The sequence below is a fragment of the Leptopilina boulardi genome, unplaced genomic scaffold (assembly GCF_019393585.1).
Source record: "Leptopilina boulardi isolate dan_hultmark-lab unplaced genomic scaffold, ZJU_Lbou_2.1 LbouV2_371, whole genome shotgun sequence".
Lineage (NCBI taxonomy): Eukaryota > Metazoa > Arthropoda > Insecta > Hymenoptera > Figitidae > Leptopilina > Leptopilina boulardi.
In genome coordinates this window covers 3,399,721-3,541,508 of record NW_026137942.1, presented here as the reverse complement: position 1 = coordinate 3,541,508, position 141,788 = coordinate 3,399,721, and the positions used below count along the sequence as shown (strand labels likewise).

The window sequence follows — 141,788 nt, the reverse complement described above, 5'->3', positions numbered from 1 at the left end:
CTCGATTTATTATAAATAATCCTCTAGAATTTATAATTGTTTTGGACGAAATATGAATTTTAGGGTAAATTTCAGTATTAAAAATTATATTATTGCTTTGGTTAGACATAAAATTTTTAACAACACTTCCTTATTTTGAAAAAGTTTCTTATTCGTTTTTGAATGAAAATTTTATGTATACAGATGGTCTTTTCGTATTTTATTGATACCTCATAAAAATAGTTAGTTTCGAATATCTGATCAAGAAAGGGTGCTCCTAAAATTCCAATAATTTCCGAATTGCCCTGATAATTGACAATACAAAAATTTAATGAAAAGTCGGAAAATTCTATCTTTGCCTTTTCACTTGTATAAATTGTATTTCTACGATATTTAATTAGAGTGTGTTTATCCGTAGTTACAAATGAGGCAACTGCACAATTTTTTATTAAATTTATAGATAATGTATGATCTATAAGAAAATTTCCTGTATGTGTTTAAAAATAACCAGAATTTAATGTAACATATGGATAATTATATTGATTATTTTCTATATTTTCAAAATATTTGTTCATTTAATTAATTTGCAATTAATGATTTAAAAGCAAGGGAAGTTTTTAATTATATTTGTTCTAACTGTTGAAAATTATTAACTTGCACCTTTATGTAGGAAAGAACTATGTTTCGAGTACTCCGAACTGCGAGGGGAAACTGATAATTCTAAATGCTAATAATAGACAACTTGCACAATAATCGAGTACAATTCGATCCGCAATTGCCGATTAAAGAAAGAACAAGGTTAATTGTTTATTACTAAATTATTTAACAAAAGTGACCATCCCACCGCTGCCACCAAATCAGCTGTTACGTCCCGAGCTAAGGCGAGGGTGGTTTTTATTAATTAACAAAAACAAGGGGAAGTAAAGTGCTGATTTATCAAGTTGGTAAATCTTGATATTTATTTTTATGTGGATTCGTGTCACTTTATAAGAACAAGGGTCCTTTGTAAATAATATTATGCATATTCCCTTTTAAAATGAACAATTTATTTGACAATAATATTTTAAAATATAATTTTACTTACAATGTTGAAGTTGGTTCTGGATTGTTACAATGCAACCGGCTTTACACAATTGTATCGCAGGATGACAATAATTAAGTTCGTTATTTAGCACTAATGCACCAACGACTATTTAATAATATTTAAGAGTTACTTCTCTTACTTCCCCTTAATACAAAAAGAAACTTGTTTCCTTAATAATCGGAAGTAACCTTCACAACATAATATTATACGACAATCGAAATAAATGAACTTATTAAATTCAATGAAAATTACCTTCGATCTTATATAAATTATAAGAAACAAGACTCTTTTTATTAACGCTGATTTAAAAGTACAATTTCACGATTGAAGGGCCGACTCAACGATACTGTTCGGGCAGAAACTCACCGGAGTAATATGACAACTATAAGCCTATTAACAGTGGTTTATATACTTTTTTAAACAATGAAATGATCTAATTTAATTATGATAAAAATTGTAAGATCAAAAGGTTATTCAATGTGTTTTTCAGTTAATACAATTACCTATTTTAATTATTATTGCAATTTTTATCTTCGATCAAAGTTTATCATCTCATGACATACTTTCTTATATATTTACTATATTATAAATATGTGCCTTCTCAGAAAGCTACGAAAAATATGTTTGTCCATTATTATTTAAATCTTTCCATTAGTTATTGCGCAAACGTTAAGCTACTATTTAATTATTTGTATATAATTTACTTTACTGAGAATGTGATATTCTTCAATATCGACGCCTCATAATTAATTCTAAGTTGATCAATTATAATACGGGTTGATAACGCATCGACTGCAGTGAAGAAGAGCAATGTTAATTATGGTCGATAATATTGAACAACGCATGTAGATCATTTCTCTAAAAGATGTATACACACATACATACACACATCATATACATATCTATATACTTTTCTTTTATGGGATAATTAATTTTAAATACTATATAATAATTACATTATAATAATAGTTATCTATAAGTCTAATTATGATGTATATTATTTGTATATATATATATGTGCACATATGTATATATATATATACACATATATCCATAATTATGTGAAAAATTATTTTGAAGTGGTCGGGATGTAACAACAGGACCTCACAACAGGTGCGAACACTTCATCATAATCGATTCCGTATTTTTTCGAGAATCCTTGCGCTACAAGTCGAGCTTTATGTTTAGTTATAATACCTTCTGGATTTGTTTTATATTTGAATATCCATTTACAAGCAATAATTTTTGCATTCTCCGGTGGTTTGATCAATTCCCAAGTTTTGTTACCTTTTAGTGATTCCATCTCCCCTTCTCCTGCTGTTTTTCATTGAGTGCTGTGGGATGACGTCAATGCCTCCTAAAAGGTACTTTGTTCCTGCATGGCCATACCTGCCATAAATCTTACGGGGGTAAGATTCTTTCGTTGATAATTCAACGAATCAGTTGATGATCCAACTGTGATTTCTATTATAAACTCCTTTTTATTCTTTATTGTTGGAGTATCTTTGTTGACAAATACAATCACATTTGGTTTTTCTTTATACCATAATTCATGTGGAGTTTTCAATTTTGCTCTTGTGGGCAGTAAATTTTGCAGTAAATTCGCAGTAACTTTTGCCTCACCCCAATATTTATTATCCATTTCTGCATCTATAAGCATGCATCTTTCCATTTACACGAATGACCTATTTTTTATTTCTTTCACTCCATTTTGTTGCGGTGAATACGCAACAGTATATTGCATGCATATCCTTTCCTGCTTTAAATAGTTTTTCAGATCATTATTTACATATTCCCTTCCTTGATCTGATCTAATTATTTTCGGTTTCATGGAAAGTTGATTCTTCATTAATTCGACGAATTCCTTCACTAATTTAACAGCTTCATTTTTATGTTTTATTAAATGTATAACCGTATGTCTGTTAAAATCGTCAATAATTGTAAGGATATATCTTTTATCTTCATGATGCCGATCTTCAAATGTTGCTGTCGACGCCACTTCCTTTGTTCATAACTTGTATAGATTGTTTTCATATTCCGTACTGATGGCTATGATTTTTTCCGTTAGAAATTATTTTACAGCTAGGACCTGAAAATAAAATTTGATGACCTTTTTTTGTAATCCGTCGAACAGGTATTAAGGCCAGGTCCAAGTGAGGCAGCGGCATCTACATTGAAACTAAAATTTTGGAAAATTTTCAATAGCCTTTTCGTGAAAACAAGAAGGTAAAATGCTTTTTCCTTTATGGATAATTGATTATTGGCAAGATATACACCAGCTAAAACTTTTTTTGAGTTAAAATAATAAAAAAAATTTCATGTCAATAAATTAAATATGAGCACTTTTTTCACAAAAACTGTAACAGTACTTCCTCAGAAATTACAATCAAAAATGCAATTTCCATTTGGAAAATTAATAAACGCTAAAAAATACACGACCTAAGATTTACCAATCACGAAAATAACAAAAAAAAGTATTTTAACACAAAATATTTTACTCATTATGACAGCCGTTTGGCAGGTTATATATGTCACCAGACGTTTCGCAGTTTTGCCGAAAGGAGGAGATTGGCGCTGTTGCTAACCACCTGAAATACATAATCTACCAAAGGGCTGTCACAATCAGTAAAGCATTATCAATATGTTAAATATTTAATAAAATTTTTTTTTGTTATTTTCGTGATTGGTAAATCTTAGGTCGTGTATTTTTTAGCGTTTATTAATTTTCCAAATGGAAATTGCATTTTTGATTGTAATTTCTGAGAAAGTACTGTTACAGTTTTTGTGAAAAAAGTGCTCATATTTAATTTATTGACATGAAATTTTTTGTATTATTTTAACTCAAAAAAAGTTTTAGCTGGTGTATGTCTTGCCAATAATCAATTATCCAGAAAGGAAAAAGCATTTTACCATCTTGTTTTCAAGAAAAGGCTGTTAAAAATTTTCCAAAATTTTAGTATCAATGTAGATGGCGCTGCCTTACTTGGACCTGGCCTTAAGTTATTTTCTAAACTAGGGACATGAAGCACATCTGTAAGGGTAATTTCGACCTGAGTTCCTTTATCATCTATACACTTTATTACTCCTGTCCCTGTTCCTAAAGCCTTTGCAGTTATATACTTTATTGATAATTGCACTGTACTTTCTAAATGTGTGAAGGTCTTGAAAAATTCACGGCTCTTCACCATATAACTCGAAGACCCTGAGTCTAAAAACGTTTGACCATTTTTATTTCCTTCTTTCTTTACTAGGAAACAAAAATTTGTTGAATTTGAATTATTTTCTCCCTAATTTTCTTTTTCTTTCTTTTCCTTCCATTCTTTGTACTTTTTGCAGTTTTTCTTTTGATGGCCAACCACTTTACAAAAAAAAAACACGGAAAACTTTTATTTTGTTGTGTAACTTTCATAGCGCTCTCATTTTTTGATAAAGTTGAATCTGTCTGGATCCGTCTTTGGTATTCGTCAATTAGTTTACCCTTTACAAACTCTAAAGTAAGTTCACTTTCGAGTCTTGATTCTAATTAAGCTGTGTCAGTTCATCGAGATATTTCGAGTTTAAGATATGACGCCAGAGGCCTGGAAGGACGACAAACAGACGACACAATGTTATTCTTATGGGGAAGAAAATTTGTTTTCACTTTCATCAATTTTATTCATACTTTAAACTTGGAAAACGCTTATTGACATATAATAGAATTAAAATGTGTGTTGATAATTAATTTTGTTATATATTTGATTCAATTGCTTTGATAGATTCTCTCAATTCGTGATAAAATATAAAATTTGAGGTTAGTGGTGTTTGTTTACTAATCACATTTTACAATTTAACAACATTATGTAACATTTTAACATCCAGTACGTATGTTATTAAAAAGATATAAAATATATATTTTAAGTGGCAATTACCGCAGCAGTAAAACATTTCAAGTTAGTAAACAAACACCCCTAACCTCAAAATTTATATTTTATTACGAATTCAGAGAATCTATAAATGCAATTGAATCAAATATGTAACAAAATTAATTATCAACACATATTTTAATTTTATTATATGTCAACAAGCGTTTTCCTTATTTAAAGTATGAATAAAATTGATGAAAGTGGAAACTAATTTTCTTCCCCATAAGAATAACATTGTGTCGTCTGTTTCCAGGCCTCTGACGTCACACCTAGAATCGACTCTGACGTCACAAGTGACAGAGCCTAATGCAGTTATTAATGTTCCATATGAATTTAGTAAACTTACAAGAACCATTGCGACAACTAAATTATCTTTAAATGTCTCACCAAAAGCTGCTAACTTGTGTTACATCCCGTAACAAAAATCTTTTCTTAAAAGTATAAAGAACACGTATATACATAAAATAATATAAATTATCAAATATTAGTAGAAGGAGGGTGTATATAAGAAAATTCATTGTTCTCACCCATTCCTTCTGTTAATATTTGCAAGCAATCATGTTTACTACGAGTCGTTTTGGAAGCATTTTAGTTTGAAATAAAGGATTCTTTGTTCAATTCCTTTCTCACGATGAGTCTTATGCAGTTGCATAGGCTAATATCTACCGATGTGTTTACATCATATCAAGTCGCATGTACCTTTAATAATACTCTTGGTAGTAAGAGACCTAAATGTTTAGTCTTCTTACAGCTATACTATGCCACTTGATATGATTTTCACACCATTACCAATAGAAAATTGTAGCATCCGCAACTGAAGTCAATATATGACTCATATATTGCATCGCGAGGCGCAAGCACATAAGCTTATGCTACGTGACCACAGGGTAGCTTTCGCCTCGCGTTGCAATACAATACCCCTATAGAAAAGACTGTAGATGCATATGCCGACCAGCGACCTATATCTATAAGATCCAAGAAATTTTCTTCGTGATTCTAAAATTATAATTCGATCAGGACGTGATCTCTGCTCATTTTCTCCCACTGAAGGATGATTTTGCTAGTATAAAAACCCTGCAATAAGCATGGGGCGTCGTCAGTTCTCCGGTTCTAAGATCGCACTTCACGTCAAATAATAAGTCAATATTTTGCTCTTTTCGATAATTGTAAAATCTTTCAAGTCTAACAGTACAAGTAAACTCGTGTTCAAAAGAATAAGTTCTCTTGGTCGCCCGGCTTGCGAGTATATTCTCAAAAAATCTGCAAAATCATATCAAAATACGAATAGAGACATTTGTGCAGAGATTAACGTTCTGTCGAGAGACCCTTCGGTTATGCACTTAATTTAAACTTGCAAATTTCTAAAACTAAGTAAACTCGTGTTCTTAAAGAATAAGTTCTCTTATAAATTGAATTGTGAGACATTATTAAAATTCGCATCTAACCGTCGAATTAGTGTAACTTTTGAAAATAAGTAAGATTTCGGAAGTTATAAACTAAAGACAGTGTGTGTAAAACAACGATTCTGTGTGAAATTGAAAGAACACCGCTGCGTTAAATTCTCAAGTGTCAACCACTTGAATCATCTTGTTTTTCGGCCCTCATAAGAGGTAGTTGTAAGTACCAATTATCTATTTGTTAACTTCTACATTTTCATATAAATTTTAACACCTGTATTCACATCAAAACTGTACTTTTTCATATCATTTGCTTTTCAAATAATTTATTGAAATAAATCAAAAGATTACTATTATTTCGTTTTATTTCATTTCATTCAAAATTTAATCATAAAACTCATAAATCTTATAAATAATGGATAAAGTTTGACCAATTGTTAAATAAACTAATAAAGACGACCCCCATAGGATCGATAGATAACAACGATCTCACATAAAAATAAATAGTCAGAACTTACCAATCTGACTGTAATCAGCCTACCTTGCCTCCCTTATAAATTAAAATTATATTCAAAATATACATATTTATTAACCTCGCCTTTCGCTCGGGATGTAACAGCTGATTTGGTGGCAGCGGTGGGATTGTTATCTCTCTTTGTTAAATTATTTTATCCAAATTGTTAATAATAATCCATTTTTCCATTAACAAATTTTGAGTTTTAGTAAAAACTGTTTTTATGCCGCACGGCAAATTATAGTTCTTGAAATTGACATTTTATGCCGTCCGGCAAATCTGTCATGCTGATGTTCTTATGTTGTTAATATCTTTTCCTTGTTGTTTAAATCAAAGGTATTCAAGTGAAACTACTTTTAAGCCGCACGGCAAATAGCATTTTCATAATTGATATTTTATGCCGTCCGGCAAACTTGTCAAATTGTCTACTTTTGATTTTGAACACAAATCACACATTTCGAGATATTCTGTCGAAATTGTTTTTTATGCCGTACGGCAAATTGCAATTTCGTTATTGACATTTTATGCCGTTCGGCAAACTTGTCAAAATAGACTTTCTCAAAATATCCTCTTAAAAATAATTTAGATTTCACAAGCGATACTTTTAAGCTTTATTGTTAATTGTATCTCTGTGATCAGCATTTTATGCCGATCGGCAAACTTGCTGAGTGAAATCAAAATTATAATCCTTGATAATTAAACAAATTTCCACCGTGCGTCAAATTTTATTTTACAATTCACATTTTCTGCATAATAAGTTTAAAAATTTTGTTCTTAAATATCATGACTGAGTGAAATAATGAAAATACAAGTCTACTATTTCTTGTTGTTTAAAAGGTTATTGTTACATTAATTTAAAATTTTATCTTAATTACAAAATTTCTTTCCTTTGACACCAGTCATGTTTATTTTACAGTTGTTCCAAAAAACATGAACGACGGTGCTGAAATCAAAATATTAAAAGTAAAAAGACGCGGAGGAATAAAAGCACGAAGAAGATACGAAACTGAACAAAAACCAAACATTGAAATAAAAACTGAAACTAATAAAAATTTAAAAACTTTCGCTTTAGATGAAGAATTTTCAAAATTTTTTGAAGAAATTTTAGATAAAACAGAAAAAGTGATTAATAACGTAAAAAACTAAGAGGCAAAATAATTATGTATTGATTGTCATAATTCCATAAAAGAAAAATATATATAAGCATACATAATATAACTGTCAAAGAAAAGGCGATCGATATTTCATTCTCCTTCATAATCCCATTCTTTATCCTGAATTTAACAAATTTATAAAAATTCTAATGTCAAATCATTCTTCACATTTAACTTTTCACCATCATAGTAAAAGAACTATAGTGACTATAAATTCCATATTTTTAAAAGAAGAAGTTGGTGATTTTCTATACGATCCAAACGTTAATATTAATTTAATTGAAGAAAGTAAAGTTGCTTCATTTGTTCACATTAATTATTCAAAAATTCATATAATTAAGGAATTGGTATTGAGTACATTAGGCGTAACAGATATTCCAATTTTAAGAAAAAATTGGAAATTTAATGTTATAAATAGTGGTATAAATTCAAAAATAATAGGAATCGTTGGAAGATCTTTTATTAAACAATTAAATTTGCCAATACCTGAGAACAAATAGCTTTATTAAAGTGAGATCGTTTAATTGAATTATGCTTTCTAAATAATTTTGTTAATTCAAACGACAATAGAGACAATTATAGTTTTTTTTTTGAAAAGCAAGTGGCTTTATTTTATTAAATGACATGTCATCATACTTTTCATATTTAGAACAACGAAGGTACGCTTTTCCGACAATATATATTATTGCACAACAATTAAAATATTTAGAAGGAAGTTTTATTATCGATCCTTCTTTACCTATTAATTTGATAAGAGAAACTGAATTAGCTCTTTCAGTGAACATAGACCGGCGCGGTATCAGTTCTACCAAATTTAGTTCTATACGGGGCAACTCGATACGTTAAACTTAGCACATTTCAACTCTACACAGTGAGATTAAATTTTTTTAATGTTTATTTCGATACAGTTTAAATGGATATGGCTAAATTGTGCACCGTTCAACTCTACACAAGTGAATTTCAAAAATAATAAAACGTTCAACTCTATACAGTTTAATTGTACACAGATGCTTTTGATAGATAAAAATTTTTTATATTTGTTTAATTAAATACGGTTCAGTTCTGCGCAAACATTTTTTAAAATGATGAGTGTTTAGTTGTGCACAGTTTAATTAAATACTGCTAATTTGTGCACAGTTCAATTCTACACGAGTTAATTTTAAAAATATTAAAACGTTCAACTCTATACAGTTTAATTTTAAACAGATAATTTCGATACATAAACAATTTTTATATTTGTTCAATTGAATACGGTTCAGTTCTACACAAGCATTTTTTTAAATTATGAGTGTTTAGTTGTGCACAGTTTAATTAAATACTGCTAATTTGTGCACAGTTCAACTCTACATAAGTTAAATTTAAAAATAATAAAATGTTCAACTCTATACAGTTTATTTTTACACAGATGATTTCGATACAAACAAATTTTTTATATTTGCTTAATTGAATACGGTTCAGTTCTACACAAGCATTTTTTAAAATAATGAGTGTTCAGTTGTGCACAGTTTATTTAAATACGGTTAATTTTTGCACAGTTCAACTCTAGACAAGTTAATTTTAAAAATAATAATACGTTCAACTCTATACAGTTTAATTTTAAACAGATAATTTCGATACATAAACAATTTTTATATTTGTTCAATTGAATACGGTTCAGTTCTATACAAGCATTTAAAAAAAATAAAACGTTAAATTCTGCACAGTTCAATTCAACACGAGTTAATTAAAAATAATAATACGTTCAACTCTATACAGTTTATTTTTAAACAGATTATTTCGATACATAAAAAATTTTTATATTTGTTTAATTGAATGCGGTTCAGTTCTACACAAGCATTTTTTCTTAAATTAAATGCTTAAGAGCATTTGAACCTTCGTGACGTCACAAATCATGGCGCATGACACGCAAACTTCTCAGGTATGTGAAAAGCACAATTTTGAATATTTTTTAAAAAAACCTTTTGGAAAATGTTCAGAATAACATAGACTCTGTCTGTTATGTGCGGAAAATTTAAAATTTTGCGTTTAAAACGTTTTTTAAACAATGTTAAGGTCACAAATTATGGCGCATGACACGCAAACTTCTCAGGTATGTGAAAAGCACAATTTTGAATATTTTTTAAAAAAACCTTTTGGAAAATATTCAGAATAACACAGACTCTGTCTGTTATGTGCGAAAAATTCAAAATTTTGCGTTTAAAACGTTTTTTAAACAATGCCTACATATAAGCAATTCGTGTATTTTTCCTTACTTGTGACAACCAACTTAAACATTGTTTAAAAAACGTTTTAAACGCAAAATTTTGAATTTTCCGCACATAACAGACAGAGTCTATGTTTCTCTGAACATTTTCCAAACGGTTTTTTTAAAAAATATTCAAAATTGTGTTTTTCACATACCTGAGAAGTTTGCGTGTCATGCGCCATGATTTGTGACCTTAACATTGTTTAAAAAACGTTTTAAACGCAAAATTTTGAATTTTCCGCACATAACAGACAGAGTCTATGTTATTCTGAACATTTTCCAAAAGGTTTTTTTAAAAAATATTCAAAATTGTGCTTTTCACATACCTGAGAAGTTTGCGTGTCATGCGCCATGATTTGTGACATCACGAAGGTTCAAATGCTCTTAATTCTATAAAGTTTAATTGGACGGAGGTAAGTTGTGCACTGTTCAACTCTACACAAGATTCAATTGTATAGATTTGAACTTATTATTATTCTTAAAATTATCTTGTGTAGAGTTGAACAGTGCACAACTTACCTCCGTCCAATTAAACTTTATAGAATTAAGCATTTAATTTAAGAAAAAATGCTTGTGTAGAACTGAACCGCATTCAATTAAACAAATATAAAAATTTTTTATGTATCGAAATAATCTGTTTAAAAATAAACTGTATAGAGTTGAACGTATTATTATTTTTAATTAACTCGTGTTGAATTGAACTGTGCAGAGTTAAACGTTTTATTTTTTTTTAAATGCTTGTGTAGAACTGAACCGCATTCAATTAAACAAATATAAAAATTTTTTATGTATCGAAATAATCTGTTTAAAAATAAACTGTATAGAGTTGAACGTATTATTATTTTTAATTAACTCGTGTTGAATTGAACTGTGCAGAATTTAACGTTTTATTTTTTTAAATGCTTGTATAGAACTGAACCGTATTCAATTGAACAAATATAAAAATTGTTTATGTATCGAAATTATCTGTTTAAAATTAAACTGTATAGAGTTGAACGTTTTAATATTTTTAAAATTAACTCGTGTAGAATTGAACTGTGCACAAATTAGCAGTATTTAATTAAACTGTGCACAACTAAACACTCATCATTTTAAAAAATGTTTGCGCAGAACTGAACCGTATTTAATTAAACAAATATAAAAAATTTTTATCTATCAAAAGCATCTGTGTACAATTAAACTGTATAGAGTTGAACGTTTTATTATTTTTGAAATTCACTTGTGTAGAGTTGAACGGTGCACAATTTAGCCATATCCATTTAAACTGTATCGAAATAAACATTAAAAAAATTTAATCTCACTGTGTAGAGTTGAAATGTGCTAAGTTTAACGTATCGAGTTGCCCCGTATAGAACTAAATTTGGTAGAACTGATACCGCGCCACATAGACCGATCTGAAATATATATTCTTAGAGGAGCAACACTAGTAACTATCGGTAATGTAAAAATTGACGTAGGTAATACACCTGTAGAATTTCAAGTTATTTCACACGATACAGATTCAGAAATTACCGGAGTATTAGGGTCAGTATATTTTACAGGGTCCAATTTTGAATCAAATTCTATTTAAAAGTACATAAAACAATAACGGCAATTAAACATAATTTAATCTAAAATATCCCTTTTATTATTAATAAAATAAACAAATAAACATTTGAGAACATTCCAACCGTTTTAAGCAAAATGGCTCACGACGGTGGAGAAACAAGTTGTACTGGATCCATAAAACGTACCCTTACAGATGAAATGATGACATCCATGGCCGAGTGTTTTGCATTGCAACAAGCAACAATAAATATTCCAGCATTCGACGGTAAAAATATGCCTGTTATGGACTTTATTCAAGACGTTGAAAACGGTGAAGCTAGTGTACCCCCTAATTGCGAAACACAGTATGTCAAAGCAATATTATCGCGACTAAAGGGTCCAGCGAGAGAAAGTACTCACGGAAAACAATTTAATACTATAAACGCTTTAAAACAACATTTAAAACAGCGCTTTGCTTCTAGAAAATCATATTCTTGGTATTTGCATGAAATTTCTACCATTAGAATGTATCGTACCGAAAATGTTAATGAATTTTATGATCGAGTAACCTTGTTATTACATGGTGCACAAGCTGCTCTACAAGATAAATATGAGAATGCAAGAAATATGATGTCACCTTTACAGGATTGCGCATTAGAGGCATTTATTCGTGGATTACCAGATAACATTTCAGGAATGGTAGAGGCCCAAAACCCAGAAAATTTAGATGCGGCCTTGAAACATGCTATAAAGTATGAAACAAGGCATCAAATTCATTCTCAAGGATATCATGACTATAGGTATTCACAATCCAACTACCAAAATTATCGTGATCGTAGTCCTAGTCCCCAGGTAAGATTCGCTTCATCCCCTGAAAGAAAAAGTTTTTCTAAACAAAATCCTCCAGGAATAGTCAAACCAAGAGAAGATAATCAATATTATTCTAGAGATAAATATCCTCAAAGAATTCAATCTAATTACTATGCGGATGGAAAAACTACACCCCCTAGGAGTCAATCACCGATGTTACGAACCGAAAAGAAAATTAAAATTCTATTAATTAAAAGAAACCTGTTTAAAATTTTAAAAATTAATTTGTCGAACTAATCAATCAAAACAACGAAAGAAACTATGAGGAGCGTGCCTGCTGTCAGTTCGCTGGAGGACCAAGCTGCCAGGGCTGTACAGCCCTGTTTTTATTTGTGGGGTCGTTCTTCTCTTTTAGAAGTAGCTACCAAGCAACCCTTTTTTTTTTTTATTTTTAACGAGTGTAATTCCTTTTATGCACATATGTGGTTAGTGTTGAATAGTAAAAAAAAACAATTGATTTTAGCTATAGAAAGTTTATTATAAATGTATAAGAAGAATACAGAGATTAGAGTAGGCGAAATAATAATAAGGAAGATAAAATGTTGTTATAAAAGAAAATTGGAACGATACAGTAATTTAACTGACTCACCCTTGTGTAATTTTTCTTTTCTCAAATTGTAATCTTAGACCTACCGCTGGATTCAAACTTAATTCAGCGGGCGAAAATGATTTAATAGTTTGTTTTTTTTAACCTTATTGTTTTTCTTAGGCCTACAGAACTCTGATGGCCTTTCCACACACACTTTTATTCGCGACTCGAAGGAAGAAACAAAAGAATTTAAATTAATGAAACGCGAAATTGCACTGATTTTATTCTGTTTTATTTCTACTGTTCCGAGTTTCAGTCTGTGAATTTTTTTTTTAAATTTTGAATCTAAAATTTTAAGAATTTGATGAAACTAAATTTTAAAATTTCGAATTTACTTTTGTTAAAAGAAAATTTAATTTAGGTCGGACTTCGCGTTCGCGAAGTTTCTCCTTTTATTTTATTTTCGTCTATCCTTAATTTAAATACTATCTCGTAGTATTCACCAAATTAGGGGCCGATTAATAGACGGGCGCGTCCCGGCGTTTCGCAATGCGTTGATGCCTCCACGAGGAGCTTACTAACAAAGCAAAAGTTGTACTGCGAATTTTGGAAATCTTTTCCAAGCCTCTACTCCTTGCTTCTGAATCTAGGGAGGGTTTTGAATTAGAAGTGGTGGTTGTAGGAGTAAAAGTGGGGAAAAATTTCTGGGCCCATTGGTCAATGCAATTTTGCTGACTTTGGAGATCTCGCGCTCGGCGTGAGAACGGAAAATCGTCTGCAGAATTTGAGACTTTTCGGGAATTATTATTTTAAAATATTAATTATACATAAATTTTTCTTTAGTCTTTATTGTTAGACCAAGTGGAAAAATAAGGAGGAAAATAAATAATATTGTTTATTGTACCTGTCACAATTAATAACAATAAAACATTGTTTGTTAATCATGACGCAAACAACAACACCTTGATATCCTGAATTTAGTTCTTCAACATTTAAGAAACATCTCCTTGTAATTATGAATGGTACAAGATAATTAAATTCAAATAAATAATTCCCATTTTATTTTGATAAGCTTTAAGATGTATTTCAGCTTGAAGCATTGCACGTGCATTTGTTTTCTATGCACATGGGGCCAGGGGAAAAGGGAGCGCTTGGACGAAGAAGAAGAAGCAACGAGCGGAGGCCTAGAATGTATTAGTGGCCTTTGCTATATAATGTATGTGTGCATCATTGTTGCGATCTCCAACGAGTCATATGTGTGTGTGCAATGAGGCAGCCACCCGAACATGTGTAGGTCCAAGAGAAGATATACACATATAGAATTATTTTCTATTTCTTTCAACTTTAATATTGTAATTCCTTTAGGTTTTTTTTTTTTCTTTTTAATTAACAATTTCTTTGTTTACGTGGATTGTTATTATCTCACTTATTTACATTTAAAATTTTCTTTCTCTTTTTTTTTTTTTTTTAACAATAATAATTTATGATCAATTCGGTAAAAAAAAATAAAATTTTGACAACACAAGGTGAGTCACGAGGTTTGTAATGTTTGCATACATTGCACACATAGCCCACACACTCAAATAAACAAAATTATTAATGTATAATAGCTGTAAGATCATTTGTTCGGGAATATTGAATTGGGAGTGCCGCGACATAGCGGAAATTGATCAGGCTGGTGCCGCAAGCTTCGTTTTGTATGTCGCAACATTCGCAACATTGCCGTTCCATGTTTTTAAAATTGGGAATGTTGCCGCAATGTTCGCTACTGGTTTCTTGACACCCGGGTGCCAAATTCGACGTTAAAATCTTCCTATCGCGAAGATAAAATAAAATAAAGATTCTAATCAGCGCAAACAAGGTATACTTATGCATGGAGCTGCGCTAGATCGCGCCCATGCGCAATTACGTTATTATATAAGATATATATTTTTTTTTCTTTAACCTTTCTTTTTTTTTTTTTATTAATTAGGGTAGAAGTGGAGGGTTAGTGATTTCCTGAGGGTCATAATCATTTAATTTAAGTTAACCATTTGGTAAAAAAAATTATTATTTTTTTTTTTTTTTTAAAATATTTTATTTGTAATAGCCTGACTTCATTTCCTGTACGGTGCTGACACAGATTTAAGAGTCATGGAGGCTATCCGATGTCGCATTCCATTGAATGGAAAAAAAGTTAAATTAGAGAAATTAAATTTTTAATTTTAAGATTCAAGAGTAATAAAAAAAAAATTGATATAGGTGAATAAAAAAATTGAGTTACACCGTAACAACCCACCGTGGATGTTCCGTTTTCGTCCCCGAAAACTGACCGTGATGGAGATGAAGTCAGGGTGTGTACTAACTTTATGACTTTCAGGAAAACAGATCCCCTTTTTACATTATTCAGAGTCGTTTTCCTTAGTAACATTATAAATTTTTCTTAAATACACTATAGTTACAAAGTGTTTCTTATAGTGTGTTTTCTATCACGGTGATTCTATGTTTTGGTATAGAATTACCTTGATAAGGGCTCGTCGTCGTCGAGGTCCAGACGCAGCTCCCTGTAAGTTAGTTCGGTGATGACCGTCTTGAATAGTCGCACTTAAGACGTTTCTCCCCCCCCTTTTTTTTTTTAATTGCGAATTTTCTGTTTTTTTTTTTTTTTTTTTTTTTTTAACTGGAAAAACGAAATCTAGCTGGCTCGCGACCGACGTTGTTGCGTGCAGATAGCGCTTTGCATTAACTCTATTATTTATCTTTATTAATTTAAGATTCTTTGAATTTGAAAATTTTTTTTTTTTTAAATTTTTCCCGTTATAACTAATTTTATCTTTAATTTAAACTCTTTCGGTGCTTGAGAAGGAAAAATTGTTGTATTACTCAAATTATAAAACAAATTACACTGTACATGTACGAATTACAACGACATGTAGCAACATGTCGTTTAAACTCAACATTTAGTCACTGTGATCTTTGGCGAAAAGTATTTATACTCCAAAATTGAAATAAAAGTTCAACATATTTTTTTTTTTTTTAACTTTCGATTTTAAATAGAATGTAACAACAACATTTTAATATAGTGTAAATCCATTAAAGTTTAATTTCAAAAAAATTTTTTTTTTTTTATATTTACTGAATTCCTAAATAATTTCAAATTTTCATATAAAATATTTTTTTTTTTTTTTTTTTTTTTTTGCAGACTGAAATTGATACCACATGTGATATGGATTCACGCCGGTTGGAGATTTTGTGTAGGGAGCTGGATCCTAGTCTTCAGTGTGGTCTTCGATGGGACGGTGGATGTGGCCCTTGTGATGCCTTTGTTAATCCCTTTATCTATCTCCCAGATTTGTTGAACATCCTTTGAGCTTCGTTCGGGTTCGTGCATTGCTAGTCATCTATTCTTCAGTGTGGTGGTGTCTTCGGGTGTTGCAAGCTTAGCCCCTTTCTCAATCGTGGAGTATAGCTCCGTTGATTCCGGGGATGCGTTAGAGCTGGATGGATCTGCATTGTTTGTCGTTTTGTCTTGACTATTAGACAGGCTATCCCTTCTCCTCTCTGTTGAGATTTTAATGGTACCTGTTCTGGACTTCCTTGGCCAGGAATTGACCAATTTAATCATTGCATGTTTCAATGGCACGTGACAGAGGCACAACAGAAGGAGAATACATAGTAGGGAAATTCCAATGTAGGATCCATAAACGAGGATTGTTTGGTTTTTCCCTATATGTCGTTTGACTGCAAAATCCTCAAGTTGTCGTTCCAATTCGTCCAGGGTCTGAGAGTTGGACTCAAAGGTAGAAAATCCTAAGTCGTTCACATCCTCCTTTTTCCCATGGTTGACAGTAGTGGCTAACAAACGACCGTAGTTGGAAACTATTGGAGACAGTTCTGTTAAATTTAAATGCAAATCAGGTTCGTAAATTATCTCCGTTTCTCCGACTTGTGAAGCGGTTGCTGGAATTATTGCGTCTCTGGCCTTTGCCATGCAACCTGGGGCCAATTTCAGAATTCCAGTTCCGTTTAGGCTCGTTTTGATGGGGGTCATAGAGTGACAAATGATTACTACTTCTTCTGTCCTGGAGAACGAATACAGCCAGCTGGCTAAAGTAGTCAATGGTTTCCAAAAAGACTCTGGGTTATTGGTGACTTGAATCTTACAATTCTTCAGAACGTCAACGGTTGGGTTTATGAGAAGTGAAGGTTCACAGGCTGGTCTTTCTTTCATCTCATAGATGGGGACTCCATTAAAACAGGCGTGATAAGACGTTGTTGATTTGCAGGATTTCCAATCCTGCTCCGTTAAGAGGAGATAGGTGTGCTGCTCTTCATCAATGATAAGGTAATCATACTCTGTCTTTACATAAGCTCTTATCACCTTATCACCCATTGCTTCCTGTATAGTTGGAAGAGGGTATATTTTTAATGCTTGATAATTGTATTTTTCTAGTAGGGGAATGTCGATGAGAATCTTCAATTGGTGATCAGCGCACAGGATGGTCACCGTGGAAATTAGCACTAGTTCGTCGATGCTTACAGCAGGTCCAGGTAGTGGAAATTGTACATCAGTAATGTGATCCTGGATGTCGCGGAGTATAGGTTCCAGTTGTTTGGAGGAAATCAGACCAGGATACAGTTTTCCTTGTCTGACTGTATGAACTGCCTCCAGCATAGTATGGGTGACTCGAATGGTATGGTCTAATCCAGTTTTTAATGCTCCCAGTAAATTGAACAACGTATCTCTTTTTTCTAATTCGATCTTGACCAACGGAAGTTCTTCTTGTTTCTTGATCAGCATGTCTAATTTTTTGTTTGTTTCATTTATCAGGGAAGCATGCCTATTGAATTGGGCGTGTAGAGTGTCGAGCTGTGACCTAACAACATGGGTTTGTCGTCCAACCAGATGAGATAAGTTGGCTTGCGCGACATTTAGATCTTGGATGATGGCGTCGTATCTTTCTCCGTCGTCATAATTCAGGACACCGGCTATTGGGCCAGCGATCTTCCCCAAAAATCCAAGGAGAGGCACGCTTCTTCGCAACCGCAATTGTGAGGTTAATTTTCTCACGGGAGGCTTCCTACTGTTTTCCAATTCTGTAACTTGTGTCTGGAATTGCTGCTGCAACTCCATAGCCATTTCCCATCTATCCTCCCAAGGGTGATAGGTCACGAACCCGTGGCACCACTCCTTCTCTGATGCGCAGTGTTGTTTTAGTCTCTCCAATCGGGATTTCAAGTCGTCGATGTATCCGCGTTGACGGCCCATGTCCAGGAAGACGGTCACTCTCCAGTTAGTCACGGACCTCCGAACAGCGCCAAGGTGCTCGTAGTATATCCCACTACTAATAGGCAGTGGGGTAATCTGAAACTCCTCCCTGCCAGAAGTATCGGTGACTGCGCTGGATCCATTGGTAGCTGTTAGGACTAGGGTATATGTTAGACACGCCAGGATAAAGATAATCGGTCCCTCCATCTTGAGAATTTTCCCCTAAAATTGAGTTAAAGATTAGCATTGATGTTTTAGGGAAGATATTGGTTACAAGTAGGTGACCAATATCTTATCCTTATGTTTGGCGAACCTTTCACCATATTCATTTTCCAGAATAACGTTATTATTCTGAGTGATGTCTACCACGGTATAAGGGCCACTTGCCCTATTGTCAAACTTATTCGTCCTCACTTCCTTACGGGTGTATACTTGGTCACCAATCTTGACATTCGATGGCCGAGCTTTGCGGTCATAAAATTCTTTAGAGCGACACTTTGCCCTTTTTAAATTCTCGGCCGCCATATTTTGAAGCTCGGTCATTCGAGTGACAAGATCTCTCAAGTACGATCCATAAGTTTCAAGTTCTGGTCCCTGGGGGAAGGAACTTGGAACTCTTGCCATTCGACCAAAAACCAACTCATACGGGGTGAGATCGGTCGCCTCGTGAACTGACGTATTATAGTTAAACATCGCAAATGGAAGCAGACGATCCCAATCGTCGAAGTCCCTTGCGTAATGCTTAATATAATCTGTCAACTCGATGTGACTTCTCTCCAAAGCTCCATTGGTTTGGGGTCTATAGCCGGAGGTAGTGAGCTGTTTGACTCCGAATATACCCTCTAATTTTCTCATTAGGGAGCTCACAAAGCTTCCACCTCTATCTGTGAGTACACATCGGGGTGCCCCGTACGTAGCAAAGAGATTTGTGGCTATCGCATGAGCAATGGTGGTAGTTTTAATATCGGGTATGGGAACGGCGATGCAGTATTTACTGAAATTGTCTTGCATCGTAAGAATGTGTCGGTTCCCATTGGGGGTAGTTCGGAGTTTTCCTACGGTATCTAGGGATACCTTATCGAAAGGCATAGCTGGCGTGTCCGTTATGACCATAGGTTCGCGAGTTCGGGCTCTGGACAGTTTATTCTCGAAGCAACTTTTGCATTGTCGAATGAACTCAGTTACCTCGTCTCGCATCCTTGGCCAAAAGAATCGCTCGCGTATTCTGCGGTAGGTCTTAGTCACGCCCTTATGACCGCCGATAAGGGTACTATGAAATTCAGATATTATTTTCGGTCTTAGTTCGACGGGTGGAACTTGAATTTTCCCGTGGCACAAGGTGATTTTAGTGTCGCCACCGCGGAATATTCCTGCTACGAGTTCCGCCATTTTGTTTTGTGGAAGGGAGCCTAACAGATCTCCGGAGTTTGCCATTCGGCAGTGATTCTGGTTATCTAACGCGAGAGCATGTTTCAAATTTTTCAATCCCTGAATAACGTCTCTCCAGTCTAATTCATCGGAATATCGTTTCTTTATCACAATCGAGTACACCCTGTACTTACCGGAAAGGGTAAGATGTACCTGTCCCTTCGTAGGCCTACTATCTCGAATGTCCTGCATGTCTATCTTTTCCGTGGCTATTAATAGTTTTGATATGGAATCGATAGGCTCGCAATCTTCCGAGATAAAATGGGCGTAATTGTCTCGTTTGTACGTCAGTGGTTCTGTCCATCTGTTTATGACATTCGTGAAATCCAATCTTTTAATAACGGGTTTTTCATTTTCGAGTGCTTCCGAATCAGATGATGAGGTGGGAGAGTCACAATAGGGAATTTTTAACTCCAAGAAAGGACTCATTGGCATCGCGCACTTCACTGAACTTTCACTCACGGAACTTTTTGATTGTAGTCGGCGTGGTATTATGTTTCTTTTTTTATCCATGACTCGTTTCTCAAGCATAGGGGTTCCCTTGTTCTGGAAAGGGGTGAAGGGGGTTGATTGTGCTCCTGGGGGGTGAAAGAATCCTGGGGTTGAAACTGAGGAACCTTTAAACAGGGACTCACACTCTTCGGGTTCTTCTAGCACTTCAGGGTCCAATCTAAAACGCACGATACTTCTTCTGGTAGTGGGGTCTAATTCGGTGATTTGAGGCATGCCTTTTGTTATTTCGGCAGGAGAAGAGGGCTCTTCAACTTGGGGTACAGATGTTTCCTTTTCTCCTAATTTTCTTTGACTGTACGCTTTCAGGAAGTCGTTTACTCTTTCAGCAAAAATATCGTCGTTGTCTCCTTGGCAGGGATCTAATGCCTTCAAATGTTTCAGATAATCCTCGTCACTTTCACCTTCCGAAACGTAGAGCCTTTTAGGTGTTGCGTCAAGTCCTTCATGGTCCCAATCTAACGTGTGATTAGTGGGTTCTAACGGATCGATTCCTCTCCTGGCTAAGGATTCTTCGAACTTCCGAACTGATTCGTCAAGACCAACGTTTGATTGGCTCGGGGGCTGTTGTTCTTCTTCGCTGGGTGGTTCCGAACTTTCTTCACTGCTAACGGGGCGTGGTAATCCCTTAACGACGATACTTTCTAGAGGCAGATCCTCTTCGACTTCTTCTGGAGATGACTCAGAGGAAGAACTTGATTCTGATGCTGGATCAAGGAGTGCGCCTTCTCTGGCAAGGCGATCTGCATTTTCGTTTCCCTCGATGCCGTCATGCCCTTGCACATGTTCCCAAATGACGTCAGCGTGTTTGAGAGCTTTTATTAACCTCTCATAAGCCTTTTGGTTTTTAACAGGCTTGTTGTCATTTGTTTTCCAATCATTCTTCTGCCATTTCGGAACCCATTCTTTGATGCCTTGTATCAGAACCTTGGAGTCGGTTTTAATCCTCAGCTTCCTGAGTCCCGCCTTCTTGGCCTGATGAATTGCCACCGTGGCAGCCTCGATTTCGGAGGCATTGTTGGTTTGTCGACCCTTGTATCGTCGCGACACATTGAGAGGATTATTTGGACCAAACCACACGCCTATACCTGCTCTTGGTCTCGTCCCACCATTATCTCCACACGCGCCATCTACATAAACGTCTGTGTAGGGATCACTTAACAAGGGGAGCGAGAGGGTCGAGAATTCAGGAGGATTAAATTCATTGTCTGGGGTGCCGGTTTGTTTGAGGGTTGGATCTATCGGAACACTGGGGAAAGCACTATGGTCTTTTCGGAAGACTGGGGGATCCGATTCTTCTTCACTTCCACTGCTGGATAACTGTTCATCTGAAGACGAGTCGGAGATTGCTGAATCCTTTGAGGCCTGAAAGGCAGAGGTAGTCCTTTTCCTAAGTCTCTGGGCTATGCAACTGACGTTTGGGTCAACTAATCCCAAAGCCGGTGGAGGTTTATAAGGCTCTTCTCCATCGGAATCCTTGGGTTTAGTGGAGCCTTTGGGTCTCCCTGGGCGTCGAGGAGGGGGTTCCACTCTGGAAGATGGACCAGGAAGTTGAGGGTTCTGAGCGTGCATCCTTACCGGTCGGTTACCTAATGTTGAGCTCCTGGGGTTCTTTAATATGGAGGTGGGTTTAAAACCAAGTGGCCCGGGAGCGGTCACTCTTCTCTTGGGAAGTTTCGGCCGTTGCTCCGTGGTCAGTCGTCCCGATTTTATTGTGGGGCTATTCAATGGGGGCTCAGGCAGTTTGAAACTTGGCGTTGGTTTCGAAATAGTTTTCTTCTCGAGCTGTGTTGTTGCTCTCGTTTGGGGTCCTGCAGAGGAAGAGCTGGGTTGGGGTGGGTTTACGTCTTTAGAACCCTTTCGCGCACCGTCCTTTTTCGCGTCCTTAATTGGTAATACACGGAGTGGCGAGGACTTTAGGTGGGAGTCACTTATTGGTGTTTTGCTGTCTACGTCAGTCGCGTCGTTCGTCGATGAATCAGTCCATTCTGACTCGGAACTCGCATCAGAATGCGGCGCATCCGTCGTTGCCTTATTCTTCGTCGGATTTTCTGACAATGCCTGTACGATGCGATTTATTTTCCCAGGTTTGTACTCGAATTTATATTGATAATCCTGGAGCCTTAGTCTCCACCTTGAGAGTCTCGCTCCCGGATTATCAATATAAGACATCCAGTGGATTGGTTCAAAATCACACGCCAGGGTGAATTCTCGTCCATAGAGGTATGGGCGAAAATGCTCCACGGCGTATAATATCGCCAAGCATTCTCGTTCTGCTTTTGGATATTTTACTTCGTTTTTATTTAGGACCTTCGAGAAGTAACTCACCGGCAAATCTACACCGTCTACTTCTTGAGTCAGCATAGCCCCAACGGCATGCTCTGAGACGTCGGTTGTCAATTTAAACCTTTTTTGAAACTCCGGATATTGTAGGATGGGTTTTCGACACAAGTATTTTCTCAGTCTTAAAAAGCTCTTACATTGTGATTTGCCCCATTCCCACTTTACGTCCTTTTTCAACAAGTCCGATAGGGGTTTGGCTAATTTGGCATAGTCTTTAATAAAACGACGATAGTACCCGGATAAACCTAGAAAACTTCTAATGTTCTTTTGGGTCTTAGGTTTTGGGAAGTTTTTTATCGCGTCTATTTTGTTAGGGTTTGGTTTCACGCCACTGCCACTAATAATATGTCCCAGATATGCCACTTCTGTTTTCAGAAATTCACACTTGTCGGGCTGAAGTTTCAAGTTTGCTTCCCGGAGCTTAGTAAAAAGTCGTCGGGCTCGAACATCATGCTCTTCAAGTGTGTCTGAGTAGATAATAATGTCGTCTAGGTAGACAAATGCTTCCGTATCGAGCATGCTACTTAGTACACTATTAAGTAATCGTTGGAAAGTGGGGGGGGCGTTTTTTATCCCCATGGGCATCCTGTGGTATTCGTAGTGGCCGTTTCTAGATGAGAACGCTGTCTTGTGACGGTCGTCTGGGTGCGTTTCGACCTGGTGGAAACCGCTTGCTAGGTCAAACACGGTGAAGTACCTAGCCCTACCGAGCCTATCTAGGATCCCGCTGATATTCGGTAATGGAAAAGCGTCTCCAATTACCTTTTCGTTAAGGGCTCTGTAATCGATTACAACTCTCCACTTCTTTTCCCCTGAAGCATCAAGTTTTTTGGGTACTATTAAAAGAGGGGAGTTGTAATCAGAGTTTGAGTGGCCTATTATACCGCTATTAAACTGCTTTAAGAGCTGTGCGTCAATTTGTTCTAAGGCCTCATTTGGGGACCTATATTGTTTCTTCCTGATTACTTGGTCATCGATGGTCGGAATTCTATGCTGCACAAGATGCGTGCAGGTGAGTTTTTCTCCATTGAGGTGAAAAATGTCAGGAAAATCTTCCGCCCATCGATATACCATCTCTTTTCCTTCCGGGATTAAATGGGAGGTGTGAAGGGAATCCTTGACCCTACGAGTTCTATCGGAATGCTCTATTCCTGTGGCCTCCTGCAAATTTTCGGGATCTGAGTCTGAGAGTTCTTCTCCCGGAAACCTACAAAAGTCAAACGGAACGAGTTCTTGTGGTTCTATTCGTAGGTCAATTTCGTCCTCAGTTGTGTTAATGGCCATTGCATGGCAAACACCATCCTTGCTTGAGACTAATGCCTCTCCCAGGTAAACGCCCCCTGGGGCTTGCATACGAGGGAGATAGCCTTCTTTTAACCCTGGATTAAGAACGTCAATCGCTATTGGTTTTCTGGTTCTAGCTTTTATTCTCAGGATTCTTGCGAAGGGTTTTATGTCAGGCCTCAACTTTTCTTTAGCTTCCAGTGATTCCCTGTCCACAAAAAAGATGGGAGTCACTGGATTTGTGATGGTTACTAGGGCGTTATGCCGAAAGGAAAGTTGAGCCTATTCCTGGCGCAAGAATGGCCTTCCTAGAATTCCAGAAGTTGAAATTGGGAAATTATTTTTGACAACTTGAAATTCAATTGAGACATTGAGAATTGTGACTTCTACGGTTCCCAATGTTTGAACCGAATGATTCGTAATACCCGTGATCTCAGTGCACTTGCTTCGAGCAAGTGTGAGTTCGGGTCTCAAAACACTTATTTTAATCAGGTTAGTGTCAGAGCCGGGGTCAACTAGAAAGTTCACCTTTGTTTGTTTAAACTCAGGTGCACTTAGTTGAACTACTGGGGAATCTTCTCCCTTAGACTTTGCTCTACGGACCCAACTTGGTCCGGGGCAAAATGGACGGATCTCTGACGCTGCAGGGTCGGACTCGCTGCCGCGTCGGAGCGTCGAGTCTGCTGGAAGTTTAAATCCGGTTTTTGAAAAGTCGGATTCGGGTTTGGGCTTGGGGAAATTGATCGAGGTGGTGTGTTACTCGATCTATAACCCTGATTTTGTGGTCGATATAGCTGATAAGGTTGTTGAGGGGGTGTCGGTGCGTAGGGTGTAGCACGTGTTGACTGAAGGGGGTGTGACGCGGTTGGAGCAGGAGGAGCGTATGTAATTGGTTGAAGTGACGGCATCATGGATTGGTAGAATGCCGCCAGTTGCTCAGGAGTGAACTGCATCATCCCGCTAGATTGGTTGCGACTTGGTCTGGCACTGCCATTTTCTCTGTCGCTTTCAGTTCTCCTCCTTTCTGACGAGGGGTGATTCTCTACTTGACGACTATAGGGACTAGGAGATCGGGCCCTATCATCCGATCGGGTAATATGATATAACGACGCTCTAGTTCTCTCTGCGTAATTACGGCGTTCTTCTGCATACAACGCATGTTCAAAGGCTTCCTGAAGGTTCCTAGGATTCCGAGTGTCAACAAACGTTGACATTTCATCTGGTAAACCTCTCACGAAAGCGCGAAACGCGTTCTCAACGATCGGCTGCATAATAATTTCGCTTTCTAAGATGTCAGGTCCTCGCTCTCGTTCGCCACGCTCGTTTTCAGTAATTTCACGATAAACTTTATTATATTTCATTTCTAGAGCGTGTCTTGCACCACTCACTAGTCCTCTTAATCGGTCGTGATAGTCACTCACTGTTTCAGTCTGTTTTAGTCTTATCGTCATTATGTTGTCTAGGTACCATTGGTACTTTTTCGATGATGCAAATCTTTTTCTCAAGTGTTCCACTAGGCCATTTATGCTATCGAAACGCAACCCACGAACACTGTCTCGAGCTGCGCCTCTAAGTTTGCTCAAAACGGCTTTGAGGAAGCCTGGCTCCGATACTTCCGGTATAAATGCGGCACTATTTTCGATCTCTTGTAAGAAGTCTTTTAAAGGGGGTTGTCTGCCGTCGAACAGGGGAATGTTCTGTGAATTTGTTTGCACGGACATTTGTTCGAGCACGGTAACCACACTGTTTGTGTAGTCTAGGGGCGCGGGGGCAGGTGCCACGGATCGAACCTCTCCTTCCACATGGATCGTGTTGTTGGCGTTATGGCCTCCCCCATTACCATCACCACCGGTGGTAGACATGTTTTCAGATTTTTTTTTTTTGCTTACAATATATATGTTTACAGTAACCTTAAATAAGGCGTAAATAAGGTGTTGCTTGGCAGGGGATAATATTCAGGAAGTATCGCCACCGCGGATTTTTCCTGCTAATTGCTACCTAGAGGTCAATCGGAGTAGGAAACACCTCATTCTATTTAATAGGCTTGTTTTTGTTTCGTATGTTCGATTAATTCTCGAGTAATTAATATTAATTCGAGTTTTATTGCCCCTTGCAGCCTGAATCACGACCGAATTATAAGGAGATGATTCGCTGGGATTCATTACTCAGACTGAGTTTTGTCAACTTCTAATCGCTCGATTCTGCATAGCAAGGTCAGGTGGTAGACGGCTAATTCGCGATAATATTCTTCGACGTTTTCTAATCTCTCAGTTATTTCGGAACATTGGTCCCGAGAGAAACCTGGCACAACTAAGGCTAAACGAGGAAACATTAGCGGGGCATGGTGTCTATTTCGATAATTTAATAGATTCTATTTTACGAATTTTAAGTTTGTTTTTACCAACTATTGAGACAATACGAGCAGACGAAATGAATGCAAGAGGAATGCTAGTAAGTTCTTGCTGGGTTAGGAACTCCGGGTCCGAAATTGGGAATTTGTCGCTGTATTCCACAAAGTAATATATCTCTTCCATTAAATATGCTAATTATGACGCTGGGTCGGATAAGGTCTGCTTCGCCTTCGATTTCTATTTAGGGCCCTGCGCCTAATGATCTCGCCAATGGGGATCACTCCAGGAGGTGGGGGAATCTCGTTTTCAATGACAAGGAGTTGTAATTCGTGGTTGGGAACAATGTCTGGGATTGGTTTCTGGTAGCACATTGGGAAAAACTAGTCTAAAATCATGACGTCACTGTCATAATCTACTGTGCTGTCAGAGTCAAAATTGTCAAAAGGTTCTATCCGTTCGTTCGTCTTTTGTTTGCTGTGGCAATTTCTTTCGGCCTTATTTAAGAGATACTCAAAACAATCGGAAAATTCTTTCCAAGAGTTTAAGGATTTTCCCGAATTTTCCGGTTTTAATTTTTTTGCTTGTGGATTTTTCGCGAGTACTAGTCCACTTGTCGAAAGTGCTGTGAAGTCTATTTCGCTTGAAGCTTGTTTTTCCTGTTCGATACGGTTTTTGTTTTCGAGTGATTTCTTTACTTTTGATCTTCCACCACGACGTTTGTTCCTATTCGGCATTATTGGGCATTTTAAATATTATCAATCAATTTGTCGAACAGGATCCAATAATAAAGAAAACAAGAAAATTGTGTAATAAAGAAAAAGAAAAACCAGCTCTCTCCTTTGAAAACTTCTATTGCATATCCTTAAATGAGTTTCTGGAGCCCCCACCCTTTTAAGGTAGGGTCATCACATACATCTCACTCCCAGATAAGTGAGGAAAATTGAGTGAAGATTCAATTCAATTTTTCCAACTAAAAGTCTAAAACCCTAGAGAGCCGAAATTTTTCTTCCCTTTAATTTCTCTGTTTTGAATTAATAAAATTAAGGGAAATTATTCAAATTAAAATGACCAAGGTTTTCCTTCCCCGACAAAAACTGACCTTTGGCTCGTCCTTAAATGAGGTTCAGGAGCCCCCACCTTTCGGGCAGGGTCGTCACTTACTACTCACTCCCAGTTGGGTCAAAAAGAATTAAACAACAAAGGGAAATTAAATTCCTTATTTATTCAATTTTCCTTTAATCAGTTTGTGTCGATAAAAAGAAATAGTTGATCATTAGTAATAATAATAAAATAAGGAAAAAAAGTTATTAATAATCTCGAAATAAAATTTTTTTTTTTTTTTTTTTTTTTTTTTTTCGATCCACAAGTGAACAAACAATTTCCTTTTTCCAACGAAAATCTTTAATTTAACCTTAAATGAGTTTCTGGAGCCCCCATTATTTAAAATAGGGTCGTCACATATTACTCACTCCCAGTTAAAATAGGAAAATTAAATTCAAGAAAATTTGCTTCCTTTTCTTTAATTTTCCAAATTAGTTTGCGTTGTGGTAAAAATAAAAATTAGTTTGCATTTAAGTATCAGAATGTAATTAATTGATAATATTAAGAAAGAGAAAAAAAAAATTTTTCTTCCGTCAGCAGGAAGTTTTTAATTTAACCTTAAATGAATTTCTGGAGCCCCCACCTTGTAAAGTAGGGTCATCACATACTCTTCACTCCCAGTTAAATGGTAAAATTAGGGAGAAAATTTTCCTTTATTTTCTTTCCAAATTTTATTCCTTTTATTCAAGCTGGCTTAAAGGAAGATTTTTCTTTAGCAATATTAGAATATAAGAAAAACAACAATTGCCGTGAAATAAAATTGTTGGAGAAGAAGGTTTGCTTTACGAGCAAGTAACAGCAAAATGAGCGCAGAAATAAATGACAAGAATAGAATACTACAAGTTACAAAAAAAAAAAAATTCGCGTCAAAATAAAAAAAATTTTTTTTTTTTTTTTTTAATTATTCAATTAAAAATCAAAAGGGGCCGGGCAACTACGTGAGAAAGAAATCCCACCGCTGCCACCATCAGCTTGTTACGAACCGAAAAGAAAATTAAAATTCTATTAATTAAAAGAAACCTGTTTAAAATTTTAAAAATTAATTTGTCGAACTAATCAATCAAAACAACGAAAGAAACTATGAGGAGCGTGCCTGCTGTCAGTTCGCTGGAGGACCAAGCTGCCAGGGCTGTACAGCCCTGTTTTTATTTGTGGGGTCGTTCTTCTCTTTTAGAAGTAGCTACCAAGCAACCCTTTTTTTTTTTTATTTTTAACGAGTGTAATTCCTTTTATGCACATATGTGGTTAGTGTTGAATAGTAAAAAAAAACAATTGATTTTAGCTATAGAAAGTTTATTATAAATGTATAAGAAGAATACAGAGATTAGAGTAGGCGAAATAATAATAAGGAAGATAAAATGTTGTTATAAAAGAAAATTGGAACGATACAGTAATTTAACTGACTCACCCTTGTGTAATTTTTCTTTTCTCAAATTGTAATCTTAGACCTACCGCTGGATTCAAACTTAATTCAGCGGGCGAAAATGATTTAATAGTTTGTTTTTTTTAACCTTATTGTTTTTCTTAGGCCTACAGAACTCTGATGGCCTTTCCACACACACTTTTATTCGCGACTCGAAGGAAGAAACAAAAGAATTTAAATTAATGAAACGCGAAATTGCACTGATTTTATTCTGTTTTATTTCTACTGTTCCGAGTTTCAGTCTGTGAATTTTTTTTTTAAATTTTGAATCTAAAATTTTAAGAATTTGATGAAACTAAATTTTAAAATTTCGAATTTACTTTTGTTAAAAGAAAATTTAATTTAGGTCGGACTTCGCGTTCGCGAAGTTTCTCCTTTTATTTTATTTTCGTCTATCCTTAATTTAAATACTATCTCGTAGTATTCACCAAATTAGGGGCCGATTAATAGACGGGCGCGTCCCGGCGTTTCGCAATGCGTTGATGCCTCCACGAGGAGCTTACTAACAAAGCAAAAGTTGTACTGCGAATTTTGGAAATCTTTTCCAAGCCTCTACTCCTTGCTTCTGAATCTAGGGAGGGTTTTGAATTAGAAGTGGTGGTTGTAGGAGTAAAAGTGGGGAAAAATTTCTGGGCCCATTGGTCAATGCAATTTTGCTGACTTTGGAGATCTCGCGCTCGGCGTGAGAACGGAAAATCGTCTGCAGAATTTGAGACTTTTCGGGAATTATTATTTTAAAATATTAATTATACATAAATTTTTCTTTAGTCTTTATTGTTAGACCAAGTGGAAAAATAAGGAGGAAAATAAATAATATTGTTTATTGTACCTGTCACAATTAATAACAATAAAACATTGTTTGTTAATCATGACGCAAACAACAACACCTTGATATCCTGAATTTAGTTCTTCAACATTTCAGAAACATCTCCTTGTAATTATGAATGGTACAAGATAATTAAATTCAAATAAATAATTCCCATTTTATTTTGATAAGCTTTAAGATGTATTTCAGCTTGAAGCATTGCACGTGCATTTGTTTTCTATGCACATGGGGCCAGGGGAAAAGGGAGCGCTTGGACGAAGAAGAAGAAGCAACGAGCGGAGGCCTAGAATGTATTAGTGGCCTTTGCTATATAATGTATGTGTGCATCATTGTTGCGATCTCCAACGAGTCATATGTGTGTGTGCAATGAGGCAGCCACCCGAACATGTGTAGGTCCAAGAGAAGATATACACATATAGAATTATTTTCTATTTCTTTCAACTTTAATATTGTAATTCCTTTAGGTTTTTTTTTTTCTTTTTAATTAACAATTTCTTTGTTTACGTGGATTGTTATTATCTCACTTATTTACATTTAAAATTTTCTTTCTCTTTTTTTTTTTTTTTAACAATAATAATTTATGATCAATTCGGTAAAAAAAAATAAAATTTTGACAACACAAGGTGAGTCACGAGGTTTGTAATGTTTGCATACATTGCACACATAGCCCACACACTCAAATAAACAAAATTATTAATGTATAATAGCTGTAAGATCATTTGTTCGGGAATATTGAATTGGGAGTGCCGCGACATAGCGGAAATTGATCAGGCTGGTGCCGCAAGCTTCGTTTTGTATGTCGCAACATTCGCAACATTGCCGTTCCATGTTTTTAAAATTGGGAATGTTGCCGCAATGTTCGCTACTGGTTTCTTGACACCCGGGTGCCAAATTCGACGTTAAAATCTTCCTATCGCGAAGATAAAATAAAATAAAGATTCTAATCAGCGCAAACAAGGTATACTTATGCATGGAGCTGCGCTAGATCGCGCCCATGCGCAATTACGTTATTATATAAGATATATATTTTTTTTTCTTTAACCTTTCTTTTTTTTTTTTTATTAATTAGGGTAGAAGTGGAGGGTTAGTGATTTCCTGAGGGTCATAATCATTTAATTTAAGTTAACCATTTGGTAAAAAAAATTATTATTTTTTTTTTTTTTTAAAATATTTTATTTGTAATAGCCTGACTTCATTTCCTGTACGGTGCTGACACAGATTTAAGAGTCATGGAGGCTATCCGATGTCGCATTCCATTGAATGGAAAAAAAGTTAAATTAGAGAAATTAAATTTTTAATTTTAAGATTCAAGAGTAATAAAAAAAAAATTGATATAGGTGAATAAAAAAATTGAGTTACACCGTAACAACCGATACCTTCAAGGTATCAAGCTTTAAACTACAACAGGGCTCGCCGAACAGACGCACCGACGAGCGAGGAGAAACCCGAGCGTCAGACAAGTGTACGAATTCTCTTAAAACGACAGGAATCTACCAAGCAAAATTAAGCGAAGAATCACCTGTAATAAAAGTTTTTTCTCCTTATTTAAAAAATAAACATGGATATTTTTTAATTGACACTGGTGCGGATGTTAATATCATTAAACTAACGTCTTTACATGAAGATGTTATGGTAACTGAAGATAATGCTATTGAAATAATTGGAATAACGGAAGTTAAAATTACTACTTTAGGAACAACAATACTGGATATAGGAAACACAGAAGTGAAGTTTCATGTTATTTTTCCAAATTTTCTCCTTGAAGTTGATGGTATTTTAGGAAGAGAATATTTGCGTCAAGAGAAGGTGGAAATTTCCTTCTGGCATAATACTATAGTAACCGCTTCAAACCCTGTAGTTCCAATTCCATTTATTGATATTGAATCGTTACAAAGTAATAATGATCTTGAACCTCAAAAGAAGAGAAATTACAATTCTATTGTTTTAAAATCAAGGTCGCGACAAGTAATACCAGTTAAGATTTTAAACGAGCAAATGAAAGAAGGATATTTACCTTTAATAAATGTACAAGATGGCGTGTTTATAGGAGAAGCAGTGGTAACAAATTCTAAGGGATATTGTCACGTATATGCAATTAACACCAACGATAATGAAATAGAAGTAAATATACCTCCACAGGAACTTATCCCTTTTGAGTATTATAATTTACCCGGAGAAGATTCCTGCGATAGTATGGAAAACATCGACGATTTTTCTACCTCAAACAGGTACCAAACAGTAGTAAACCATTTAAGGTTATCACACTTAAATGCAGAGGAGAAAACACATGTTTTAAAATTAGTTAATGAATTTCAAGATATTTTTCATTTACCTGGAGAACATTTGACTCCAACTCATTTAGTGCAACATCAAATACATACTAGTGACGACATCCCAATCAATACTCGTCCTTATCGGTTTTCACCTTCACAAAATGAAGAAGTTGAAAGAGTAATAAATAAAATGGAGTCCGAAGGTGCAATACGACATTCTTAATCACCATACAATTCACCATTATTAATAATTCCAAAAAAAATTGATGGCACAGGAAAAAGAAAATGGCGAATTGTAATCGACTTTAGATTATTGAATGAAAAAACAGTGGATGATGCTTACCCCCTCCCCTGCATTTCGGAAATTCTTCAAAATCTAGGTAGCGCTGTCTACTTTTCAGTTTTTGATTTAGCAAGCGGTTTCCATCAAATTGAATTAGCACCAAGCGATCGAGCCAAAACAGCGTTTTTAACTTTAAATGGTCATTATGAATATGTCCGAATGCCCATGGGATTAAAAAATTCACCTGCAACTTTTCAGCGATTGATGGACCAAACACTACTGGGATTGCAAGGAAGTGAATTATTTGTGTACCTTGACGACATTGTAGTATATGCAACTGATTTAGACAATCATGAAAAGAAGTTAAGAAGATTATTTGCAAAATTAAGAGATGCAAATTTATCCTTGCAGCCTGAAAAATGCGAGTTTCTTTTTAAAGAAATACAATACTTAGGGCATATAATAAGTAGCGATGGAGTAAAGCCAGATCCTAAAAAGATTGAGGCTGTTAGTCAATATCCAAGGCCGAAAACACCTCGTAATATAAAACAATTTTTAGGTTTGGCTGGATATTATCGTAGGTTTATAAAAGATTTTTCAACTCGTGCAAAACCTTTGACAAATCTTTTAAAGAAAGGAATAATCTTCAAATGGGGAGACAAAGAGGAAGAAAGTTTCAAAGATTTAAGACAAGCTTTATGTACGAGTCCCATATTACAGTACCTGAGTTTGATAAACCATTCACACTCACTACTGATGCCTCAGACTACGCCATAGGTGCGGTTTTAAGTCAAGATAAAGATAATATGGACCTCCCTGTTGCATATTTTTCTCAAGTTTTAACACCTGCAGAAGAAAATTATTCTACAACTGAAAAGGAATGTTTGGCAGTTTTACATGCAGTGAATCACTTTAGACCTTTTCTTTATGGACAGCACTTTACCTTAGTAAGCGATCACGAACCACTACGATGGATAAATTCAGTTAAGGAGCCAGGACAGCGATTAGTAAGGTGGAGATTAAAATTAAGGGACTACGATTACACATTCAGGTATAAGCCCGGAAAATTAAATTCAAATGCTGATGCATTATCCCGTAATCCCATAAGCGTTAATTCTGACGATAAGAAAACTAATGTAGTTAAAGAAGAAAATATTCAAGAAATTCAGGTTGCTAAAATGTTGCCTGTGCAAACACGTCAAACTACAAGGACAACAGAATCTAAAAACAAGCCAGAAAATAAACCTTCTACATCAAGTTCAACATTAAATCCATCAAATATTAGGGAAAAAGGCAGAATTTCAAGTTCCATAAAATCGTCATTAAAACCATTAAATAAGCCCACTTATTCTTCAGTTTTAACTAAAGATCCGACAACGTTAAGAAAAAAGAATCCCTCACTTTCAAGGCCAGAAAGAAAACTAGATGAAAGTACTATAGCAAAGCGATTACTTCAAAGGAGAACAGAACGAGGTAAAAATTCAAAACCTAAGTACAGCGAGACTAGCACAAGTTCGGAAGAAACGGAGAGTGATAGCGAACCACCTCCTATTCTACGAAAAAGAAAAAGTACTTTACCAAGTTTGGAAATTCCCTTAGCAGCTATACCTGAATCTCCTATACCAAAAAGCGCGCCTCCAAAAATCCAAACAAACACGAATGAAAATTTATTGACAAAAGAGCTTGATGATCAACTCGAAGAAACAGGAAATGTAATAAGAGTGAGCCCACCTCCTACTGATAGCGACGATAGTAACACTGAAGAGGATTTAGAAATTCAACAAACTATAGATACAGACGAAGGAAAAAATTCTATTATACCAATAACTAGAGAAGAATTACAGGATTCATTTTCAAAATTCGACGAATATTTGCATTCCCATCTTCCAAAACCACAGGAAGAATATTTTGTTACAGCAGAAAAGATTGTTCCAGATGTATTGGCAGTATCAGATGGAGAAGAAGACAGATATATACTTGATGCAATAGAACAGCTTGAAGTTGAAGAAAATGATGACCTCGATTGTCGTGTAGAACAGGTTATTAATTGGTCACAAAAGGAATTAAACGAAAATCAAAACTCCGAGAGAAGAATGGAAGATGGCGACGGTGAATATGATCATTTTTCACCAAGTAAATCACAACAACCTCGTAAAAGTGTGACTTTTAATCCAAATGTAGAAATGCAGTCGTTCTTTTCTGAAAATACTCCATTTACTAGTGCTCAACCTAAAGCGGTTTCCACTCCACATTCGGAAAAATTGAGTCAAATCAAGCCGAGACAAGTAAAATTTGATATCTCACAAAATAATGAAAATTTTCCTTCGCCCTTTCAACTGACTCAATCAGCAACATCAAAGCTAGAAGATCCTACAACAAAAAATTATCCAACAAATGATGTTTCAACATTGCCATTTTATATAATAGAACAGCGATCTAAACTAAAACATAGTCGAGAAAATTTGACTTATAATAAAGGTAATTATCTCCATTTTCTCTCTGCTGATTGCGAATTTATTACCCCTATTAGTAGGCTATTAATAGAAATTGGAGCATTAGACCCATATGCGATCAAAAACAAAAAGCCAAAGGTAGGACAAGTAATTATTACATCAAGAGGAAAATTTGACATTTACACTTTAATAATACAACACAAACATTATGACGAAACAATGAAAGAAAATTTGATCATTGCAATTAACAATTTGTCAGATGTATTGCAAAGTAATAGGGTAAATTCCATTCGAGTTTCGAATCAAGGTAATTTAACTGATACTCTTTCAAGAAGAATTTTCTTTGATCTATTAATAGAAAAAATTTCACAATATAACATTGAAATGACAATTTGTTATGGAAATGTCATTACTCCAAAAACAGAAATGCAAGAAGAAATTATAAAAGAAAATCATGATAGCAAATATGGAGGACACAAAGGTGTTAATAAGACCTATAGAAGGATCCGTGAAAAATACTTTTGGCAAGGTATGAAAGAACAAATAACTGAGTTTGTAAGGAAGTGTATTGTTTGTCAAGAACAAAAACTTGTCAGGGCAAAAACTCATGAACCTATGTTGATTACAGACACACCATTAGATGTGTTCGATAAAGTTTCTATAGATACAGTAGGAAAATTACCTACCACTCCAGATGGAAATCAACATATTCTCACGATTCAAGATAACTTATCCAAGTACTGTATAGCTGTACCGATATCAGATATTACAGCTACTACAATTGCACATGCATTAGCAAAAAATTTATTCTGTCAATTTGGTTCTCCTAAAGTTATTTTATCAGATCGAGGTACAGCATTTACTAGTTCATTAATTAAAAAACTATCAAAAATTTTTGGAATTAAACAGGTAACAACTTCAGGTTATAGACCACAATCAAATGGAGCCCTTGAAAGAAGTCATGCAGTGTTAATGGATTATATTAGAGCTTATGCAGAAAGTTTTGATGATTGGGATAGATTATTGCCTTTTGCAATGTTTAGTTATAACACTTCTGTTCATCAAGCAACAAAATTTACTCCTTTTGAGTTAGTATACGGTAAACTTGCACGAACACCTAGTTCCTATCCTACTAATGATAATTTAGAAACTTATGGTTCGTATTTAGAAGAACTAATAATAAGATTAAATGAATTAAAAATTTTAGCTGCTGAAAATTTAATCGAAGGAAAACAAAATTCTAAATCAAACTATGATAAAAAAGTCAAACCATTCTTAGGAAAAATAGGTGATATGGTCTATGTTCAGAAAGAAGTTAAATTACATAAAAAATTAGATAGCCAATATCATGGCCCTTACAAAATTTATAAAAAATTAGATAAAAGCAATGTAATTTTAGAAAGTAAAGAAGGAAAACTTTTTCAAAAACACGTTGATAAGTTAAAACTTGCTTACCTATAGAATATTAATAAAGTTTATCTGTTTAGGAAAACAATGGCGGAATGCATTGTCTCCAAGCCTCTTCGAGGACAATTTTACCCGTCCTACATTCTTCCTAAAGGGAGAGTGGAGGAATTAGAATTTGCAAAATCCCAATTGGAGGAGCTAGCCATAGAATATGATTTATCGAAACCTGTGGTAACATTGGATCGAATAGAAGGTCCTCAAAAGAATCAACTTTTCTTTATGAAAATAGCCATAGAAGAAAAGAAAAATGGCAATACGTTTGTAGCTGTAGGGGATGGAAAGCCATCTAAGAAGCAGTCCTTACATTCTGCTGCCAGAAAAATCCTTAAAAAATTGGAGGAAATCTACTATTTTAGTGAGGAAGAGAATATAAATACTGTAAAAGAAAACACGTACGTATATTGTCTTAATTGCCCTTTAAAGATTCTACGCATCAAACTTTTTAAATGGGAAAATGCGTGTCAGTATTGTTATGCTCGAGGACACGTGATGACTGAGTGTCAAAACGAAATACGAAATAAAAGATTTCGTTAAAAACTCAATGGACTCTAAAAAAATGAAGTATGGCAATTTAAATTTTTTTGATAGTTAACTAACATAAATGATAATCAAGATGTAAATATTCATTCCTTTACTAACAATTATATATTGGAAATTATTTTATTTGCATTTATTAGTATTTACTAACAAAAAAAAAAGAATAAAAAAAGGGGTTTAAAAAAAGGTAGTATTAGAATATATTCCTTATCCAAATAAAAAAAAGGGGAGTTGGCTATAAGAACTATATATAAAATAACATTATGTGTAACTATAAAATACTACAACCGTGCTTAAAAATACTATTTTACAACCAATCACTATAGTTGCTTTTATAATCATATAACTAATGCATGAAATACTAAACTAGTATGTAATTATACAAATTATTAAAGTAAACTTTAATAATTTGCTTTTTTAATTATTGGTATTATTATTATTATTTTTTTTTTTTGGTGGTCAGGTTATGTATCACTCTATAAAACTTTATAACTTACATCATTAAGGAATAAATACATTAATCTAGATATTCATTTTATTTACTTTAACTGCTTTTTTAAAGAAAGAGTTTGAATTTATATAATAATTATTATAATACGCTGCGTAGTAGTAATAACATTTAGGAAGTAATGAGCATGAACTTTAATTAATTTTATTCAGTTGATTTTAAATAAACAAAAATACGATTTCCCTATACAAACATAGTTAAGAATGCATGAAATACAGTTGTCATTTATATACAAAGTATTTAATCAATTTAGAATAAGAATGGTCATAAGTTTTTATCTCTCTTATGTTATTGACTCCACATTAAACATTACTATTATAGAATATCAATGCTAATGCACTTACATAATCACTTACAATATACAGAGAAATATAATATGCATTATTGTAACAATAACTTTAAGTTTGCTTTAAGTATTACTTTCTTTTATCAAGGCGTTTATTCATAATCTATACCATCATTTCTATTTTAATAGATTTGCTTTATTTTATTTATTTTAATGCTAGAATAGTTCGTGATAATTAAAGAAAAACATATTAATCTATATTGTTAGGATTACATTATGCTATTAAATAAAATATATATATAACCATTAATATTACAAAGCTGCATGATTTTACATTCTTACACATTTGTGTTTATTATAACATGTGGTTATTATTATAGTGCATATTAATTCTATAATGTTGACCAAATATTATAAACATGTAATCAACAATACACTAAGATTTATTTTATCAAACAACATTTGAAATAGTATAAGTAATGCTGGTTTACTTATATAAATTCCACATTGTGCATAGTACGTAAAAATTACAATTAACTAAGGAACAACTGCACTTAGAGATATTTTATTTTTCCCTTACTCTGTACTACAAATTATAATACTTTTTATCACATTTCAATGGGTTTTGTTTAATTATATCAAATACTTCGTACACCTAATGATATTCCTATGATTTTCTCACATTTATAACACTACAGGTATACGAGAAATATTAAGCAAAGAAAATATACAATGAATGCATGTATTAAAAAATTAAAATTTTAGAGGTAGGCAACATATATCGCACCTATAGCACATAACGCATGATAAATATCTTTAAAACTAATACTTATATTAAAATTGCATGATTTAGATTAGTTCATTATTAATCATTAAGATTAAAATTTATTGGTATCCGCATAAGGAGCATAATAAAATATTAAAGTATAAGAGAAAATATACAATTCTTACTATTTGTATTATATATCTTATAATCATTTATATTTAATCATTACTATAAGTCAAATTCATATACTTTTATTATAATACTTGTCAAATTAAAAAACAAAAAAAAGGAGCAAAACAACAAACAGTTGTAGATAAAAGAAAGATAAAATTCAACAAAATTCAATACCTTTTTCTTTCATCTAATAATCATAAAAAAAAATTATTCCCAATAAATAAAACAAAATTCAAAATTTTTAATCAATTTCACAGATGGAAATTCCTCTTTTGGGTTGGATCACGGACGTCAAAACTTACTTCTACATTGCCTTTCGAATCATATTATTGTTAATAATTTTGGTCATTGCAAGATATTTATATACATGTTGCAAATCCATTCATGCCAGGAGTAAAAGGACAAGAAATTCGAATAATAGAAATCAAAATTCTCAAAAAAGAAGTCAAAATTCCTTAAATTCACGTGTCATTCCATCCATTTACATCGAGGACGATGCAAACTTTTAAGGAGGGAGGACAATACAATAAAAATAAAAAAAAATAAATAAATAAAATTCATCATATTAAGCAAGCAAAAAAATTGTCGCCATTTCTCCATCTTTAAAATCTATATACACGCCTCTTTATAATGGCCTCTTAATATGAAATTACGAATCACATACTAATGTCAACTAGCCATTGATTCGCACTTCAATATCACGTTACGTTGGGCGGCCGGACGGAGGAGGCGGAGAGAAGAAGATCATCACGTCGCTCATTAACAGCAACTACGTGACTAATATGTATCGTAAGTCACAGCGCGAGCGAAAGAATGTACAAAACTCTAATACTCCAATACATTTAAATTGTCCATCTTTTAAAATACAAAACATTTGATTAATTTAAAAGAAAAACTTATAAAAATACAAAAATGTAACTTATGTGCATGTGTATATGCATTTATATGCCCATATAAAATATATGAGTATGTGTATGTATACATATGTGATTATTAAGGTAAAGAATTTAAAGCTTACGGATGAACAATTGAAATACTTTGTATTGGATATTAAAATTTTACGAATATATCTTAGAAATTTTAATTTTATGCACATATAAATTAAAAAGTAGAAAATTTCATTAAATATTATAGCTATAATAGAATTGTGCATAGTATAATAAAAATTTTTAGTTTTTACCTATACATATATACAGTAATTAATCAATTTAAAGTTTCTATACATAGAAAAACTATATTCTCATAGTATATATGTATATGTACATTATATTTGGTAGAATAGAAAATTTTATTAAAAAAAAAAGAAAAAAAAAATTTTAAATACAAATTATTAAATTAATATAATTAACTAACTTTCAATGTATTTTTAAAGAAAATTTTAATAATAATTGTTAAAAATTAGTAAGGATGGAGCAGAAAAAAGGAGTTAAAAAAACAGAATTTAAAAAATTATAAAAAACTAACTCGTTTATTCAACAAACACTCGCACATTTACGCTACACAAAAAACCACTCACACATATACCATTTCACATCACAATTTAAAAAAAAAGACTAAAAGATAATCACTAACACTAAACACTTAAACTACACACTAATGTTCAGTTGAAGAGGATCTTCTTCATCTGCCTCTACAAATTCCTCAACAAAAACTTCAAAAAATTGTGGAAGCTCGTCCAAAGGCTCATCCTTTACTTCGACCTCTTGAAATTCCTGAATGTCAGCAACAGTACTGGGGCCAGGTATTGCCGCGATATCTGCTACTTCTATAACAAAGACAACAAACAAACAAGCACTTTAGTATATGTATATACATCACAAATATGCAGATAAATATAAGAAAAAATACATATATATATTGTTTGTAATTAAAATTTACCATCAGGAATCTTCACGACCACCAAGTCGGCACTTTCCACACCAACAATTTGGAAGACGATCTGGACAACTGTAACAAAAATACAAGAGAAGGAAATAAATATAAGATACGAAAGTAAACTTTTCATAAATAGAAGACAAGAAGAACAATACTTACGTTATCAAGGAAATTACATCCGCCAATTCTGTATAAAAATTTACACTAAGAATTTCCTTAGTGACTTCATCGAACTGTGTGGTTCGATTCCTCTGCTCCAGCTCTTTTCGAGTAGGACGACCTTTTTTCCGATTCGCCTGCTCAAAATTCTGGCACAAATCCCTGAGCGCCTGCCACACGCCCAAGCTGTGGCCTAAGTCCACAGATATTAAAAGGATTTTGTGCAAAAATTGCCCTATTTTAATTGGGCATTGAGGTGGAATTCTTCCTACAAGAAACATAACATCAATAAAAAAAAATAAAGTACATGTATGGAAATAGCTAAACCAGTTAAATGTATTTAGAAATTAATGTTCCAAATTACCTGCTAAAAAGTCGTCATATTGCCAAGTATCAGCAGAGGATCGTCCACTTTCCATGGTGACAGTTCGATTACTAATGAAGATTTGATCCCCACTATGTCACTCAAGAGAAGAGAACCCATTAATAAAAACAAATGATGAAGGATTTTTGCACGTATTAGAAGTCAATGAACGTATGAAGAAGACGAAATAATACTTACGAGATCACTGCTCCTAAGGCGCAACTGATAACACAAATCACATCACACCATACACTATAAACACATAATCGAGAGTAAGCACGTACCTCCTTTATAGTAAGCAAAGTCCTCACTTTTATAAACAAAACGTAGTTTCGATTAAATGCCTTTACTACAATGTATGAGTATGAGATGAATGAAAGAGTACGCAATTGATAAAAATCAAGCTCACAATTCATAGATATTAAGTTCATTTGGGACAATGAACACTTTTAAGGAGGGAGGACTGTTACATCCCGTAACAAAAATCTTTTCTTAAAAGTATAAAGAACACGTATATACATAAAATAATATAAATTATCAAATATTAGTAGAAGGAGGGTGTATATAAGAAAATTCATTGTTCTCACCCATTCCTTCTGTTAATATTTGCAAGCAATCATGTTTACTACGAGTCGTTTTGGAAGCATTTTAGTTTGAAATAAAGGATTCTTTGTTCAATTCCTTTCTCACGATGAGTCTTATGCAGTTGCATAGGCTAATATCTACCGATGTGTTTACATCATATCAAGTCGCATGTACCTTTAATAATACTCTTGGTAGTAAGAGACCTAAATGTTTAGTCTTCTTACAGCTATACTATGCCACTTGATATGATTTTCACACCATTACCAATAGAAAATTGTAGCATCCGCAACTGAAGTCAATATATGACTCATATATTGCATCGCGAGGCGCAAGCACATAAGCTTATGCTACGTGACCACAGGGTAGCTTTCGCCTCGCGTTGCAATACAATACCCCTATAGAAAAGACTGTAGATGCATATGCCGACCAGCGACCTATATCTATAAGATCCAAGAAATTTTCTTCGTGATTCTAAAATTATAATTCGATCAGGACGTGATCTCTGCTCATTTTCTCCCACTGAAGGATGATTTTGCTAGTATAAAAACCCTGCAATTAGCATGGGGCGTCGTCAGTTCTCCGGTTCTAAGATCGCACTTCACGTCAAATAATAAGTCAATATTTTGCTCTTTTCGATAATTGTAAAATCTTTCAAGTCTAACAGTACAAGTAAACTCGTGTTCAAAAGAATAAGTTCTCTTGGTCGCCCGGCTTGCGAGTATATTCTCAAAAAATCTGCAAAATCATATCAAAATACGAATAGAGACATTTGTGCAGAGATTAACGTTCTGTCGAGAGACCCTTCGGTTATGCACTTAATTTAAACTTGCAAATTTCTAAAACTAAGTAAACTCGTGTTCTTAAAGAATAAGTTCTCTTATAAATTGAATTGTGAGACATTATTAAAATTCGCATCTAACCGTCGAATTAGTGTAACTTTTGAAAATAAGTAAGATTTCGGAAGTTATAAACTAAAGACAGTGTGTGTAAAACAACGATTCTGTGTGAAATTGAAAGAACACCGCTGCGTTAAATTCTCAAGTGTCAACCACTTGAATCATCTTGTTTTTCGGCCCTCATAAGAGGTAGTTGTAAGTACCAATTATCTATTTGTTAACTTCTACATTTTCATATAAATTTTAACACCTGTATTCACATCAAAACTGTACTTTTTCATATCATTTGCTTTTCAAATAATTTATTGAAATAAATCAAAAGATTACTATTATTTCGTTTTATTTCATTTCATTCAAAATTTAATCATAAAACTCATAAATCTTATAAATAATGGATAAAGTTTGACCAATTGTTAAATAAACTAATAAAGACGACCCCCATAGGATCGATAGATAACAACGATCTCACATAAAAATAAATAGTCAGAACTTACCAATCTGACTGTAATCAGCCTACCTTGCCTCCCTTATAAATTAAAATTATATTCAAAATATACATATTTATTAACCTCGCCTTTCGCTCGGGATGTAACACTTGTCAACGGCATTTAACATATCATCGATGTGCTGTGTCATATTTCCATTTTCCTCTAACTTCAAACTGCATATTTTCTTGAGTAAGAAAATCTTATTTGTTAGAGTTGGTTTTATTTATAAATGTTAGAATAAAAAAAGCAAGTTATTATATTTAAAAGATACTAACAAATATTTTGTCTGTTTTGTCATTCTAGATTCGGGTTCTTCAATGCAATTTTCATCTATAGAATCGAGTTTATTATTTTCTCAACCGATGCTGACATGTGAAGAAGAACAATAACAAGAACCATTACCACAATTGAGTTCAAGTGCGTCGACACACATTTATAATGGTGTGAAAAATTGAAAATGAGTTCCATCCACTTCTTTCAGTTCAATAACATGGAAAACTAATGTTCCTTTTTGTCATACATGTTGTGAAACTGTTGAATCGAGTAATTTCACTCATGAAGATGAGTTACTACGTGTACTTGAAGGAACTTAGGTTTCTGAAGAATTAAAAGCAGCAGTAAATCATGGTTACAATATAGTAAAAATTCGTGAAATTTGTCAATACAATATTGTACAATATGATCCAACTACTCGTGAAGGAGGTTTGATTGTTTCTTATAGAAGTAACTTTTTAAAAATTAAACAAGAAGCAAGTGGTTGGCCATCATATTGTACAGATGAACAATCTAAACTTGATTATATTCAAAAATATGAACAGGAAGAAGGGATAAAATTGGACCCTACTAAAATTCATGAAAATCCAGGGTTACGCGTACTGTTGCGAAACTCTGTCTCAATTATTTCTGGGGTAAATTCGGTCAACGTTATAATTTACCACAAACTACAATTGTATAAACACGTGATGAATTATTACGTTTGCTTCATAACCCTGAGGTTGAGATCAATGACATTGTACCTGTAAACAATAATATTGTTTATGCGTGTTTGGTAAAAAGGTCCGAATCAATAACACCTGCTCCAAACACAAGTATTGTTATTGCAGCATACACAACAGCACAAGCTCGTCTAAAGTTATATAATTACTTGTATAAGTTGGATGGACCAGTGTTATATTACGATAAAGATTCTTGCATTTATGTAAACAGTGGTAATCCTACAGAATATATACCCCCTGTTGGCTCTTTGTGAGGAGATTTAACGGATGAAGTTGAAAAAGATTACGGTGCAGGTAGTTATATTAATGCTTTTATTTCTGGCGGACCTAAATTTTACGCCTACAGTTTTCGAAAATCTGATGGTACCGATTCTACGGTTTGCAAGGTTAAAGGAATTTCATTAAATTTAAAAAATTCTCTTTTAATTAATTTTCATTCGATTCGTGATCTCGTAACCAATGATGGAAACCCTATCGAAATAACATCTAGAGTAATTCGAACTACTAAAAAACACTTAGTCGTTACAAAAGATGAAAAGAAAACATGTCAAGTAGTAAACATGAAACGCCGTAGGGAAGAAAATTATGATTCTCTACCCTACGGTAATAAAAAAAATATTACTTTAGACCTATAAACATAAATATTTATTATTATAAATTATATTAATTATTTATTTATTATTTATTTATTGTGATACAACGTCTTTTGTAAATGAAATGTATTTTTCCTTATTAATGTTTAATAAACTAATATTTCCATCAAAACCAGTCGCAGAATCTCGTATAAAAAATGTAAATCATAACCAGATAGGTTATGAAAAACATTAGGAATAATATTAGAGAATTCGAAATTTACATTACAGCTTGGATGAGCTGGACCACGATATTTACCAGTAAAGTGACAATGATCACGGTGTTTAATATTATTATTATTTTAAAAAGGTTTCTTACAAATGTGACACAATTTAGCATTTTGGAAATATAATTCCTCTTGATTAGTTAATTTATTCATAGGGATAATTTTAGAAAAATATTTCTCATTTACATTGATGGCAATACTTTTTAATTCATTAATGAACCATTGAATACAGACATGATCACGATAGAGATTTGTTTTTGAGAGTGACTCATCAAAGCGACAATGTAAATAATAAGCAACACTGGTCAGGATATGCTTTTGAAGATTACATGTATTTGTGCCTGTCTCTGTAATTGGCTCTAATAGACTTTCAATATCTGCGTATATTACAAAAGGAACCTTATCTTTATAGCGATAATTTAAAATATTTAAAATATTATTTTCTTTATTAGGCAAAATTACTCTACACTTGTTTTTTAACAAGACAATCTATGTCTTTCATATGAGCATACTTTAACTTTAAATGCGGACGACGTTCAGACAAAAAGAAGATTCCTAATGGATTTCAACACTTACCGTGAACGAAAGCCTGTGAAATTCTTGGGAGATAGTCTGTCCTTAGATTAGGAAACAGGAAAACGTTTACCACAAAGAAAAGAAAAAAAGAAATATAAGCAACAAAAAATCCAATAAACAACAATGTGATTTATTAATATTACTAATTCTTAATATAAACTCGAAAATTGCGCACTCGCAAAGAAAACTGCTTTAACTCATCACCCAAAAGTGTGTCTCTTCCGAAAAGAAAAACCCGTTTTTTTTCTTAAACTCTTCTTACGTCTTCCTTTCTCTTGCGGTCTTCGTCTCTCGGCTGGGACCAATTGGGCTCGTTCTCTCTTTTACTCCAATGGAACCTGTAAGAATTTGGCCCGGGCCGCTTACCCTCGGGGACTTCCGCTAATATGACTGCGCAAACCATTTATCAGAAAGACATGACACAGGACACTAGAAACCACTAATATATGGAAATCCAATCTACATTCGAAAACCACGGATCACGCCAAATGAAAACCGCTTATTTTTCCTCTAATAACGAACACATCGTTATAAATCTCATATAAGAAACCATAAGAGATTTTATAAAGGATCTCATGTAGGAATTAACAGTAGGGACTTAAATTTATATCGTTGTTGCTCCTCCTGTATTTTTTTTGTTGCTTCCTCCTGAAGCAATTTTGGATCTGTATATATTTTCATTTATAAATTTTGTCAATACTACACCTAAACCGTTAGAGCTTGAATCTATCTGAAGTACAAATGGAAGTCTGAAGTCAGGACAAGAAAGAATTGGAGATGCTGTCAGAGACATTTTCTAATGAGTTGAAAGACATTGTTTGTTATTTGTGGACTATTTTTGCTGAGTAAAAGAATTTAAGGGCTCCGCAATTGCTTGATGTTCTTAGGCAGTAAATATTCAAGTACAGGTGCTATTTTATCTTGGTCAGGTTGTAAACCAGGCTGGTTTACTTTACATCCTAGCTATTGTACTTTCGAGTGACAAAAAATACTTTTATCCTCACTTAATGTGAGGCCAGCTTCATAGGTTTTTGATATGATCTGACGGAGCAATTCTAAATGCTCCTCGAACGTACTTCAGACTGTTTATAATGGAATTAATTACCCTTCGAAGTATGGCTAAAGCGCCGATAAAGTCAAATGGCATTCTAGTAAATTCAAGAAGTCCCCGACCAGGTACTGTAAAGACTGTGATAAGTCTACTATTTTCCTCCTCAGGTATGTGGTGGTAGGCTAAGTTTAAGTAGAATGTAGTGATGTACCTTTCTGACCTCAGTTCATCTAGAATGTTTTCCACAAAGGGAGGAGGGTAAGCATTACCTTTTGACTTTGCATTCACTTTGTGGCGGATGAGATGTTTTGAATGGTTTATTTATTTAAGTATTTTAAAGGTTAAATTGTTAGACAAAAAATTTATGATTGTGTTTTCTTAAAACTTTCTTTTTTATTTCACTGGGCAGATGATTTGTACATTTTTATGACCGACTATCGGTAGTATCTACGATTTTTTGATTGCTTTCCTACCTGGATTAACGCTCGACCTACACGCACCGATGTAGGTATACATTTTATCATGTTTATGGAAAATTTATATACTTGACAAAAACACCTCCTTGCCTCCCACCATAGTTAACTATGGTAGGAATTTATATACAGGGTGTTCCAAAAGTATGAAAACTTGCAAATATCTCGAAAAGTACGAATTTTTGTAAAAAATGTTCAAGACAAAAGTTGTTCCAAACAAAAAGATGTACATCTATGAAACAAAAAAATTGGGCCCGGAGCCCAATGTTAGGTCCTACAATGAAAAAAGTGGTTTTCTTAAATAATACTACTAATTTTCAGTATCAAATTCGTAATCCCCATGAAATTCTGCGTTCAGACATGTGGTATAAGTGCCCAAAATATTGGGCCCAATCCAAGATATTGGGTCCAAAATTTATCTACAGATAAATAAGTTTTAAAAAATCGGATCTTTAAGCAATTTTGAGATCACAGGATTAGAAATTGGAAGCTACTTTTCAAATTGGGCATAGAGCCCAATCTAAGATTCCACGGCCCAATGTGAGGCCCACAGTAAAAAAAATTAGTTGTCTTAATTAATTTTCATTAATTAATTACATTAATTTTCAGTATCCAATTCGTAATTCGCATTAATTTCTGGGTTTACACTTGTAGTAAAAATGACAAAAATATTGGGCCCAATGTCTCGGATTAGACTCGACATTTTTTGACAACTAAATAAATTTATAAAATCGCATCTTTTCGAGTTTTTGGGGTCACAGGATTAAAAATTCAAAGCTACTTTTCAAATTGGGCCCAGAGCCCAATTTAAGATTCCGCAGCCGAATGTGAGGCCTACAGTAAAAAAAATTAGTTTCCTTCCATTTCGTAATCGTTATGAAATTCTGGGCTCAGACTTGTGGTACAAATTCCAAAAATATTGGGCCCTCACATTGGGCTGCAGAATGTTATATTGGGCTTTATGCTCAATTTCTAATCCTGTGATCTCAAAATCCCTCTAAGATGCGATTTTTTAAAATTTATTTATCTGTTGATAAATTTTGGACCCAATATCTTGGATTGGGCCCAATATTTTGGGCACTTATACCACATGTCTGAACGCAGAATTTCATGGGGATTACGAATTTAATACTGAAAATTAGTGGTCTCATTTAAGAAAACCACTTTTTTCATTGTAGGGCCCAACAATGGATTCCGGGCCCAATTTTTTTGTTTCAAAGATGTACATCTTTTTGTTCGGAACAACTTTTGTCTTGAACATTTTTTACAAAAATTCGTACTTTTCGAGATATTTGCAAGTTTTCATACTTTTGGAACACCCTGTTTAAATTCGTGTTTATCACTGTTCTCAGTTTAACATAAATGTAACCCAGGTTCCATTCGAACAAATTTATCAGGTTTATTGTTTATGTGTTGTGATTTGGAAATTGCTTTTCAAATGCCAAAGTACTTCATCGATTGCACTTTTGCTTTTACTAATTAAAAGGTAATCATCGACATATAATTCCAGATAAACTTGACACCCACATAGCATGACAATTTTTCAGCAAGTTTGCCGCTAGTTGGCACGGCAAACTTACCAAGTTTGCATTGCAAGTTTCCTGCAAACTTGCACCATGCATGTAAATGTCCTCTCTCCTAGAAGTTTGCCATGAAAATTTGCTGCAAAATTGCAATGGAAACTTGCAGAAAATAGAACACGAAAACTTACTGCAAGTTTACAATAATCATATCAAAACGATTATTACAATTATGTGGTAATTAAAAGTAATGAAACAGAGGAAAAAAGGTTATAAATATGGAACATTCTCTGTCAACCGGAGACCCCCCCTGCCCTAAATTGGTTCAAGTATTTTAATACATGTATAAGAAAATAAAATCTTATTAACCCTACTTTGAAATGCCGTATGGCCTTTTTAAAAAGACCAATATGGCGGACCAATATGGCAGTTATAAGTGCTATAGGTCACTCAAAAAAGTAGTTTATCTTGTTTTACGCTTAAAAAAGTCAACCTAAAACATCGGGAAAATCATATTTTCGTGTAACTATTATCAATGAACACGAATTTAACATTTCTTTAACGGAAAAAATTGTGTCGTCTCTAACTTCAAAAAACACAAAAAGGCCGTTTATTGTGTTTCACGATCAAAAAAGTCATCCTAAAACATCGGAAAAAGCATATTTTTTTGTAACTTTTATCGATAAACATAAATTTGATATTTATTTTTCCGGAAAAATTATGCGTTGTCCATAACCTAAAAAAACATAGAAAAAGTCGTTTATTGTGTTTTACATATAACAAAGGCATAATAAAATATCAGAAAAATTATATTTTCTCTTAACTTTTATCAGTGAAGACGAATTTGGTATTTCGTCGGCAGGAAAATGGTTCGTGTTGGCAATAACCTCAAAAAACAACCAAGAAGCGGTTTTTCGCATCGCATATTCAGCCGAGTTACTGCAAAGCTTATTTGTTATTTTTACTATTTAACATGTCTACTGCTACCTACTTTTAGAGTTACCCAGAAACAACGACGTGGACGTAGTAGGATTCTGTTTTCTTCGAGGTGCGTGATTAGAGTGAGTCCCCTTGCCTCTCACGTAAAGGGGTGCTTGTTTAGAGTGAGCCCACTTGCCTCTCACATATCGGGGTGCTTGTTTGGAGTGAGTCCCTTTGCCTCTCACTTTTTAGCAAGCTTGATTACTAGCCTCACATATTGTTATTATTATATCATGACTTTCTTACCTGTAGAAGAATTCTAGTACCTCTTTATCAGAAGCTCTTTTGGAGCTAGAACTTGAAAAGAATGACTTTTCAAGATGTCTGGTACAAGTTTCGCCAACTCAAATCTCTTATTCAATTATCTTCTCATTTTGTCATGTTCGGCTTTATTAAAATTGAAACATTTATTAATTTGTAATTATTTACTGCCCACTTAAAAAGGGCATCATGTGTCAGAATCGAATCTTTTGGTTTTGCTTGCAGACTTGCTCTGTAAGCTTCTCTCTTAAATATAGCACCAATACCATCGTAACAACACTTTCCGTGAGTAGTAGCACAGAAGTGCCACTCCGCCTCTATTTGGAAATCATCTTTATGGCATAGGAGGTTAGTAATTTGGTAATTAAATCTGTACTGGACTCTTGAATGTAGATTATCTAACATGTGATGTAACACAAAAAATTAACTTCTTAGAACAGAGGGATTCCACGGGTAAAACGAACAGTTGTAGGTGACAAGTTATCGATTTGGCTCAAATTTTTTAGGCGTATTCTACCTCTAAAAATACTCAACTAGCCAAAATTTCAAGCCCCTATCTCATAAAGAACAGTCACAATCGTAAATTTCGTGAAAAGTGACATCTTTCAAAATGAAGATTGAAAAATCCATTTCTTCTCGAAAAAATGTTAATTTTAATCAAAAAAAAATTGGAAAGATACTAGTCGATGGGAAATTTTCCAAAGAATCCAATGCCGTTGGAATTTTTGACCTATCTCTAAACGCATGCGCAGTAGATTAAAAAAACTGATTTTTTAAAAAAAATTCATAACTCAAAATGACCTATTTCGATTTGGCTCTAATTTTCAGGAAAGACAGCTGAAAAGCTATACTTTAAAATGGTTATACCTAAAATTTGCATATTTTGAGTTTTTAACCATTTTTATGCAAAATAGTGAGCTAATTCAAATTTTTTCAAGGTTTCCTTACAGTATTTGCTTTTTTGTGCGCGTGCGCAGTTATATAGACAAAAACTAAGCCCAAATTCAAAATCCTCGAAAAATTTCCAATCAGTTATCTATATTAACACTTCATTTTTATTTATTCTAAACAAATTTTAACAGAAAAAACAAATACAAGTTATAATTAAGAGCATTGCAAATATGAGAGTGTTTAAAAAAATTATCTTTTGCGTTTGTTTTTTCAACTTAACATTTTTTTCAGTTTGGGAAATTATTAATTTTTGATGAAAGATATATTGTACAAAGAATTATAAAGCAAAATTTTTCCATTTTATTGTAATATAAAATTTATACTTTTATTTTGAAAATTATAATCTCATATTATCTGGCCTCACAAATTTTTTTGCAGATGTTCATTAAATAATTTAACAACATTCGTGTGATTTAGCCTGTACTTATTCGATGATTGAACTAAGGATCTATTGACACTACATAATATTTTTGAGAATAGAACAGTCAAGACAGGTGGATTATCTGACCATTCAAAAAAAGTGTTTACGCTTTTATGCGATGACTTTCTTTTGTTTACACTTTTCTCTTTAGATTGTACCTTTTGCAGGACAACTATTTCGGCTGTTTGTTCTTCATTGTCAATGCTTTTTATTTGTCCTATGAACCAATCATCAATTTCCGTAAATCCGACGTACATATTTTCGCTATAATCTTCATTTAAGCGTTTCTTAAAATTAGTCGAGATATCATAATTCACAAGAAATTTAGTTTCTAAACTAGTTGTTTTACACCGAATTATTGTAGGACTCAATGGTTCGAAGTAATGGAGAGACCTCGTTCCTGGTACAGTTTTCAAATTTAAATTTTCTTGTACATTTCTAACTAGATTAATTTCATCCGCCATAATTAAGATTGGATGTATGGATGAATTCAAATCTTGACAGAAATTAAATAAGTCCTGTACGGTTTCTATCTGATTGTCAGCAGACCTCCTTATATTCTCATTTGCAGCAAGTCTTTTGATAGTTCCTCCCACACCATCACATGGTGACTTCCCATGTCCAGATGCAAAAAATGACCAAGATGCAGTAACGCCAAATTTTTTGTAATGTTCACACACGAAAGAAAGTATAGTACAATTTTTATACTGACCGGTGCATCCGTCGCTAAAATACTCTACTTTCGTCACGTTGAAAATATTTTCTTTTATATAAGTGATCACCTTAGAGAGAATCGTTTGTACAGCAGAGGTATCATGTTTAAGATCATCCGAAATTATACAAAGAGACTTGTGCAGAAGTTCATCATCTTTTTTGTAATAAAATACTACTGGATGAATCGTGCAATATTTCCTGGTCCAGTAAGCACTTTGAATTTCGTCTTGAAAATTGAACGAAAAGTTCTCACTAAAATCTACTAGGATAAGTGCCTCAGTTTCCTTTAATGAATCTTTCTTATCTGATAAATATTGTGACTGCTGTTTTGCAATAAAATCATGTTGAAAAACATGATTAATCGTATCTAATATTAACTGGAATATTTCGTAACGAGAAGCAATTTTTGTTTCGAGTTCAGAGCGATCTTGAGTAGTCCAATGTTTGAATTCAACTTTTTCCATTTTCCAATCTTCAAAAATTTCTTCCACATCAAAGTCTTCCTCAAATTCTTCTCCTTTTGTCAATAACTCAAACATCTTTTTCTTAACGTAATCTTTTCCTGTACATTCTGTGCAAAGCCGCATTAAACAATGTCGGTTATTTTTATCACACGTTATCGCATTAATAACATCTTTACATTTATAGTTACGATTAAAAATCCACAAAAGCAAATAAAAATTTTAATGAATTTGGCAGACACACACGCAGTGAGTACCAGAAGCACCAGCGAGAACACATTCAGGTGGACGCAAAGAACAAAATTTAGAAAATCCAAGCTTCATGGAATTAAATTTTTCTTTAAAAAGTACATAAAGTTCTCGTAATGTTAATAAAATTAAATGTTTTTGCAAATGTTCATGATTAACACTGACAAAGTCTTTTTTTCCCGGTAAGCATCGAGAATTTGAGTGATAAAAATCTTTTACAATCTGAACTGTAGATTCTGCGATGGAATTAGGTTTTTTAGAATCAGGTACACTTAAAATGCCTTTTTCAAGTTTTAAATTTCTTGCAAACCATACTCGACTTACACTCACTCCCAAAAAATTTGCAGCTTGCTTTAATGACATAGTATCAGGTACTTATGTCAATAGTTTTATTTTTTCATTTCGGCTTGTAGTTGTCGTAAGTTTATTCTTAATATCCGTCATAAAATTATCAAATCCTGAAATTTTGTTTTTAGTGTCAAATAATTTCTCATATTCTTCTTCTGTACCTAAAACTTTACGAATTTTAGGCGCAACTGCATTGATGAGGTCACCAATCCTTTTCTTTCCATAAGATTCCCTTTTTTGGTGATTTTTGCTTAAAATTTGAATCCGTTCCAAGCCAAATTGTGAGTATAAAGAATTTAATACCTCGTGTATGTTTTCTTCCGGAGTACTAAGATTTGTATCCTGAGACAACGCGTGTAACAAGGACGAACCGGAATTTGATACTTGTGATTCGTCAGATTTTGTTATATTTTCACCAATCTACAACGATAATAATATCCATAGATGAATAACAATTATTATTATTTTTATTACGTTTGTAATTAATTTATAACTCATGTAAATGTACTTACCATATCAATATTTGTAATGATTTCTTTTCTACAATTAACACAGAGTTTACAACCGGGAGGAACGCTTCGAATTTGAAGTTGATCTTTAATTTTCATCGCAAAATCAAGGTCCACTGACCGAATACCACTTGTAACTTTAAGACAATGTTTATGAAAAGGATCTATGCAATTAACTGATTTTACTTCATACCAATAGAAAAATTTTTGGTGATGTTTTTCACATATTGTAGACGTAGAAATATTTATTTCATCCCATATGTTGCTTCTCCATCGCAACAGCAGTAAGTTTTCTTCTGATAAATCTTTAAGCAAAGTTATTTTATCATCACAAGTTGTAGTGGTATTTAATAATTTACTAATACTGCATTGTTCCATCTCTTCTGTAATAAAGAAACTCATTTTTTATAACCTAATTTTGAAACAAAAGTTTACACATAACTTATCAGTGATAATTATAACATTTAGCAAAAATTACCTTTTTCGGACATACTGTAAATGATAAATTGATCACTAGATACTACTATTTCACTTATTTACTTTCACCAGACTAAAAAATAAACATTAAAAGATTAGGTTATGTTCCTATTTTCAGTTTATTATTGGGATCTGAAATACTGCGATACGCCATCTGGTGACGACCTCGTTGTGTCAGCCATTTTTCGTTTCATCCTTTTTAAAATATATGTAGAAGAAAGAGATAAAAAATCAAGATGGCTGACCCAACGAGGTCAGTTTCCCCATAATTCCCTATGATTTCAGATCCCAATTGGAAGCCATATTTAAAATTAAAGGAACTTTCACACCTCCAGTCAACAGCTGCCTGCGCAGGAAGCAGGTCGTTCCCGCCCTGATTTGAATTTAATAAAATTAAAGATCCTTTTTTAACAAAAAATTATTAATAACAAAAATGGTAAAATTACTATAATAATAAAAATAAATGATAATCAAGGGCAAATTCAAGAAGTAAACGCAAAAGATAATTTTTTTAAACACTCTCATATTTGCAATGCTCTTAATTATAACTTGTATTTGTTTTTTCTGTTAAAATTTGTTTAGAATAAATAAAAATGAAGTGTTAATATAGATAACTGATTGGAAATTTTTCGAGGATTTTGAATTTGGGCTTAGTTTTTGTCTATATAACTGCGCACGCGCACAAAAAAGCAAATACTGTAAGGAAACCTTGAAAAAATTTGAATTAGCTCACTATTTTGCATAAAAATGGTTAAAAACTCAAAATATGCAAATTTTAGGTATAACCATTTTAAAGTATAGCTTTTCAGCTGTCTTTCCTGAAAATTAGAGCCAAATCGAAATAGGTCATTTTGAGTTATGAATTTTTTTTAAAAAATCAGTTTTTTTAATCTACTGCGCATGCGTTTAGAGATAGGTCAAAAATTCCAACGGCATTGGATTCTTTGGAAAATTTCCCATCGACTAGTATCTTTCCAATTTTTTTTTTGATTAAAATTAACATTTTTTCGAGAAGAAATGGATTTTTCAATCTTCATTTTGAAAGATGTCACTTTTCACGAAATTTACGATTGTGACTGTTCTTTATGAGATAGGGGCTTGAAATTTTGGCTAGTTGAGTATTTTTAGAGGTAGAATACGCCTAAAAAATTTGAGCCAAATCGATAACTTGTCACCGACAACTGTTCGTTTTACCCGTGGAATCCCTCAACAGCAAGTTAATATAATCTGGGGCATAGAATTAGAAATTGATGATCATGAAGTTTATTTTTCGGTTGCTGAACCATTGTATTCTACCGTGGAAAATTTAACTTCAGCGGTAATAGATTGGAAAAATGCAGGAGGAAATCGTTGGATATCGCATCCCTTCATTGGCAAATATTTCGGATGTTTAGGAATATAAAAAAATTTATTTAAGATTTTTTTTAAGAAAACTGATTTAAATGGTTTTCTAGAAGACGATACTGGGAATTCAAATTTAAATGATATTGAAAAAATAAACCAAACTGAAAAGAAGAACGAAACCTATAATCAGTCTGTGATAAGCAACAATGATGAAGACAACCAAGAAGATAACCTCGAAGCTTATGATTGGTTATTATGGAGGTTATTATTAGCAAGGTTTAAAATTTTATGAAAAAAGAAAAAAATTAAGCAGTTTGACCAGTATCCATATTTAAAATTTTTTAAATACTTTATTGTGATTGTTGAACAACAAGCTCCACGTTTATTATTTTATTCGGGGAAAATAACCATCCGCGATAAAATTATTCTGACATTTATAAAATTAAATCAAAATGTCACTATTGCATAAGCCTCTTTCCAAACGTCACATAGCTTGTGTGATATGTAATCGACATTTTAAGCAGCAGTTTAAAGAATGCAATTTACTTCCCGTTTAGAGAAGAAATATCGAAAAATATTACCACTTTTTTTGAAGAATACAATAACGTTTCTCTAATTCTTGACTTCACCGAGATTGAAGTGCAAAAGTCTTAAAAATTGTGTGATCAGTTGCTAATGTATTACTTTTCATATTAGGATTTAAATGGGATCCTTTAAAAACTCCCATTAAATTTAGGCATTTTATATAGTTTTTTTTGGAAATTTTATCGGGTCTTATAAAGCATCAAAACATTGAAATATTACTCTTTTTGTAAGAGCAGCGTACTATCTGCAGGTTAAAAAGTCATACTACAAAATATTTGTTATTTTTAATATTCATAACACTTGCAAATTGCATTACATTATTTGTTTAGATTTCACAGCCAAATGCAAAATTTTTTTTATAAAAAAATAAACAACTGCTATCGACGGCGCCATATGTTTTGATTAACGTCCAAATATCTTATTCCCCAAAGAAGAAGGTCCAATGAGTTCTCATTAACAGATGTGGAGCTGTACAACATAAAAATCACGAGAGTTATAAATAATTATTCAAAAGTTATTAATTACACTTAAAACTAAGTTTTAGTAAGTAACCTAGTAAAAAATTTGTATAGCAGATCCCAGGATTCCGTATATCAACTCCTAAGCTGATGTACGGAACCTTGACTTTTCCTATAAAATTTTCCTATACCATTTTAAGTTCAAATTTTTTACCAATACAATTCTCAACAAATAAAATAACATTGTTGTTTTTAAATTGTCATTTCCCTTACAATTTAGTTTTTTTAAATATTCTATATTAATATTCAATAATTCATTTTATCTTGAAACAGGTATTTAATCATTAAAATTCATGCAAAAGTTGTCAATATACAACCTCTTTACAATTTCACATGACAGTAAAAAAGAAGTTGGTATATGGAATCCTGGCTTCTGCTATTATTTCATTTACTGGAAAATAAGAGTATATAATTATAGATAGTATAATATTTTTAAAATAGTTTTTACTCATAAAAAGGTTTATTTTTGAGATGAAACAATTTGACAAAAAAATTCAGGGTTTAAATTTGTAAATTAAATTAATTACAATTTAATTTATAACAAATTTGTGCATTTAAGGGGAGGCGTCAGGATTAAATTTTTTGAAAAATGTGAACTATGAATTTTTTTAAGAGTAATATACTGTTAAAATTTTTCCGAAATTTTAGTTTCGAAGTAGATGGCGCTGCCTTATAAGTGCAGACTCTACCTTTGTCTTTCTTATGGCGCCCAATCGCCAAATATACTGCTGCCTATAACTTGCCTCCTCTATATTATCTCTATTCATACGTTACTTCATTACAGACCGTTTATCCTTTCTAATATGTACAAATAGATGTAGATTGTTCTTACCACATTGTCGGTGGAACATTCCAATCTTTTTTAATAAATGCAGCAGCTCTTTCTCCAATCATCATTGACGGAGCTGCAGTGTTACCAGAAGTCACCTTTGAAAAAATGTAATAAAAATATTAAATATTTTTTAACTCATAGCTTAAAATTTATACACGAAAAAGAATGAATTAGCCTCTTATTCAAGCCATATTTAAATTATGCATGTGAAAAAATTATACTTTCTGAATTATTACTATACTACCTGAGGCATAATAGAAGCATCAGCAATTCTTAATCCTTTAATTCCATGAACCCTTAACTCGGGATCAACTACAGCCAGTGAATCAGATGAAGGTCCCATTTTACATGATCCAGCTTGATGATTTTCAGGGCCTGTATCTTGGCGAATAGCGCAGTCCCAATATTCGGGTGAGAGAAAAGTAAACATTGAGCATGCTGGAATTGGACGATTTGCCAGTTGCAAATTGTATTTTCTTAAAGCGTTAGTTTGAGAAAGCGATATTACTTTAAGTATTCCTTCTACCATAATTGCTCGATCTTGTGGATCTTGTAAATAATTTGCAGTAATTATTGGGTGTACAAATGGATTATTACTCGCTAATCGAAGTCTACCTGTAACAACATATAAATTTTCGACAAGATGTTACAATTTAATTTCCACCTGAATACTTAATGTTATTAAATTACCTCTACTGCGAGGCTGTAGGTGAGTTGGTGAAGCGCTAATTCTTCGAAAATCATTGCTCATAAGTGCTCCAACTTCACCACTAGCTGCACAGGAAGCTTGATAGCCTCCAAAGAAAAATTGAATATCTGGATGATCATTGGTAGTATATCTCGAAGGAATGATGCCCGTAATTTGTGCCATTCCCGTGGAACCCATTATTCCTTTTTGATTGGATACATACTCAGTAACCGCGGCCCAGTTTAAATAATACTCATCACGTTGATTAATATTCCATGATATAGTGTACGACACATGGTTATGAAGGTTTTCACCAACACCAGGAAGATCCTTTACTAACTCAACGTTTACTGATTTAAACTGCTCCGCAGGCCCTACACCAGAGAGCAATAAGAGCTGTGGTGAGTTAACAGCTCCGGCACTGACAATAATTTCTTTTGTAACGCGTGCTGCTCTATACTCTCCATCCTAAATTACAAAAGGAAAGCATCTTATATATTTACATACAAAAATACGCAATAAGATATAGAAAATTAAAATATTAAATATGAGATACTTTACAAACAGTTTATCAGTTGTAATGCCAATATCTCAAATTTACGTAAAAAGAAGAGTAATTACTATTCTAATTTGTGTCAGTATGAACATACTTGACACAGTATATTGCTCTAAGAATACTGTAAGCTTATTTAAATGGTAAAGGTATGGCAAGCTTAGATTATGATTATGCGTAAGGTACTATAGACTTACTGTGTATTTTGATAAACTATTCAAATAAGCTTAAAGTATTGTGGCAGCTATATATATAGTGATATGTGGAAACCAAAAGATTTTAAAATTTTTTACAATATTTTTCGGAGGTTCTATTTTATAAATTTTACTTGACTTTTTCCAATATAGATACATTTTTTAATATTCTTTTGATTCGTTAATTTTGTTCTTTCAATTTTTTATAAAAGTGTCATAATTTTTTATAATCAAAAAATTGTTATTTTATAATCCATTGCGTAAGAATTTTTAAATAATTTAAAAATAAAATGAACCTTGTAGTACTGAATACCGACAGCTTTATTATCTTCTATGATTAATCTAGCTGCTGTAGCATTTAACATGATGTGCAGATTGCGTCGATTTCTTACAGGTCGAAGAAAAGCAGCAGAACTACTAACTCTCACGCCATTTTTACTATTTGTTTGAGCAATTGTAAATCCACTAATTTCATCACCATTCAAATCTTCAATAACTTTATATCCAATTTCTTCAGCTGCTTTTAAAATATCGTTTGTAATTGGAGGTTGCCAAGAAAACCGTTCTACGTTTAAAGGTCCACCTGATGAATGATATTTAGTTCCAACCCTATGAAGTTCAGTATTGTTTTCCATGCACATGAAATATGGTAGTACCTTAAAAAAGATATTCACTATATTATTATTAAATTTTTTTTAAATATCATTTATTGTTATTATTATTGAAAATTAGTAATGGTTCATATGCAAGTGCAAGATCCTTGACGGGTTCCTGTGTAACATCCCTCATAAAATTTTTTCAAAATCTATTTTAATTTAAATAAAATAATGTATTTAAAATAATCAAATATGATTTATTATAAAAGAAACTTGCTTAAATTCAAACAACTAGAAAAGAAGCTATGAAAAGAAATGTAAGCCGATTCTTGAAGATAACGACGGCTAAGAATGTATTTTAAGAAGGATTCTGAACAAAGAGAAATTAAATTTAGAAAACGTACAATAAATAAATAATCCTATACTTTTACTTATATATTAATGTTACTTATATATTAATTTCTACAAATATAAAAATAAATAATAATAAATAACAAAAGATAAATGTTCGAAGAATAAATAAAAACAAATTTCTAGTTTTAAAAAATAAACTTCTGAATTAAATTAATTATTATGTTTACTAATAATTATAATTTACTAAAATGATTATTATATAAAATATAGACAAGTGATCGCCGTATTTAATTAGAAACAAATTAAAGAACAAAATTTGAATTAACATGAAAGAGACCAGAAAACAAAATTAACACTGTAAATCTAAATACAAAACACTACATCTGAAGAACGGCCTTCCGCATTCCTCGCAAGGACACCGAGCGTTATCTGATACTTGCGATAGCGTCCAACATCGAGAAATACCTAAAGAATAAAGAGTAATAAATGTTGTACGATGGATTCAAAATTAAACTTATATTCAATTAAATAAATTTATATATTTGTTAAAATAAATAATTATTTAACTATTTCTAACCGATTAAATAATAATTTATTCAAAAAATACAATAAAATTATAGCTTAAGATGATGAACACTAAAATTTAATAACTAAATTTGTTTAATTGCTAATGCAAATAAAATGTTAAAATTGAAATATAAGGAATTTCAAAACGATATATATCTGTGAACGGCGTTTTCGTACTTTCCCATACTGCCCGCTTCTGAAACGAAATCCGACCCTTGAGATAACAATTATAAAATGCTGAGTCAAAAGAAGTAAAATCCCAGGTCGAGAAGATCTTCTGTTATAAATTTATTTCTTTCAGAATAAAACTTTACACAAATATAACTAAATAATATTAACAAATAACAATAAAAAATTGTAAAACGAATTATTATTATTGCCATTATTTTTATTTAAATAAATTTATGTTATTATTAAAATTATGTTATTAATAATTAATTATTATTTAGTTTATTAATAATCAATGATACTACCAAACTAAATTTATTAACAAAATTATTTGATTATTTGTTAACAAAAAATAAATTATTTCAAATTCAAAGTACTCGATAAACGATAAAGAAAATTATTAATAAACAAAAATTAAATAAACATATACAAGTCAATGTTTTATATCCAAGTTCAGAATTAAAATTGTAATTTCGAAATAGAAATAAATTGTTTCAACGACTTCAGAGGCTGCATGTAACATTATCCCAGGAGAAGATAAGAAAGTGCTATAACAAACGAGTGCACGTGCACCTAAGTACGAAATAAAATTATGTCTTCGATTCTAAAATTAGAATCACACTTTGAATTTTGCATTAGAAAAATTAATTGTTAATAAATAAATTTATATCTTAAGGGGTCTACCCACTTTAGACGGGCTAAAAAAAGGCTATTTTCATAATTATTTTTTCAGGTTTATATTATAAATATTGACATGTGAGGTATTACACATCATAAATACACTTTCAAAGTGCAAAAAAAAAATATTTTTGATTTTTTTCAATTTGTTTTTTTATTTAAAAATACTTGTTAAAAAATATGTTTAAAAAAGAAGGAGGTGTGCGCTGTTGATGAAATTTTTCGCGTGTATGGTCTGAAACAAAAAATTCAAACGGTATTAGATTCAGCATGTTGATAGCTCTAGCGCATATCATACGATTTTTTTTTTATGCAAAATTGACAAAATGGCGGCCATTTTTCGAAAAAAAATGAAAAAAACGTTGTTTTTTAACCGTTTTGAGCCCCAAAAAAATATTTAAAATCAAAATTTTGAAAATCCCTCGATATGCGCTAGAGCTATGATCCCAAAGAATATGTGGTAAAAATTTGGTGAGGATCGGTTGAGTAGTTTCGGAGATATCATCAACAAGCGGTCGAAAAACGTTGTTTTGAGAAAAACGCGTTTAAAGTTTTTGCTACACTTTTAAAGCCCGATTGTTTTCAAGAAGAGAATTATCGTTTTTTTATTTTTAAATGAATTTCAAAAATATATTACCGTTTGCATATAATAGTTTTTAGGTCGCTGATTTCGAATCCGATGTCAGTTTTTCAAAATTCAAAATGGCGGATCCAATATGGCGGACGACATTTTGAAAATATAATGCTATTTGCTTGAAATTGGGTACTCGGGGGTTTTTAGGGTCGCTGATTACGAATCTGATATCAGTTTTCAAAAATTCAAAATGGCGGATCCAATATGGCGGACGACATTTTGAAAATATAATGCTATTTGCTTGAAAATGGGTACTCGGGGGTTTTTAGGGTCGCTGATTACGAATCTGATATCAGTTTTCAAAAATTCAAAATGGCGGATCCAATATGGCGGACGACATTTTGAAAATATAATGCTATTTGCTTGAAAATGGGTACTCGGGGGTTTTTAGGGTCGCTGATTACGAATCTGATATCAGTTTTCAAAAATTCAAAATGGCGGATCCAATATGGCGGACGACATTTTGAAAATATAATGCTATTTGCTTGAAAATGGGTACTCGGGGGTTTTTAGGGTCGCTGATTACGAATCTGATATCAGTTTTCAAAAATTCAAAATGGCGGATCCAATATGGCGGAATAATTTTTAAAAAAATTTTGGATTTCTATAAAGCTTGGTTTCCGGGGGTTTTTTGGGTCGCTGATTACGAATCTAATATCAGTTTTAAAAAATTTTAAATGGCGGATTCAATATGGTGAATAAATTTAAAAAAAAATTGTTATATCAAAACCACTGGACATTAAAATGTAAATGAAAATTCTTAAAATTCTTACCTGTGCTTAATCAGCGATGCCTGCACCGTACATTATACCTTCAGTTTCTTCATAAATTTCGTTTTCGTTCAAAATAGCATTTCTTCGTTTCGTTCTTGCTTCTTTGGAGGCATCGGTGCTGCGGCGGTTAGCGATTCGTATACGTTCGCTGTCACGTTTGGCGGCGAACTCTACGGCGGTCGGACCAATTTTGACTCCCATTACTTCCAAAATCTTTAGAACTGGTTGAAAACCTTCGTTAAATATACAAGCAGCTGTTTGACAAGCAATGTCTACAATTTTTTTCCCACTAAAAATGTGTTTAGGAGCCATCGACCAAACGCAATTGTTAAAAGATTCGTTGTTATTCTGTGTGTTTCCACCGAGACATCTTTCAAGTAATTCTTCCTTAGTCAAGTCTTCGTAGATCGGTTTTAGAATCTCTTGAACATCTTCAGCGAGAGCAGGAGGATGTTTGAACTTTTTAACTGTATTATCTCTCACGGCTTTTTTATATTTACACCAAGATTCGGAACAGTACGAATGCTGCGGATTTTTATCACTTGAAATTTTGTGATAATACCCCGCCCAGATCTCTTTCCTCATTTCATCCACAGAATAAGGATGTCTTTGAATTGCTAAACCATAGTTTGTTGACAGTTCTTTCATTAGTTTGACCGTTAAATCTTGAGTTTTGACAACAGGAGTTTTTTTTACGATGGCCGTTTTCTTCTTCACTATAACTTTTTTGGCAGCACCTTTTTTCTTTGATAAAGGTTTTATCTCGTCCTTCTTCGCTGCTTTTCTTGCCTGTGTAAGAATCTTTTTAGCTTCACTAGCCCGTTTAAAAATTCTTTTTGGAACGTGTAAGACGCACTCTAACTTTTTGACAATAAAGTTTTCACCATACGGTGCTGTACTAAGCAACAATTTAAAAGTCTTAGAATCGCCGTCTCCGATATAAAAACCATAACGCACAGCAAATTTTTCGAGAGATTGCCAAAACATTTCACATATACCGTCAACCTCCATTTTTCCAGCACTACCTGAGTGATTAGCACTACAGTCTTTTTTATGCTCTTCATACCAAAGTTCATATTCAACCGTCTGTTCTGTTCCTTTTCTCTTCTCACACGCTTTGCAGTAGCTTGATTTGATAACGACGTTCGCAATTTTTTTACAGCGCTTATAGATTAAAGAGACTATTCCAATAAGAGAAGAAAATCCTCTTTTTTGCCAGGAACCATCACCTGAAACGGTTAAAACATCTTCGGGTTCTCCGTGTTGAGCATTCAAAAGTTTTTCTTCTCCAACAGCCTTGAGCGTGACTATATCAAACACTTTTTTTACAGCGATAGAAATCATATTAATAATTTTATAATAATGAGAAGAATTTATTCCTTTTCCAAGTTCCATGAGACCGCAAAACATGTTGATACCACTCAGTCCAACGCCAATCAAACGCATAACATACACTATACGACGATTGATCTCATATCCAGTCGAAATTAGCGGACACGAATTAATATACTTTTCTCCGCAATCACATGTAACACAAAGTTTAAAACCGAGTCCTCGCTGTCCAGATTTTGAGAATGAAACATCTTTATCACACACTTTACATTTCACATATTGCTGCAACGTTGAGAAAACCAGGAGAAACTGAATAATACTGTACCCTGAAGTTTCATCAATGGGTACATCGAAATTTGTCTCTTTTGATTTTTTCAGCTTTTTTGCAGATGCACTACTACGACTTTCATTTGACTTAGAGACTTGAGGAAGCACTCCCTGAAATTTTCGCTTTTTCGGTTGTGTACATGGACGTCTCCATGAAGCTTTTTGTTGCACGCACTTTTTTTCCATCATGGAAAAATCACTACCGTCAAGTGGGGTAACAAGGAGACTAACACCGAACACTTACAATTTTACTTTTGCTAACTAACATTATTTTCAATTATTATAAGAATTCGCTATTAAAATGTTTATAAATTAAAAGGCATTATTAAAACTATTTGGTTCAATATTTTACGTGTCTAGATTAAATAAACTTGACGGTAGCGAATTAGCGTGCTGAAGTATATCAAAAAAAGGTCGCACAAAAGTGCACTTAGACTGCTCCGATTTTTATAAACTTTTAGTATAATAATTCTAGATATATATATTTACTTTTGAAAAATGTTTTTGGGGTCGCTGATTACAAATCCGGTGTCTGTTTTTGCAATTCAAAATGGCGAATCCTAAATGGCTATTTTGAATTTTGAAAAACTGATATCTTATTTGTAATCAGCGACCCCGCAAATCCCCGAGTAACGAGTTTTAATGAATTTTTAAAAATGTCCGCCATATTAGATTCGCCATTTTGAACTTTTTAAAACTGATATCAGATTAGTAATCAGCGACCCAAAAAACCCCCGGAAACCTACTTTCATAGAAATCAAACATTTTTTAAAAAATTAGTCCGCCATATTGGATCCGCCATTTTTAATTTTTAAAAACTGATATCAGATTCGTAATCAGCGATCCAAAAAACCCCTGGATACCAAGTTTCATAAAAATCCAACATTTTTAAAAATTTAGTCCGCCATATTGAATCCGCCATTTTGAATTTTTAAAAACTGATTTCAGATTCGTAATCAGCGACCCAAAAAACCCCCGGATACCAAGTTTCATAAAAATCCAACATTTTTAAAAATTTAGTCCGCCATATTGGATCCGCCATTTTGAATTTTTGAAAACTGATATCAGATTTGTAATCAGCGACCTAAAAAACCCCCGAGTAACTAGTTTCATGTAAATCCGATGGAACTGAATGTGAAAAAATTGAAAAAGTTACGCTACTTAACTGTAGCGGATGGGCATGCTGAAATAGCAAAATAAAAGTTGCACAAAAGTGTAGTTATACTGCTCCAATCTTTATAACATTTTAGTATGATACTTTTGGATATGTATATTGTCGAAAAATGTAATAAAAAAAAAATCGATTTTTTTTTTTTTCTAAAGTGGGTAGACCCCTTAACGAGTAATTGAAATGTATTTATATTCGAATCGATATTAACAAATGTAAAGATAACATATTATAAAGAAAATAGTAACAAGATAATTTAAATTAATGTAACTTAAATTCGAATTCACCACATTAACGATTTATAACAAACTTGATTGTTGGTATTTAAAATCATTCCATTCAAACTTCGAAATGTAGAATTAAAATTCATATTATATTATCTAAATATAGAATTATATTTTTCTAAAAAACAAATGCTGCCGATTTTCAAACTTTATAAATAGTGAAATATGTATAGATAATATAAAAGAGAAATAATTCGAAGTGAACTTATAAAAGACAAAATGTAGAGCGCAGAAAGAAAAAGCATACATCAGCAACTAAAGTCGTGAGAAAAAAGTAACAAAGCGGGGGAAGTTCTCCACCTTAGCAAGTAAGCTGTCGGTAGACAGGTCCAAAAGTCAGTCCCCTTTTTATTCTCAAGTCGGTCACATATATAACTGTCGAGAAATTTTTCTGAATACTGTAAGATTTGATAAGTCAAATAAATTTTGAACGATACATTGTGTTATATAGATTGTGTTTATTTAAATGAACCTTACCTAAATAAATAAATAAGTTTTTTCTGAACAAATTTATCAAACCGTGAAATTAATAGTGGAATTAAATGAATATTACTAGTGACAAAAAAAGGGGATAAACTCAATATTCGAATTATATAACATTTTTTGACGTTTGGAAATATAAAGCTTCCAAATATATTGTTCTAACAATTTTATGTGAAAGTTCTAACAATTTTATGTGAAAATTCTAACAATTTTATGTGAAAATTCTAACAATTTTATGTGAAAATTCTAACAATTTCAAGTGAAAGTTCTAACAATTTTAAGTGAGATTTAACAAACTTTAAACTTTTCCTGTTTTATTTAAAGTGAATCTTAATAAATTAATAAATTTATATAAAAAGGGATAAAGAAAATAGTTTTAAAACATTTCAGCCTAAAGACAGTTTGGAGTATCAAAAAAATATAGAAAGAAAAAACACTTTTGGAATTTCTACTGCGGACTCACAAGCTTCAAATTTGGATTAATTATCTTCGTATCTTCTAGAAGGAACAACGAAAGAGTAGGTAAAATAACACCTCCTCCTCTCTTTTAAAATCCTAAAGAAGGGAGAATTTAACCGTCTCAGAATATTCTCTATTTTTAGTATAAATTAGATTAGGAAAGTCGGATCTTCGCGGCCGACTCTAAAAAAAAATACGTGAAGTGGTGACAGTCGCTGCCCTATAGTTTAAAATTTTTTATATATTACAACTTTCATTTTTTTCAAAAACTATGACCAAAACCCCTTTCGAGACGACTAAAACCTAGCAACATTTATTTTACCATCGCGTTCTGAGACGTGACACCTGTAAATGATTTTGCACAAAACTTGACCAAAATTCAAATGTAAGTAAAAGTGACTTAATTCCGTAAAGTAATGTAATTGTGTGTGCTATAAGAAAATTTTTTAGATAGACATATAAGTTAAATTACCTTTGGCGGTAGAAAAACCACCTCTTAGCGAATTTTTACAGAATGGGGCGAATAGCATGGTTTACATGACACCTGCTACGGAAACAGGCTTTATAAAAGTGGTCCTAAATAAATTAAGAAAGCTGCTTGGGAAAGTGATAGAGACAAAGAGTTCATTCACCTGAATGATTTAATAACACATTTATAAAAACGGCTCCTAACTTCAAGACCATAACAGTGGTACATAGACGCGATCAGAGTCTGTCAAAGATTATTACGACAAACTGCAAGGTTCCCATAGTAGGACAAAAGTCGACCTTGAAGAAAAATACGCAGAGATAAACGCAGAGGGATCAAATGCATAACAAATTAGAATTATGATGATTCCTATTAATGACTTCGCTCTAGATTCCTTCATCAGAGAATTACCTACAGAAGTATTAACTTACGTGGACACCCAAGGCACCAATGAATTAAGTGAAGCACCGGAATAAGCCTTTTATGCTGAGGAACGAGATTCATATTCAGAACGCACTAGAGATTATTCTGATAGAATCTCACGGAGTCAAGAACAGGACGACAATCAACCAAGCTAATCAAACATGAATCAAAAAAATCCCGAGGCCATGGACAGATCTGGTATAATGTTGTTAGGAGCTTCTTCCTTATATCCGTACAAGGAATTCTTGGTAGGCCATATTTGCGAGAGGAGCAAGCCCAATTATCCTTTAGACACAGTACCTGGGTTATCACCTCTAAGCCAGTGACTCCAATATCCTTTAGTGATAATAAATCAAAATTGGCCAACAAAAGAATAAAGTCTTTCATAATATTGGCCAACAAAAGACTAAAGTCTTTCAGAAAAATCCTCACAATAGGAGCCAAGACTCGTTAAGATGTTGCTTTCAACACAAATTCGGGTTTGAAAGAGCGATATTTACCAAGGATTGGTACACCTTAAGGAGTATATAAAGAGAAGCCATTGAATAAACCGACAGCCAAAGAATAGAAAAGGTGATGCCCTATATACAACGGGGTCAGTTTGTTGCAAACACATGTGAAATCACAGTTAATTTAAAAAAATTGTTTGATAACGGAAAAAGAAGATGATCAACATAGCTGAAATATGTCGTTTTAGTACTTCTACAACTTCGTGTAAAAATTTTACCGAAAGAGAGAAGGTTTTACGAGCGAAACATTTTATACATTGTAGAAGAAATCATAAACGGCTGTTCCTTTTGTTGATCCAAATAATGTAAATATAATCGCTTTTTTAAAATTTTCCGGAATTCAAGAAAACCCACACGAAATAATAAGTAAAATTAACTATGGCAATATTATAAATATTTTTTTTCATTGTCTTTTCTTTGCGACAATATAGAAACAATTAATATTCTAATTTATAGGTTATGTTTACTTATTTTTCATTATCATTGCAATTCATGTTGAAAACTATTGGATTATTTTAATATTCGCTGTTTATGCATGGGATATTCAAAATTATTGTTTTAAAAAGTCAATTTTCTGAATATTTATATGAGAATAATTTTTTAAATTTGATAGAATTAAAGCAAAAAATCTAAGTTCTATGTTGACACAAGCTTTGCTTGTACTATTAAAAACAGAGCAATATCAGTTACTTTTTGTTTCTTTTGGACTAAATTTCATTTTCCGAATGTTTTCCCCTTTATAAGATTTCATAATTTTAATAATCACATTAATTTAAACAAAACTTTTAGATTTGAAATTGTGAAACTCGACGTTAGAACTTGTAAACAAACGTGAAGTTTTGAATTTGATCCCCCTGCATTAATTACAGAATCGGACACCAGATAGCGAGCCACAGTATTTCAGATCCCTATTGTACCAAAAAATGGATATTTTTGGAGAAATAAAATAGAGAATAGTAACTGACTATCGTACTCTAAATGAGCTTATGCAGGGCGATGCTTTTCCATTACCAAATATATCAGAAATTTTTGACCGCTTGGAAAGCGCTTCCCATTTTACAAATACTGTTAAAGATGTTTATAAAAATAATCCAGGATTTTAAACACTGATGAGTGCATCAGTGGGACTTGAAAAATAAAATGTCAAAATCTTCTTTTGTCGAGAACACAATAAATTTATTTAATAATTAAATTTAATAATAAAAACAATTTTAGCCTGTAATTTAAATTACATATTCAAAAGTAAATTTGCGTTGTTTTTTTAAATAAGATAGGTTTTCTAACAAACACAAATTTTGTGATTCGTGAATGAATTTTCAGAACAAATAATATTGAGCACAATAGCTCTTCAAAATTGTTGACAAACAATAATGAATTTCAACGATATGAAATTCTTTAAACTTCCACGATTTATAATAGGAAAAACAACAACGATTTTTTTCCTTACGCGGCGTAACGATCTCGACCATACGAGCGATCAACAAATTCTGAGGTTCCGCAAGTGACGACTAGCGGACAACGCACAAACTAAATATATTACATCGATAAAATCGATATCTATTCGATTTTAAACGATTTAAAACGAAATTCAAATTAAATTACAATTCCTGAACAAATACGATGATTGAATAATAAAAGAAAGAATTGTTTACAAAGAAAAATGAGTATTTTATTAAATGTAGAAAAAGTAAAAAAATTAAACAATTTTACATAGATTAGAACGATACTATTGAATTAATTTAAATTAATCGCTTTTTATTGTTATAATAAGAATAACCCAAACGTGAATAATCTCAGACACGATTTCGAAGAAGTATTAACGGAAAACAAACGCTTTTAATTATTAAAAAGGAAAAAAGGATTTATCAATTAAGAAACATTTTCGATTAGGAATACATTTGTTGAAAAATTGTAAACAATGAATTAAAATTTGTTCTGGAATTTTTATACGCAGTACATGTGCCATTACGAAAATATTTTAACCCGGCGAGTATGTGGCGCGAAACTGTTACACCGACTATGTGGTGTGCATGACATGCCCTGACTGTAAAATTGCTATTAGAAGTTAGATTTTACTATATTAAGTTAATATTTGGTATTATATTATAAAAAGGTATCTAATAAATACACTACGATAACTCTAGCTACTCGAAGTGCCAAAAAACCAGAATGAAAATTATAGGAATTAATATTGGCGATTCAAACAGCTACACTAGCGCCACAGTTGAACTAATTTAGGCGTGACTCGCTCTGTAGCACTCCATGTGTTTTAAATTATTTTTTTTTATTTAACGCTTAAAAATAATTTTACAAACGCAATAAAAATATCAGAATAATTAAATAATTTGAAATAAACTGTCAAAACAGAGACTGCTTTAGAGCGAGTCACACCTAAATTAGTTCAACTGTGGCGCTAGTGTAGCTGTTTGAATCGCCAATATTTCAAGTAACTGTGGGGCATGAGATGCCCAACCACATACTCGCCGGGTTAAAAAATTTTTTGGAAATACCAGGACTTTTTGATTTGGACATTTTTGCTTTAGACTTTTTGTACTTTAGACTTTTTTCTTGGATTTTTCGGTCAGGATTTTTTAGATTAGATTTTTTAACCTGTTTATTTACACAGCAAATGTATTATATTTTGTGAATAATTACCCCTTAATATCTACTTGGGCACAAGTTATGACACAAAAACCAAACTATGCCGATAATCGAACTTCTTCCCCTATAAAATAAAATTTAAAAATTAAATATCAATAATACTGGTGATAATGATATGATGATGATGATTATACATATTGAATGTATAATGTGTCACTTTGGGTAACACTTTTCTGTTCGTTCTTGTGAGTTACGCGTTTTATGTAATTGCCTTTGCAAATAACGAGTTTTCACGTAAAACCCATTGAAATGTGTAATTTGTTATAAAAATTTTTTTAAGGCACTAAGAAGATATAAGGGTCGCTTTAAAAGCTTAAATAAAGCAAATCATTTACCACACAGGACAAATAATATTTGCGAATCGTTAAATTGCAAATTAACTAGAAGAATGTGAAAGCATCCAGTTTTTCTAAATAACGTAATTATGAAAGATTTTATTCTAGGTATTATTTTTTATTTTCACCACAAGAACAAGTGGATTTTAATGTCCTTACTGATTTAAATCAAAATCAATATAAAGAAGCAAATATTATTGAAGCATGGACTAGTTGTTACCACACAAGAGTCGGAGCTCTTAAAAAAGATAATAAAATCTAGCTATTATTTAAATATTTAAAATATTTCGCGTTTTTAAGGGCACCTCTTGGCCTAACATTGGTATATATATATATATATATATATATATATATATAATTAACAGATTTTTTCTAAAATTTTCTTGAATTGAGGACCCCGATTCTATAAGGCTATCCTGTAGGAAATGAAAATCCGCGCCTTTTTCCCTATAAGATTTTTTTATAAAACGAATATTAAAAATAATAGAGGCAAAAAAGTAGAAATTTTTTTTACGATAATTTAATGGACTTTTAAAACATAACTCGTCGTAATTTTGCAAAAATTGGTGGATTTTTTTAAAATTTACTGCATTTTATTCAGTTTATACTATTAAAGACGACAATCATAAAAAAATCAAGAAAATTGTTATTATTTAATATGAAATAATAACAAAGTTTTAATTTTAAAAATATGTGTTTTTCAACCTTCTACTGAAAAAGTTATCGGGAATTTTCATTCGTAAAAAACTTCTCGCGACAAAGTTTTTCCTTACACATTAAAGAAGTTTTTCCAAAAGTTTGGAATTAATTCTATAAAAAGTAAAGAAGTTATAAGGAAAATAGTAAAAACTATTTTTCCTTATGCTGCAGCAGTATCCATGACACCTCACGGCTTAGTTTCTTCAGGGGCGTTCTTATTATATAATTCGTCCTACACTCGAACATAAAAAAATAATTATTTATTTGTTATAAAAAATATATTTCTTAAACTAAATAATAAATTATTATTTCATATTGTATAAGAAAATTATTATTTTTCCTATTCAAAATGTATAAATACTGATTTCAAATATAATTGTATTTCACTGTCTCGTCCTTCTAGATCATATACACGTAGTACCGGAGTACTGCTTGTTCCGCCACAGCAATTTTAAAGAATAAGAGTTTTTCGCGCCTCCGATAGGTGGTTTCCTCCTGTTCCTCCTATTTTTCTCATTACGTTGTTCTGTGCGTTCCGCTGCACATGTCTATCGGGATAATACTATTTTATAATCGTGTATAAAATCGAAATGGTTTTAACTTCGGGATCGGAATCTGAAAAGGAGCAGCGATGTCGCTCTAGGAAAAAGAAAGCTTACAAGAAGAAGAATCTTGATAAGAAAATACAAAAATACAAAAATTATTATTTTTTCATGTTCGAGTGTAGGACGAATTATATAAGAACGCCCCTGAAGAAACTAAGAAGTGAGGTGTCATGGCTACTACTGCAGTATAAGGAAAGATAGTTTTCACTATTTTCCTTATAACTTCTTTACTTTTTATAGAATTAATTCCAAACTTTTGGAAAAACATCTTTAACGTGTAAGGAAAAACTTTGTAGCGAGAAGTTTTTCCAGAATGAAAATTCCCTCGATAACTTTTTCAGTAGAAGGTTGAAAAACACATATTTTCAAAATTAAAATTTTATTATTACTTAATATTAAATAATAACAATTTTCTTGATTTTTTATGATTGTCGTCTTTAATAGTATAAACTGAATAAAATGCAGTAAATTTTAAAAAAATCCACCAATTTTTGCAAAATTACGACGAGTTATGTTTTAAAAGTCCATTAAATTATCGTAAAAAAATTTCTACTTTTTTGCCTCTATTATTTTTAATATTCGTTTTATAAAAAAATCTTATAGGGAAAAAGGCGCGGATTTTCATTTCCTACAGGATAGCCTTTTTAAAAAATGTTAATTTTGAATTTGATTTTTTTCCATTTTTGGACCACCTGTCTGGTCGCAAGGCGGCTGCCTCAAGCGTAGTTCTCCTTATAGAATCGGGGTCCTCAATTGTGGTTGTTAAAATTAAATTTGTATATGTTATAAATTAGCTTGAATTAGATTATCAAGAAACTGTAAAGGATTATTCTACAGTTTTCGATGAAACGTGGCGTACCATTGTAAATAAAGTAATCGATATTAAGCACCTTTAAAATTTTGTGCAATATAGAAAACATATTACCGCCTGCTTAACGTTGATCATTTACATATTATTTCTACCTTGCACCCAGACTTGAAAATTCCCTGAAGATTCATTAAAGGTTTAAACGTTAACTTGGGAATATGGAAACGCAAAGTTTTGAGAATATTATTTGAATGTTAAAATGTCCGCATATAAGGGAATGTTTATCGTGAAAATTGACTGAATATGTAAATTAAATTTTTATTTAATGTTATTAACTTAACACGATAATTCAATATTTCCAAATTAACTTTTAAACCTTCAAAGAATTTTTAGTGCTATGTTGGCTGTTAATAATACTTCATCTAATTAAAATGCAATTTTAATTTTTGTTTTTACAAACTTTCAACAGTTTTTTGACGCTAGTACTTCTTCTAAATTCTTTTAAACTTTTGAAAACCTTTAAAATGAAAGTTTTGCAAGCTGCAGAAATAAATTCCGAAAACTGCGAGAGCAAAAAAGTCAACAGGATATACTTTTAAACTTTAAATTTCTTTCGCTTTCTCATTGTACGGTAATCCTAGTCTTCCGAGAAAAATAGTCCAAAATGTGGTTGAATTCATGGATAATTTCGTTTGAAATATTTACATTTCATCTCTGAAAAGTGAGATTCTCAAAATATTAGAAAATGAACAAATTTCAAATAGGACTGGGAAAAAAATTGATAAGTGTTTTGATGAGTATGTTTCTCTTTACAAATATGTCAACTGAAGCGAAAAAATTTAGCTTATTAAGAGAAAGGGGATTAATAGATTTTGAAAAACTAAAAATTGGAACAATTTTAATCGACAAATTAGTTGGTAATGATGTATTACTTGTGCCGCATGATTTATATGCTATTTACGTACTGACAAGAAAAACTTTAAAAATTATTTTTACAAATACCCTTAATTCTGCAACAAAATGTAGATTATGATAAAAAATTACGACAAGACTCACACATTATTTCTAATTTCATGCAAGCAGAGCTTTGGATAAACTTATATTTAAACATTGCGGATACTCTCGCATTTCATCTTTTTCTCTTCCATGACGATTTAAAGACAGGCAATACTTTTTTGGGCAGTAACGCTTGGTCGAATAAATTTGCGGCTTTATATGCTTTATACCACACATTGCTTCAAAACTAACTTCTATTTTCTTAACAACATTGGTGCATAGAGAAGATAAAAAAAGTCAGAAATGAAAATGTATTCAGAAAAATTAGAGGAAATCAATTTTCTTCAGACTACAGGAATTTACGTCTATGTTAATAAAGTTTTACGTCATTTAATATTTAATTTTGTTTTAATTCAATTTAATATTTATTCAACCTTTATTAAACATTACAATTAATTATTAGACAAAGATGGAAAGGTTGTTGATCAGTTTTTTAAATTTTAGTGAAAGATGTTATAATTTTTTTATTCCTTTGATCAATATTTTTTATTTTTTTAAAAACTGAGCTTTCGCTCTACGACGCAGAGCCTACTCAGGGCATTAACAATCTGCGAAAAAAGTGAATTAACAAAAATGTATACACTCCTTTTCACACGCATACAACATAGAAAGCTAACCTCACTCACCAATCAAATCTCGAAATCTACTCTCTATCCTTCATTATCAAATAAATATTCTTGTTCAATAACCACAAATACTATAAAACAATAGAACTATAAAACAAAAACATGTATATTAATTAAAAACATTACAAACTTAATTAAAAAGGGGAGGAAGAACCATCCCCATTCCTTACATGCCACATGTTTTTGACCACAGAACAAGTATTCAAAGTCATAACTGTCGAGGTTTGGTAGTCGATACAATAAAGTGCCTTTTGAGTACAAAAAAGAAAAGAACCAAAGAAGCGCTACAGTCGCATAAGGTGAATCAATCAAATTAAATTACAACGTATTGGTGTTCAAGATTAAATTTCTATAAATGTCATTAAGAGAATTAGTGTCAGTTCTTAAATTAACAGGTTTCTTATTTTTAACAATTTGAAACATTTCTTTGAAAATTCTGCGAGTATAACATCTTTCTGTACATAAAATTTTAACGTTATCGAAACAAAATTTATGATTCATCTCATGAGAGTGTTTAACAAGTGCTGAATTTCTTTTATCATTTTCGCAGTCTCGCTTGTGTTCACACATTCTGTCTTTCAAATATCTTTCAGTGTGACCAATGTACACATCCCCACACTTACATGGAACACTGTATACAACGTACGTACGAAATTCAAGCGGTGTAGTGTCTTTATTTTTACTAAAACAATTAAAGGGATCTTTCTCATACGTAAACACAACCCTCACTCCAAACTCCTTATAAGCATTTCTTAGAAAAAATGATAGATCCTTACTATATGGTAAGACCACCATCTTCTCCAGAATTGATTAACATAGCGTTGTCAAGGAAAAACCATGAATTTTTACGAAAAATGCCTAAAAATGACTATGTACCCCCCCCTAGCGGCCACATCTTTTGACATAAAGAGCTCAAATTTGGTACACTTACGTATTTTTACGTGAAAATTACAGGAAAATTATAGCGAACTTGATTCGGATTAATTTACATAGCGTTGTCAAGGAAAAATCAAAAATTTCGAAAAAAATAATTTATTCTCCCTAGCGCACACAATATTCAACCCAGACAGATCATATTTAGTATACAAATGTATTTTTACGGGAAAAATACAGGGGAAAAAAAGCGGTCACGATTAGAGTTGATGATTAACTTTTTATCAAGTTTTTCAAGAAAAAATGACAATTTTAGGAAAAAAAAGTATTTTTCCACCAAAAACGAACAAAATTTTATTTAAAGGAAATTAAATTTATATATTTTAACGTATTTTTACGTGTAGATTACAAAAAAAATATAGCGAGCATGATTGGAGTTGATTATCATAGCGTTGTCAAGGAAAAACCATGAATTTTTACGAAAAATACCTAAAAATGAGTATGTACCCCCCCCCCCTAGCGGCCACATCTTTTGACATAAAGAGCTCAAATTTGACACACTTACGTATTTTTACGTGAAAATTACAGGAAAATTATAGCGAACTTGATTCGGATTAATTTACATAGCGTTGTCAAGGAAAAATCAAAAATTTCGAAAAAAATGATTAATTCTCCCTAGCGCACACAATATTCAATCCAGACTGTTCATACTTGCTGTAAAACTCAATTTTTGCGTGAAAAATACAGGGAAAAAATGTAAGCGCGATTGGAGTTGATGATCAATTTTTATCAAATTTTTGAAGAAAAATGATAAATTTCAGAAAAAAATGTATTTTTCCGCAAAAAACGAAAAAAGTTTTTCTACAGTGATTCAAATTTATATATTTTGACGTATTTTTACGTGTAGATTACAAAAAAATATAGCGAGGATGATTGGAGTTGATTTTTCTGGAATTAATAAACAAATTTTATTTTTTAGATAACTTTCGATTTTTCCTTGACAAGCAGCTACTAGCCTTATATCAATATCTTAAGTTTTATCTCTTTTTGACTTAAAAAGATAAAATTTAATATTTAATATATTTTTAAAATGTAAATACAATAAAAATATTGCGAGTTGAAATAAAATTATGTTTCTTATATTTTTTTAGTAAAATATTTTTTAAAAAATAAAATCGGACAAGTGCGAGTTACACTCGCACTGAAATCGAGGGTTCCGTACTCGAAGCGAACTTATTTGGTATAAAAACAAATGTTTAAAAAATATGTGTTGTATGACAACTAATATAAGTGATACGAAGAGGAACAATTTTCTTGAATTTTACAAAATTGTTCCTTTTTGTATCACTTATATTAGTTGTCATACAACACATATTTTTTAAACATTTGTTTTTATACCAAATAAGTTCGCTTCGAGTACGGAACCCTCGATTTCAGTGCGAGTGTAACTCGCACTTGTCCGATTTTTAAAATATCAGAGATCAGACGCAAATTCGCTTCATGGACTCTTTCGTCAGACAATTTAATTGCTCTATCGACCAATCCATAAATAACAGAAATTTTGTCTTTGACACAAATTTCAGAATTGTAATTTACATAGCGTCCTGAAAAAGTTGGTTTTCTGTACCAGTTAGTAATAAGTTTATTGTTTTCTCTAGTAACTAATACATCCAAAAAACTAATAGAATTGTTTAATTCATTTTCAATAGTGAACTGAATTCTGGGATGATAAGAATTGAAAACCTGTAGTATATCGGTGATACATTCCATGGGGACACAGAATATCACATCATCGATATATCGAAAATAAAAAATATAACTGAATTTTAACGATTTTAAAATATCCTGTTCCAACTTTTCCATAACTAAATCAGCGATAGCACCTGAAAGGGGAGATCCCATAGGAGTACCGAAAATTTGCTTGAAAAAACAATCTCGGAAACGACAATAAGAATTGTCCATACAAAATTCGACCAAATCCAAAAATTCTGACACTGGAATTTTTGTGTGATCCCTGATATCTCTCCATTTTAATTTTAAGCATCTTAAAACCAAATCTTTAGGGATATTAGTAAAAAGAGATTTAACATCCAATGAAATCAATCTATAGTTACTCGGAACATGGAGGTCTTTAATTTTATTGACAAAATCCCAACTGTATTGCAATTAATTATTCCGAAGATTATACTTAAATCTTTCATAAATGCTTAATAAAGTTTCAGGGCTGTGTCGGTTATACATAAAAAAGAAAGAAGTTTGTAGGAGCTATTGTTAAATTTTGTGGCAGAATAAAATGAAATTTATTTTAATAGTTTTCTTGTTCATAGTTTGTTTTTAATTGGTGTGCGGAACCCTCGGTATAAAGTAAATCAAAGTCACATAAATAAATGTTTAATAAATACCTCTTTCCATGACCACCCTTTATTCCCGAGAGCCTCCCAGTTGTCATAATCCTTTTGATGACCACGAATATACATCATTCCATTGTGAGAAGAAGTCCCCCCGAGATTTTTACCCCTTGGCCAGCTACATGATCCACCGGTAGACAAACACGCAAAATTTTCATTAGTCGTATTGTACTGCCAGTCAATTTCACTTCCTATTTAAAATTTTAAAAGTAAACAATAGTTATTTCCGTATCAAGAGCGCAAAATAGGTGATTTTAATCGAGTCACAATCGCCTTTGCACCCATGGTGCGAACAAAATTTGTTGTCCTAACAGCATGGAAAGTATGTCATTGACAGCACGATTAGTAAATTTTGTGGTAAATTCCCTATAAGTGAAACTCTGTACTCTATAGGAAAGTAGAATGCGTTCTATCAATTTTGTTTGCAAACGGGCGGAAAAGTATTTTGCGCCCACCCCGGGCAAGAATATAGTACTTCGCGACCGAACTAACCCAGATAACAAACCTGACCGGCACGCCCTGCAGGTTTTATGCGCCAGACCGAGTGTCTGCTGGAACGCAGTGGGGCAAAATGACAAAATTTGGTTCAAATTAACTTTTAGACTACAATTATGAACCAAATTCAAAAATTTTTTTTTCCTCTTACTCAGAACTAAATTCTGAAGAGATCTGTGAGACTCGATTTTTTATTTTATAAATTTTTAATATCAATGCAAAGTGTAAAAAAAGTCATTTTTTCAACTTTTCGATCAAATTTGCACAAAAATTTTTTTGCACACTTCATATTGCATACATTTAATGCCTGAGGGTATGTAAATAGTAAAAAAAATTACATGACCTTAATAATTGTTATAAACAATTTTTATAAACAATTACACTTTGCGGGAAGTTACATCTAAAAAACATTTGTTTTTTTCATCAATTTGCTTTGGATTATTGCGATTAAACTTTTTTTCATTAAACCAATATTTTTTGATAATTTATCTTAATTGTTTAAACAATTTTAATAAACAATTACACTGTACGGCCATTTTTCAGCACAAATGAATAGAATTTTTTACAATTATTGTTTAGTCTAAGCCGCTCAGAGATTTTCTTTCGGAAAAAGTCATTTTGCAATTAACTTTCTCATTTTTATAAACAAATTATATAAACAATTATATTTTTCAAATGGTCTCTTTATAAATTAAAATTTGAAAGCATCTTTACTTTAATTTTTAGTGTAAAAATATGATACTCTTCTTAGAATAAAGCTTAAACATTCTTATTTTAACAAGATAGTTTTGGTTTTTTTAAAAAAGTAAAGAAGTACGAGCAAAGTAAAACGAAGGAACTGATTTAATCAGTTGGTAACAATTCCAGAGCTGCCAAGTCAAGATTACTGTCAATATGTTTCCAGTGTTGTCTGAAATGAGATAAATAAGGATCAGAAGAAAGCAGCAGTTTATGAATTAAGTCGGTATTCGTAACAAGACGATTACATTTTCGTGTATTGAATTCAAGAAACCGCTTAAAACCTTTATTTCTCGCCTTCTGAGCTTCTTCTGATAGCAAACTTATTGGAATAAGAAATTTGTTTACGATTTTTCGGCCATGTATAAGGACCTTGTGAACTGTTGATGACATTGGAAACCATTTGAAAAGTTCAACGTACATTTCTGAAGTTTGATATAAATATTCGTCAAATTTAAGCGAGTTAATTTTCGTCCACAAGAAATCACTTGCAAAATTATGCTGTAACGAGTTATTAAATTAACATTAACACCTATAATATCAGATGTTAATTCAGGATCGCTGAAAAATTGTCGTGTCGTGTTTCCATCATCTGATTTCCCTGCTCCGCAGGTTTTGGAACGTCTATAATCAGACCCATTTCTTTCCGGAATCTTTCCTGCACCCTCAACTTCGCAGCTTTTGACATTTCTTTTTCTTTGTCGGATTTGATTTGCCATTTACAAAAATCCTTTCGATAAGAAATGTTCAGTACATTTCTCATAAACACTAGTTTAGCATGCAATGTTGACATTCCGTATTCACAGTTTTCTTCAATAACTGGTTTTAGCCCAACATTTTTCAAGTCGTTCATCTCTGAAGGATTTGCTTTACAAAGGTAACAAGTTGCTGCACTTGATGTTTCAGTGAGATTCTGAGCTACTTTTCCATCTATCATGGTTAAGAACATTTTGTGATTTACTTGACATCTAAATTTGCCAAATGATACATGAGTAGACCTAAGACGACTTATTTCCATTTTTAATTGTTCTATAACAGATCGTGTTAGTGTAGGAGTTTCTTTTGTGTACTGAATTGATAAAGGAATGCACAATTTTGTAGATCCAGAGTGTGGATTTTTCCAGATTTCTTTTGACTCTGATTCTAGCAGAATACGAACCATTGAAGACATGAAAATACTTTGATCAGATATCATGTCTTCTGAAAGTTTTTGTTTGTAGGAACTTTGGCCTGATGCTCCATCACAACCATATTTTAAACAAGTGTCATGGATTGAAGATTTTGTTCTATAATCATTGTTTGAATATTAGGAATTAATAACAAACGTTGTACTGTATGGTCAAGAAGTGCCTGCAAATTAATTTTAGCACTTTTCTCCGTAATTGTTATAGCTTCAGGAGGAAGATAGCATCTTTTCTTTACTTATGTCAAATTTTTGTGCGGTATATATATATATCAGCATTTTTTTTGTTTTGCTTGTGAGCGAAGAATGTCATACTGATATTTAAAAAAATTTCCATCTTCAATCATTGCAAGTGCCTCATCTTCAGAATTCCGAATAACATTATCTTGATCTTCTTGTTTTTCTGAGTTATTTAACAGTTCCCTTATTTCAGTCGCTAAATTTTTTGCCCTAAAACTTTTAAGTTATAAAAAAATGCCTCCTGAATTTCTATTTGAGAATAAAGGTCACAAATATCTTGCACCTTTCTTCTTTTTTCGATTTTGAACAACTTTCAAATTCTTTCTTATTTTTTCCAGAAGTTTTGCTGCGAGTGCTTTAATTGACTTCAAAGTCAGTCAAAAGCCATTCCACATGCTTATTTTGAAAGATGTCATTTAGATAAAACGATGATTTCTAATTTTTTTTAAGTTGGAATGAAGTACCGCAAAAGCTTGGTCTTAAAAAACTTAAAAACAGAAGAAAACTTAAATCTAAATGTAAACGAAACGAAACGAAAGAACTAAACCTAACTGTGAAGAAAAAACCAGAATAAAAACAAAAAAAAACCTCTTATATCTAAGACAAAAAATTAAACATAAATACAAATTGTTCTACACAATAAAATTCAGTAGCATCAAAATTAACAAAATTCAACTGAACACCAAAAATTAAAAATACCCACCTTGAAAGCTATAAATCCTAAAAAGTGTTTACTGCTCGAGTAACTACGATGAAATGAAGAAACGTTCAACTGTTTCTAAGCTCGACGTACACTGCGCATGCGTAAAATTTTATAGAATTTCATTTGTTTCTGACGTTCACTTGTTTTAGACTTTGACTAAAATTTTTTAAGTAATATGAAAAAACATTCATTCGACGTAATCAAAACATGAATAATGGAAAATGTGATTAATTTTTGTCCAATAATGTTTATAAAATTGTTTTCAAATAATTAATCTATAAAATTGGTAATTTAATTGAAAAAGAACATTTCTGTCGAAAAAATTCTAGCACTCTTCATTTAAAGAAGTGTGAAAATGTCTATCCTTTTTTACCCATATATCTATATGGGTCATACCTATATGGGTTCACCTATATATCTATATATATAGATTAAGTTCTATAATTATAATTCTATAATAATTAAGCTTTTTTAATCTATTAAATTAATTTCTATTGCGGAAAAACCTAACACTGCTGGGGATCGAACCCTCAGACTACGCAACGCAAATCAAGAACGCTGACCACTACACTAAGAATCCTAGTGACAATGTGAGTGTAAATTATTTTCATAAAGTATACAGGCTGGAGAAAAACTTCCGTTCTTTTAACAAGCTTTATTCTCTCTGTTCGATATGCATCACTACACACACTTTTTTACCGAATTTCTGAAACACATAAAAATCCCGAAAACACTTGAATAAAACTGGACGACACGAAGAGCGAAGCATAGTTAACGTGTGACATCCGTAAACAGAGAAATAAGCCATATTTACGAGAACAGCGCATGCGCAATTGAGCATTCAGACGGTTTGGTTTGGAGAACCAAATTATTCAGTTAACAGACGCAAAAGCTTGAACGAAATTTTTGGTACAGCCAACTAAATTTCTCGATTGATTGCTTCTTTCTTTACTTTTATGTCAACTAAATTTTTGTAATCTTAACTAAAAGTGCTTCACCAAATTATTTTATTAACATTACATTATTATTTTTCTCAGTGAATATATATATTTTTTATACAAACATATAATAATTTAAATAATTCACAAAAATTTACGATAATTTTATTATTGCAATTATTTTTAATATTTTTAGAAAATTTAAAACAATGCTTTGAAATATTCAAATTCAACATTAATAAAAATAGACATTTAAAGCCTTTGGTTTATTAGCTTAATGTGAACTAAAAAATTTAATTTTTTTTAACTTTATCAGAGTCTTGCTCGAAAAAATCACAAATCTTTGAAAGAACTTTACGACATTTTGACACTCGAACATTGCCATTTTCATCTTTCCCTAAAACATTCATAAGACCTGCAAATTTATTTTCTTTAAAGGCGCTTTTAATCATATCATACGAAATGTTGGAAGCAACCATTTTTTTCGTATAGCATACGAAGTACATTGATTCAATTTACTCAGTTTTTTCATGTTGGTAGATAATTTTTCTGCAAAAACGTCTTTTTTTCAATCTCCTTCCAGCTCAAGGTCGACTCTACAATTTTTTCTTTTGAAATCTTCAATTTAACCAACACTTGTTCCAACATAATTACATCTGCAACAGCATTATGTGCTCCTTGAGTATTAATTTTTAGATCATTTGAGAGAACTTCTAATTTATTTTGGCCTTTTCTGCCACTGCATTTTGCAATTATAGGAAGAGTGTCAGAAAATCCTTCAACAACTGATTTGAAATGTTGTGTCATGTTCACAGTTTTAATCGCTTGCATTAGTCGAGGATAATCGAATTTGCAATTATGTGCAGCTAAGATGCACCTTCTTCCGAGGGAAAAGAGAAATTGATAAAAAGCTTGCATTGCTTCTGGCAACAACATTGTCACGACCATAGTATCGTGGAGATAAAAATTTCCTTCAACAAATCGTAGTCCGTTTACATCACTTGCATCCTCTTTAATTTTTTGCGTTGGCTGAATATAAACTGAAAATTCAAAGTTTTCAAATTTTGCCGCTATCTGCAAAATATCCGCAGTTTTTGGAAAACCTCCTGTTTCCAAATCAAAAAATACGACAATAGGTTTCAATTTTTCGTTTATATTTGCAATAGGGAGTGTTTCATTAAGCGTTTCGAGGAGCCCAATGTCTGTCGCATACGTGATTCCTTCGGATGACTCTTTTTTATTGCTTAATTCCGTTTTTTTAAAAATAGACGAAGACTTTTGAATTCTGGAGTCAATGATTTTAAATATCGTTTCTTATGAGCTGAATCCAAATTTTCTGTGTACTTCACTGTGTGGGTTCCGGGAGATAAATTTAATTGATCAGATAAATTGCCCAAATACTTTTGTCCGTCATTTTTTTTATTTATAGCACATGCGACTCGTATGTCGCCCGAAGAAGTCATTCCATATATCCTGGATTTCGGCGCCTTACTGACAATCATTGAATTTAAACTTTCATTGGCATTGCTTAATTCGCCTGCTAAAAATCGACTTGCATTTTCGGCTAATCGTTGAAATAATAATTTCAAAGCGGTTTTCAAACTTTCATCTTTAAAACCATCTCCAATAATTGAATGTTTGTAATTTTCAGGATCCTTCGAGAAATTACACCAAAGTCCACAATTTTTGTGATCATTAAAACAATGATTTGTGATATTATTAATAGCCTCCGCCATTCTCTCACTGTCTCCTTTGTTTTGTGACACACAATAGTTAAAACACTTTTGCAAATATTTTATTGAGTTAGCTGTCAATTCCTTGTGATCCTTTTTGATTTTGTACAATTCATTCACAACGCCTTTGCTTGTATGATTTTTGTCCGCTTGTTTGATAATTTCGTGATTACTGCTGTTTCGCACGGCGCTTATGGAGCTGCTATCATTATCTGCAATCATAATCCCGACTTGAACATGACATTCATCCGAAATATTGTTTTTGTTGATCAGTTGAACAGCGGCTTTCGGTTCCATAGCCTTTGCGCTACCCTCGAAATTTAGTCGACAATCGGGATCGTTTGGCGAATGACCAAGGTCACACATTTTGCATTTTCAGTTCAGTGTAATGTAAGACAATACTTTTTTGGAAAAAAAGCCTACGAGAGCGCCAGTACCAGAAAGACTATCGTAACTTCTTCCTGTGCCTCTCGTAAACCAACCTTGATCGAAAGACGCTGCTATTCGCACTGTATTTTCTAACGAAACTGAGATTTTATCTTGAATAATTCGAAACGCATCCGGAAAAATAAAATCCTTGTTTAAATGGTTAGGTCTGTAAAATTATAAAATACAATAACTGATCAATTTTTATTTATTAAACGTTCAAAACCAAGATTTACAATATTTTGGTTAAATACGATTATAGAAGTACATTCAAAATATGTATCATAAAGTTCATCGATAAATATCATTTAATACGAAATATTTAAAAGGTTATCGAAATTACAGTGTACAATCAATGTATAAAAATCACGTTCAATGTTTAGTGAAATATTGCAACGTATAAGAAACCTTTCGCAAATCATAATTATACTGTATAATAACAGAGTAAAATCAAATCAATTTAATTTAAAAAGATTAATTGATTTTAGAAAAATCAATTCAATCAAAAAATTCTTTTTTACTATATAAAGTTAAGATTCAATTTTTTACTCTAAAAAAAAAGATTGAATGTAATTCAATTAAAAATTCAATCAATTTAATTTTAAAAAAACAATTGAATTTATAAAACTCAATTCAATACAATCAATCATTACGTAATATGTTACGATGAAAAAGAGTTTGTTAAATTGGAATATTTAAACATTATTAATCTGCTCTTCGGAGTTTCTCTCGCAACAACCCAAATGATAATAATATCATTTAGTTTATAATTTTATGGGACGGTATTCCTCTCCGATCGGTATATCTCATCAGGAACAAGGGATTTAAACAAAGGGTAGCAAAATAAATAAGTCTTCTTATTCCGATTAATAGTTAGTTTGATAACAATATATTTATTTACTCTACTTTTGATCTTTCATACAACCAACTACAATGCATTTAAAAATGTTAACTCAAGTCAAGGCTCGACTTTAATTTATGAATTTTCATGAATGATAATTTTTGTTCAGTTATTCATTGAAACGATACAATTTTACTTACGTAACCGCCTTAATTCCTACCGCACTGAAGGAGTAGAGAAAAGTCATCTGGTCTTTTTCCTTCCTATCAGAACGGGCTTTTAGTAGATGATTGTTTATTAGAGAACTATATTTGTCATCTCTGTTATCTGTGTTGTGTCTGTGTATCGAACAACACGACGTGATACAATTCCCTTCGATTATAATGCATTATTATAATTCTACGCATGGAAATTATTCACTTTCGGGTTGTGTTCTTTAAATCACGAATGGTTACTTAATTCGTCAACAACTATATCGAAGTTAACTCCCACGACACCTTGGCACCTTTATGTGAAATATTCGAATATAGTTACGCGTTAACGAAAACACCTCGATCATAAAAGACACGGAAATTCCTGGTAAAATAATTACAATTTGAATTTGAATTAAGTAAAAGGAATTTCTTAAATCGGTTTCAGAGATAATTAAGGTAATTATCTCTTTTATATTTAACGTCTGCCCGAATCTAGTTGCCCGTGGCGAACCTTTTTTGAATCGGCCGAATCCCACAGACGGTCGACTCCGCGATGAACCGATTAGCACGAAGAACTACCGCGAAGAAGCAAAATGTCATCGGTTCACACAAGTTTTAATACATACAATTCAGGTCGGGGTGTGGTAATTTGGAAGAGGTGGAATCGAAAAATGAAGAAATGAATTATAATTTCTTAATCATTTCTGATGAATCCCAGAATTTCTTTAATGCTATTGAACTCTGTTACAGTGCAACAGAGCTTAGCTCATCATTTTAGTTACCAGGTTGGATTGGCAACTTGACTTTTATAAGTAATATTTTTACAGAAACGTTGACGTTTCTTATTTCCTTCAACAAACTCGTATTTGGTCATTGACGCAATAAGAGTCTTGAAGCTTCTATTATCAAGCTAATTTATGAGCATTCTTTTAATTCTCTTTTAATTCATCATTTTTGAAATGATTCTATTGTAATGAATGATTCGAATCAATAGGGAATAATAGGAAAGGGATAATATTCTATGAATGTAGTAAAACCAACGTGAACACAATGCAACTGCATTTGTCGAACCGTATGCTAGATTCTTACCGTTATAATTTAATACTCATAAAAATTTAATACTATTTCTGGAATAAAATTGTAATGATTTTATCAGGAATTAATTAATAATAATTTGAACTAATTAATAATGCTGAACCTGTATTTTTGAAAGAACTTACAAAATGCTTTTTAAAATAAAAGGCCATTTAACAAAAAGGAAATGTTGACGCAGATAACTTTTCTCATCCTTATTTCGAAATCACAAATTAGCAATAGTCGAAAAACTTGTTTCAACACTTTCTTAAAACAGCACTTTTTATAACATGAATGGGGTTAATAATTGCGTGATATGTATATCATTACTATATTATAAAAAGATTTCGCCGCCGCCGCCGCCGCTGTTTCAGCAAATTTTGACCTAGGAGGGGGGATATCCCCCTCCTTTCCCCTCCCCCGCCAGAAATGACCTAAATTTTGAGGTTATGTTCGTTTCGAGGCTCTAAATATAGCCCAAGTCCCCCCTCCCTCCTCTCATTTCCCCTCCTCCGCCAAAAACTACTAACCATATCAAAAACATGGGTTGGTTACACTTCATGTAGAATGACCCATATTATAAAAAGATTTCGCCGCCGCCGCTGTTTCAGAAATGTTGACAAGGATGGGTCATTCCGTGTCAAGTGTACCCAACACATGTTTTTGACAAGGTTAGGTAAGGGTGAGCCAACCCATGTTTTTTACATGGATAGTACAATATTTGGTTACATTTGATATGGAATGACCCATCTGAATATAGCTGCAAGTCCCCCCCTCTCCTCCTCCTTCCGCGCAAAAAATGACCTAAATTTTAAGGTTACGTTCGTTACAAGACTCTGAATAGGGCCGCAAGTCCTCCCCCCTCCCTTACCCTCTCTCCGTATTTCCCACCACAAAAATCACCTAAATTTTGAAGTTATGTTCGTTTCAAGCCTCTAAATATAGCAAGTGGAGGTAGATTTCCTGCCAAAAATGACCTGAATTTTAAGGTTATGTTCGTTTCAAGACTGTGAATATAGACGCAAGCCCCCCCTCCTTCCTTACGTTGAAGGAGAGGTGGATTTTCCGCCGAAATTGATATAAATTTTAAGGTTAAGTTATTTTGTCGGGAAACGACCAAGAAACAAACATAACCTCAAAATTTAGGCGAAAATTTGGTGCAAAAAGACAAAGAAACAAACATAACTTCAAAATGTAGGTCAAACTTTGAAGGAAAATTACCAAAAAACGAACATAACCTTAAATGTAGGTCAAATTTTAGCTGGAAAATTTAAAAAATTAGATAAATTTTGTTTTAAAAATTAAAAATAATAAAAATTATTGTTAATAAAAATCGTAAATAACATTTGAAGAAATAAATAATAAAATATTAATAATAGTTTTAAATTCCAGAAATTATTTAAACATTAACTCAAACATCTACAAAACCAATAAAAAATAAAAAATAGGGGGTTGGCGCGCGAAGCGCGCAGGGGGGCGAAGCCCCCCTAGTATATATATATATATATATATACAGTCGAACCTGGATAAGTGACATCCCAAGGGACCAACAATTTTTATCACTTATAGAGGTTTTTCATTAATACAGGTTTTCACTTACAGAGGTCGAAGTGCGGTCTCTATCACTTATAGAGGTTCAAGCATGGCTGCGTTCACTTATAGAGGTTTTAACAAATCAAATTAACAATGCGAAATTTACTAAATTCATTCATTTATTTATTTGAAAAAAAGTGTTATCAGAAAATGAATCGTTTATTTACATAAATACTAATTAATTAATTGAATGAAAAAAGTCTGTCAATTTTGTTTGTTTTTTGATTACACTATTATTTATTATACCAATAATTACTTTATCATATTTTATTTTTTAAATAACATTTTTAGTGACCGTTGTGTTCCCAACGGTGTTTCAACGCTATTCCGTTCAAATCGCGTTGAACCCATCCGCTAGGGTTGAGTCAACCCGTCGGAAAAATTTAAAGAATGAGTGTTGAATACTAATTTTTTTTTAATTTATTAATATTATTGACGTGAAATAAAAACAAAATGTAACGAACTCTAATTTTATTATATAATAATTTATTACATTCCACTTATTAAAATCGATTTAATATATGGGCAGAAATGGCAAGCACATTGAGCTACGTTCTAGCCGGCAAGTCGTCCGATCAATAAGACCGCGGACAGAACATGGCGCGCCATGGGCTAGGCATTTTGTTATCTGGGTAAGTGCCTGAAATGACATACTTTCCGTGCAAGTAGAACAAAAAAATGTTTTCACATTACGTAAGAATTAATAAATATAGCTATTTCAATTCTGGGCTGATTACCGACAAAACAAAGTTACCTGTTGTAAGGTTTACTAGAAAACTTTGGCGCGCGACGCGCGCCCTGTTTCTTATTCAAAACGTTAATGTTTACTTATGAAAGAAACATTTTTAATTTGCGTACTAAAGAAGAATCATAAAACATTATTTTCAATCTTATTAAGAAAAACCAAAATTTGTTGGATAAATTTATAACAATCTACATTCTTTTAAACACTTCCATGATTACATTAAGATTTCTTTTTGCACATATACTTCTTTATATGATTATGAAAGAATTTATTAATTGACCTTATCTGCTCTGAATAATAAGTTTTATTATTCCTGTTAGAGTAACAAAAACTAATTATTGTCAGTTACATTTCACAGAATTAATTATAGCAATAATTCTCCACTCAATAGATTTAAGAGAAAAGCAAATCCTACATAGATGAAGCTGATATTTTTGAAATTTTATGTGAGAGATTCATCGCATTATTACGAAGAATTATTTTGTACCATACATCGTAAATGCCAATCTAGTTACAACTCTTTACAATGTATAGCTTTAATATGTAAAAGTTTTGTACGAAAATTGATTTCGTTCATTTTGAAAATAAAAGAATAAATGTTGCTTTCTCATGGAGGAAGCATTGTAAGACCGCAATTTTTCGAATTTGATTTTTTGATATATCTTCATGTTTTCGACCTTAGAAATCCAAAAATCACATTTTTAAAAAATGTCGTTACGTGTGTGTATGTGTACACTTCAGTTTCATAAACATCTCGAATACTATAAGAGCTAAATTTTTCTTAAATTGTAGGTCTCACTGGCGGACAAATAATGAGAGTACTTTGAACTATATTAATAAAGAGTAACTATTATTATTTTGCATTTAAAATTTTTGAAAAATCGTGTATGCCCATAACTTAAAAAAATGTATTGCCACCAATAGATATTTATCTCTAGTTTTGTAAAGTTTTTGAAGACGCATCTTCTGACCTATTAGATCTAATATCTTACTGTAATTTAATTCAGAGTTATTAACATTATTATAAAACTATGTAAGTTACAATAAAGTGATCACAAATATATCCATGAGGAAGCAAAGTGTTCATTTCATGAACGCAAAAAGTTCATTCTTCAACTTGTTTATTTTGCGTTAAAGACAGAAAATTTGTTATTGCATGATACTTATGATTATAAACCACTCAAATTGTGCTTTATGTATTCTTACCCACACAGCACCGATAATTCCCTGAAGGTTCACTGAATGTTATAGGTTACCTTGGGAATGTTTCATCTCCGCGTTCAGAAAAGATGGTTTAAATCTTAAAATGTCTGCATGTGAGCAAATGTTTAAGGCGAAAATTGACTGAATATGTAATTTACATTTTTGTTGAAGGTTCACAATGAAACTTGACTGAATATGTAAATTACATTTTCGTTGGTGGTTCACAATGAAAATAGACTTAATATATGAACCACTTTTACACTAGGCAAAAATATTTTTTTAAAATAAATTTAATTACTGTTTAAATAATAGACTATTATTTAAATTTTATTAATTATTATTATTATTTATTTATTATTATTTTTATTATTATTACATTATTATTTCTATTATTTTACATAACTATTACTCCTATTACCACCTTAATAAATTTTTACGGAATCGAATGAACGTACCCTTGATAATGCAACATACATATCGATGGCTGGGTGTAAAAACATGATACATCGAATTGGCGTTGAAAAACATGATACGTCGGATTAGCGTTGGAAAACATGATACATCGTCGTTTAATTTGAAGAACATGACACGTCGAAAACGAAATTTTTTTTTCAAATTTCTGTTGGTACCACTGACCGTGAAATTTAAAATGCGTCAAATCTTTGAAACTGTTTTATGAAACAAATGATTTTGTTTTATAATATGTCAGTTCAAAGAAAAATTAGGTTAAATAGCTTTTTGTAAAGTTTATATTTAGATTGATAAAATCTGTGATTTTATAAATAATTCTATTTTATTATAAATATTTATACTGTAAATATTCTATTACAATTGTTGTTGTTTAAATATTTGTTTAAAGAGTCAATCTTGGAGAGTAAGTAAAGTATATTTTTTAAAACACAATTATTAAATAAATTAAATTAACTTAGGTAAATTTTTTCTAGTAAACCCTCCAATTATTTATTTCCTGTAGGATTTGCCACCCATGACGTTACCTCATACAGCTGTAAAAGTAATTAATAATACAGACGACCATTTAAATACAGTATTGTAATCCCGTTGAATTAAAACGAATTTCATGTAAAATATTCAAAATTATATGTGTATAGTGCAAGATTTTACTTCTATTATTTTAATATCATCATATATTCTTAAAAAATGTAATATAACAAACCACCCTGTGGGCAAAAAACCATGTTCGTTCTAAAAACGTTTTTAGAACGTTTCATGTCCACCAAATAATGTTCTGGAACATTATTTGAATATCCATGTTCTTAAAATGTTCCAGAACATTATTTGGAGGACATGAAACGTTCTAAGAACGCCCTTAAAACGTTTTTAGAACGAAGATGGTTTTTTATCCACAGGGCATTTTAAATTTCACGGTCAGTGGTACCAACAGAAATTTGAAAAGAAAAATTTCGTTTTCGACGTGTCATGTTCTTCAAATCAAACGACGATATCTCATGTTTTCTAACGCTAATCTGAGATATCATGTTTTTCAACGCCAATTCGAGATATCATGTTTTTACGCCCAGCCATCGATATGACATTATTAAGAAAACCTCTTCTTAAGTCAATAAACGTCTGTCCTTGCTGTTTATTTATATAGTAATTGCAAATGCTAATTTAATAGAAAATTGTGTCTTCTTTTAAAAATAAAGGGATATATATTTTCACAAAACAAAGTTATCCGATGTAGAAATACAATTTTGCCGCATTTACCTCTCATTAATACATGACACTTAATAACATTGTTTGATAAACCTAAAATGAGTAAAACTCGCGAATCTACAGGAAAATACATCGTTAAACAACCTTTCAATGAAAGGATTAAGAATCTTGGCGAATCATTTTCTCTTGCATTAAAGCGTTTTTATTCTAATGAACGAAAATTCATAAAACATATTCCGTTTTTAAGAAAGGTTATTCTAATTTTATGGGAGAGTAATTAAATCTAGGTCACATGTCAGAAATGATTGAAAATAATTGCAATAAGAAGGGTTCTTTCTTCCTCATCATGCTGTTCTAAAGGAAACAAGTGCAACTACAAAATTGCGTGTTGTATTTGATGGCTCTGCAAAATTTAGTACAAACCTTTCGTTAAATAAAACTTTAATCATCGGCCCCACTATTCAAAATGACATTTTCACAATTCTAACTCGATTTCATATACATAATTTCGTACTATTAGCTGACATTGAAAAAATGTATCATCAGCTTTTAATTCACGAAGATAATTTTCAAAAAATTCTTTGGCGAGAAAATTCTATAGATTCCGTAAAAATTTATTCGTTAAGTACCGTAACCTACGGAACAGTTTCAGCTCCTTTTTTAACTGTTCGGACTTTACAAAAAATTGCAGAAAATGGAATTGATAAATTTCTTTCGGCAGTTCAAGTTGTTAAGGACGATTTTTATGTAGACAATTTAATGACAGGTAGGGACACATTTGCAAGCACTCTCAAACTTCAGGACGAGATAATTGAGTATAATAATAATTGAGATTCAGGCAATTTCAAACTACGTCAATCGTCCTCAAATGATCCTAATTTAAATTTCCTCATTACCAAAAGAATTAAGAAATTTAGATTTATTCAATGATCCATCAAAATCGATTAAAACTCTCGGAATTCGATGGAATTCACAACAAAATATATAACTATATAGTAACCAAGAATGAAATGCACAAACACATATCACAAAACGTAATATTTTATCAGAAATTGCTCAAGTTTTCGATCCAATAGGTCTGTTAGGTCCAATTATTGTAATAGTAAAATTAATTATGCATCAATTGTGGCAAAAAAATCGATTGGGACGAGTCTGTTCCTCAAACAATCTACACTTCGTCGATTAATTTTAAGAATCAGTTGCCATTATTAAATAAAATCTCCTTCAAACGACAAATAATTATAAAAGAATTTACAAATGTCCAATTGGACGGGTTTTGCGATGCAAGCGTGGTTGCATATGGCGCTTGCATTTATATGAGATCCAAAAATAAAAATAATAATTGCACTTCTCGTCTTGTTTGCACAAAATCCAAGGTGGCTCAGTTAAATTCTAAACTCACTATTCCAAAAATGGAATTGTGCGCGGCTTTGCTAATAGCTAAACTATATAAGGCAGTCATATCAATATTACCGATCACATTAAATGAAATACATTTTTGATCTGACTCCACCATTACACTCAATTGGATTAACACTCAACCAAGTGCATTAAAAATCTTTGTTGCTAATAGAGTTTCGGAAATCAGGTCAATAACCTCCTTTTCTCAGTGGAACCACGTTTCTACAAAACAAAATCCCGCAGATTATTTATCAAGGGGACAAAATCTACCTGAATTCGTCAAAAATAATAACTGGAAATTCAGCCCCGAATGATTGATCGAAGATAGTTCAAATTGGCCAATTTCTCCCATGCAAAAGGTTCCACTTATTGAATTTCGAAAAACAACAGTATTAACACTTTCATTAAACGATTGATCAATTCTTGAAAAATTATCATCTTTAACTAAATTGATTCGAACAATTGCATACTGTCTAAAATTCGTAAAAAAAATGTCGAAAGGTTACATACGACTCTAATCGACTTTCAATCAAAGAAATGTAAGATTCTCAAAATCGAGTAACAAAATTAGTTCAAAATCAATATTTTGCTCGCAAAATTCATGCTATGCAAAATTCAAAAGAAATAAATAATGCAAGTTCCTTAAAATCCTTAAACCCTTTTTAGATAAAAATGAAATATTGCGCGTTGGAGGTAGAATTGATAACTCAAATGTAACATTTTATCAAAAACATCCGATTCTTATGCCGAAAAGTCATCACGTGACTAATCTAATAATTCGGTACTATCATGAAATTTCACTGTATTCTGGAATTCAAAACACTCATTATCAAATCAGAACTCGGTATTGGATACTAGACGGGAAAAGCGCAGTCAAATGAATAATTAACTCTTGTTTAAAATGTTTTCGATTTCGAAAAATAGAATCACGTTTGATGGACAATTTACCCAAAAATCGATTGGTTCAGTCAAGACTTTTTTTAAATACTGGTATTGATTATTGCGGCCCATTTTTTATAAAGGAAATGAAACATCGTAACCGAAATAAAGTCAAGGTTTATGTTGCAGTTTTCATATGTTTCGTTACAAAGGCAATTCACTTGGAAGTTGTAAGTGAATTAACTACCGATGCATTTTTGTGTTGTTTAGAGAGATTCTTCTTAAGAAGAGGAAAAAATCTTAACATTTATTCCGATAACGGGACAAATTTTGCAGGTGCAAACAAAGAATTGCAGCAATTGTATGCGTTGATTAAAGCTGAAGGTGACAAAATTTATTCAAATTTGGTCAACGAAGAAGTCTAATGGCACTTTATTCCTCCTCGTTCACCGCACTTCGGTGGTTTATGGGAATCTGCTGTTAAATCATTTAAAAACCATTTTTCCATAGTGGGGAATACACTAATGACTTTTGAAGAATTTAACACTCATGTAATTGAAATAGAAGCACTTCTAAATTCACGCCCTTTAACACCATTGTCAACAGATCCAAATGAACTTATTGCGTTAACACCAGGTTATTTCTTAATCAGTGATTCATTAACTACTTTCCCAGGCGTAAATATTTCTAAAACTCCAACAAATCGGCTTTCAAACTGGCAAAATCTTCAAAAATTAAAACAACATTTTTGTCAAAGATGGCATAAAGAATATTTAAACGAATTAAATACTCGAAAAAAGTGGAATCAAACAATGTCAGAAAAGTTTACGCTTGGTGCAATGGTATTGTTAAAAGAAGACAATTTACCTCCACTTCAGTGGATTATTGAACGATTAGTAGAAATTCATCCAGGAAATGATAATGTTGTATGAGTGGTTAGCATAAAAACGGCAACGGGAATTTATAAACGTTCAATAAAAAAATTGTATTACTTTCAATAGAAATTTAGATAAATTGTTAGTAATTGATCGGAAGCGACTCAATGGCTCAATGACTCTTCAAAAAGAAAAAAAGGAAAATTGTAAAAAAAAGTTTAATTTTAAGAATTTTCAGAACTTGTGTGACCAATTTTATAATGTTGTAGGCGGATTATGAAAATAAAAACTTTTAAATTGTAAACCTAATCCTACCAAAACTTAGAAACCGACTTAAAAGTCATACAAAATTTTTTTTTTTTATTCCTTATGACTCCCATAACAGAAATTCACTTGAATTTTCGATTTTTGTCAATTTGGTTAATAATGACAAACTGTCCGAATTTGCCCTGAGTTTTCAAAGTTTTTGGGTAAATGGGGACAGCTTGTTATTTTTAACCAAATTGACAAAAATCAAAAATTCAAGTGAATTTCTGTTATGGCAGTCATAAGGAATAAGACAAAATTTTAGTATGATTTTCAAGTATGTTTTTTTTAAATGCGAGACAAAATAATAAAATAAAATAAAAATTTCAATTGCTTTAACTATTATTATATATCTACTTCAAATTCCATTTAAGTTTTTTCATCCCTTAATACAGTAATATACTTAAGAAAACTTTTTTCTTAAACCTTTCTTAGAAACTGTGCTGTCCCCATTTACCCCAAATTTTATGAAATTTTATAAATCTTGGGGTAAATGCGGACAGTCAATTTCATGCGTTTAAAGCTTATCTAAATTTTGTTCTGCTGCATAAAATTAATCCTAAGAATTTAAACAACAACTTAAAAAAAATAAACCCGCAAATATTACCTTTTAAAGGAAGCAACTTACGTAATTTGTGAAAATTAGGGATTTTGTTCCCATTTACCCCAACTGACCCTACACGACAGCATTTTCTCAGATTGAGAGCGTTGCGCTGAGCTGGTTTTAAATTTATAACTCATAGAAATATTGCTGTCCCCAAATTCCCTTTGGGAGGTGAAAAGGTGATGAATTATTTTTCAAAAAAGTTTTGACCCCTGACAGTATGGCAACACCGCATTATACGATTCTGAAACCATGTTTTCTTTAGTTTTTACATATATACTAAAACATATTTCATTGCCAAAAAAATTTTAAGTGTCTTTTTTCAGAGAATGCCTTATAATTTGATTAACCCATATAATGTCTATATTTTACTTAAAATCTTTATTCATAAAAATTTTTAATAAATTTTGTGAGAGTTGTATTCCTGGCATTAAAACAAATGGAATAATGTATATAAAGTTTACATTTTATTAATGTTTATAAAATTAATTGTTATTTTTAATAAAAATTTGAAATTTTGAATTTTTTATAAAACTAATAATATAAGTGTTTATTATGATGAGGACGCTAAATGGTCATAAAATGAACAACCTTTTCTGTAAGCTTTTCTTCTGCGTCAACACAATTAACTTTTATAAAGTCTTCTGAAAATTGTTGCCTAAATTGATCCCATAACACATGAGAATTTGTAGGCCGAAAATGAATTAAAATATATTCGTCAAATAATTGACGAAGTGAATGAGGCATCATCCGCATTGTGGACACATTTCCCAATCCGTTTTTCCCAATAGTTAAAATTCGCAATCTTTCTTTTTCCCATAGTCAACTTTTCTCAACATATTATTTTCCCAAAGTATGCTTCTCCCAACCTATTGATTTCAAAAATTATACTTTTTCCAATATAATGTTTTCACAACCTTCAATCTTTCAACCAACCAATTTCATATTATACTTGGTAATCTTTTTTGTTTCTTCTTGTCAAACTGCGTCAAAATTGTCTAGTCTTTTTTCATTCAATTTCAATTATAAGTTTCATAATTCATAGTTAATCATGGCTGCGTTAAAAAAACAAGAGGGAAAGGATCTTTTTTACACGTTGAGGAATTTTATATCACAAACATTCTGAAAAAAATGGCCGCATTTTTTGGAATACATCTTCTTCAAATATAACTTTACATTAAATTAACTTTACAAAAATATGGAGTTGTGTTCAATATTAAGAGCGAATGTCTGACCGTTGTGAAAAATTTTATATTTGGGAAATTTAGCTATTGTGAAAATCTTTTTTGGAAAATATTAGTTGTGGGAAATATATTCATCAGAAAGATTGATGTAGGAATAATGAATTGGTAAATGTGTCCTACAATCTCTAATGCCAAACAAGCAAATTGAATGAATCATTTATTACACCGTTAACAGTTTTGAAACTTTCAAATAAAATTCAAGCGTTTGATGCAAGAAGAGAGAAAGATAACTGTGTATTGTATTAAAAGTTTTTGGGTTAGGTAAATCCAAAAGGTCAGATTTAAAAAATTCAAAATAGCGGACCTGATATGGCGACCCAATATGGCAGAAAATTTTCTAATTGATTCGATTCGTTTAAAATTCGGTATTCGATGGTTTTTTGGGACGCTGAATCCAAATTTTAGGTCAAATTTAAAAAATTCAAAATGTCAAACTAATATGGCGGAAAATTTTTACTTTGTCCTGTTTCGTGTTTTTTCTTATTATAAAACTTATGTACACCAAGTTTCAACTCGAAAAAAATTTTGTTTTTGAGTTACATGTTTTTTTAGATATTCAAAAATTTTATTTTCTCCGAATTTGCTGAACCGATTTTCATAAAAAAAATATAAGTCGAAATTTTTTTGAGGACCAAATTATTTCTTACAAAATTAGAATTGGAAATTTATTAAATGAAATGAAAACATTGGTCTAATATTTAATTTTAAAAATCAAGAAACTTATACTTAAGATAATAAAAAAATGTTCATGTTGCGTAAAAGTAACTCTTGTTTTCAAATGGTTAATCAAATTCTTCTTTATTATTATAGTTTAGTAAAACTAATTAATTACTATACAATTTTAAAACGGAACATTAAACTTTCATAAGGTAAAACAATTTACCAATGTATCCGGAGGAACTCTCTTTGTACCGTCCAATAACAATAACTCAGATTTACAGTAATGGTTGCAATTGGAAGCTACCATTTTGCTCGGTTTTGTAAACGTTCCAGTATTGAAATGGCTATTCTACGTAAATAACGTATATTTAATCTCACCAAGAAACATTCCAACCATACTTGGTATACTGGTGCCGGGTGGTTCATCAGGACCAGCTTCTAGGAGGAGAACTTTCCATTCTGAAATCTCACTTAATCTAGAAGCAACTACGGAACCCGCCGATCCTCCTAGAGTTGACAAAATATAATAATAGTTTGACATTATCATTTTGCAAAATTGAATATAATATTTTTTTATTTTAATACATGATTAGTATAAAACATTTGTCGTGGTTAATAATTTTATTATTAAACACAAACTTTAGAGCATTAAGTGAGTACTTTAACCATGAAGTATTTTTAAGATTTATCAAAAAAGTAAAGAAGCCTAAATAGTACATCACCCGGCTAAAAAAACTTGTACAAGAAAATGTACAAGTTCTTGTACATGTTCATTAATGAACTTGTACATTTTCTTGTGCATGTTCAAGTAATGTTATTGAACAAGTTCAGCATCCGGAATTGAGACATGTTCTTGTACCAGAACTTGTACAAGATCTTGGATAAGAAAATATACTTGTACAAGAAAATGTACATGTTCTTGTACATATTTTTTGTGCAGATTTCATGTACAAGTACTTTTACATGAACACGTTTATGTTCTTGTATAAGAACATTTGTTTAAAAATGTTTTTGAAAAAAAATTGAAATTTTAATAAGTTATAATTATTAAGAATCTTTACTTATGTATGCTAACAATTATTGCGCAGCTGTAAAGGCTTAAAAAAACTACTGCGCAGACTTTAAAGTTTTTAATTTTTAATTTAAAAGACATAAGTGAACATGTACAAGAACATGTTCCACATCTGGTACAAGAAAATGTATATGAAACCTGCACAAAAAAATATGTACAAGAATATGTACATTTTCTTGTACAAGTATATCTTCTTGTACATGTTCTTGTACCAGAACTTGTACAAGAACATGTCGCAATTCCGGATGCTGAACTTGTTCAAGAACATTACTTGAACATGTACAAGAAAATGTACAAGTTCATTAATGAACATGTACATGAACTTGTACATTTTCTTGTACAAGTTTTTTCAGCCGGGCAGAGGATCACAATTGCAAAAATCTAACACAACAATCCATTATTACATTCGGATATTCAGGATATCTTAAGAACTTCACAGGAGAAAATTTCCTCATTGTCAATAAGTTTATTCAAAAAGTTGAGTAAAAAAACTATTATGTATGTCAGATATAATTTTAATTGAGATAGAGATATTGTAGACACAAGGTATCACCAGATAGTAAATAAAATCACCAATATTTTATTTATAAACATAATCAAAGTAAAATTTATTTAAATAATATTAAAACATTAACATAATTGATAGTAAAAAGTGTAAGCCCACACAGCACAATATATTGCTATAAGCTTACCTCAACCTTACATGTAAGCTTTGTAAGCTAACAATGTAAGCTTTAGGTAAGGTCGAGGTATGATAAAAATGTCCGCAATACAGTAAGCTTACAAAGTATGGCCATGGTAAACTTACATGGCAAGGTTACTGCAAGGTTATAGTAAGCTTACACGGTAAGTTTTCAAGGATATCACTAAATGGCACTTACGGATGCGCAGTAAATTTTTTTAAGCAAACCCTACAGGGGTCTTTTTACATAAATGACAAAATAAATATAATTGTGAAAAATAATTTATTGTTTACTGTAAATTAATAAATTAAAACTTTGTTATATGTTAGCAATAATATATTCTTACTGTAACCTTACAGTGACCTTACTGTAGAAACTTACAGTGACATTACCGTGTAGCTTACAGTGCCCCTACCATGTAAGCTTACCATGACATTACCATTTAAGTTTACCATGGCATTACTGTGTAAGCTTACTGTATGACGGACTTTTTTATCTTACGTCGACCTTGCCTGAAGCTTACTGTGTTAGCTTACAAAATTTACATTTAGGTAAGCTTACAGCGACATATTGTGCTGCGTGGGAGATAGTAACAAAATAAATTCACTGCTGCACACTGCCAAACACATTCTTGCGAATATCAGACTTTTCAATTTACACGACCGTTTCATCATTTCTAACACTCTTCCCTTGTATTTTTCTCTCATTTTACTCATTTCCTGCATTTCCCTAATTGTCAACACTCTCTATTTTTATTTTCTCGCGTACATAATATTACCCTACTGAAAATCCCTGTACAAGATCTTGTACAATTTCCTGTACAGGATCAGCAACTGAACTTGTACAAGTTCTGACCAGTTCCTGTACAGGAAAATGCATACGAATTTGGAACAAGTTCATGTGTGAGATCTGGTGCAAGATCTTGTACAAGAAAGATACATCCCAGACAGCACCGTTTTTCGCAGGGAGTTCGCGGGGAGTTCCCCGTGTTAAGTTCGGAAACTAAGTTGGGGAGCTTCAGGGGAAGTTCAGGCGAGCTCTATATGTCCTCGGTTTTATAACTCGCGGTGCGAAGTTCAGGATAGTTATCCGATTAAGTTTGCCGAAAAATTGTGGATAAAAGTTTAGGAAATATTAAATTTTGAGTTTTACAGAAATTTGCTTTGTGAATTTCTTTAAAACTATCTTCGGAAAGTACTCTAAAGATATATAGACAAATTTCCTGTAAAATTAAAATGCAAGTTTTCAGTGAATTTTATAAGGTAAGTTTATTATAAATGTTTTATAATATTTATTAAATAAAAGTAAAATTAAAAAAATTTATTTTTCCCTTATTGCGCTTTCTTTTATTTTTCCCCAACATTAACGGCGCAATTTTCGGAAATAAATTTGGAGGAGCTGGGGATTGAACCCGGACGCGCAACACAACAGCCAAGAACCCTAACCACTAACCTAACCAACGACCTGAAGGTGGGTAACTTTCGGGTCTTTATAAGCTGCAAGCCTTGTCGTCATCAGTTGACACGAATGGCGGGAAAATTTAAAAATGTTTTCAACGAAATATTTTTAAATTCTATTATTAAATTAGTGTCATAATTAAAAGGGCATTGAAATAATATTGCAATGTTAATATTAATATTATTTGTGAAACTAGCAGCTATATAAAACGATTTAAGGTAATTCTTTAAAAATGAAATTTATTAAATACTGAATCTCGTTATAAAAAATTCTGGACTTGTCAAATTTTTATTAAATTATTATTCAATTAAAAGTAACATAATTAGAAAAACTTTTTGAACATTTATCAACGTATGTTTATGGCTTTTATCATTAATTAATTAATTAAATTTACCGAGATGTATGGTGGACATTTAAATCGTCAATTTGTAATTTGATAAATTAATTTAAAAATTAAAGTATCTGCATTTTATAATAAATATTTATAATTATTTATCAATAATAATATAAATTATTTATAATAATTGTAAATAAATTTCTTGCATTCTTTAAATCAAAATTTTTTATACAACGCAATGTTTTTTCATATTTTTTATAATAAAAAAACATATCTGTATTAAAACACAAAACACACTGTAACACGTCGTATAATATATATAGTAATTTAAAAAAAAATTATGTATTTACAAAAATTGATTCAAAATTTCAATAAAAAAGGAAGGATTTTTTTATTGTACCAACATCAATTTAATTATAGAAGGATTTAACTCATCCAGTCACTTTTATTAGATTTAAAAAAAAGTATTAAAATCTAGTTTTGTGGGATAATTGTTTTTTCAAATAACTGTGAACCGTTTTGGAAATACAATTGTTTTTACAATTTTCTAAAAGTCTTAAATAAAAATTATGTCTTTATCGAATTTTGAAAAAAGACAAGTTTTTCACGTAACCGTCTTAAAATCCAGCAATAAAGCTTTTTCCTGTTTTTCCCTGGTCAATTCACAACATTGCTCAATAGGTAAATATTTATTAAATAATAATATATTAAATATTAATACTTAAATAATATTAAATAGTTAAAAATATAAATGAAGTAATCGTAGCTAATTACGATTTTTAATTAATTTATAGATATAAAAATTAATAATAAGTTTCTTTATTATAAAAAATATGAAAAAACATTGCGTTGTATAAAAAATTTTGATTTAAAGAATGCAAGAAATGTATTTACAATTATTATAAATAATTTATATTATTATTGACAAATAATTATAAATATTTATTATAAAATGCAGATACTTTAATTTTTAAATTAATTTATCAAATTACAAATTGACGATTTAAATGTCCACCATACATCTCGGTAAATTTAATTAATTAATTAATGATAAAAGCCATAAACATACGTTGATAAATGTTCAAAAAGTTTTTCTAATTATGTTACTTTTAATTGAATAATAATTTAATAAAAATTTGACAAGTCCAGAATTTTTTATAACGAGATTCAGTATTTAATAAATTTCATTTTTAAAGAATTACCTTAAATCGTTTTATATAGCTGCTAGTTTCACAAATAATATTAATATTAACATTGCAATATTATTTCAATGCCCTTTTAATTATGACACTAATTTAATAATAGAATTTAAAAATATTTCGTTGAAAACATTTTTAAATTTTCCCGCCATTCGTGTCAACTGATGACGACAAGGCTTGCAGCTTATAAAGACCCGAAAGTTACCCACCTTCAGGTCGTTGGTTAGGTTAGTGGTTAGGGTTCTTGGCTGTTGTGTTGCGCGTCCGGGTTCAATCCCCAGCTCCTCCAAATTTATTTCCGAAAATTGCGCCGTTAATGTTGGGGAAAAATAAAAGAAAGCGCAATAAGGGAAAAATAAATTTTTTTAATTTTACTTTTATTTAATAAATATTATAAAACATTTATAATAAACTTACCTTATAAAATTCACTGAAAACTTGCATTTTAATTTTACAGGAAATTTGTCTATATATCTTTAGAGTACTTTCCGAAGATAGTTTTAAAGAAATTCACAAAGCAAATTTCTGTAAAACTCAAAATTTAATATTTCCTAAACTTTTATCCACAATTTTTCGGCAAACTTAATCGGATAACTATCCTGAACTTCGCACCGCGAGTTATAAAACCGAGGACATATAGAGCTCGCCTGAACTTCCCCTGAAGCTCCCCAACTTAGTTTCCGAACTTAACACGGGGAACTCCCCGCGAACTCCCTGCGAAAAACGGTGCTGTCTGGGATGTACAAGAAAATGTACATGATATTGTACAATTTCATGTATAAGTACTTGTACATGAACACGTTCGTGTTCTTACACATGTATAGTTGTACAATTTTTTTTTTTAATAAAATTTGAGATTTTGATAATTTTTAACCACTAAGATTCGTAACTCATGCATGCTAAAAACTATTGCGCAGCTGTAAAGGTTAAAGTAAACTATTGCGCAGCCTTTGAAGTTTTTAATTTTTAGTAAAGAAAAACATGAATTAACATGTGCAAGAACATGGACGTTTTCATGTACAAGTACTTATACATGAAATTGTACAAGATCATGTACATTTCCTTGTACAAGTATCTTTCTTGTACAAGATCTTGCACCACATCTTGTTCAAGATCTTACACATGAACTTGTTCCAAATTCGTATACATTTTCCTGTATAGGAACTGGTCAGAACTTGTACAAGTTCAGTTCCTGATCCTGTACAGGAAATTGTACAAGATCTTATACAGGGATTTTCAGTAGGGTACCCTATTGTTGGTCCTCCAACACAAGTAATTTTTTTATTTTAATGTAAATAATAATAATAATAATAATCCTGACGACCTTGAGAAATGATGATAATTTTTCGATAATTACAGATAAATTATTGAGTTCGTTTTTTCGAGCTAATCCAGAAGGCTCTTAATTTGTGACTATTTTTGAAAATTCGCGTAGTTTATCTACATGGCGCCTGGGATGTTCCCAATAAATAATAAACGGATTTTCGGGGGCTTGTTTAATTTAAAGCGTGGAATTCAACAACCCAAATTTTGATCTCGCCATCGTCGCCATTTTTGTAGCATCGAACAAGTGTCATTTCCACTTTACACATGTTCACCGTTACAATACAAAAGGAAATAACAAATGTTCTATATTTTAAATCACCGTAGGCTTTTTATTTTTATCATAAATTATTTTACTATAAATAATGAAATACTTACCACCAATCACAATAAAATCGTAATAATCTTCAGCAGGATTTATAGGAATTATTCTTTCACATAGTTGAGAAACCTCTCTTTTACCTCTTATGAATGTATCCAAAAGTGTCATAAATAATACAAATTGTGATCCTGGACAACCTTGTGACAAAGTTGGACCTAAGAACGGTTCCGAACAATGAGGTATTGATGATAGTTGATAAGACATTCTAAAAAAGTTGTTAATTATAAATATTACAATCCTTATAAATAAAAGTACATTCTTTCTTATAGGTCTATTCCCTATTGAAAATCCCTGTACAAGAAAATGTACATGTTCAGCAGCTGAACTTGTACCAGATCTAGTAAAGAACATGAACAATTTCGGCAACAGAATTTGGACAAGTCCTTGTATCAGATCTGGTATAAGAAAACACCATAGAGATATAAGAATAGAGTGCGCAAGCTTGTACAATTTCCATGTTACGCTGCGATAAACCAATAGAAGAAGACAAATGTAACTAGTGGGCCCTGCCTTCCTTCTTGTCTTACTAACTCTGAAACATCAGTGAAACAATGGTGGGAAAGGGTCCTACAAATCGCATCTTTCTTTGTCTGTCCAACGCATATAATCTGTCGTTTTTTCGAGTCTTTTGCGCACTCTATTCTAATATCTTTATGGAAAACACACTTGTACAAAAAAATGTATACATGAAAAAAAATTTTTTTGACAAAAATTTCAGATTTTAATAATCTTTAAACATTGAAACTCTTCACTTATAGATTTTAAAAATTATTGCGCAACTGCAAAGTCCTAAGAAAACTACTGCACAGCCTTTAAAGTTTTTAATTTTTACTAATGCTTGTCCAAGTACAGCCAGTCTACCCGAAGACTTCCGAACATGCACGAGCAATACTAACGGTTCCATTTTTATTCTTTTATCGTAATGCTTTTACTGATTGTTTAAACCAGAAAGGTAAGTATTCGACATGAGTGCTCAAATTTTTATTATTATTAAAAAAACAAAAAAGTATTATTTTTTATTCATTTACTTCATTTTAATTAAGAATTATAAAAATATTAATTAATTGATAATATTAGTTATAAAATTATAAAGTTTTAAAAATGTTAAAAATCTTTTATTTTAATAAATATTTATTTTATACGGAATAAATTCTTTTAAACTAATATGAAGTATGAAAAGTAATTGACAAATTCCGAGCTCCGGGAGCTGTACTTGAAAATTCAAATTTTACTCAATTGCGCGCTGAACTTAAAAATAATTAAATTTCAGAACATTTGAAATTGAAAATTTTAAATATATTTTAATGAATAAAAATTGAAGCGGGGGTCTGTATTTATTACACGGACGGAGAATTTTGATCGTGACAACATCTTTTCTAATTAATTAAAATATATTTTATAAGATTATTATTTAGTATTTATTTTGTATATAAACACACTGAAAAAAAAATTTATTTGATTCAAATAATCGGTTGCTTGACTATAATCAAATAAATATTTACTTGAACCAAATAATTTTTATTTGAATTAAGTAAATTGTACTTGTACCAATAATATTTGTATCTGAAACAAATACCATTTCATTGACTCAAATAATAATTATTTGATGCAAATAAATATTTATTCGATAATGATCAAGTAACTGATTATTTGAATCAAATAAATTTTATTTCAGTGTATGAATTTAGAATAAACTGACAATAATTTCCAAAAACAATTAAATTTAAAAATATTCAAAACGAAATGCCACTTTATTGCCAATTGCTGAAATTTATCACCGGAATAATATCAAAACATAACAGAATACATCTATGATTGAGGTTATGTTTTGATATTATTTCGGTGCAAAATTTAAGCAATTGAGGACACTAATGCAATAACCAGACGGACGCTCGGACCGGCCGCGCTGAAGCAAGTCGACGAATGAAAAAGTCGAAAAAATTAAAATTCAAAATTTTGATTTTTGAAATATACTACGTTGTAGAAAATAAAACGGCACATTTTTTTTTCCTTTAACTTTTTTTTGTAGAATGAATAGTTTTGACAATAATTGCAAAAAACTAAATATTTTCAAACAACAAATTTTATTGAATTTTTAAACACAAATCGTTCCAGTTCCGACAAATATTAATGAATTTACTTCAAATTTGGTATACCCACGCATTTAGGTCTAGAGAAGACGATAGCATGATGAAAAAGTTAAAAACCGTAAATTATTTAATTATTTATTAATTTAAATAATAACTTACCTGTACTCTCGTTTTCCTATCTTCGCCGAAAAAAAGTCTGTGGGGAACTTTTTCGTTGAAAAAACTTCCAGTGAGACATTTGTTCCTCACATATCGAAGAAGTTTTGTGGAAAAATTCAGATCGATTTATTCAAAACTGACGAAGATACACAATTTTTAATGAAAAACACGCAACGCCAATCAAAATAACTCCGCGATCCACGATCCAACACTGCCAGACGGCATTGTCGATAAGGTCGATGTTCTAAATGCATCTAAATTATGTTATTTTATCAAATTACTCAAAATCATAAAGTCATAATTTTTCAAACAGGCTACTTAAAATTTTCAAGAAAAAATTTTTTTTCAATGATAAATCATTTTTTATTTCTCGAATGATCAGAATAATCTGATAATAATTCTATTTATTAAAGTTTTTAACAGTTTACTTTTTAAAGCTGAATTAAAAGGAAATTTTTTGAAATCCAATCGACTGAATTTATAAATTTATTTGTATTCATATTTATTTATATTTTTTATACTTATGTCAAAACACAAAATTTTATTTCTCTTAATAAAATTTTATTTAGGACCTCGAGCATGTTGCTAATCTACTTTAAACTTGGTTAAAATAACCAAAAAAGTTCAAATGTACAAAATAATATAAGTCCAATATTTTAGTACCAATGTTATTTTTTTTCTAATATTGTAAAATATTACAGAAAAACTTCAATCGTTTGAAAATTTTAAACTTTGTTAATTAGTTGCTTCACTGCTTTTTAGATTAAAATTTTCAATAACTTTATTTCAATTTCATGTTTTTAATACATTTTTACTGATTACGTTAATAAATTAGACAATTCATTGGAATTTACATTTTAAAGCAGACTAAACCAAAAAACTAAATAAATTAGAAATTATTTTTTATTTCAATTTTAAAAAAAGTATTTAACAAAGAGAATAAATTTAAAAAGTTAAAGTAAATTGATGTACATACCATATTTTTGGCTGTTTTCTTTTTATATCTCTCCCACGAATCTTCATCTCTTTTTCTCTTGCGACCAGTGTTTGAAAATTCATACTTAGACATAATCAGAAATAATTTAATAATAACAAAACACTATTAAACACAATGAAATTGAAAAACACGTTGTACAGCAGCGAACACTCAATATATAAAGAATAAAGTTTTTGTAATAGATTTATACACGAATAAGTGCGCGTTGCGTTAAGTTTTGATTTGTTTGCAATCACGCCGTCTTCAACTTCAATGCTTTATGCATGTAAATAAACACTTTTTAGACACAAAAAATGTAACCCATTTTATTTAAACCGTTTTTAAAAGTAAAAACAAATAAGTCGGTTAATAAAAGTTCAGATTTAGATGCAGAGATTTATTATTATTTTATAATTTGCCTAGAGTGACAAACAAAAAGAAACTTACTATAGGCAGACGATATTGTCGCTTTGACTGATTTGTGTGTTTATATTGCTGAACATCGACCTTATCGACAATGCCGTCTGGCAGTGTTGGATCGTGGATCGCGGAGTTATTTTGATTGGCGTTGCGTGTTTTTCATTAAAAATTGTGTATCTTCGTCAGTTTTGAATAAATCGATCTGAATTTTTCCACAAAACTTCTTCGATATGTGAGGAACAAATGTCTCACTGGAAGTTTTTTCAACGAAAAAGTTCCCCACAGACTTTTTTCGGCGAAGATAGGAAAACGAGAGTACAGGTAAGTTATTATTTAAATTAATAAATAATTAAATAATTTACGGTTTTTAACTTTTTCATCATGCTATCGTCTTCTCTAGACCTAAATGCGTGGGTATACCAAATTTGAAGTAAATTCATTAATATTTGTCGGAACTGGAACGATTTGTGTTTAAAAATTCAATAAAATTTGTTGTTTGAAAATATTTAGTTTTTTGCAATTATTGTCAAAACTATTCATTCTACAAAAAAAAGTTAAAGGAAAAAAAATGCGCCGTTTTATTTTCTACAACGTAGTATATTTCAAAAATCAAAACTTTGAATTTTAATTTTTTCGACTTTTTCATTCGTCGACTTGCTTCAGCGCGGCCGGTCCGAGCGTCCGTCTGGTTAATGCATTGGTGTCCTCAATTGGCAGTACTGTGACTATACTATGTACGCAGGCCATCACCACACTACAGGATCACGGATCGCTCCACATTTTTTTCATCGAATAACGATACGAAAACAAATAAACAAAGTTTATTATAAGTTATTAACTATTTGTGACGCGCTCCGAGGAAAGGTACCTAAGAAGCCAAACGACGATTTTACAGGAGAAGGGAAAGAACACGAGAGTGTGCTGTTGCGGAGACTTTCCGATATTGCTTACTTTTTCTTTCTTACCACTACTAACGTATATGTGTTCGAGTGTTTCCGGCAAATACACTGACTATAGTACAGTCATTTAGTGAAAGGTTATATTCTCTTTCAACATGTGACAGTTGTAGCTCATAATTTTAATACGAATATTTAATTCTGACAGCCCAGATTACTTCATTAATTTTGTAAATTAATAATTTAACAGTATAAATTAATATGATAAAAAAATATTATTGAAAATAGAAATAATGAATACACTTCTCGTTAATATAAAACGTCTGCTATTTATAGTTTATTTTCAACTTTCGGAATATAATATAAATCTTTCTAATTCTAACATTATAATAATAGTGAAAAATTTACAAAAAAAAATATATATTTATATATTCAAAAATAAAAATATATTATAATTTATATTATTAATAATATTTGTAGCAGACTTTGAATTTTAAAACTAAGACAAAGTATCTCCAAGACAAAGACAGAGTAAATTCGTTTTATGCATTAATTTTTAGCCGCAATAGATGTAAAAATAGTAATTACTTATATTTTCGACGATTTCACAGTCAATTTCTTTTTTTTAAATACGACCACGTATAAGTTTAAAATCAGTCTTTACTTTTCTTATTTTTAATTATATCTGAATTCATAGCATATTTTCTATATTCATTGTCGAATCGAGTCATCGCTATTTACAGTTTATTTTCAACTTTCGGAATATAGTATAAAATTTTCAAATTCGAACAATATAATTTTTCCTATAAATTATAATAGTACGAAGTTCACAAAACAAAAATACTTATAAATTCATAAATAAAAATATATTATAATTAATATTTATAATATTTCTAGCAGATTTTGGTTTTTACATCCAAGACACAGTATTTCCAGGACAAAGACACGGTAAATTCGTTTATGCATTCATTTTTATCCCTGATAGACGGAAAATAGTCATTACTTTCATTTTCAAGAATTTCACAGTCAATTACTTTTTTTAAATACGGCTATATATAAGTTTAAAATCGGTCTTCGCTGATCTTATTTTTAAATTTATCTGAATACAAATCACATTTTCTATATTAAAATCGTAGTCAAAATCATTGTGTGTCGATTCTCAATAATTATCGTTATTGAACTTTTCATTTTTCATATATAGGGTAATTGACCCAGTCATTGGCACCTTAAGGCTAAATTTTGATTTCAAGAAATAATTTAAAATATAAAAACTAATATAATTCAACAATAATTGTGACATATGTATTCAAAATTAAATGCAGAATACAATGCAGTAATTAATTTAATATGAAAATACACTGCAACTTTATAATTGTTAAATAATTATATGCTAACACAAATTTCCAGTTATTGGCACTGCAAGCACCAGTCATTGGCACCTATGTTCCAGTTATTGGCACCCCTCTAGATAACCTTTAAAGTTACTAAATTTTTCATACCTACAAGTACATAAAAAGCTATTTTTTATGTATTTTTAAAAATAATTCAAATCAACGTAGTAATATTTCGCATAAACTTTAATTAAAACACTTTACATAAAACATAAATATAATTTTATATTATGCATTCATATGTACATATCTTAAATAATTTTTAATTTTTCATGTCATTTCCAGAATTTTGCAGAAACATTTGTACTTTATAAAAGTGAAACAGTTTATGTAACATATATTTTTAAATTATTTAATTTAATTAACATTTAATTTTCGAGGTCGACCTCTTTTTTAGGAACATTAGCATGTTCGTTATTAATTACATTGTTAATGTTTGAAATGTTTTCTTTATTTACATTTTTTTCAATTTTCTGTTTTTTACATTTGCATTTTTCGATGATATTTTTTTGCTTTGTGAACATCATTTATTGGTCCTGATATGTCCTCTTCACCAGATATATGTCCATAATCATTACTATTTGCATCAGTTTCAATAGTGTTTAATTCTATATTACTATCATTAAGAATCACATTCGTAGAATTATGCTTTAACGCATCTAAGTCTTCTCTCTCTTTGGTTTGAGTCATTGAAATATTGTGTGGAATATTTGATGAATCCATTTCAACGACAAAATCACGAGTATTATCGACATTACTATCACATTTCGTTACAAGTACACTTTTTGCATCCGTTTTTTCGTATTCACATGGGTTGCTAATAGAATGATCGAGAAAGTTAAAACCCTGCAACTGAATATCAAAATCAGGTAAAACCTTCTTAATAACATTTTTAAAATCAATTCTTGAGCTGGAAGGTACTGAAACAATACTTTTCACTTTTGGTTTATTGTGCGTCTCAAGTCTTTCCGTTTCAATCGATGAAAAAATCTCATTCTCTCGGTGAAAAATATTTATATCCTCTGAGATATGAACGATTTCGAGATTACTAATATCAATTGTTTCTAAATCCAATTCTTGTATTAAATTTGCCTCTAAATTGAAGTTCTCAATACTGTTGCTTATATTTGGCAATGTTTCTTCGCTCATTATCTTATATTCGTTCCACATGGTATATAAAGTCCAAAAATATTTGGGTTTTGGAGACTTCTTTTCGACAGTTTCAAATTCTTTTATCATTTCTGAACCTACAATTTTTTTAAAAATTTCAAATGAAAGATTTGTACTCCGATTTATTGAATTTGTTTCCACATTTTTGTCGTTGATGTCATTCGTATTCTTTCCTAAACATTTTGAGTAGTCCAAGGCATCTGGATTCCAAGGGGAAATTCCGCATTCTCTAAATCCATTTATTATAGTATTTGGCGTACTCGATATTTTAGCAACAACTTTGGACAGAATCGGAGCAAAATGTTCGCACGTTAAAGCAGTTGCAGGATTTTCGATTCACCATTGAAGCGCGGCTTCGGACCAGAATGATTTTATTGGTTTAAACGCAGATACGTCGACAGGCTGCAGTAGGATAAAAACATACTAGTTCGATTTGTAACTTTGCACATAATTCGCTTAAGTGGAGAGACTTGTGTGTAGAATGGCCATCGACGAATAAAATAACGGGAAATTGTACCCCAGTTTTAATTAAATAGGGATACAAGACGTTTTTAACATAATCGTAAAAAATTTCGGTTTGCATCCAACCATTGTCACTAACGCTAAGTCCCCAATGTTCAGGAACAGAATTTAAAACAGCTGAAGGCAATATTTTGTAGGGAAAAACTATTTGAGGCAGAATTACATCTCCATCAGCAAAAAAGTCATAAGAACAGTTATGTTTAACTTTGAATTGCCATTTTCTACTTCGTAAACATTTCGACAGCCTTTAGGTGCTAAAATGATTTTTGTTTTGGTACACAAATTGAAAAATGTTTCGTCAGCATTCAATAATCTTTTCGGATCTTGTAAAGCGTCAAGAAGATTTTGCTCTTCAAAATATGTTTTTATCTTATCAAAACAGTTTCTAATATTCGTTTCACTCACAACTGCGCCAGCAGATGAAACTCCTTCCGGCTGTCGTTCAGTTAAATGCGGATGACGTTTCATAAATGCATCATACCATTTTCGACCAGGAAGATTATTAGGAAAAGGACTTTCTCGCTTTGTATCGTCCAAAAATTTTTTGACACTGTACTGTAATTCTTCTTTTCGCACAGGAAAACCTTTGCGGTAACATTCTAATACCCATTCAACCAATTGATTTTCTTCAGCTGCAGTGAGTATTGGTTTTGGTCCAAAATCTCTCTTTTCGAATTTAGCACTCAATCGAAATTGCAATGTTGAAATTGTCCGTGATGGCTTTTAAAGCTCGCTCTAGACATTCTTCAGAATAATCTCTTTTTATTTTGGGCATCCTAAAAAAATAATTTAACAATTTTGTAATGCTTTTACGAAAAAAAAAAATATATCTGACATAAACGTACATTTTCTTAATAACTTTAATTGAACTTCATGTATATAAAAGGTTATATACGACGCATCATATTTTTTAATATATACAAATATTTGTATCAATCACCAAACTTTTGTATCAAGTCCATATGTATTATTAACAGTCACTCAAAAATTAAGTGGAAATATATTAATTCTAATATATAAATGTTAAAATTACTTACTTTATTTCCACCTTTTCTACATATGTGACATTACTATCTTAACGTAAACATCGAATCTAACCACACTTTTCTTCGGAAAACAAAGGGTGCCAATGACTGGAACATGAATGAAATTTGCTTATCTAGTTATTGGCACGGGGATGCCAATGACTAGCGCAATTGCTTTTTTTACAATTTTATTGGCACCCCCCAAAAAATAAATAAATAATTTTCAAGACTTGGCATCTTATATTATCAATATTTAAGTATTCCCGTATTATATTCGCAAAAAAAAGTAAACATATTAACTTAGAATAGTGGAGAGTATCAAGTTTCAAAATTCTAGTTTCCTTAAGATTTTCTTTAGAAAAACAAAAATATGCTTGACACTCTGGGAATGATATTTAATTTAATTTTTTAATACTTAAAATATAATAAATATAAATTATATATATACTACATTTATGTAAAAAATTATGCAGAATTTAATAAACCTATGCAAAAAAGGCCAAAATTTTATTGTTTCTTGTTTTTGTAAGAAAACTAAGAAGGGTGCCAATAACTGGCACAGTGCCAATGACTGGGTCAATTACCCTATTATTCTTCAAAATTTTAAAAATAGAATTTTCTTAAATCATAACAATTACAATCTACATTAAAGCTCTCCATTTTTGTTCATCCATCACTATATTATGAATCTAATACAATTGATTACAAGTGCTGAAAATAAAACATCTAGAAATGATTAAACGAATTTTCTCAATTTTTTAGTCAATTAATTTCACATTTCTTCATTTTTTGATTTCCGAATTCTAATCATCTCTATTTCTTTTTTTCGCACTTTTGGTTTTGGAGCAACTGCGTCCTTTTTAGTTTCGTCGTAACAAAATTGACGTATTTCTTCAAACAAACAAATACCACTCTTCAGGTGAATCAATGAATAATCTCGCTCGAATTTCGCCATTACCAAAAAACTCAAAGTGGTGATATATTCTGATTTGTGGAATAGTCGAGAAATATTGCTTTCAAAATTCATCCCATTTTTTCCATTCCACGTTTCGATTGTTTGTCAAAGGATCAATTGTCGGAACTGAAAGATTATATCCACTAGGCGAGGATGTATTCACGACGTCGATTAAATTTTGTATGCAATCAACGTTAGCACGGGAATATTTACTCTTTAAAATTCCAAAGTTTCTGTCAGGACTAAATTTCGTATGTCCTGTCAGAAGAAAGTGTAAAGAAATTTTCTTATTTTTTCCCCGTCATAACGCGCCACAAAAATAGTGCATAATAGCATTATTTTTATTCTGTCGAACACAATTATCGGAAAAAAGATTAACTCATCAGCATAATGATTATTTAAATAATAGTCAAGCATGTTAATTACTGAATTGGCGCCTTTGCCTGCGTTATCCGCTTCATCTATTAGAAAAATTGTTTGAATCCCTTTCAACTCATTGTGAATTACAAAAGTTCCACACTTTCGAGGCACTTTAAAAAACAATTTTCCTACTTGTTGGGGACTCGACGGGTATGATACATTTTGTGCATAGTCAAATGACAAAACAAGATTGTTGATCATACAATTTAATTTCAGTTTTGTGAAAATTGTAGAAGTCTCGTTGCTTTTTCGCTGTTTCTAGATGTTCCATAGCAATAGAAATTTTTTCGCTTTTTTCCTCATCTGATAAATTTGCAGACCTTGCAATATCTAAATTATTGTTTCTGCATTTATCACATAAGTCATCGGAATGCTTTATCGTCGTCACATATGGACAATAAAGATTCCACAATTTTCTGAACGTGACCAGTAATACACTTTTCATCACACTTATGTCCTGGCTGTGTTCTTGATATTTATTGTACACTGAGAGTTTCGTTTCGCTAGAAGGCAGTTTCATTACACGAAAATCACGAAAGTTAGGCATGCGACCTTGTAGTGCAATGGCGGTTTTCTCAGCTATAGTTTCAATATATTTTATAATTTTAATTATATCATCAGATGATAGTATATTAATTTGATCTCGATGGTAGTTTATAACTCAATTTATGTACACGGGAACTGAGTCCGTTTTCGTCGAAATGAAGAATCAAATTTTTGTATCTTCTAATTCCCACGTCAAATAGAAAAAAATACATTCTTTGACATATGGGAATACAAGCAAAATAATACTTCATATTTTGACGACTTAATGTATTTTCCTTTTTAAATTTTCATTAAAATTTAATCTGTAAAAAAAAATTTTTTTAAGTAACGAAGCACTTTTATGTTACTATGTAAAAAAATAAAATTAAGTTTTGAAAACTTTCTTTTTAAAAAATTAATAAAGTAGTAAAGAAAATAATTTACCGTTTTTCAACAGCAAACTCTTTTGAAATTATTTTATTGCACTTATTGTTACAACAATTGGCGGAATCTGTACCGTAAAATTTTTCTATTTTTTCATGGTCGCAGAGATCTTTTGCACTAAACTCGAAGTCTTCAGAGTTGCTGTCCTAAACTCAGATAAAGTTTTATTAGAAAAATTGAATATTTTTATAGTATTAACCTATTGTAAATTACCAAATAATTAAAAAGATATTTATTAGAGCGAAAAAATTTACAAAACAGAAAAATCTGAATTATAACAAACATAAAACCACAAAACATATTTTATTACAATCTGTAAAGTTGCAAATTTTTTACTTACATTACGTTTCATTTTTTAAATATTATTTTAGAACTTATCGTGGAAACATTTGTATTATTGTTTACATTATTTTCATTTAAATAATTGCACTCAACAATGTTTTTATATTCGTCGTCAAGGTCCATGTTTAAATATTTTTGTTTCAATAATTTCTTAACAAGGATTTATTGACGATCGATTCCTTACAAATATTTTAAAGTTGATAACAACTTTTGCCGGCAACAATCTGGAGCACGTGTTTATAGGTTAACTGTGATATAAACCATACTTAAATCCTTTTGCTTCAATAATTTATGAATATCTTTGTTAAAAGGCTTTTATTGATATAATTAACTTTTTTTAAATAATAATTTAAAGTCGATAACGACATTTGCCGGTAATTATCTAAAGCACAGGTTTACAAGTTAACGCTGTGGTACAATTCGATGGAACCGTATGGTCAGTCTGTCTCTCTCTAAAAGCCGAACTCGATCCGAACTTCGATCACCTCATGGATTCACTGTGCGTGAGTGTATTGGTGTAACAGCAGTGGAGAAAGAGGATCAACTTTCTCTACAAACAGCTGATGTTTAAGTTCTAATAACATAAAAAATATTTAGTGAAAGTGTTTTTTGACTTCAGATAATGAAACAGGAACCCTTAATTAACCTAAAACTACAATAATCCAGAAATCGATTTTTTCCTTCTTAGGTACCTTTCTTCGGAGCGCGTCACATTTTTTCATGAGTTTATAGTTTCAAATATGTAGTCATTCATTTATCTGTTGATTAATTTAGTAATTTTTGCAAAACAATAAAAATTGAACGTTTAATATGCTCGAATTCATTCGAGTACTCGAATATTTTCAAGAACTCGAAAACTTCGAGTGCTCGAATTCACTCTAGTACTTGAAAATTCCGAATTCACTCAAGTACTCGACTGTATTCGAGTACTCGAATTCACTCGAGTGTTAGAAAAATTCGAGTACTCGATACCTCGAGTCAAGCTTAAGTTTGACTCGGCTTGACACACTGTGTGTGTGCTTTTTGCACACCTCTATAGACAACAAATTATTCAGAGCTACGAATATAGCAATAAATTCTTCGCTCAAAGTCGTGACTGCATTCCTAACAGCTCTAAGTACTGTGTAGAATTATTTTATAGGATTAAAAAAATAAAAGAACGTTTAACCTTTAATAAAAAATAGATAACAATTTTAAACAAACGTTTAAAACAATTTTAATAAATTAAAAATTTTTTAAAATATTTTTATGAAAAACAGATTAGGGTCAACCGGGGTAAATCCGAACGCTTTTAGTAAGTTTCAACAATAACATAAGTTTTTTCTTTAAAAAAAATACTACCGGTATTCTGGTGCATGAAGTTGTTACTTTACTTCCATAGAACAATTTTATGGGGTAGCAAAAATTTTTGATAAATTACAATAGCAGGAAACTTAGCGTTCGTATTTACCTCGATACTTTGCAACTTTCCTAAAATACCGGGGTAAATACGAACGCCACTGTATTTCAGAAAAATCTTAGGGAAAATAAATTTAAAGTATTGCAATTGTTAAACTTATATAAAAACTCAAAAAAAATACGATAATAAACCTATTATGTAATAATGCATCATATATAAATACAAAAATCAAACAGGTTAAAAATTAAAATGCATTACACAATTAAAACCTTCAATAACTTTATCAAATCATAACGGATTTTTACAAAACTTGCTACAGAAAGTATTTTGGAGTGATTGAATGTAAATACAAAAATAAAAGTGAAATTTTTTAAATTCAAAATGGCGGACTTTCCTAAAACTTGTTTTTAAAAATGATCAAATTTGCTAACCCTGAAACCCCCCGAGTAACAATTTTCGAGCGAATCCAATGAATTTTTTAATTCTCGTCCGCCATTTTGAATTTTGAAAAACTGACTTCAAATTGGTAATTAGCGACCCCAAAAACCGTAGAATACCAAATTTTATTAAGATCCTGAAAAACTTTTTTCAACAAACCATTTGGCAAAAAAATTGAAACACTCCTTCGAGAGAACAGAGATTAAGTTTCTGCTTATTAATTACTAACGAGGATACGTATAGAAAGAAAAACTTTTTTCTATGTACTTTTATAATGTTAAAATAATAGTGTAATGAAATAAAAACAATTTTGTGTGGCTCTGATGTAAAAAAAAATTATTGAAAATACCGTTCGGATTTACCCCGGTTTTCCAATTTTCCTGGGTAAATACGAACGGTCGGATATTATTAATAAAATTTTACAGAAGGCAAAAATGAAAAATAGTTTCTGTTCTAGTATTCATAACAAACAATTATAAATAATAAAATAAATTTTTAGCTTCTTTTTCTTCAAATACGAGACAAAATACTGAAAGAGTGTCATCTTTGATTTTCAATCTTTTTTGCAATACTCGTTATCTTTGTTTATGCTGTTGCTAATTAACAAACGAAAAATGGGATAATACTTAGAATCTCTTGAAGAGGATCTGAGGTACAAATTCTCATATCGAACTTATTTTTAAAAATTTTAATTAAGCTGAAATAATTAGCGTTCGGATTTACCCCCCGTTCGGATTTACCCCGGCTGACCCTATTTAACTAAAATTATTTATAGGGTCAGTTGGGGTAAATGGGGACAAAATCGCTATTTTTCACAAATTACGTAAGTTTCTTCCTTTAAAAGATAATACTTGCGGGTTTATTTTTTTTAAGTTGTTATTTACATTCTCAGGATTAATTTTATGCACCAGAAAAAAATTTAGATAAGCTTCCCTGGCGGATTCGATTTGCGTAATGTCTACTTAACTAAGTGGACTTTAGGTAGACATTAGGTAAACATGTAAAAAAACGTATAAAAAAGCTATTAATCGACTTATTATGATAAAAAAAAGTTGATAAAAGGGTAAATGAATGTGTATAGAGTAAATTCGTACAAAATTTGTAATTAATAAAGCATTAAATAATTAACAATGAATGGAAATGTGCGCGAGGTACCTGATCAGTTCAGCTGTACAATTATTTTCGTGCTATTTTCATGAAATAATATAAATTAACGGCAAAAACAATTGATATTTATAAAAGAGTGTAAAATTAATTTAATTTGAGTGTTTGCAATACGAATTATTAAATAATAATTAAGTTTTTATCAAATGTGAATAGTGTTGTGAAAACCTGTGAAAACTAATGAGTTACTACATTACCGATCGCATATGATAATAAAAAGTTCTCGATGAGTGTAACAAAAAAGCTGCAATCATGTCCGTAATTTTGGACGAGAAACAATTATGAAATCAATAATTATTTGTATAACTTTATTCTGCATTTTAAAATTCACTTTTTATTTTCTTTCAAAGCAAAAGCTTGGAAGAAAACATGCTCGCACTGTATTGTAAAAACTGGTGGCGCCATCTCTGGCAATCTCGGAAATTATGTACTTGGTTAAATTACAGCTTTTTTGTTACACTCATCGAGAACTTTTTATTATCATATGCGATCGGTAATGTAGTAACTCATTAGTTTTCACAGGTTTTCACAACACTATTCACATTTGATAAAAACTTAATTATTATTTAATAATTCGTATTGCAAACACTCAAATTAAATTAATTTTACACTTTTTTATAAATATCAATTGTTTTTGCCGTTAATTTATATTCTTTTCATGAAAATAGCACGAAAATAATTGTACAGCTGAACTGATCAGGTACCTCGCGCACATTTCCATTCATTATTAATTATTTAATGCTTTATTAATTACAAATTTTGTACGAATTTACTCTATACACATTCATTTACCCTTTTATCAACTTTTTTTTATCATAATAAGTCGATTAATAGCTTTTTTATACGTTTTTTTACATGTTTACCTAATGTCTACCTAAAGTCCACTTAGTTAAGTAGACATTACGCAAATCGAATCCGCCAGGGGAATATCACAGGAATATCACCGTGAAATGTCCCCGTAAAGCGGACATTATGATATCGCCTCAATGTCACAGGAATATTCCCACTTGATATCACCTTCAAATTCAAGCAATATTCCGTGCTACTTGGGAAGTTATTAGAAATAATTAATTTCGTAAAGTATTTTAGATAAAAATTTTAGAAATAACCTAATTTTAGAATTTGAGTTAAGATTTTTAGAAATAATTGAATTTCAGCAGATTTTTAATTAATATTTTCATAAATTTGAATTGGTTAAGACGTTTTATAAGCTTTAGATAGTAATAATTGAATTTTAGAAAATTTTGAATTGAAAAATGTTTTAATTAACTAAATTTTTAAGTAATCAAATAATCAAATAGTAATTGAATATTAGAGAATTTTGAATTGAGAAATGATTTAAATAACTGAATTTTCAAAGATCTTCATTAAAATTATTGAAAATAATAATTAATTTTTGGGAGTAATTATTGATAATATTTTTTTTTAAATAATTAAATTTTGAAAAATGTATATTTAATACTGAAAAAGTTGTATTTTGTTTAAAAAAAATGTTTAAATAAAAAACTGGAAACAATTTAAACAAAAAAACATATTTTTGAAATAATACAAAATTTAAATATAAAATTAAGAATAACAATTTTTGGTAGAAAAGGACCATAGTAAATTATTTGTTGAGTTTGTATTATTTATAACAATTAAAATAAATCATATCGTGCATTATTTATTTGTTTTGGAGATCATACTAAATTAATTTATGTCTTAGATCATGTGAACAAAAAAAAAAACTTTTGTTCCGAAAATTTACTACTTTGGTAACTTTGCTTTAACAAATGAATTATGAACTATTTCAAATTCCAAAATCGACTTCTACAGATTTCTTGATTTTATTTTTTTAATTCAAAAAGTGAATATTTAAATCTGATGAAAAATCATTAGCGGTTGAAGAACTCAAACACAAGGCTAAAGTATCTGAATGTTACAAGCAAATCTGAAAATTTTTTTTTCTCCTTTAAATAGCTTGAGGAATTTTGACCCCTTTACACTGTAATTTGTTGTCATTATTTTTACATTCTAAAATCCAAAGCACATTTAGTTACCTTTCTTAGTTGCATTTATTACTATTTCATTTAAATAAAAAAAAAATAAAATTATTTTAAAATAAATGAACCATATTAGTTTAATAGTATAAATAGAACCCTGTAGTTATTGAAAAAAAGCAAAAAAAAAAATTCTTTTTATTCTCAATAAAACGACATATATTTTAAGATTTTACGCTAACGTTAAAAACATATTACTACAATAGTCAGCTGAAGTACAGTACATGCAATACATTTTAAATCAACTTCCTTAAAAATACTACGTACTAACCGGAGATGAAACTTTAGATGAAAGTTTGATATATATAAAAGGCAATTAGAATGCAGGGAAAGCTTGATAAAGCATATTTGCATTATATTTACAATTCTAAATAAAATTCTTTAAGTAAAAAAAGTTAATTATTGCTAAATAAACTTACGCCAAATGTAGTAATCCGTTTAAGTAAAAATGTATAATTTATTCTGTCTCTGGACCAGTGCACACAATTATCTTCTAACACTTTGATTAATGATTGTATCAATTATTATATGTGGAATTTATGTGAAAAAAATTTAATTTCAAAGCATTAAAGATTCTCAGGCACTTTGGTTTGTTAAATTGATCAAATATTTTTATTTGAAAAAATAAAATAACATTAAATACACTAAATGAAATACTTAATCTTTATTCTAAGATTTAAGAACTATTCATCGGCGAATGCTATAGAGCCACTCACCGTTGAGTGCTGCTTTATAATTTACCTCCCACCTGTAAATGCTAGGTTTCCCTTCTCGAAGAAAGTTGTAATTTAAGTAAATAAATAATGGAAAGGACTAGCTAAATTATTATTCTTCTTTAGAATTCAAAGCAAAAAAATTAAATAATAGAAATTATAAAAGTCAATAAACTTCAAGAAAGCATCACCTTAAAAGCAGTTTTTCTTTTTTCAATAACAATAATGAAATATAATTTCATAGATAAGTCAAGGTATTGTTGTCAATTTATTATAATTTGTTCCTCTTGTTTAGTAAAACAATATAATTTCTAACTTTGACATTCTATAAAACCATAACGTTTTTAAATAAAAAAATTTAACGCTAACGATATAAAAATAATACGTGTTAACATTTTATTATTGTTTTTAATTAAATAAAAATGGAGACTCGCATGATTAAACCCCCTAATTTCATTTGACATTAAATCATTTAACGTAAAATTATTTTGATATAAATCTTATATGACATAAATTTTATTTTGACATAAATTCTCATTTGATATAAAATTCAAATGTCATAAATTGCATTTGATTTAAAATTCATTTGACATATGAGAGGCTGATAGTAAAAATGATTTAAAATAACATTGGGAGCAAAAGTGGGATAAGTGACTTGGGAGCAAAAACGGGTTAAAATGATTCATGTAATTTATTGATAAATTCATTATATTATCGATTAAAAAATATTAATTATAATAAAATATGCATTTTTTCCTATTGTTAATATTTTTTAATCGATAATATAATGAATTTATCAATAAATTACACGAATCATTTTAACCCGTTTTTGCTCCCAAGTCACTTATCCCATTTTTGCTCCCAATGTTATTTTAAACCATTTTTACTATCAGCCCCTCATATATAAATCTCATTTTACTTAAAACTTAATTGACATAAAACTCATTACACAGAATTTTAAATTATATTTAGTATGATGTTGATTTTTATATATTGAAATTAAATTATGGACTTGAATTGACACTTTATTTGAAAATTCACCTAAGAAATAATTTTAAATTAATAACATTTATTTGATATAATATTCAATTGTCATAAATTTCATTTGACATAATTATGATTTGATGATGATATTTATGGCCCGTACTAGAATAAAACAATTTTGTTAATAAATAACTAAATGGCGGACTTATAAGCAAAAAGATTCAAAAATTGGCAATTTTTTGTTATAAACATTAATATTAAATGTAAATAACAAAATCTATTAAAAAATAATCGATTATAATTTTTTTCAACACTTCATGATGAGAATAAAACGAAGTAAAAAGATTTGGTGTGATATATTTTATTTTATAATAAAAAAAATCCTGAAATTTAACCCCAAAAAAAGGCCTATACACCGAATACATCCTTAACTGAGAAAAATTGATAAGTAGAGTTTATTCCATCATTGGTAACAGTTACATTAGTAACTCTAATAACAGTTTTTCAAAGTTTTTACGCCAAAAGTGGACCTTGAAAAAAATTATTTTAGGCCTTGAAAAACCTTGAAAAGTCCTTAAATTTTCTTTTCAAGAATCGCTGGACATCCTGAATTTAAAAATTTTTTAATAACTTAAAATTCAATTAAATGACAATTATGCTAAATTAAAATTCTCGATAATAAAAATTCGGTACCTAAAATTTGTGTTAAGTAAAAAATTCATTTAAAAAATAATAATATCTAATAAAATTCTTGAAAATAAAAATTCTAAATAAAAGTAATAATTATTATTGGATAATAATGCGCCATTTAAACAATTATAAATATATTATATTATGCTTATTTTATGTTGTAATTATAAAAATATAATGAATAAATTTCAGATTCACTAAGAAATTAACTATTTCAAGGTAATATTTTAGGTCGACAAAATCGTTGACAATAATTGGTGCCTTTACCTTAAGTATAATTATTCTTAAAGTTAATCGTTAGAAAAATAAACACATTTTTGTTCATAAATGTTTTATTATTTTTATTACTATAAATAAACTTTTGGTAGTTACAAAAATGAATAATAAATGTCGCAGATTTCTCTCTATCTCTTTTATATATAAACACCTTTTTATGAAATTTAAAACTTGACAGATTTGAAAACAATTGCTAAACTGATGATATACACTATTTAGACGTTTTTTTCCTATTACTTAACAAATCCTTTAAATTTGAAATGCGAATTCTTAATTGAAGTAAAAAGCATGTAAATAATTCTTTTGTTATTCTTTTTTTTAAAGTTTTAAGCAAAGAATACGAAAAATTACAAAAGAAAATGTAGTTTCTAAATTTGTTTATTAAAATAAGTAATATGGAAAAATATTATATAAATAGTGTTTGTAAATATTATATAAAATGTATATATATATTTAATACACTTCATACTTCATTTATAACTTTTTTATTTTTAGCAATTTTAGAAACTGATTTTCTCTTTTAGAGCATCATAAGTTGGTTGTCTATTACAAGTGAACGACTTTTTCTACATTTAAGGTCAATGTTGACCATGTCTTACGCATAATCTTCAGTGTGTAAAACGAGGATAGAAAATGCAATTTTTATGATAAATCAGATTTATGTTAAATGAGTTTTATTTCAAATGAAAAAGTCAAATGATTTTATGTAAAATTAGTTTTATTCCAAATAACATTTGGGGAGTGTTAAAAAGTTACTATATACATATATGAGAGATTCTTTTTCAATCGCCCCAGCCCAAAAAGTCAATGTTCTGGGATTGGCTTCATACTTTGGTAAATTGTTCTCCTATATGATAGTAATAAATCCCTAAAATATAAACTCATTAAAAAAATATTTGTAGAAAGTAGAGGGGGTTGAAGTTTTGACGTTAAGGGTAACATTGTCATTTTCAAATCCGTTTAACTATGACAAAAGTTAATGGATTTTAATTTATCTATAATGAATTTTATTGCATTTTTCACGTACTTTTCAAAAATGTATACGAAATTTAAAAAAAAAATTTTTAACCCCTTTTTTTTCAAAATCAACCCTTATTTTTCGATTTTCACCCCTTCGGGTATTTTTTTTTTTTTTTTTTTATTTTCATTGGAAAGCTGAGGTTTTTTCCCATGAGCTATGTAAATATGAAAATGGGACAACAATAATTTTGTGAGTAACAGAATATTAAAGTAGGCGGTGCCGATAAGGGTGCCGTTAAGGGTAACATTGTAATTTTCAAATCTGTATAACTTTGACAAAAGTTAATGGATTTTAATTTATCTATAGTGAATTTTATTGCATTTTTCACGTACTTTTCAAAAATGTATACAAAATTTAAAAAAAAAATTTTGACCCCCTTTTTTTCAAAATCAACCCTTATTTTTCGATTTTTACCCCTTCGGGAATTTTTTTTTGTTTTTTTTTTATTTTCATTGGAAAGCTGAGGTTTTTTCCCATGAGCTATGTAAATATGAAAATGGGACAACAATAATTTTGTGAGAAACATAATATTAAATTAGGCGGTGCCTATCTAAATCCTCAAAGATGATCTCCAGGTACACCCCTTATCGGCACCGCCTACTTTAATATTCTGTTACTCACAAAATTATTGTTGTCCCATTTTCATATTTACATAGCTCATGGGAAAAAACCTCAGCTTTCCAATGAAAATAAAAAAAAAAAAAAAAAAATACCCGAAGGGGTGAAGATCGAAAAATAAGGGTTGATTTTGAAAAAAAAGGGGTTAAAAATTTTTTTTTTTAAATTTCGTATACATTTTTGAAAAGTACGTGAAAAATGCAATAAAATTCATTATAGATAAATTAAAATCCATTAACTTTTGTCATAGTTAAACGGATTTGAAAATGACAATGTTACCCTTAACGTCAAAACTTCAACCCCCTCTACTTTCTACAAATATTTTTTTAATGAGTTTATATTTTAGGGATTTATTACTATCATATAGGAGAACAATTTACCAAAGTATGAAGCCAATCCCAGAACATTGACTTTTTGGGCTGGGGCGATTGAAAAAGAATCTCTCATATATTTGTTACAATAAAACCCACGTATATCGGAACCGCATTATTCGGATTTTTTCCGGTCCCTTGAAGAATCTTAATTGGCTTAATCCGTATGGCACTCGGGCCCTATTCTAGGCGAATATTCATAAGTTTTATTGCTGTTTTCAAATATTGATTTTTGTTCTGAAGATTCCAAAATATATTTTAAAGATAATTTAAAAATTCATAATATTCAATATTTAAACGCTCAATATTTCTTACAAATATTTACACAAAAATAATTGTATAAATGAGGGTATTGCTTGTTGAAATATAAACGTTTTCTAATAGGTGTTCATGGCTGACACATTCGATAATTTCATTAAATTCAGCCATAGTCTACTTTAAACTTAAATAATTACATTAATAATTAACGAAATGCACATTTTTCTTGCCTATTTCATCAAGTAAGATGTAGAATAATTTTTGCAGTCATTTTTAACAATTCATATATTCATAAATGGTAAATAATAATAACTATCTAAAAACTTGGGTCACCCACAGGAACACCTGTAGTTACCCTACGGACTAGTAAAGAAATAATTTCTTTAAATCAAAGAAATTTTTCTTTGACCCTACAAAAATGCACAAATTATCTTGATTCAAAGAAACGTTTTTTGATACAAAGAAACTTATTTAAGTGTCCGCAAACCATCATGTAACAAAATAAAAGTATTATTTTTAGCACTACTTACAAATCCTTCCAAATTAGAATTTAAATGATCTGGTTCGACGTGATAAATATGAATTATGTCAAAAATCTGAAATTTCTCTTTCAATTTAATAAGCTTTTCATCATATTTGGAAGAACCAAAGAATTTAAAATCAAAAATAGAAGAACTATTTCGTTCTAAACTAATAGAAAAATAAAATTCAAATTTCGGATGTATATCATTAAGTAATTGGTGTAATTCTAATGTCATTGTCTTGTAATTTATGGAAACTTTTAAGAACAGCCTATCATCATTGCCTAAAGCATAAAATAAGTATTTTACATTATTTAATCCTGTTCTGTTATAATTAATGGTTTGTAAACCTTTATGTGCCAAAATAAAGTTATTATTTTGTATTTTATTATTGTTACCATCAAAATTTGACCTTAGTTGGCCTAGTTCGGCATAATAAATATAAATTATATCATTGTACTGAAATCTTTGCGCCAAATTAATAAGTGCATCATTTATGCGATAACCAAAGAATTCATTTTCAAAAACAGTCGAACCATTTCGTTCTAAGCTGATTATAAAATATAATTTAAAGAGCCAATGAATATTATTACGCAATTGTTTTAATTCTATTCTCATAGTGCTGTAATTTATGTACATTTGCAAGCACAGATGATTAAATCTACCAAAAAAATTAAATTCATATTTTAAATTATATAATTCTATTTGTGTGTAATTAACAATCTGCAAACCATTATTTGACAAAATAAAAGTATTATTTTGAACATTACTGTCAAATCTTTCTAAATTAGAATATAAACGATCTGGTTCGACGTGATAAATATGAATTGTATCATTAATCTGAAATTTTTCTTTTAATTTAATGAGATTTTCATCATTTTGTGGAGAACCAAGGAATTTATAATCAAAAATAGAAGAACTATTTCGTTCTAAACTAATAGAAAAATATAATTCAAAATTCGGATGTATATCATTAAGCAATTGGTGTAATTCTAATGTCATTGTCTTGTAATTTATGTAAACTTTTAAGAACACTCTATCAGCATTGCCTAAAGCATAAATTAAGTATTTTACATTATTTAACCCTGTTCCGTTATAATTAATGGTTTGTAAACCTTTATGTGCCAAAATAAAGTTATTATTTTGAATTGTCTTATTGAGACCTTCAAACTTTGACGTTAGACGACCTGGTTCGGCATGATAAATATGAATTATATCATTGTACTGAAATCTCTGCACAAAATTAATAAGCTTTTGATCATTTTGAGGAGAACCTAAGAATTCGTATTTAAAAACAGTCGAACCATTTCGTTCTAAACTGATTATAAAATACAATTTAAAGTACCCATTAATAGTGTTGAGCAATTGTTTTAATTCTATTCTCATAGCACTATAATTTATGTATATGTTTAAGAACACCTTATCCAATATATTTAAAGCATCAAACTCATATTTTAAATTATATATTTCTATTTGTGTGTAATTAACAATCTGCAAACCATTATTTGATAAAATAAAACTGTTATTTTGAACTTTACTGTCAAATCCTTCCAAATTAGAATACAAACGATCTGGTTCGACGTGATAAATATGAATTGTATCATTAATCTGAAATTTCTCTTTCAATTTAATAAGCTTTTTATCATTTTGGGGAGAACCAAGGAATTTATAATCAAAAATGGAAGAACTATTTCGTTCTAAGCTAATAGAAAAATATAATTCAAAATTCGGATGTATATCATTAAGTAATTGGTGTAATTCTAATGTCATTGTCTTGTAATTTATGTAAACTTTTAAGAACATCCTATCAGCATTGCCTAAAGCATAGAATAAGTATTTTACATTATTTAATCCTGTGCCGTTATAATTAATGGTTTGTAAACTTTTATGTGCCAAAATAAAGTAATTATTTTGAATTGTCTTATTGAGACCTTCAAACTTTGACGTTAGGCGAGCTGGTTCGGCATGATAAATATGAATTATATCATTGTACTGAAAACTCTGCACAAAGTTAATAAGCTTTTCGTCATTTTCAGGAAAACCAAAGAATTCCTTTTCAAAAATAGTCGAACCATTTCGTTCTAAGCTAATTATTAAATATAATTTAAAGTACCTATGAATAGTGTTGAGCAATTGTTTTAATTCGATTCTCATATAGCTGTAATTTACGTAAATGTTTAAAAACACCTTATCAAACATATTTAAGGCATCAAATTCATATTTTAAATTATATATTTCTATTTGTGTGTAATTAACAATCTGCAAACCATTACTTGACAAAATAAAACTATTATTTTGAACTTTACTGTCAAATCCTTCCAAACTAGAATATAAACGATCTGGTTCGACGTGATAAATATGAATTGTATCATTAATCTGAAATTTCTCTTTCAATTTAATAAGCTTTTGACCACTTTGGGGTGAACCAAGGAATTTATAATCAAAAATAGAAGAACTATTTCGTTCTAAACTAATAGAAAAATATAATTCAAAATTCGGATGTATATCATTAAGTAATTGGTGTAATTCTAATGTCATTGTCTTGTAATTTATGTAAACTTTTAAGAACATCCTATCAGCATTGCCTGAAGCATAAATTAAGTATTTTACATTATTTAACTCTAATCCGTTATAATTAATGGTTTGTAAACCTTTATGTGCCAAAATAAAGTTATTATGTTGTATTTTCTTATTAAGACCTTCAAATTTTGACGTTAGGCGACCTGGTTCTGCATGATAAATATGAATTTTATCATTGTACTGAAATCTTAGCACCAAATTAATAAGCTTTTCATCATTTTCGGGAGAACCAAAGAATTCCTTTTCAAAAACAGTCAAACCATTTCGTTCTAAGCTGATTATAAAATATAATTTAAAGTACCAATGAATAGCTTTGATCAATTGTTTTAATTCTATTCTCATTGTGCTGTAATTTATGTAAATTTTTAAGAACACTTTATCAAATATACCTAAAGCATCAAATTCATATTTTAAATTACATAATTCTATTTGTGTGTAATTAACAATCTGCAAACCTTTATTTGACAAAATAAATTTATTATTTTGAGCTTTATTTTTAAATCCTTCCAAATTAGAATTTAAACGATCTGGTTCGACGTGATAAATATGAATTGTATCATTAATCTGAAATTTCTCTTTCAATTTAATGAGATTTTCACCATTTTGGGGAGAACCAAGGAATTTATAATCTAAAATTGACGAACCATTTCGTTCTAAACTAATAGAAAAATATAATTCAAAATGCCTATGAATATCGTTAAGTAATTGATGTAATTCTATTGTCCTTGTCTTATAATTTATGGAAACTTTTAAGAACAGCCTATCATCATTGCCTAAAGCATAAAATAAATATTTTTCATTATTTAATCCTGTCAAGTTATAATTAATGGTTTGTAAACCTTTATGTGCCAAAATAAAGTTATTATTTTGTATTTTCTTATTGAGACCTTCATAATTTGACGTTAGGCGACCTGGTTCGGCATGATAAATATGAATTATATCATTGTACTGAAATCTCTGCACTAAATTAATAAGCTTTTCATCATTTTGAGGAGAACCTAAAAGTTCATTTTCAAAAACAGTCGAACCATTTCGTTCTAAACTGATTATAAAATATAATTTAAAGTTTACATTAATAGTCTTAAGTAATTGTTTTAATTCAATTGTCATGTTTTTGTAATTTATAAGTATTTTTAAAAAGACTACATCAACATAACCCAAAGCATCAAATTCATATTTTAAATTATTCTCTATTTTTTGTAAAATTTCTTTTTGAATTTCTCTTACTTCGACTTTAATTGACATAAATTGTGAAATTTTATGATTTTTCTTATCACTGATATACGTTTTATCACCAATTTGTTCTTTTAGATGAACAGAATAAACATCTGGTAATAATTTTATATTCATGACTTTTCCAACAATAGTGTGACATTTGTCATTCAAATATAGACAAGAATTTGTTAGATCAATTGGTGATTCAATGGTAAAAGTAACATTAACATAGATTTCGTTCATTTTTTTCTTCAATATCAAAGAAGAATCAGGTTTCAAATCTCCTTTCACGCCTGTAGTTTGCAAATTTTCAGGATTTATACCAAAATCAATACCAGAAATAAAATGACGGTTTAAATTTGTCTCCTGACATCTTTGTATTGTTAGATTGTTTGTAGAATTAAAAGATTTATTATCACTTTGTAAAATTGATGGCGAAGATACTTGTGTATTATTAGCATGGTTACATTTTTCTGAACGTATAAATAATGTTGTTCGATCCATTACTCTCATAAAAGATTCTTTATTTTTATCTTCATTGGCCCTTAATTTAGTTGAATAATCATAATTCTGTATTAAATGACTCTGTTTTTCTAAACCAAGACATAAATTGTAATTATGCAATTTTAGATTATCAATATCATTTGCTGACAATAACATTTGTGCATAATAATTTTCAACAAATCCGCAAATCTTTACATTTTTGTAAAATTCAGACTGATATTCTTGTAATGTTGAAAGTGATACATCATTAGAATTGTAAATTGGCAATGATAACCAGTTTTTGGTTTCAATTATTATCCGTAATGGAACATTTTTTGAAGCAGATATCATAGGCACGCCATCATAATTTGTTGTTAAAGTTTTTGTTATATTTTTTTCTCCCGCAAGATTTAATATGATTAATTTTTCATATGGTAAATCAGCAAGAAAGTAAAAATATAAATTTTCTATTTCGGAAGGTGTTTCTACCGTTAAATTAAATGTTGTACCTTGTTTAATTATAATACCAAAATGAGTTTTATATTGGAAGATTTGATTTTGAATTCTTTGACTGGTCCATGGTTCTGAATAATCTTGAATTAAAGGCTCGACAATTCGTGTAGTAATCTAAAAGATGAATTTATAATTTATATGTAAAATCCATGTGACGATGAAGCAAATTTATCTTTTAATTAATATTTTTCTTAAATGAGTATGTGCTTTTGCACTAAAGGGCATTTTTTATTCTCTTGTAAACCCGATAATTGTGATTAAATAAATTAATATTTTAAAAACTTACGTCCAAATTCCATTGTAGTGTTTGCTGTGAAATTGTACTCGACACAAATATTAAAAGCAATTTTATGAATATTAACGAAATCATGATTTACTATTTCATTAGTAACTAGTCGTTTGACAACATTCGATAAAAAATTAATTAATTTTTACTGCTTATATATTTCTTAATGTTTACATAGATATTGTAAAAATGGACAAAATTTTTATATCGATGACGTAAATTAATATCTAAACTGATATATATTATAATATTTTTTAATTATAAGTCAACAAGAATATATGTTCCTAAGTCTGTTTGAGCCCTTTATAATAAACTAGAATAAATTAAGAAAGTTTTTCATATAAAATAATAGACGCGGAAATAATTATTTCTATTTTTTCTATTTATATATGTGTTTAAAAACTAACAGAAATTCATAATGTATGATGCTAATTGATACCGAAAATATGAAAATAAATATATTTTTTTAATAAGTCAACAAGAATTAAGATGTTACTACGTCTAATTGAACCCTTTATAATAAACTAGAATAAATTAAAAAAGTTTTTCATATAAAATAATAGACGCGGAAATAACTATTTCTATTTATTCTGATTATACAGGTGTTTAAACATTAATAGAAATTTATAATTTTTAATGCTAATGGATAACGAAAATATGATAATAAATAGAATATTTTTTTAAATAAGTCAACAAGAATGTTACTTCCTGTATAAATACTATTCATATTAAATTGCAATAAATTAGCAATGTAATAAAATATAAGAAATTGGAATTATCGTAATTGAACGTCGTTAGAGCAATTGTGGAAATATTTCATTTTTTATAATTCGCTAATCTTGAAATTATATGCGCATAGAAAATGTAAATATTAACAATTTTAAATATATTACTTTATTTTTGTGTTTATAGTAAAATATTATAGTAAATAGTAAATAGTAAATTCAATAGTAATAATAATAAAAATAATTTAAATAGTAAATTTTCATTTGATGTGAGTTTTTTTAATTGAACTGTATAGATTTATATAAATTTTTTCTATAAAAAATAACGATTTTTTTTTATTTATAAATATTTTTTTAATACATGTTTAATTCGATGAGAAATTTATACCATAGTTTAATTTTTCCACATGGTATAATTTAAATAATATTTACCTATGTGTTATACAATATTAAATAATTAATATTTATTTATTATTATAATTATTAACATTTTTTTTACATTGGTATTTAATATAAGAATATTTTTATCGACAAATTTCTTTAATTTAAACATAGTTACAAAGTCTTAAAAATAACGAAAATTATCATATCTGATAAGGTTAATGAAATACTTAATAGAAGACACCTATTTACCATCTTAACTGCAATATTAAAAATTCAAAAACAAAATTACCATCCTCACTACTTATAGAAATGTTTAAGAAGCATTAGTTAAAAAGACCTAGAGTTTCAAAATTATAATTTTCTAAAGGTAAAAATACTTCATATTGTGTCAATTCCATTATTATCAAATGAATTTTTGTTTCTTCTGAAATAATCTGATAGTCTATATCACTAATATAAATTTTTTCATTATTTTCTTCGGCTATAAAAATAGAATAAACATCAGACAGTAATTTAATATTCATAACTTTTCCAAAAATAGTGTTAAAATGTAGTTAGAAAAAAGTAAGCTTTGTTTCTTAGCTTTTCTCGAGGGGGAATTTACTAGTAAAAATTGTGTACACTTGACTACAACTACACATATTACCATTATTACCTTAGTATTACACTTTTTACAAGTATTACATACTACTACCAAAATATTACTGTATTACAAAATATTACATATGTATTACTGAGTATTACCCTATATTACAAAAATATTACACGTCAAATAGCACTTTCTTATACGTAGAACTTTCAATAAAATTATTATTTAAGAGCAAAACTTTAAAATAATAAATAGAGAAATAAATAATTAAATATTTTTAAATATTAGGGTAAGTGCATCAATTACGGCGCGTTCATAAAAAATAACTATTATTACTATTATATTTAATATAACTGATGCAAAATGATTAAAAAAAATTATTTTAATCTTTTTTTGATACAATTACTAATGAAGGTGCACATTTAAACAATTATTAATTAAATTATTTGAGATCAAATTTTTTCCCTCACCGTAATTGAAACATTTTGCTTCGTCGTGGAGGAAGTATTGTAGACCTTTCGTTTATAAAATTTTTAGAAATGGTGAAAACAAATTTTCCTCTACATAGAAACATCTTATATGAGATCTTGATCAATTGTCCGGATGTATGTATGTATGTGTGTAGCGCACAACTTGCTTTTTTTCATGTTTTGAAAGAAAAATCACAAATAATATTCACATAATATTTCAATTCTAATGTAAAAAGGTAATTTCTGTGACTACAACCAAAAAGCAATAGTTATTTTTGTATTTAACATTATAATTTTTCGTGAAAAGTGGTTTTTAAGGCTGAAAACGTCAAAATTTCACCTGTCCCCACAGGATGTTTAAACAAAAAAGTTAATATTTTTAGCAATGTGCACTAATAAATACAATTTCCATTGCTATTTTAGTATTGTATATTGTAGTGGAATTGAATAAAAAAAACGTTTGAACAAAAAAAAATTATTTTCTTTTTTTTTTGTTATTTATACTTGACTGCACTTTTGTGTGTTATTCTGCGTTTTATTATTAAACATTGAATTATTTAAATAAAAGTCAAATGTTAATATAGTTCTACTTCAGTAACAGCAAAAGTTCGTGAAGAAAGTAATCAATTTTCTAATTGATTTATCCTTTTTTTACACATTTTAAGATTCAAATTTGTACAGGGCATCACAAAATCGTCTCCACCGGCATCCACCGACCCTTCAATATTATTTCAAAAAATAGAATATAATTAAATAATAAAGGTTAAATAAAGTGTAGTTATATTATTTTAGTCTATATATATGTGAAACATATGAAACCGATTAAAAATAATTGATAATTTTCTCAAAAAAAAATAAAAATTATTAACATCAGTTCCACCGGTTCGACCGACCCCAGCGTCTCCACCCGCCACAAAATTTTGACCGTCACTAGTCCAAGTTTAATACACAATGAAACAAACGAAATTAAAAATATTTATTATAAACTATCATAGCTCCGGTAAGTTTACTATAACTTACCAAATAAATTTATATAAATTACCGTATAAATTTCCATAAATTACCGCATAAATTTCCATAAATTACCGAAATAAAATTTTTAATTGTCGTTCGCGCTATATATATTTTTGTGAATTACCCCAAAAATTCCCATAAACATTTTAAATCAAATTTCAACTATTTTATAGAATTCAACAAGGAAAGAATTTTTTTTAATTTGTTTAAAAAAATTAAAAAATTATAAAAAAATTTTCCGGCCCACCATGGATATTTATTTCTTGACACTTTATCTTCAAAAATATGTATTGATATTTATCATTTCGATAAAAAAATATTTTTAAAGTTTCAGACACCAAATCGTGCGCTACGCGGAGAATCACCCATATGTGTGTGTGTGTGGATCATTTTTGTGAACACGATATCTTTAACAGGTTTTAATGGATTTGGGTAAAATTTGATAGGCTTCTTTATCACATTAATCTCTCAAAAATGACGAGAGGATTTTTAAAAATACCCCCTAAAAAATGTTATCGTCTTTTTTCCAAAAATTTTTTTTTTATTGAAAAATTTTTTAAATATAAAAATTTAAGGTAATATGTAATATAATCGTCTTCTTTACGTCAAGACTAATCGATTAGTAAAAAAAAGTATAGATATAGTATAGTACTCTCTAAATCTGAGTCAGTAGAAATTTTACTAATTCAATCAGTGCTTTTCATTTTAACTGAAGTTTCAGTTATGTTTTGAAATTTACTAATATAATTAGTGAATATGTAAGCAATAGAAAATAACTTATGTAAATCAGTAATTTGTATATAACCTTTAAAATTAACTGTTAAATCAGTAGATTTTGCGGCCGCTGCCATATGTTTATATTACTGATTCAATCAGTAATTTATATTTTACTAATTGAATCAGTAAATTTCTACTAATTATCAGTTGCTCAATTCTCGCTATGGCAATTAGTAGATTTCTACTGCTAATCAGTGAAATATGACTGATTCAGATTTAGAGAGTATATATCAACCAATCCGTTTCAATGGTGGGAATAAAATTATTTTATATATAAACATGAATTTACGAAAACAACATTTTTTTGCTAAAATGTGAATTTTTGATTTTTTAACTTTCATTAATTCTATTAATTTCATTCAATTCTATACTTCTATACTCTCTAAATCTGAATCAGTCATATTTCACTGATTAGCAGTAGAAATCTACTAATTGCCATAGCGAGAATTGAGCAACTGATAATTAGTAGAAATTTACTGATTCAATTAGTAAAATATAAATTACTGATTGAGTCAATAATATAAACATATGGCAGCGGCCGCAAAATCTACAGATTTAACAGTTAATTTTAAAGGTTATGTTATATACAAATTACTGATTTACATAAGTTATTTTCTATTGCTTACATATTCACTAATTATATTAGTAAATTTCAAAACATAACTGAAACTTCAGTTAAAATGAAAAGTACTGATTGAATTAGTAAAATTTCTACTGACTCAGATTTAGAGAGTACTATACTATATCTATACTTTTTTTTACTAATCGATTCGTCTTGACGTAAAGAAGACGATTATATTACATATTACCTTAAATTTTTATATCTAAAAAATTTTTTAATTAAAAAAAAATTTTGGAAAAAAGACAAAAAAATTTTTTTGGGGGGTATTTTTAAAAATCCTCTCGTCATTTTTGAGAAATTAATGTGATAAAGAAGCCTACCATATTTTTCCCAAATCCATTAAAACCTGTTCAAGTTATCGTCTAAACAAAAAAGGGATCCACACACATACATACATACATCCGGACAATTGATCAAGATCTCATATAAGATGTTTCTATGTAGAGGAAAATTTGTTTTCACCATTTCTAAAAATTTTATAAACGAAAGGTCTACAATACTTCCTCCACGACGAAGCAAAATGTTTCAATTACGGCGAGGGAAAAAATTTGATCTCAAATAATTTAATTAATAATTGTTTAAATGTGCATCTTGATTAGTAATTGTATCAAAAAAAGATTAAAATAATTTTTTTTAATCATTTTGCATCAGTTATATTAAATATAATAGTAATAATAGTTATTTTTTATGAACGCGCCGTAATTGATGCACTTACCCTAATATTTAAAAATATTTAATTATTTATTTCTCTATTTCTTATTTTAAAGTTTTGCTCTTAAATAATAATTTTATTGAAAGTTCTACGTATAAGAAAGTGCTATTTGACGTGTAATATTTTTTGTAATAAAGGGTAATACTCAGTAATACATATGTAATATTTTGTAATACAGTAATATTTTGGTAGTAGTATGTAATACTTGTAAAAAGTGTAATACTAAGGTAATAATGGTAATATGTGTAGTTGTAGTCAAGTGTACGCAATTTTTACTAGTAAATTCCCCCTCGGCATTTTAGGTAAAAATAAGCCAATATAATCCATTTTTAAAAATCGAAAATCGTCACGAATACAAAGCTTCCTTGGGAGGAGAGGAAGCAAAATGGTAGGAATAATGATAGGAAAAAAATGATAGTATATGACTGCATATTATTCGAAGAGAACATTCTATTAATAAAATGTCAATTTTTTATTAATTTTCAGTTATTGCATTATACTTCTTAGAAAGTTGGAAATAAAATTGTCTTTTGAGGTTTTCAAAAATAATTTTTCTTCATTGTAAGTCTTTCCTTTCCTTTTTAAATTGATTATAATATATTCAACTTTTCCAAAGTAATATAATAACAGTAATACCACATCATAATTTTTGAGTCGTCCATAAACTAAGTGACCAATTTTTCATCAATTTAGAACCTTCTCCTACTTGATAGACCTTTTCATTATACCTATATTGTCGTTTTCAATATATCAAAATCTAATAAAATAAAAATTACATCAATTTTTCTTCCACTCAAATATTTAATATACTTCATGCAAACTGAAATAATTGAATCACAATTTTTTTGACATTATCCAATATATCATTAAATTACATTGAACGCATTTCAATTTCTCGAAATGTTTTACACTATTTATTACCTTATTTAATATATAGAAAGAGAATATAAATTACTTTGAGGGTAATTTATTTGAAGCTTTAGTAACAATCTGTTTTTGTCATTCGTACAAGGTGGTTGTAGAAAAAATGAAGTTTAGAAATCTATTTATTGTGAGTTTTATTTTTTGGAAAGAAATCCTAGGAATATCACCAACAAGTGATTATTTTGATGGATTGATAAAGTATTTGAAAGAAGATTCAAAGTTGCATCAGGTATTGTTTATTCTTGACGATAAAGAAGAAAATATTGATCCAATAATGAATTCTCTTATGACAACAGTCAATTCGCATTTTCCATCTTTAAGCATCAGATACAATAAACTATTTAACAACAGTATCAAGCCACAGTTAAAGTTTCTTGAACGACCCAGACATACTACAATGTTTATTTTACATTGGATTTACCAAAGTTTTGACATTATTACCAGTGAAACGTTATTTGCAGAGCAGGATTTAAAAGAATATGGATTTTCAAAACCGAAATGTTTATTTGTAAACTCTAATTTTTTAACTGATTATGAAATCGATAATGTTATAAAAAACATGATTGGTCCTCTTTATTATTTTGATATTACTTTCTTGACGTACGATAGTGAGTGCAAAGTAACGATCAAACCAACTTGCAAAAAATTACTTATTATTACTGATAGGAATCCTTATTTCAATACTAGCTCTGTTCAGGTGCTATCAGCCAAAAGTCAATGGTTTCCAAATAAATCTTTGGATTTATTTGGAACGGCATGGGAATTGTCTCATTTTAATCCTTATCGTAAAATAGATTCTAATTCGTTTTTGAAAATAACTCAAGGTTTTAAACGAATACTGAATTGTCAAGATAATGAAATATTCCATTTAACGGAAAATATAATGCATCAACAAGATGTATGTCGATATCTGTCCACTTTGATAAAAAATTTTATTAGAAATTCTTTAATAACTCATTCACGAGCTATAGAGTTTATAAATATAAAAGCTATTATTCCACGAAATGCAAAACTTACCAATAAAATCGAACTTTCATCAGAATTTTGGAACATGATCCTGGCAACAATTGGAACAGTTGCAGTAATACGAATAACGGCATATTTACTAAAATTCAAATGGCATACTTTGAATATCAGTCAAGTCATAATTGGAATGGGTACTGAGAATGAACCCCAAAATTGGACAGAAAGAATCATTTTCGGCTCACTCTTAATTGCATGCATTGCCTATACAAGTTATTTTTACACTATAATTCTTGATATCAGTTTTCGAACTGCTCCTGAAATTTCAACACTCGAAGAACTTCTTAAATCATCTTTGTTTCCAGTTATAAATTATAGATCTCGTTTTATAATAATTAACCATTATAAAAATTCTTCTCTTAGACAATTTTTAAACAAAACATCTGATCATTTCAATGATATAGACTACTATGAAGAAAAAGAAGAAGAATGTCTAAAATATTTGACAGACCATCAGAATATAACATGTATATTTCATGATGCTACTAAACACATTAATACATATGAATCTAAGTACGGAAAAACAAATAAGTTTAAAATATTGGAAATTGATAATATATTTAATACAAATATTACGAATTTAATCCGTGATTTACCATTAGCTGATGGTATTTATGAAATAATTCTAAGAATTTCAGAATTTGGATTACTTAAAGATTTTTATGAACCTATTGTACGTCCACTAATTGATAATTTGGAACCTGAACTAATAACAAAAGAAAAACTTTTACCTGTATTACTTCATGTACTAATCATTGGTTACTCACTTTCGATAATTGTTTTTCTCCTCGAATTAATAACAGCCAAAATAAAAAGAAAATTTTTCAACAAGCCGAGATTTCGATTTGTACTCTAGAAAGATGTCAATGTTATTGTTTCTGATAATAAGAAAAAAGAGCATCTTTATTTGGGTAAGACAATTTTTATTTTTATTCTATTAGAATCTATCAATCCGATTAGAAATTATTAAAAACATGTAAAATAATCTTGAAATAAATTAGTTTCCTTTAATAGAGTATTGCTGAACCATTTTTATATCTGAGAGTAATTCCTTTTTATTTTACTTATAGTCGTTGGAGCCTATTTTTAGAAAAATCTGATATTTCATAATAATGACTTTTAAGGTCCATACAATTTATTTTTGACAATTATTTTATGAAATTATTTTTTATTTACCTTGAAATTTAGTTTTTAAGTTGCGTTGTACGGAAAATAGGTTAGTATGACAGCTTTGAAAATTTAATAAAAAAATAGAAATAATTTAGTTAAGGGTCATCCATAAAGCATGTGACACATTTTTTGAAATTTCAACAACCCCCCCCCCCCCTTGTGATGCTTTTTTCATTCTTGATTAACGTACACTGAAAAAGAAATAGTATTGAACCAAGAAAATTTTACTTGGTTCAAGAAAATCGTGGGACTGAATACAGTCAAATCAATTATGCTACTGTTTCAAGAAAACCATTTCCTTGGTGCAGTATATTTGAAAGAAGTACATATGTTCTTGATCCAAGAAAATATGAAATTCGATCAAAAAATTAATCGACTTCTATGAGTAAAATATTTTCTTGTTCTAAGAATATCAATCAATTATTGCATTTTTGATTCATTTAAATCTTTGTAATGTTGGTTCAATTAAGTAAAGATTTAAATCAAAATATTATTTACATTGTCAGAAGAATGCCTGTTCTTGGTCAAAGAAAATATGGAATTCGTCTAATTGTAAGAAGTTAATTGACTTCTAAGAAATGTAAAATATATTAAGTGAAGGTCATATATATATTAAATCAAGAAAATATTTTCTTGACTTGAGAAAACTTATGGAGTTCAACTAAAAAAATATTTTTCCAATACAAGTAAATATTTACTTGAATTACCTCCCCCCTTTCTACACCCCTTCCTCATCCCACCATGTCTAATTCTTAAGTGAAACATTTTTATTTATTATTATTAACATTCATATTTTTTATTATTTATTTACATAATGTTTATTTTACATACATATTTATATTTAATTAATACTTAACACAACTAAAACAAGTATAACTTGAATCAAAATTTTTCATGGTCCGAGGAACTGAACCCGGGTTGCGCGCACCAAAGACAGTAACGTAGACCACTATGCCATCCAGACTCAATTGACGGTTTTCAAAAACTCTTATTTAAGTTTTATATCCATTTGGAGAAAAATATTTTCTTGGATCAAGAATACGGGATTTGTATTAAGTAAAAAATTAATTCAAAGCAAATGAATAAAACTATTTGATTCAAGAAATGAAAATTAATTAAATTAACCTAAGTATTGAATACTTTTTGGTACTTCGGGAAAATAAAATATTGGGTTGCGATAATAACATATTTACTTCTGCCAAATACTAAATTCTTAATTCAAGAACTATGCGTTAATCAAGTTAAAACAAGCATTTTCTTGACTCAAGACTATATTAGCGTTGAATTAAATAAAAAATATTTTCAAGGAAACAAAAAAATGATTTCATTCAAGATTATATCACTATTTCAACTGAAAAAATAAATTATTTCATTTAAGATAATATAATATTATTTCTAGAAATTTAATGTTGGATTGATTGATTAATGTTTAATTCAAACAATATAATTTTTAATCAAGTTGAAACAAGTATTTATTTCTATTAATCTTTCTATTTTCTTGAATCAAGACTATGAGTATCTCAACGTAAATCACTTGACATGAGAAAATAATAATTTCTTGACTCAATACTTTGTTGGTTCTTGACGCAAGTAAAACAGTTCGCTTGAAACAGTAAAATATATTTACTTTTATGAAACTCATATTTTCTTATTTCAAGAACATTGCTCAATGCTGAAAATTACTTGACCCAAGAAAATAAATTTCTTCCAATAAGAAAATATCGTCTTGTTTCAAGTAAAGTACCTCAAGTAAATGCATTTACTTGATTCAATTAACTTTTTTTTCAGTGTAGAGTATGATATTTTGCTGACCCCTCCCCTACCCCCTAAAGTATCACATGCTTTTTATGGTTGACACCTTAGTAATTTTTTTTTCATTAATATTTGTTCAAAATTGTCTAATTTACCAATAATAATAATCGATTATGTAAAAAAAGACCAAAATACTAGATGAAAATTAATATTCAAACTGACCTGTAAAATGTCAAAATTTATAACATTTTATTTACATTTTTCAAGAAAGTTTATAAATATTATAAAATCTATTACTATACGTAATAGTAAGTACTTTCAATGTACTTTCACATAATAATTATGTTTGCTTTTTAATTTTATAATTTAGAAATATGAGTTTTATAAAACTAAAGTTGGCTTTCTCAATATCGATTATTTTGTTTGAATTTAAATTTTAGTTGATAAATTTATTTATGAGAAAGACAACTTCAGTTTTATAAATCTGCTTGTTTTTTAACCTTTAAATTTGATGTTGAAAGTGGATTTTTTAAAGAGAATAAAAATAAAAAGTAGCTCGTTCTCCATCACCAAATTATGATAAGATGAATAAAGAAAATTTCACTTAAATTTTAAGACTAAAATGGGACTTTTTCAGTTATCGCCTGCGGAGATATAAGTGTTCAAAAACAGATGAAATCCTGAAAAGTATAAAAGTACTTACTATCAGATAGTAATAAATTTTATAATATTTATAAATTTTTTTGGAAAATGTAAATAAAATGTGATAAATTTTGACATTTTGCAAGTAAGTTTGAATATTAATTTTCATCTAGTATTTTGGCCATTTTTACAT

General features: G+C 30.5%; 2 protein-coding genes across 3 annotated transcripts; both read right to left on the bottom strand.

Annotated features, from left to right (window-relative positions):
* Window positions 1-55,343: 55,343 nt before the first annotated feature.
* On the bottom strand, window positions 55,344-120,967 carry LOC127287574 (glucose dehydrogenase [FAD, quinone]-like). Of its 2 annotated transcripts, none has more exons than XM_051314581.1 (9): window positions 120,682-120,967; window positions 103,884-104,092; window positions 97,812-97,940; window positions 77,679-77,875; window positions 58,686-59,045; window positions 57,645-58,110; window positions 57,199-57,569; window positions 56,955-57,049; window positions 55,344-56,072 (listed from the first exon to the last, which is right to left on the bottom strand). In XM_051314581.1, the coding sequence occupies exons 2-9, from the start codon at window positions 104,089-104,091 to the stop codon at window positions 55,982-55,984; spliced, it is 1,917 nt and encodes a 638-aa protein (XP_051170538.1). In that variant the 5' UTR covers window position 104,092; window positions 120,682-120,967; the 3' UTR covers window positions 55,344-55,981. The 2 variants fall into 2 exon arrangements, with proteins under 2 accessions (XP_051170538.1, XP_051170539.1); XM_051314582.1 differs by having other exon boundaries at window positions 103,884-104,042.
* A 4,007-nt stretch (window positions 120,968-124,974) lies between these two features.
* On the bottom strand, window positions 124,975-130,910 carry LOC127287570 (uncharacterized). Its single transcript, XM_051314572.1, has 2 exons — window positions 130,792-130,910; window positions 124,975-130,619 (listed from the first exon to the last, which is right to left on the bottom strand). The coding sequence occupies exons 1-2, from the start codon at window positions 130,873-130,875 to the stop codon at window positions 125,661-125,663; spliced, it is 5,043 nt and encodes a 1,680-aa protein (XP_051170529.1). The 5' UTR covers window positions 130,876-130,910; the 3' UTR covers window positions 124,975-125,660.
* Window positions 130,911-141,788: the final 10,878 nt, after the last annotated feature.

Excerpts from the sequence above, each read along its gene's own strand:
- LOC127287574 (XM_051314581.1), bottom strand. The coding sequence starts at position 104,091 with ATGTCTTATCAACTATCATCAATACCTCATTGTTCGGAACCGTTCTTA. Across the intron at positions 59,046-77,678 it reads AAGGGTGGTCATGGAAAGAG|GTACTACCATATTTCATGTG; the intron begins GTATTTATTAAA and ends ATCTTTTTTAAG. Across the intron at positions 56,073-56,954 it reads AATGTTCCACCGACAATGTG|CTCCACATCTGTTAATGAGA; the intron begins GTAAGAACAATC and ends TATGTTGTACAG.
- LOC127287570 (XM_051314572.1), bottom strand. The coding sequence starts at position 130,875 with ATGATTTCGTTAATATTCATAAAATTGCTTTTAATATTTGTGTCGAGT. Across the intron at positions 130,620-130,791 it reads CACTACAATGGAATTTGGAC|ATTACTACACGAATTGTCGA; the intron begins GTAAGTTTTTAA and ends TTCATCTTTTAG.